The following is a 126,293-nucleotide window of genomic DNA, read 5'->3' as shown; positions in this document are numbered from 1 at the left end:
TTTTCTTCTCTTTTCTTTCTTTTCAAAAATTCGCGTTCATAATAAGGTCAGCCCTACTACATCTTTATCTAGAATCGCTAGTGACAAAAGTGATTCGACGAAAATAAAAACGCACAGGAAATGCATGACATATTCCTGGCCTATGCCGTCCATTTTCCTCCAAGGAATCCATGTAAGATGAAAATCTTGAATGCCCTCAAAAGCCTAGAGGACCCAACCACTGACCCCAACAGACTTACGCAACTGATTGATCTTCTGGCTGGGTTTGAAATTTGCCACCTACCTGTACCTGGAAGTAGTTTAAATGCAACGCTTCATCAGGCTCTGCTGAAGCCCACGAAGACTTTTTCCAGCAGCAAACCGAACCTAGAGTCAACACTAGAACCTTCCTGTTTCACACTTCAGGCACCGGAACCACATTATACACAGTACAGAGAATTTGTCACCTGCACTTGCAGAACTGTCCTTCCAGGAATGCAAGCTTTCATTGATGATTGAACGAAGAAAGTACAGGGTTAAATTTGCATGGACATGCCAAGCTTGACTCGTGGACCTCTAATCTGCGCACTAATTATTCTAGCTCCCAACGAGTATTACTTAGGCTATCAGAAATGGCTCAATAGGTATAGGTCCTGAATTGCGGGACTTGACACTGTTTGTGTATAGCCAAACTCCTGAATTCCGGGATGGAAGCTCCAGGACATTACTGTCAGGAAGAAAGAGTAGCTTCACATCTAGCAACCGCCGCAGCAAATTCAGAGAGATGCAACGTGATGGCCACATCGTTGAACAGATGAGTGCAAGTTTAGAAGTAGCAGACAAGAAAAGATCATTGCAGCTCATTCAACCAATTCTCAGGAGAGAGGATTATAATCTTCGAACGTGAAAGTTTCAAAAGAACCTAAAGGTAATTTGTAATTTGATTGGGCGTACGTTGTGCTTCTCACAGAGTATGTATTACAACACGCAAAAATGAATCGTGAAAACTTAAAAAACTGTAGTTCATGACAATATATCACAGATTACGGAAACTGTTTCTCTTACATGTGTCAAACAGTGAGAGACATCTCTTGCTTTTCACCAATTTGAAAATTACCTAGGACCTGACAGCTGAACTTCAGAGAGAAATGCATCACTACTCCAATTGATTGGCGCCGGTGAAGTGTCGTCTTCACTGCTCCATTTACAAAAGCTCAAGCTAGTCTGAGAGCCAAACTGAGAGGAAATCGGGGGATGAGGTATGGCGCAAAGGCCCTCGAGCATTTGAACCACTTTAGTCATCGGTGGCCTTAAATGCATTTCATCCTGTATGCACCACAGGGCAACTTTGATCGCATTCACAATCCTCTCGTCATTTTCGTTGAATTCTAGTCTAGAGTCTAGAATTTCCTCTGGCTTTCCTTCTTCCAACATTTTGAAGGCATAAGAAGGAAAATGGGCCTTTTCAGAAGATTCCGCAGGATCGTAATTTTTCCTGCCTCCGATGATCTCAAGCAACACCATTCCATAGCTGAAAACATCACTCTTCTCCGATATAGGGTTGTTTGTGATCCATTCTGGTGCTAAGTAACCCCTCGTGCCCCTTAATGTTGTATACACAAGACTCTCTTCCCGGCTCATTAGCTTGGCCAAACCAAAGTCCGACACTTTCGCAACAAAATTATCATCCAAAAGGACATTCTCGGGCTTGATGTCGCAATGGACAATCTTGATATCACACTCTTCATGTAGATAAACTAATCCCTTGGCTGTACCCAGAGCAATATTGAATCTAGTATTCCAATCCAGAATCTTACTGGCCTCACTGTTCTTGCAAATCCATTTGTCTAGAGACCCTTTTCCCATGAACTCGTAAACAAGCAGCCGGTGAGCCCCCTCGGCGCAGAAACCTTTTAGCTTGACTAAATGGACATGATGGATGCACCCTATAGTACTAACTTCAGCTCTGAACTCTTTAATTCCCTGGCCTATACCCTCCAGTTTCTTCACAGCCAAATGAGTACTGTCCGCAAGAACACCTAAGTAGACCGATCCGAATCCTCCTTTGCCAATCTTTGAAGAGAAGTTTTCCGTAGCTCTACTCAGATCATCATAACTGAAGCGGATAGGCATACTGGAAAGAATGTCCAAGAAATTGTCTTCTTCTAGAGTCTCTTGAGAATAGTCACCTAACGACTTCTTCTTCTGGCGATACCAGAATACAACATAAGCTAGACCAGCAATGAGTGTAACAGTTGCAAGAACGATGACTGCAATCAAAATCGCATGCTTCTTCTTATTCTTGCTGCCTGCGGCCCCAGAGGTATTTGAAACCTTCATGTATGAATCATAACCATTCAAACCCGGATCAGGTCTTTTAAAATTTCCTATCTGGTTAAACAAGAAGCAATCACCAGAACTGCTATTAAAAAGTAGCACATTACAAGAGCAATTGCTTCGGCATGCTTCTATACAAGCATTCACGGTGGACTTTAGAGAGGGAGTCACAAACCCAATTGCAAAATAATCGAGCTTCTCTCCAATGTATGCAAAATCTACCGATCTATAAGACGAGCTACATGATGATAGAGGTTGAGGTCTGCAGTTGCCGTTGAGAGCAGGAGGGCATTTACACCCAATCTCTAAGGAACAAACCTCATAGGGGTTACAATATTCTGGGACACCGCACGAATTCTGGGGTATCCGAGTAGCTTCCGCAGCTCCTGACATCCCCCTTTGAAGATTAACGAATGTGATCATCCCATTGGCTCCCAAAATTGCAGCCCACATGGCATTTGGATCGGAGTTGTCGGAGAAGACAAACTGCCATAGTAAGGTCTTATTTTGATCATAGAAGTTCCATGAGTTCGAGACCAAAACCACAGAGTGAACATTGTCATTGGTGCTATTGCTAACATTTGTTCTACGGCCGTCACCTTTCATTGACCAATAAGTTTGTGGAGTTTGATATCCGGCAAACAAGATCAGATCACCCGACAAAATTTCGAGATACGCCGACATATTGTTACTGTTTGGGAAATTTTTTAGCTTCATCCCTTCTGCAAATTCCTGAGCACTCACAAGAGTATCAGTAGGACTGCTAAAACTCTGCCAAAGGATCGCCTCATTCTCCCCAATCAACACCAAGTTACCAGAATCCATCAATTCCATGGCAGTGACCTTTTCTCCGGCCGTACCAGTCGACCAGGCCGAATCATTCCCACTCTTCAAGTAGACATTCCCGTTGTCGTCAAACACAAACTTATCAGAACTGCCGACTAATAGGTTTCTGTTAGCAGTCCAAATGACTTGGGAACTGTTGATGTGAATGATGTTCAACAAAAAGGTCGCGACATCAACGCTGGTGTAAAATCCCAACGAAAATGCCGAATTGTTAGATAGCAAGAACCTCCCATTGTGAACGACCCACTCCGTCTGAGAAGCTTGGAATCCAGGCCGAATCTGGCCAACAAGTTGAGTACCAGAAAAGCAAGTCCCGGACAACACGAGGACGCAGAAACACAGGTTCCTGATGACTACCGAGAAAGACATCAACTCCATAGTTGGACCCGTATGGATGGATTCGAGCAAAAAACAGGACAAATCAATACGAGGAAACGGATGACACCCAGAAATCAAATCCCGAGCTTGGCTAAGGATGACAAGTAAAGATTGTATTTTGAGATTAAACTACCAGATGCCAATTCAATCACTATGAACGCTTTGAACTGGGGAATAGAAAAAGATAAGAGGAAAGCCTAGAAATTAGAGGAGCTGTGAGGCAGTTCAATTTTGAGTTTTCTTTCAGGGGGAGTCACCAAGTCTGGAAAGCATTCTTCTTTTACTTTCTTTTGTATGGATTCAATTTGTTAGATTCCACCGGGACTTTAGTGCGTTTAGCTGGCTGTCCTTTTTCCTGTCCTTTTCTGTTTGTGACCCTTTCTGTCTTTTGGGCATCTTTCAACTTTGACCCCTTATGGATGAAAGAATGAGCACGTGGCTTCCATGATAAAAATTGTCATTTTTAAAACAGTAAACCGTGCGTGGAAATCCCCCCACCCACACCCCCCCCCCCCCCCCCAAAAAAAAAAAACACAAATGAGCATTGAAATAAGTCATATTCAATATCGAGTAAAATCTTTTGACGTCATTTAGTATACTTATTTTGCAAATTAATTTGTTTTTGATGTGGTAACGCCTTCAACTTTCGATAGGAAAAAGCAGGCTTTTACCACAAACGGGCAATGATGCCATCATACTACTAAGGTATAGTATAAGGCAGAATTATGTGAGATGGCTATGAATCCAGTAGATTAATATGTCGAAGATGCAATCCATAAAACTGGAGTCATTCATCATTAATGATGTTTTGTTACATAACATATCCCTTTGGAAATTGCACTTTCAATACATTTCTGAGATTTTGTAAGACCGCTTACAAGTTTAACCTATTAAACGAAGTTGTGGTTTAAGCTCCATTTGTTTCACGGAAAAAGTGACATTTTTGGAAAACGTTTTCCAAGAAATTAGTTTCTAGGAAAATAACAAATAAATTTCGGCATTTGGCTGAAACTTAAAAATGAACTAAAAAATATTTTCCGCTATTTAATATGGAAAATCTGATTTGATTTTCTTGAAAAAAAAGTATAAAAAAATTGAAACTTTTAAATTTTTCTTTTCTTTTTTTCTTTTTCCTTCTATCTCTACTAGTCGCCAGCCGTGGCAATGGCCGACGATTAGCCACATGTAAGGTGGAGCCTCAGGCAAGGCTCCACCTCTAGCAAGGCCGGTGAGCTCGAGTCTCACTCAAGGTCGGCAAGGTCGAGCTCATTGGCATTGGGCAAGCTCGAGACTCGCCTATGGCCCGTCGCAGTGGCCGGCGACCGGCCGAGCAAGAAGCGAAAGGAAAAAGAAAGAAATGAAATAAAAAAAGAAAAAACAATTTAAAATTTAAAATGTTTAAAAAATAAAAAAAGTACATTTTGTTAAAAAATATTTTTATAAGAACAAATGTTTCTTCGATTAAGGACTCGAGTCTGAGCACCAAGGACTCGCGCATGGCCTTTGTGGACCCGAGCCTGATTGTTGGAGACTAGAGCTCGAGCGTCGGGGACTCGAGCTTGACCACCTTTATTGATGCAAGCTCGGAAGCCGGGGCTTAGGGCATGGGCACCAAGAGGTTGGTCATGGCCTTGATGGACTCGGGCATGGGTGCCGAGGGATCAAGAACCGGGGTCCCAAGCTCAGCCTCAATGGACCCAAGTCTGGCCTCAATGGACTCGTGCCTGAGGTTTAGAGACCTGGTTCGGTCTCGATGGACTTGGGCCCGGCCTTCATGGACCTAGCTCAGGCGTTGGAGACTCGGGAGCCAGCACCGGGGTTCTTGTGTTCAAACGTAGAGTTTCGGGTCCAAACGCTAATACTTAGTCATATTATGAAAAATGTTTTTCTTGATTTGAAAAACATTCTCTGTTGACTCATTTTCCTAAGCGAACCGAAGACTGAAAAACGAGGAAAATATTTTTCTGAAAAATATTTTTCGCGAAACAAACCAAGCCTTAATATTTAATTATTCTATCACTCCTCGTTACGTTTAGTCTGGTCTTTTTTTACTAGTACTGAGCATGGAAATATGTAATTTGGGAGGCAAATAGAGGTCTGGAATGATTTGAACTTAGGACATCATGCTCTGATACCATATGAGAATTTGCATGACTACTATTAACTGTTTTAAAAGCTTAGGTTGTCAAACGAAAGTGTGATTTAATAATTAATAATTTTATCAGCACTAATTATGCTAAAAATTAAACATGACTACTATTAACTGTTTTAAAAGCTTAGGTTGTCAAACGAAAGTGTGATTTAATAGTTAATAATTTTATCAGCACTAATTATGCTAAAAATTAAACAAAAGAAAGGAAGAATAAAGATGCTAGTGGGAGTAGAAACGCGATATTGAATTGGAATTGGAATCATAACTACTATTCATTTCGAACAAGCTTGTCGCCGCCGCCCCATCATGCACGGGTAAACCTAAAAGCTTTCTAAGACCAAGGAGTGACTGGGGTTTCGAACATGTGACTCGGGGCTTCAAATCACTTGGAATTATCGTTAGGCCAACCACTGCGGTGGTGAACTCTCAGCTAGTTAAATGAGTTATTCTTCAACTAGTTAAATTGGTGTGTTGACCTCCTGTTACTAGGTTACATGCTAAAATAAATATTTAAATTTATAAAAATGTGAAATTTGAGTAGTCACAAACTTTAAGTTGGGTTTCGATTTGATTAAATCAAAAAACAGGTGAATTGATCTTTATGCGTCCAATTTTTTTTGTATGTAATATTTTTAGAGTAATCAAAAGTCTCAGGAACACCCGCTATTCATCATAGAACTGTCATTTTTTTCTTTTCATATCGAGCAAATTGCATACACGATAGTTTTATTTTTCTCTGCACGATATTTCTTTTGATGTCTCAATAGATCTCAAATTGACACATTGTGTGATAAATTTCAGAACTGGGTTCATACTTGGATCAATGATTTAGATAATTGAGACAACGAATGAAAGCACAGATCTTCATCTCTTTTATTTCAACTTTAATGTCCTATATAAAATAATTTATTCTAAGTCTTTTCTTCTTTGGATTTTCTAAGTGTGATTAAGCTGAAAGTATTGTTAACACCAAAAAAATACCCAAGTATTTTGGTCGATAATGCGATTAGCGGAAGCCTGAGAGCACGTTTTATTGAGAGCAATCGATCAAGTAAAGTCAGTTGGAAAGAAAGCCCAACTTTGATCAATAGAGATGTCAATGAAAAACAGCTAAGCACTAAAGTAAAGAGTTGACAAATGAAGTATATCGACTTGGTCGACGGGGAAAAACTTGGGATGTAACTATCAAATAGTAGCTCGAGTCGGTAGTTATAGCCGTTTGAAGATAAGTGTATTAAATTGTATGAGCCACTTAGAGCATTTTTTAAATTTTTTAATAATTGTTTTTGTTACTGTGGATTGTAGGTATAATACCCAAGCCGTAGTCATTGTAAATGATCGCCCAATTTATCCGAGAACACATGCTGTTCATCTATATTTTCAATGTATCTTTACATTTTTAAGTAGCGTTTACATTGCTGGTAATGATTGAACCCGATACTCGCACTTATCAATTTCTCGCTATTAATATTTTCTGTCCAAGAATAAATTTAAAAAAAAAAAAACCGGACCCTAACCTTTATCAGTTGAACAAGTTCATTCAATGTGAAAGGTATTTCGCCCTTTTCGTGAAACAGGTACTACACATCTCATGAAATTAAAAAATCTCACTGTTGATGTCCCGCGTAGATCAAATTTGTCTCATACTCCTTAATTTCTTAGTGTGGCCAACTAATCTTGACCTTTGATATAATTATAAATTACGATGAAAACGAGGAACTTTATTTTCTCCAAAGTCGTCCATGAAGTCAAATTTTTGTTTTCACAATCAAGTATTTCAAGTGATTGATAGGAAATGTTGCTTTCTGGCTTTTCTAGACGTAAGTTGCCATGCCGAAAAGATGGAGGAAACTCTTCTCTTTGTCAAATCACGCTTGATATCTTGCATCACACGAGGCCAATAGAAGGATCAGCAAGAGATTAGCAATGCTAATCCACCGACCATACTGATGACCCAGCGGCTAATCCAATATCAATACATCTAATAAGTCTTTGATTAGTTGATTGAATATAATCTAATAGTAAATTAAAAAATTTCACTGTTGACGTCCCGCATGGATCAAATTTGTCTCATACTCCTTAATTTCTTAGTGTGGCCAACTAATCTTGACCTTTGATATAATTATAAATTACGATGAAAACGAGGAACTTTATTTACTCCAAAGTCGTCCATATATGAAGTCAAATTTTTGTTTTCATAATCAAGTATTTCAAGTGATTGATAGGAAATGTTGCTTTCTGGCTTTTCTAGACGTAAGTTGCCATGCAAAAGATGGGGGAAACTCTTCTCTTTGTCAAACCACGCTTGATATCTTGCATCACACGAGGCCAATAGAAGGATCAGCAAGAGATTAGCAATGCTAATCCACCGACCATACTGATGACCCAGCGGCTAATCCAATATCAATACATCTAATAAGTCTTTGATTAGTTGATTGAATATAATCTAATAGTAAATTATTAGCCGAGTGTGAATTTTCCCCAACTAATGCATATGACCACATTCACTCAAAGATGAGGTTCTTCTTCCATTTACAAGCAGGCAAATAAATGATCAAATAATACACGAGGGTCCTCCCTCTTTCTTTGACTAGCATGAACACGTTACAAATATAATTCGCACAATGTTGCCAATGGATAGGGAAAAATAAACTCTTAATGATATACAGGAAGCAAAACCGAATGCAAGAAAGGAAAACCTTATGGATGTTAATCATCGTCAAGACATTGTCGACGCCTATCCATCACGTAATCTTTCCCAGGTAAAACTTGAGTGATGGCAAAATTACTTGTGATTGCTGAGATTAATACATTGTTCTCTGTCTTTGGTTTGTGCCGATTCTTCCCTAAAATTTTAAGGCTGTCAAGACAATCAGCAATAACGATAAAAAATGCCTTCACTTACTCTAATGTATGTATGTTCGGTTAAATTCACTTTTATGCCATAATATTTATATTTTATCCTAGGGGTGGGCACCAGTTCCCAGTTTCAAATTTTTGGAAGTAGAACTGACCAATCCAGTTCCTGATTCAGGGTATTGAACCATCAGTTTTATAACTTGTTTTAGGAACCCAAATGTTAAGTTTCTCTCTCTCACGAGTCTCACCTTATGCCGGTCGCCTTCCCATTTCGTCTTGTCTTTATATGTCTCGCGGTTTGTCGGTCGGCTATCAATCAGCCCACTCTTAGGTACTCTCTGTGTGTCAATTTTGTTTTCAATTTCTTTGTCGAACGTTTCGATTTCGATGTGCTGTGGTTTCGATTTCTTTGGCAGTTTACCATTGCCAACCGATGACTATAATTTGTGACTAACTATACCGACCACCTGTTTTTGTTTTCAAACTGCCCTAAATTAGTTCCTCTGGATTTCGTTTCTTGTTCAGAATATTTTTCACAGCGCAAGAAGTGGATTGAGCTCCTAAACTTGGTGGATATTTTGCCCGGACCGCTGAATTTTTCATTCGGAAAATTCCTTGCACTCTACATGTTCGATGAAATGCCTTTTTGCTATAAATATTTCATTCAAATTGCTTTTTGTATACATTTTTCTAAACCGTTGTTCCAATTTTCTTGAGGCTTTGTTCCTTCATAATTGAAACTGAAAAATTTTGTTGTAGATCGGTTTCAGGGTCTACAGGATTGATTCTTAGTTCCAAAATCGGCAACTGGCCCTGACAGGGTGGAACCTACCCACCCGATACCAATCAGCCCTACTGTATTCTTATCTAGAATCACTAATGACAAAAGTGATTCGAGAATATTTTGAAGGCCGACATCCTTGAAAATGTTTTCTTCTGTTCGAACTCAATATTTTACATGAAATTTCCCGGCAACAAGCCAAAAGCACCCTCGAAATATGATGGGTATCATGGCACGGACCCACTGAGGAACAACGAGGGCCACGTTTCTCCAGTCAACGATTGATTCCTCCTAACGTTCTCCTTCATGAAATTGAAAATACATATATCTTGCGAAAAAAAACAATTTCAACGTGCAAATATTTCTGGCCTATACCGGACACTTTCCACCAGGAAATTTATTTAAGATGAAAAGCTTGAACGCCCTTCAAAACCCAAGAGGACCCAACAACCGACCCCAACAATCTTGCACACCTGATTGATTTTTTTGCCTACCTACCTGTACCTGGAAGTACTTTAAATGCAACGCTTCATCAGGCCCTACTGAAGCCCCACCGAGCATTTTTCGAGCAGCAAACTGAACCCATGAGTCAACACCTGAACCCTCCCTGTTTCACACTTCAGGCACCGCAACCACATTAAGATCACCACATACACAGCACAGAGAATTTGTCACCTGCACTAGCAGAGCCATCTTTCCAGGAATGCATGCTTTCATTGATGATTGAACTTAGTAACTACAGGGTTAAATTTGCATGGACATGCCAAGCTTGACTCGTGGACCTCTAATCTGCGCACTAAATATTCTAGCTCCCAACGAGTATTACCTAGGCTATTCAGAAATGGCTCAATGGACCCTAGCAATTTTGGAACTTGACATGCTTGTGTATAGCCAAACCCTGAATTCCGGGATGGAAGCACCAAACGTTACTGGCAGGAAGAAGGATGAGTGATAATGGTAAACAGATGACTGCAAGTTTAGAAGTAACAGACGAGAATAGATCATTGCAGCTCATTCAACCAATTCACAGAAGAGAGGATTACAATCCTCGAACGTGAAAGATTACAAAGAAGCTAAAGGTAACTTCAAATTCAACTGGGCATACGTTATACTTCTCACAGAGCATTGTATTACAATGCACAAAACTGAATCGTAAAAACTTGTAAAACTGTAGTTCACCGTGATATATCACTAATTACAGGAACTGTTCATCTTTCATGTATCACCAGACTCTCACCAATTTAAAAATTACCTAGGACCTGACAGCTGAACTTCTGAGAGAAATGCATCACTACTCCAATCGATTGGTCCAGTTGAAGTGCCTTCTTCACTGCTCCATTTATAAAAGCTCAAGCTAGTCTGAGAGCCAAACTGAGAGGAAATCGGCGGATGAGGTATGGCGCAAAGGCCCTCGAGCATTTGAACCACTTTAGTCATCGGTGGCCTTAAATGCATTTCATCCTGTACGCACCACAGGGCAACTTTGATCGCATCCACAATCCTCTCGTCATTTTCATCGAATTCTAGTCTAGAGTCTAGAATTTTTTCTGGTTTTCCTTCTTCCAACATTTTGAAGGCATAAGAAGGAAAATGGGCCTTCTCAGAAGATTCCGCAGGATCGTAATTTTTCCTGCCTCCGATGATCTCAAGCAACACCATTCCATAGCTGTAAACATCACTCTTCTCCGATATAGGGTTGTTTGTGATCCATTCTGGTGCTAAGTAACCCCTCGTGCCCCTTAATGTTGTATACACAAGGCTCTCTTCCCGGCTCATTAGCTTGGCCAAACCAAAGTCCGACACTTTCGCAACAAAATTATCATCCAAAAGGACATTCTCGGGCTTGATGTCACAATGGACGATCTTGACTTCACACTCTTCATGTAGATAAGCTAACCCCTTGGCTGTACCCAGAGCAATATTGAATCTAGTATTCCAATCCAAAATCTTACTGGCATCGCATTTCTTGGAAATCCATTTGTCCAGAGACCCTTTTCCCATGAACTCGTAAACAAGAAGCCGGTGAACCCCCTCGGCGCAGAAACCTTTTAGCTTGACTAAATGGACATGATGGATGCTCCCTATAATACTAACTTCAGCTCTGAACTCTTTCTTTCCCTGGCCTATACCCTCCAGTTTCTTTACAGCCAAATGAGTACCGTCCGCGAGAACACCTAGGTAGACCGATCCAAATCCTCCTTGCCCAATCTTTGAAGAGAAGTTTTTCGTTGCTCTACTCAGATCACCATAAGTGAAGCGGATAGGCATACTGGAAAGACTGTCAAAGAAATTGTCTTCTTCAAGAGTTTCTTCAGGATAGTCAAGCAACGACTTCTTTTTCTGGTGGTACCGGAATCCAATATAAGCTAGACCGGCAATGACTGCAACAGTTGCAATAATGATGACTGCAATCACAATCGCATAATTCTTCTTTTTCTTGCTGCTTTTGGTCCCAGAGGTATTTGAAACCTTCATGTACGAAACATAACCATTCAAACCCGCATCAGATCTTTCAAAATTTCCTATCTGGTCAAACAAGAAGCAATCACCAGAACTGCTATTAAACAGTAGCACATTGCAAGAGCAATTGCTTCGGCAAGCTTCTATACAAGCATTCACGGTGGACTTTAGAGAGGGGGTAATGAACCCAAGTGCAAAATAATCGAGCTTCTCTCCTATGTATGCAAAATCTATCGAACTGTAAGACGAGCTACATGATGATAGAGGTTGAGGTCTGCAGCTGCCATTGAGAGCGGGAGGGCATTGACACCAACTCCCAAAGTAACAAATCTCGTAGGGCTTACAATATTCTGGGACACTGCACAAATTCTGGGGTATCCGAGTAGCTTCCGCAGTTGCTGACTTCCCCTTTTGAAGATTAACGAACGTGATCATCCCATTGGGTCCCAAAATTGCAGCCCACAGGGCATTTGGATGAGAGTTGTCGGAGAAGACAAACCGCCAAAGTAAGGTCTTATTTTGATCATAGAAGTTCCATGAGTTCGAGACCAAAACCGCAGAGTGAACACTGCCATTGGTGCTATTGGTAACATTTGTTCTACGGCTGTCACCTTTCATTGACCAATAAGTTTGTGGAGTGTGATATCCGGCAAACAAGATCAGATCGCCCAACACAATGTCGAGATACACCGACATATTGTTACCGTTTGGGAAACTTTTGAGCTTCATCCCTTCTGCAAATTCTTGACCACTCACAAGAGTATCAGTAGGACTGCTAAAACTCTGCCAAAGGATCGCCTCATTCTCCCCAAGCAATACCAAGTTACCAGAATCCATCAATTCCATGGCAGTGACCTTTTTTCCGGCCGTACCAGTCGACCAGACCAATTCATTCCCCTTCTTCAAGTAGACATTCCCGTTGTCGTCAAACACAAGCTTATCAGAACTGCCAACTAATTGTCCTCTGTTAGCAGTCCAAATGGCTTGGGAACTGTTGATATGAATGATGTTCAACACAAAGGTTGTGACATCAACGCCGGTGTAAAATCCCAACGAAAATGCCGAATTGTTAGATAGCAAGAACCTCCCATTGTGATCCACCCACTCCATCTGAGAGGCTTGGAAGCCAGGCCGAATCTGGCCAACAAGTGGAGTACCAGAAAAGCAAGTTCCGGAGAATAGGAGGATGCAGAAACACAGGTTTCTGATGACTACCGAGAAAGACATCAACTCCATAGAAGGACCAGTATGGATGGATCCGAGCAAAAAAAAAAGACAAATAAATACGAGGAAACGGATGACACCCAGAAATCAAATCCTGAGCTTCGCCAACGATGACAAGTAAATTTTTGATCTTTGAGATTAAACTCCCAGTTTCAATTCGATCGCTATGAACACTTTTGGGACAATTTGGGAAACAAAAAGAAAGAAAGAGGAAAGCCTACGAATTAGAGGAGCTTTGAGGCAAAGTTCACTTTGGAGATTTCTTTCAGGGGGAACCAGTGAAGCAGGGAACAAGAAGGAGGCTATTGAGCTCTACTCATGGAAGCTGAGGACAGAAATTTGCAGAAGAAATCAGTCGACACCACAGCGCGACCAGGATGACTAACCTTGCTGTCTTGATTCCACAACAAACACATGGATGAACAGAAAAATTCTGGTGATTCTTGAACAGGCGGTCTGCCAATTAATACAGCTCCTTCCTCAGTGGATGCTCACAGAGAAAGAGAGAGAGAGAGACCGTTTGGAGCGGGCAGGAGTCCATTGCTGTCTTGATTCCACAGCAGATACATGGACGAGCAGAGAGTTCTTGGCTTTTCTTGAGCGGGCAGTCTGCCAATTAATACGGCTTCTTCCTCAGTGGATGCTTCACAGAGAGATAGAGACAGAGATTGTTTGGAGTGGGCAGGAGTCCATGGAGTCAAGGCGGTACCGGACGGGGGACATCGTTTTTGATCGCTGGCCACAGACAGGGTACGTTTGGCCACGAATGGCGATGTAAAGCACAGGTCTTTCTTCTATGTTTTTCTGTTTCTTTAATTCCATCAGCACTGTAGGCTGCACATGACATTCATTCTGTATCCGAGAACAGATTCTGTTAAAAAATAATTTTTTTTATTCTGTACCCGAAAATAATTTCTAAACATTTGAAGAGGTTTGGTAACTACACAAAATTTTTATTCTTAGAATAGAAAAAGAACATAAATTCGTTTGGTAACTATACAAAATTTCATTTTATTAATAATATATTTGAATTTTTTAATTTTTCTTTTTTTAAAATTTTCTTTCTTTCTTTCCCTTCCCTTCTTTGGCTATGGCCAGTCGTCGACGCCGGCAACCGACCACGGGCCAGGGCCGGCGAGGGTGTCGCGGCCCTTGTCGCCACCCTTGTCGCCGGCATCACCTGGGTGGCAATGGCGAGGTCGGCCTCACCTTGGCTGGGCGAGGCCTCACCGTCGTGGCCGAGAGCCGCCCTCTCCTAGGCGGCGAGGGGGACCCTCGCCAGCCACCAGTGAGGGCCGCAACGCCCTCGCCGACCCTGGCTGGCGGGTGACAGGCTGCAGGCCGAAGAACAACAACAAATCAAAAAACAAAAGAAAATCAAGAAGAATCAAAAATGGAAAAATTGTTTCAGAATCAAGAAGCTACTTTTTTTTATTTCTTGATTCTATTCCAAAATTGATTCTGGAAACAATTTTTTGCAAAATTGTGCCCGGGCACAAAAAATTTAACAAACGGATTTCTGTTCCCAAACTAATTTTAAGAACAAAAGAACATAAATTTTTACTATTTGGCAAGTTGCCAAATAGACCCGTAGTGTATTGTAGTTTTAGCTACCTGCCTTTGCTTGTGCTTTTCCGCGTGAATAGTTAAATTCCGACGGATGTTGGGACGGCAAACATCTTGATGGGTTCGCGCTCGTGACCCGTCTTTTGCGCTTCTTTCGACTTTGACCCCTCGTGTTCGAAACCATGAGCACATGGCTCCCTTGCTGCGAACGAGTCGTCCCTAGAACAGTAAACCAGCGTGTGGCAATCCACCTGACGACCACAAAAACAAAATCAGCGTGTGCAAAATTAAAAAACGGGTATTTAAATGAGGGTTTGGTGGAGTGGTAAAGGCTTTGGGCTTGTGGGTGACTGATCCCAAGTTCGAGTCCATCTGCCCTTCACTTTATTACATTCTTGACTGACATGAAAGTTAGTTTGTGGGTTTGGCTAGTTCTCTCCCTGTTAGTGCCTGGCTAGTCGGACTCTTGTAGTACGGTCGATGCGGAAGTCCGGATCATAAAAAAAAAATCACAAAAAACCCCAAATTGGTATACTTATGATAAATTAATCTCAAACTAATTTTTTGACCATTAAAAACTCCAAACCGGTACACTTGTGATAAATTTAAATTTTACCATTAAATTATTGAGTTTGGTGACACATGACAGTTGATGGGATACCAATTTGAGGTTTTCCCCCTCTGTTTGTCATGGGTTTACTAATTTGTAATTTTTCGTGGTATTAATCCAATTTAACGGAGAGTAAATTTGTTACTAGTGTATAAATTTTGGTAATCAAAAAATTAGTTTGGGATAAATTTGTTGCAGGTGTACCAGTTTGGAGTTTTTTGTGATCAAAAAATTAGTTCGGAGAAAATTTAACACAGATATATTAATTTGAGATTTTTCGTAGTATTAACCCTTTAAATGAGTCGTTCTCGACATCAAGTATGATCTTTTCACGCGGTTCAATTTACTTATTTCGTAAATCGATCTGTTTCGGAAACGCTAGTTACGCCTTTTAACTTTTCATGGGTGAAACAAAGGCTTTTGTTCATAGCGATACTATTTCGTCGTTCGAGTAGGAAATACAGTTCCTGAACCAAAAGTTAAGGTTTTGAAGTCTTCATTCCACGTGTTATTGGCAGGTGAGCTTTTACTTTTGGTAGTAGATACGTTATCTCCATGAACTCATTTAGCAAAAAGAAGAACAACACTGTTCAAGGACAGACTACTGCCATTGATGTCTCCACAACAAAGTTAAGACAATTTTCAACATCGACCCACATAGGTGATGGATGCTCGTGTTGTGTCCAAATCAACGTAAAACTCACTGTCAAAGCAACTATTCAAACGATCCATCTTTAGTGATATTTATTTCACCATTTTCCACAAGTCGGTCGGAACATATGACACGGCCATTTTCTTCCATGGGGCCTCTTTTTCGTACTTTCGTTTGAGCATCACGGATGACCTCAAACCAAAAGCTAGGGCTTTGCACTAAAGTCAATTGACATAACTCTAGGGGCATCTCCCCAATTAGCACAAAATCGCCCTCACGTGTATGAAATCTAGGGCGAGGCTAGCCTTTTTTCTTCCGTCTGCTTTCGATGGAACTTGTAATCATAGTTTGTAGAAACGTATCGGGCAATCGCAATATGAAATGACGGTAAAGCCCAGTTTGCGATAACGTTCTCGAAGCAACTACCGGTGTATAATCGTGAAAAGGAGGGTTTCAGTTTCTTTGAGATGCTGCAGCATGAAGGGATAATAATACGAATAGTCCCTAAATTTTGATCCAACATGTAATGTCATCCCTAAATCTTCATTTTGTATGATGTGATCCCTCAATTTTAGCCTAATATACAATGTCATCCCTGAACTTTTAATTTGTTCAATAAAACATCCATTTTTCGTTATTTTCCGTCTTACTAAAGTTGCCCGTGTGAAAGAAAGCATGAGATCCCTTTGCAACATGCACTTTCACTCCGCAGATTATGCCAAGAAGAAAACAAAAGGAAAAGGAGGAAAAAGATGGAATTGGTGGGAGCAGGTCGTGGCACGAGCTCAAAAGCGTCAGGGAAAAGACTCGCTCAGCTTTTTTGCAAGAATGCAAAAGATCACCAGATGTGTTTGTATCCCACAAGCAATCACAATCTGCAATTGAGATTGAAATCGATGGCCGATCATGTGTTTTGAATTTTGGAGTTAGTGGGGACGTAGCGAGTGCAAAGCGATTGGATTAGAGAAAAGGTGGGGCGTTTGGCATTATCAAGGCATGGTGCCGAGTTCATTAAATAGAGAGCTCTTCCACTAGCTCTTTGTTTTTATTTCTGGATTAGTGAAAACGGACGGGAGGGGCGACCAGGACCGGCAACCCCCTATCGGTGTTACTGTAGAAGTTCCATACTCGTGACAAGAAATTCGATTTGAACCGTAACTACTGCTCATTTCGAGTGAGATCGTCGCGCCGATCCATCACGATGCCAGTGAAAGTAAGATCAGGGGTTGCCGTACGACCTAGGCACGGCTGAGCCTGCTCCGCGGATGAGTCGAGTCTTCCTTAGACCGAGGAGCGACTGGGGACCTGAACCAGTGGCCAGTAATGCTTCAAAGCGTTTGGTATTATCGCGAGGCCGCCCATCGCGACGCCGAGCTCTCGACTAGTCAAATTCTCTATTCTTTAACTATTTCAATTGGTGTTTTAACCTCCAGGTGTGGTAGGTTACCTGATAAAAAAGAAAAAAATCTGGTTAAATTGAAAAGTGGAATTTGACTACTCTCGAACGTTTAAAATGGGTCTTCGATTTGACTGGACCCGATCGGTTGAAGTAACCTTTATGTGTCTAAATTCTCTTTTGTACGTGAATTTGAGAGTAATCAAAAGTCTCAGGAACAGCCTCCATTCATCTTCCCAATTCCCCCTCTAATCATGGCACAATAGGTTTTTTTTTCTTGTTACACGATATAATCGTTATACACGATAATTTTGATATTTTCTTCCCCGCAATGTTTGCCATAAATTTCAGAACTAAAGGCCTCGCACGATCATTGGTTTAGATAATCTAGACATAGAATGGAACCACAACTCTTCATCCGTTTTATTCTAAGACTTTCTGTTCTTTCGGATTTTCGCGACGGTTGGTGTCACTGAGTCGAAGGGAAAATTGTCTACTCTGTCCTAGACTTATTGTACGGATGTCAGTTCAGTCTTAAACTTCACCATTTTAATCCTGGACTTTTGCGCGAAATTTCAATGCAGTCCTTTCCGGCCAATTTTCGCCAGAAATTGCTAACGTAGCGGGGTCCAGTCATCGCCGGCCGTCCCACTCGACACATCGCCACTTCAGCGATTCCCGGGTGAAAATTGGTCGAAATAACTACATTTTGAATATTCCGCTAAGATTTAGGACTAAATTGGTAAATGAAAAAAGTTAGGACTGAATCAGCATCCGTATGATAAGTTTAGCACTGATCAGACAATTTTCCCTCGAGTCCAAAGGTACTGTACATCTCATAGAAATAGGAAAGATTTCATGGTCCATGGAACGCGCATGTCAAGTTTGTCTCAAACTCCTTAATTGGGTTCGCGACTGATCAAATTTTGATTTGATAGCGTGGCCGCCTAATCTTGACCTTAATTCCAATTTTGTCAATTATTACGAAAACGAGGAACCTTTTCTTTGACTCCACGGGCCACTCGTGGAGGGATCTAACCATTCAACGTTTACGCTCCAAGACCCCAAATTAATCTTTTGTCTCCTCTAATTAATCAAAGTCCTTTCGACTAATTGCTACAAAAAATCGTTTGCTCTCTGGCTCTTTGAGAAGGAAATTGCCTAGCCTTGCATCGCACGAGGACAATTGAAGGATCGGTAAGAGATAATTAAAGGGTAATCCGACGGACCGTAGCGACGACTCGAAGTCGACGGCTAATCCCGATATTAATAGGAGCGGTTAGCTTAAAATATAATTAGGTGCTCCTGCGTTAGTAGTTAGAGAATCACCTAACACCACCACCCATCTCAAAAGCTTTAATTTCCAAACACGTTCTTCGATTCTAGATGTGGGCACCGCGCTGTCTCCCAATACATTGAGTTAGTGTTTGACTAAGAAGTCATCATTAAAGTATAGCCGAGCGTGCTCAATATGCCCCCCAACTAATACGTCACCGCACTAATTTAAAAGATAACACTTTTCTTCCATTCAAATTGAGGGTAATTCGGTTACCATGTGGGGTAATTGTCCGATCGGTCATAAACCTACTGTTCAGATATTAATTCAGTCCTAAACTAATCAATTTTGCCAATTTGGTCCTCAACTTTGGCGCGAAATTATAATGCAAACATTCTGGTCAATTTCCGCCAAAAACCGCTAAAGCGACAGTGTGTTACGCAAGAAGGCCGGCGATGACTAGACTGTCGTATCAATGGTTTCCGGCGAAAATTGACCGAAATGACCACATTGGAATTCCTTGCAAAGGTTGGGGACTAAATTGAAAAAATTACAAAGTTTAAGACTAAATTAACATTCGTAAAATAAGTTTAGGACTGATTAGGTAATTTTCCCAATACGATATTGCCAATGGATGAAAAATAGATTCTTAAGATATTAATCATCATTACGAGATCACTAACACCTATGTATCACATAATCTCTCCCGGGCAGTGGAAACTTAACTAATTGCAAAATTACTTTGTGATAAGATGAGATTAACATGTGGCTCTATGTATTCTTTATGTGTTGATTGTTCCCTAAAATCTTTAAATCCCGCACGGCGGCTAAATTAGTCGACCATAACGTTGAGATAATAGTCCAAACTCTAGCATATGCGTATGCTCGGTTTGATTCACTTGGATGTCATAATATCTATATCACATGCTTATCTAAAATTACCGAGAAAAAAATACACCAAATGGTATGCGAATAAACACATACGGACGAGCCCGATAATATAAGAATGCGCAATTAACATCTACTCAAAACTATGTGTGGCCCCAGCAATCTCTATACCGCTATCGGATAAATTCTCAAATGTCAACATCCTGCAAAACATAGTTCTTATTCGCCTCAAACTAAGTATTTTAAAATTGTGTCATTTTTCCGTCACCATCCATAAGCCGCCTCGAATGTGATGTGATGGTGTTATCGTGCACGGGACCTCGGGAGGAACGTCGAGGGCGACCCTTTTCGAGTCACCGATTTGATCCACCTAACGTTGACTGGACGACCTCCCGCCCCCTTCATGAAATTGGAAACTATAAATAATTACATATGTTGCACATAAACAATTTCGCCGCTTGAGAAATCAAAACCCAATTCTTGCATCGAGCAACGTCGACGTGATGCAGTGTTTCAATTCAAACCACACGCTCAGCTCGGAAGACTGATGCGCTACCTCGACCTACCGGAGCAGCCACCGTCACCGGAGATATTTTTCTATGCCAACCACCCAAAGTTAATATTTCTATGAGAATATGTCACGTTTTCAAAGGAAGTACGTGTATTAACAACGATTTGGCGAATGACAAGATGGTCGGGTTGAACGGATGGTATGACGTACTCTTGAGATACTCGAGACGTCATAGGCTCTCTTGCTGTTTGATGCGCCGAGCGGAGCTCACACTACAACCTCAGAAAAGATTAGGGGTGAGCAAGATTGATCTACCGAACCGGGAACCTCCTAGACCGAACCGGTCTAGTTTCCAGGGATGCTAATTCGGTTTTCGGTTACTAAAAGTGGAACTGGTGTCTAGGCGATCCGGTTAGTGGTTCCAAGGGGGGAATCAGATCAAACTGAACCGATTATTTATTTTATTTATTAAATGTAAACCTAATAATCTTCACGCACGCCTCCTCTCGCTCTCCTCTTTCGATCTTTCCGAATTCATCCATAATGCTCACGCCTCCTCTTGACCAAATTATGCATTCAATTAGAGTAAGCTTATTGATTATAATGTAGTTCAGATACAAGCGATGCAGGCAAGATCCTCATTTATGAGGGAAATTTATTCGGGTAACGTGAGATTTTTGTTTTATACCATTTCAAAGTGTTCACAATGAGATGAGAATATGGTGGTTATGTTTTGAACAGACTTATTTTCTTCAAGTGTGAAATTTCACTGCAAAACAAAGTGTTTAAAATGACCGATTTCACTAGATTGCCCGAGAACTAGACCGAACCGATCTAGTGCGGTTCCAAGGACCTCCGGTCTTGTCCCTGGTTCCGGAAACTGGGAATTGGTCCCTCTAGTCTAGTTCCTGGTTCATGGGGGACTAGACCAGACCGAGAACCGATCACTCCTAGAAAAAGATCAATTGACCCAATGTCCAAATCAAATGGGGCCGGGCCTAGGTTTGGGCCTAAACCTGTCAAAATGGGTTATAAATCCATTTCTTAATCCATATTTGATAGACTGAGTTATTAAATGAGATAGTTATATTTACTAAATGAGTTATAAATAAATTCAAAATGGTGAAATTCAAAATAATACGAGTGTCAAATGGGTTCATAAATAAATTCAGTATGAGTTTTCATAAATTGAGTTATATATGAAAGTATTTTATCAAATGGGTCGGGTCAAGTACCGTTCGGGATGAATACGAGTCACTAGATTTGCATTTCTTCGAAAACGAGTTAAATTGGTCAATTTGGATCTAACCATTTTCGACATGACCCAAATTCGATTTGACCCATCCGTTTGACGGGTCTTTTCAGGGCTAAACAGGCTCGTCCGAGCCTGTCCATGATACGTGAAAGGAAACAAAAGTACGAGATTATACATGAGGGTGTCGATTTTAGACGGGCCTGAGCGGGCTGGTGGGTTTTGTTGGGACTCTAATGGGAGCCAAATTTTCAGACCAGGCCCCCTCAATGAACTAATATCCGGGCTGGGCTGGGCCTAACAAGCCATGACCAACCAACCAAGCCTGCACAAACAATGGATGGGCGGATGGGCCGTATGAAGCAACTTATCCTATTGGCTGGCTTGACTTGAAAAAACACAGAGCATGTCATCTGCAAATCATTATGCTTTAGATGTACCTAACAGATATAAGACGTAAAAAGTTCGCTAATTGATTAAGCTCGAGAAAAAGTCAAGTTTTGTAAAGGTTGAATTCGCTATTTGAAGAACTCCAACTCGATATCATTATGCTTTAGATGTACCTAAAATATATAAGATGTACAAAGTTCGCTACTCAATTAAGCTCGAGAAAAATTCAAGTTTTGTGAAGGTCGAATCTGCTATTTGAACAACTCCAACTCGATGTAAATAGTTAAAAGGGTCAAGCTTGGACAACTTCCTAATAAATTTGATTCATTGAGGCCCAGCCAGGATAAAGACAATGCATTCATATGAAAACGTGATGTTTATTCATCTCTTGTTATTACGATACTCCTTTGCACGTACACAATTACAAATGATTTTCGTCCATTTTCTTTTTTCTGGATGAATGTAAAGATTCACCCCCCGACGAAATTAGGAATACTTGTTCCCACAATCTTAAGGTTAGGATTGGAATCAGGACCATGGAATGGCAAAAGAGGCACTTCATCTTTGCTCTTCAAAGATGCATTGTTTGCCTTTTGTCACTTCCTTTGACTCATTAGTATGCTAGCGTGCGTGTCGGAGCAACACTGATCTTGGGTTGAGAGCATGACTAGTGTCCGAATGGGACTGGATATCGAGATCAAGAACGTGATATTGGGCTCAAAAGATAGGCTTTCCTTGCTCAATATAAGAACGAGAGAATCTGTCCGGTCCTGCCAAAAGATTTCCCCAACATAACTCTTTTGAGGATGGAATCTTATCAGAACATGGTGCACTACTTGTATTCTTGCCAGCTTGACATGTCCGGCTTGACCCAAAATGAAGCAAAGCGAATTAGGATCAGATCTAGAATCCACTTTAGGTAATCGAGTTCGAAAACCACAACTTCAATTTCGAACCGCATATGGATTTCGTTCTTTTCTCTTTCTGTCGGCAAATCCCCTCACCTCCCAAAAACTCTTCCTTATGTGGGCTGAAGTTAATAGCCTAATTAAGATGCGTTTGGTTTAACTTTCTCAGGGAGTTTTCGGCTTCTAAAACATTTTGGGGAAATATTTGGGTGTTTGGTAAGCCTTCCTAGGAAGCTTTCGGCCAAATGATAGCCTTGGGAAAGCCGAAAGCGCAATGCTAGAAGAGACAAGCACAAGACAAGATTGTTCACAATGATGTTTGTGACGTGGCTTGACAACCTCTTTGAGATTATGCTACTCTCTTCTCCCAATTTAGATTTAAATCTAGATCTGAGGCCTTTACTCTCCTAAACTAGATTTAAATATAGATTTAGGAGTTCCTTACAGGTATTTGATCTGTATTTTTCAACATATTGATGTTGGTGTCTATGCACGGCGATGAGGACATTAAACCTAGACACGCACCCCAAGCCATTGCACATGGAGTGGAAGATTTTGGTGTGTGCTCATTACTGAATCTAGTGATCGGCTGTCGAACCTTTACAGTTGCAAATTTGTTCTTAAGGGATAAGAGTGTGCTTCTAGTTGCAGACTGTACTTTGTTATTTGCATTCTGGCATTTGCTTTATTCCGCAACTATTTGGGACTTGATCGGCTTGAAAGCCTTCTATGTACCTCTCGAATATTATTCTGCAACATAAATGAAATCTTTCTTTTGACCAAAAAAAAAATCAAACCACGACTCCCTGGTTTTAAATCAGTTTGTTGTTGGTGCGGAAAGTGAAAGTAAAGTCTTGATGATAAAACTTTTCATGTGAACTAAGGGCGCGAATGAAAACATTTCTCTTCCCTGGCCATATTTCTAGCTAGAAATTAAAAAATCTATTTCTCTTTTCTAGACGAGTTTCTAACAAAAAGCAGTGTTTGATAATGACATAAAATTTCTGTTGCCGAAATAGAAATTCGTTTGATAATGAAACAAAATTTCTATTCCTGCCAGCCTTGCGAGTGGCAGTGGCGGCGAGCAGCGAGCGATCGGCACTGGGGGCGAATGGCGACTGCAAAAGGCCGAGGAGCGATAGGTGGGTGGCCAGCGAGCAGCAGTGGATGACCGGTCGAAGGGCGGTGGCGGCAGACGGCCAGCGGCTAGCGGCGAGTGGGCAGCGGTGGATGGCAAGTGTAAATAATAAAAGAGAGTTATTATTTTTATTTCTGTTCCAGAGGTAGAAAAGCAAAAAATTTTAACTTCTCATTTCTGTTCCAAATCTATTCCTGGGCCAAAATTTATCCCATAAATTAAAAAAAAAATGAAATTATTTTAACAAACGGATTTCTGTTACAAACTTGTTCCCGAAAATAAAATAAAAAAAAACAGAGAAACAAAATGATTCTCATTCGCGCCCTAAATATCAATACGATGGTTTGCAGAACTTTTTATGTGTTCATTAGAGTCTTGAATGGAGGTTTTAAAGTGAGGTGAATTTCATATAAATGGGCATTGAAAAACTCATTAGATTTGCGGCTTATAATGCTCAATATAATAACTTGTTTTATAATGTACATGGGTCCAAGCTTAATCATAATCTTCCTAGTCGTCTCGATGTATTCTTTTGTCTTTGCTTCGTTTTGGAAGGAGGAATGCAAGGAAAATTAGGAGGGGTAGAGAGCAAAGGGATGAAAATGACACTTCCTTTTGTTTAGGACAATGAATTCAAAGTGGAAGAGAGTATTAAAAAGGGGAAATCAATGTCGTTAATGATTTCAGCTGTCCATATAACTTTCACGGAACAACAAATTCTAAATCTTAAATAAACAACAAATTATAAACAACCATGCAACAATTATTGATATCTAGCTTTTTAAGAGAAGCTTATTCTCTCTCGAAAACTCGTCATTCTAAATCTTAAATAAACAATTTTCATAAATTTAATATTACATTATTGATTTCTTTTCAAGAGGAGCATAGCCTTTCTCAAGAACCCGTCATCCCAAATGATGCAATGATTCAACACTCCCCGAAGCACGTGCTAGATCACTTCTTTATTCTCTAAAAAAAAGTGAAATTGTGTTGCACACATCTTCTCCATAACTGAAGAACGATGGAAATTAATCTAGTCAATTCTGGTCACCAAATCTTACGACCTCATTGAAAATGACTTGTTCTTAATCTAAGATTATAACTAAACATTGCATAACCAAAAGGAATTAATATTCAAGGCAAGGAAGAAGAAGAAGAAGAAGAAGAAGTAGTTCCCCATTAAGAGACAAAGCCATAAGCTCCAAATTCCACGGAAATTACATTATTCCCAAAATATCTACGTCTAGGCCCCACTATTCCAAGAAATATAACATGGACCGGCCAAAATCACAACCTTATCACATGGAAAATCACCATCGTCGACCCGCCGTGATAGAAACTAGACAAGCATTTCGGGTCCTAACCATCCGACCCGGTATCCGGGACGGGGTCCTCGCCTTCGCCGGTGACGACGTCATCGGTGGCGTCACCGGTGATCCGGTCGAGGACGAGGACCAATCCCATGGCGAACGCGCCGTCGAACCCCGGCTTCACGCAGAGGGAGAAGACGTCCTTGCCGAGCACCACGTTGGTGGAGGCGTCGACCTTGCGCCGGATCTCCGCCACCGGCTCCCGGTCCATGTTGAAGATGGTGCAGTTGCGCTGCGCGAAGGACCCCTCGATGTGGTACTCCTCCCCGGGGCTGCCGTACACCTCCACCGTCACGCCCGAGTAGCCGATGATCGACGACCTCCGCACGCTGAAGATCGGCTTCTGGCCGGCCGTCCCCTCCCCGTAGAATCCTTCCCACCGCTGATGCAAACTCGGTCTCTGTTTTTCTCACCACACAAGACAGATACAAACAAGTCAAAACACAAGCGCCATCCGTGAACTTCCGTTTTCGGTAGACAAGCTTTTCTTGGGTCAATTGCACCGTCAAGCAATCTTTTAAAGAACTATGAAAAGAGTTCGACATACGACTTTCAGTAACCTCAATCTGTTTCATTTCTACGTAGAATTCGTAAAGAATCCGAAATCTATCGAAATCAAATCAGAAGACAACTCGAGACCCACATTTGATTATTCAATTCTAACTTCCGCGGAAGAGACAGAAAGAAATCACCGGAAGCTCAAACTGTTCAGACCCCCACAACACATCATTGACTCGGTACGTGTACAGATCTTGTTCCGGGTGTTTCTAGCATAATGAAGCAGAATGTATCTCGAAGTGACCCGGTTCCTAGAGAAGAAAATCCTAAAAATGAATTGAAAAATCTCCGAGTTGACTCGGATCGTTACCGCCGGACCACCGCTTCCCTAGTCTGAGCCGCCGCACCGAGTCATCGGAGCGACCCAGAAATAGAAAAGAACGTCCAAGTCAACTCAGATTTGCCCGTGCCAGGGGAGTCAGATTGGGGGGAGCACAATCACCACCAAAAATCTTGCCTTTTCCGATCGACATTCGACCCGACTGATTTCAAGAAACCCAGCCGATTATCTCGACAAGGACGAGGCGAATCGATTGCAGAGCCCGGGTAAGGAGTCGGTATTTACCTTGCGCCGGACGGTGAGGAGGCACCGGCCGTGAGCGTCCATGAGGACGACCTCCCCCGTGTCGCGGGCGTCGGGCCCGTACGAGTCGACCCGGAACACGAGCACCCCCTTGGAGTCGTACGCCGCGAACCCGTCGCCGGCGAAGAACAGGGACGTCTTCATCACCGTGAGGTGCGTCTCCTCCTCGCAACGGAACGCATCCTCCACCACCAACCCACCCGTCATCACAAATCTGCTCCCACGAGTTCTCTTTTCTTCTTCTTCTTCTTCTTCTTCCCGTCACGCGCCCCTCCGACGGCCTCAGAATCTTGGGCTTTACCAAAGTTTCAAGCTTGGGGGACGCAGGAGGCGGAGACAGAGAGAGACAGAGAGAGAGAGAGTGAGGTGGGGGGCGTGCGCGAGGGTTGCAGAGTACAGCACAAGACAACGTCGTTGACGTCGAAGGGAAGATATTTATATTCTGTTTTGCAGAGGGGAGAGACGCGGAGGGGTCTCGGGCTTCGTGGTGACGAGTGGATTGCAATTAACGTGGGGGTCGGACGGTGTTTTAGCATGTGAACGAATGTCACGGAGGGGGAAGTGTGATGTAATCCCCTGGTGAGTTTCCCTATAGTTTATGTCCTCTTTTTCTTTTTATCCTAATCACACCCCAAATTAAGATTAGGGAACGTCGCGAAAGTTAATTCTCCTCTTGATTCGGCCTGAAAAGGTGGCGTGCTGAGTGAAGGTTAGATCTAGATTCTTCTGCCCCGCAAGAACGGAACCTGCGGAACGGACTGTATTTCTGATGTCGAGTAGTTCGAGGATATCGGATCGTATGTTAAGCATAGGCTACGAACTTGTTTGTTGATTGAAGCTTTTCAAGAAAAGTGATTTACCAACGGATGTCTTCGTAAGGGTCGTGTTAATGAGCCTATCCAAAACCTTTTTTTTAAGGGCATTCAATAGGACCGTTTGGTTTTCATATTATTATTTGTACAAGTTTCGAGAAAAACCACTCCATTGCGAATATTAGTGTTTTCTTACTTAATTGCTTGATAGGCGTCTTCAAGTGTTGGAACTCAAAAACAAATAGACGAGTGAAGATATCTTTGTTCCGCATCTTATATCCTTTTCATTATTAAAGGAACGCGTAAATCACAAGAGTCCGTCGGCCGAGTAGAAACCAAATAAGTACGCAGATTGCCCCCAATTGTTCCGAATTCAATGAGATCGGGAGGGTGCCACTGTGGAGGAACAAAGACCTCGCCCCTAATAGTCTCCCTAGTAATATCTGCGTCGCCAAGCCGGCAACCCAGTTTGTACCTCCACCTCGATGTGCAGAAATATTCGAACTCCTCCCACCTTTGTGATTCATCAAGATCAAAGTCGGCATCCTAACTTGTTCTAACTTAGTGTGAAATAGGCAAGAAAATAAAAGGGGCTGTGAAAAGTATCTGGTCCCCTCTTTCCGCCAAGACCATATATGTTCACCGGCAGCATCCGTCAAATCGGCCCCGTTTCAAACCAGAGGAAAAATTGGAACAGAGTTGGTGCGTCGAAAGTCGGAGGTTTTGGTGGATTCAAGACCACAAGATGATGGTTGGTGCCACCGGCACTCGAAAAAATGTGTGGATTTCATTGGCTTGAAGTTGAGCATGTAGCAATCAAGAACAGTTGAAGTTGAATTTTGGGAAACCCCCACAAGCAATCGAGAGATTTGAACTAACCTCTACGGGGATTTGTTAACCCAATAGGAGTAGGACAGCTGCGAAAGTTTGGAATTTTAGCTTGATCTTGCGCTAATTAACGTGGTGAACATGTTTAATTTTTGTTGCTTAGGAAGGCTGATATATAGTGAATTTGGTTGGGTGTGTGTATAATTAATATATCTTTAGAATAATTGGGATCATCCCAATTTAAGGTAAGTAAAGAAGTCCGATTTCCCCGATTGATCCGAGCCGAGGTTTTGAGAGGATTCTCATTCTCTCGAGAATCGTTTTTAATTACAAGTGCATCGGTGAATCAATGAGATTGTCTATTTTCGAATTGGTGTGTTGAGCTTTGTGAGCGTTTGGCAGATTACACATGACTTGTGTGGAGTTCAGATGATGTGTGTCGCGACCTCCCCGAACCGGCCCCGCCGCCTAAGGTGGTTTGGCTAATGGATTACTAAGTTAAACCTAGCTCGAGCTCTCCCAAGCCCATACCAATTCGCGACTTAAGTTTAAGTTGTTAACATGCAAATCAATTTTATCTAGGAGTCGCCACTAATCGATTTTGGTGGGCCGATTAGACACCCAAATGAAACACGGGATGAATGCTTCACTTCTACGAACCAGAGATTCAATGGGTACGGAGACTTGATTACACTAGCGATCTACTAGTGCCATTTCGGTACCTAAACTTGATTACTTGCAAATTAACGTACTAGGCAGCCTATCGAAAAAGCTAAAATTCCGTCTAACCATGCTAAAAATAGAAAATACCAACCAATAATTTAAAGACGCGCAACCAAATAATCACAAGGAAAACAAGCAACCAGTGACTTAGCATCGTCTCTAAAAAGAAAAGGCAATCAAAAGCCCTAAAGTAAAGCCCTCATGGCTTATCCGATTTTTGGGAATTTTTTATAGGGTTTTTTCTCATTCTTTTCATTTTTTTTGTTTTGAGTTTTTAACCTAAAATCTAGTGAAATTAAGCCCAAACTGATTTCTGAACATCTCCTAATTTTCTGATTTTTTTTTTGAATTTTTCTGAATTTTTTTAATATTTTTTAATTTTCTGAATTTTTTAATGTTTTTCAGACTTTTAATATTTTTTTGGGTTTTTAAATATTTTCGAATTTTTTGGAATTTTTAATATTTTAATATTTTTTTGAATTATTTAGTATTTTTTAATGTTTTAATATAATAATTCCGGACCGGGTCCCCTGACCCGATCCGCCCGACACATGACCCGGGATCCCCATTCCCTGCTCCTTTCTATTTTTTATTTATTTTCCCCTCTTTTTCGTCGTCTTCCCCCTTTTTCTTCTTTTTCGCAAGTGTCAGAGAGAGAGTCACAGGGAAGAGCTCCCCTTTGTCTTCTCTCTCTTTTCTTTTTTTCTTTTTTTTTTTTTAAATATTTTTTTCAATTTTTAAATTTTTTTTAATTTTTTTAAATAAATAAAAATAAAAAAGAAGTAAAATAAAGAGAAAATATGTTTTACTAAATCTATTAATGCAAATGCGCCTAATGTCTACATGCCATACAATTTAAAGAAAATATTTTTGGTTTAGGGGTTAAAAAATTAAACCCTAATTTTTATGCGATAAAACCCTAAATGAATAGGCAAAATTTAGGTGTCAACAGCTGCCCCTCTTTGAAGGGGAGCTCGAAGAGGTTCCCTTCAAAGATAAAAGACACCTAAATTTGTCAGCGGAAGGCAAGCGAAAGTTGGCTTTACGCAAGAGAAAAATAAAATAAAATAAAATAAAATAAAACAAAATAAAATGAGAATAAAATAAGTAAAATAAAATAAGATGAATAAAGTGTGGTTTAAAGTTGGACCACAAACTTTTGGAAATCGTGGTTTAAGGTGGAACCATAAACCTTTGAAGCGTGGTTTAAGGTTGGACCACAAACCTTGGAAGCGTGGTTTAAGGTTGCACCACAAACCTTTTGGAAAGCGTGGTTTAAGGTTGGACCACAAACCTTTGGGAAACGTGGTTTAAGGTTGGACCACAAACCTTTGGGAAAGCGTGGTTTAAGGTTGGACCACAAACCTTTGGGAAGCGTGATTTAAGGTTGGACCACAAACCTTTGGGAAACGTGGTTTAAGGTTGGACCACAAACCTTTGGGAAACGTGGTTTAAGGTTGGACCACAAACCTTTGGGAAAGCGTGGTTTAAGGTTGGACCACAAACCTTTGATACGTGGTTTAAGGTTGGACCACAAACCTTTGGAAAACGTGGTTTAAGGTTGGACCACAAACCTTTGGAAGCGTGGTTTAAGGTTGGACCACAAACCCTTGATACGTGGTTTAAGGTTGGACCACAAACCTTTGGAAAACGTGGTTTAAGGTTGGACCACAAACCTTTGGAAGCGTGGTTTAAGGTTGGACCACAAACCTTTGATGCGTGGTTTAAGGTTGGACCACAAACCTTTGAAGCGTGGTTTAAGGTTGGACCACAAACCTTTGATGCGTGGTTTAAGGTTGGACCACAAACCTTTGATGCGTGGTTTAAGGTTGGACCACAAACCTTCGGAAAACGTGGTTTAAGGTTGCACCACAAACCTTGGAAGCGTACCCGAGGACTTGATGGATTGCCGGGTGGATCCTCGCCAATAAGGCTTGAAAAGACTCAATGAATGAACACTCGGGACTCTTCGCCCGAGGATTTGATTGATTGTGCCTAAGTTTATTACGAAGGACTTGAGGTGCCTAAGTTTCTCACAAAGGATTTGACATAAGGAGCATGGCTCAGAGACATACCTGTGAAAGCCTCATTTTTCTTTTTCTTTTTTTTTTATTTTTTTTTAAAAGAGGGTAAAAATACTTACCTGATGTTTACAAGAGAAATAAAGGAAACTCCGGGCTGCAAAAGTTCACCGTGCAAGGAAGAAGACTTTGGGTTGCGAAAGCTTGCCAGGTCGAAAGGGTGCTCCGGGCTGCAGAAGCTCACCGTGCAAAGAAAAAGACTCTGGGCGTGCAATTCTGAGGCTGTAAACCTATCAATCAAGAAGATTCCGAAATGGCCACTGCACATCTAACGGAATATGTTATAACAGATGCCCTGGTAGGGAAAGCATACCAGGCGAGATTGATGTTATTCGAATGTCATGAATGACACTATCAAAATAATACATTCACTGAGAAAGTGTCGATTGCATGAGTGAATCAAACTAAATTCAATTGTTTGGAAAACATTCAATATCATTCAATATCACAAGATTGCCATCAGGCTTGAGAAGTGTCATTAATCATCAAATTCCCTTAGGAGAAAGTTTTTTGTCAAAATGATCTTAACTTGTGAAAAGGGCTTGTTAAACATGCCAAACAAGAGCTGCATAGTCGGAAAGGGCTTCTCATAACTCTCAAGAAGGCTATTTGATCACATCCATTAATGTGGGAAATAGTATGATCTCTCTGTATACCTCACATTATTAGTGTCGGAGGCTTCGAGAATCATTCGCAATAAGCACACATTGACCAATCCAAGAGGTCTTTTGTAAGGACTATAATGCGGGCTTAGTCATGGATGGTTTCAACAACGGATAAGCATTGACGGCTAAGAAATGAAATAATCATTGATCATCATTTTCGCCAGGTTTACAAGTCAAGAAACCTTTAGATAAGATAAGACAACCTTGCCTCCACTTCTTCAAGCGACAGCTTCTTTGTAAAGTCCTTATTTTCACTTGAATCATCCCAATCGAAGAGACTTTGGGAAATGGTTGTAATATTGGTTCATAAAGTCTCGAAAGGCTCGAAATTCTCAAATGGGATTTAGGAGTTGGTGATTATCATGGCATCATTACCATATCATCCAATCTTTTTGAAGGCACTCGACTTTTGAAATCCAACTTGTCTCGAAAGTCCATTGACTAATCATTTTAATGTAAGAGCTTTGCTCTTTTCTCTAATGACTTTTGCATTTGCAATGATTTTTTTTTGCAAGCATTTTGCTTTTGACATTTCCCTTTTTTTTCATGAGAATTTTCTCTTGATGCAACTTCTTTTTTTTTTTTTTGCTCTTTTTTTTTTACAATGGGCATTGGCCTTGCTTTTACCAGGCACACTGCTTTTTCATACCCCCTAGTTTTCATTTGACTTTTGCTCTTTTCATTTTTTTGAGATTTAAAAACTTTTGAGATGTTTTTCACACTGTCTCATGAGTACCAATTGTCTTGATAAATCACGTGCTTTGCCCCAGTGTATGGAGATAATCACCATTCGGGCTTTAGAAATGAATATTCAGGCTCAACTTGGCTGAACAAAGGGTATGAGTGTTTGGATAGAGAAAGAAATGCTCCTCTTTATTTTGGGATGTTTCAAGCTTCCATAAGGACTCACCTGAAGTTATCACAAAAAGATTAATACAAGTAAGGGCAAAGAAGTCTTTCTCATCTTTTCCTCCAAAGAACGTCAACCAAAACCTCCAAATTTGCCCCATTGTAGGGTGGTTCTTGACAGGGGTATTTTGTAGAAATTCTCCACATGTAAAGGCTCAAAGGGGCTTGACTATGGTCACCTGTAGTGTATAAGATATATAAAAGAAATGCCTCTTTTCACCTTGATCCATGTACTACTCGCGAATGAATCCTCTATCATCAATCAACACGGGTTTTCTATTCTGCTCAACTCTCAAAGTGTTTATGGGATGTGTTTGGGAATGGCTTGCCTTTCCTCATTCTAAGTATTTCTCACTTGGCATGATTAACATCTCCCTTTCATTTTGTTGAGATTATCATGGATTGATTAATCTCCACAGGGAATTTTGATTCAAAATGAATGATCCGCCATGCACCAAGGCAATTTTTGGATAAAGATGATATTCAAAAATTTTGTGAAAAGTTTGCTTTCGCAGTTCTACTTTTGTGCTCTTTTCTCAAATACATCAGAAATTCCCCTATTTTTTCGTGAAGAAAATTTTCATTTGATTTTCATTCGAATTTTGGAGGAAGGGTACTTACCTGCGGTATGGCGATCTGGTAACCCTGTAAAGAATAAGAAATAATGTGTTAGTTAAAGACCCTTTAGGGATTGGAAAATTGGAAACGATACAACATTACCCCTCGTTTGCATTTGTCCTTCAGGTCTTTAATGCTTCCTATCAAAGGAAAAGAGAATCATGTCAAAAATGGTATTAAAATGGACAATTGGAAACGATACCATTTGCTCTCATTTGAATTTTCCTTCCCGGGTATTTGACAACTCCTATCAAGGATAAAAATGGAACATGTTAGGAAAAGAATACAAAGGGTAAATTGGAATCGATACAAGATTACCCTTCATCCGCTTTCGTCCGCCTTTGACTTTTTGGCACTTCTTATTTCAACGTTTGAGGGCATTGTCCCATGGGTGCCTTCCCTTTTCATTGTAGCAAAATGGATGATTCGTCTTCATCGTGCTTTCTTGGAAGAAGGTGTTGTCACCTTGATCAAACACATTGTTTTGTCTGCTAAATGAGAGATGGGGCGAGTCGTTTCCATTCTCAGTTGGAATAATTCGGGAACGATATACACCCTTTTGTTTTGGGGATAGCTCAATTCTGGACTAAGTTGTCCTCTTCGTGCAATCTCATCGCTTGAGCTTTTCCTTTGCAACTCCTTCCTCAAAGTTGCTTGATATTCCCTCTTAAGTGTTTGGAGGCACTGCCCACAACATGATCTGCCCTGCATTTATCTGTCTGGCATATGTCTCTTTTGCATCCATTCACTTGTTATAGGAGAAGGAACTTACTCACAGGCCTGATTATACTAAAGCTACTTGCCCCAGCTGGATGACACTCGCCCCAGTCAGATGCTTTCTCTTCCGGAGACTTCAGTATGTTCAATACTCCTTCATGCCTTCTTACAGACACTTGTTTAATTTTCATTGTCCTTTGCTCGGGTCTTCCACCTTTGATCATCTTGACTACTCGTGCCCCCGACAAATTTTCGCATGTCCCTAGTTTGATGGACAGAAGTTCTTCAAATGCACTATTTTGCCCCGTCATGACGCAACCTTTCATTTGTCACAATGGGATGGACGGTTTGGCCTCATCATGTCTTCCTAGCTGGAAGCATTATTGCTATGGTCAAACACATTTCTTTATTTTGTGTTGAACCAGTCGACTCCATTTTATTATACTTCATAGGCAATGATTACTCCTTGGGTAACTTGCCTCATTCGTCATCTGCGGAAATGAGATAAAACATATTATTCTCATTCTCAATTGGGCTGAATTTAGGAACGGTATACACCCTTTCATGACGAAGTTGATAATTTTGTCTCTAATGCTTCCTTGGCGGGGATGAGGGGGAGTTCATCGCGCTCCATGCTGAATCAAATGTTTTCCTGTGCGTCATTAGTGGGGATGTTGGCTTCTTGATCACATGCACTTCGTGCTTTAGTCAGATAATTTTAATGTACGTTGCTTCGCCATGCTCTTGTCGGGTCTTTCATTCAAATCCACCCTAGGTAAAAAAGAAAAGGAAGTATCATTTCTATATTAAAGTAAATGAACTTTGAGAACAAAATACACCCTTTTTCATTGAATTGGACGGCTTTGACATTCCATGCCCCCAGTTTGTCTCTCGATTACGCATCTCTTGGTGCTCCAATGGGTCTGTTGTGCGATCCTCATCTTCATCCTCCGCGGATACAACAGTGCCCCTCTTACTCTTATTTGAGAGTCGGCTATTCTTGAATCGTTCTTTTTGTCAAGTGGGTGATCATCTGACATCGTTATTTTGTTCCGATTTGCGTATGCCTCGTAAATCATCTTTTGTACAAGTGAGTACACAAGTGGAGACTCCCTATTTTGAGGGACTCGGTGGCACGTTTTCAACTCGTTCCCAAACGGCCTTCCCCCTTCGCCCCTTTACCTATTTTGACAAAAATGAATGAACAAGTCAGTTGTTATACCAAGAGTTCTTATTGGAACGATTACAGAGTTACCATCTCACGATGTCCTTTTGCAAATCAACCTGCAAAATTGGCCAGGTGAAGAGATACAATTTTATGCAAGTCATTCTTGAAACTCAATTTCAAAACATTTTGAAGGTAAAGCATAAAAGCCTAACTCGATGACTCAATTGGAAATACTGCAATTACTTTCAAAGGACAATGATCTAAATTAGAACCTCATTACTCAAAGACGTGAGTTGCGTGATTACAACAATATCGATTGGGTTCACAATTAAAACCCAAATCAGAAAACATTGGTTCCCAATAAGAATAAAAATAAGGATAAAGTTGAAAAACTCTTGAATAGAGGAGTGCAAACAAACAATTCTCGTTCTAACTCTAAAGTACACTTCCTTGCATGATTAAGCAAGAGAATTCCAAGGGATGACTGTTACGCATAACCTGCGAAAGGAAGACAACGTTAGTATGTGAATGAAAAAGTGGTCGTTCGCTGATGCCGCCTCTTATGACGAAAGCGAGGCAACAATACATGCCCCCATGGTTCCTATTTGTGGGCATTTAGTAATTCACCAAGATTTCATCGTAAGTAAAGACATCATTAAAAGATCAAATTGCGGCTATCAATCAAGCGCCCTTTTTATTCCAAAAGTTTCATCGCAAAATGCGGCATATCAAATTTGAAAGACTGATTTGCGATTTCATTTTTGCAAAAATGAGGTGATTCCTATTTTAAAAAATTAATACACAAAAAGTGATTTGAATTTTGATTCCGAAATGTGAACAAGAAAGAATTTTATTGAAAATGTGATTTCAATTTTATGCCCCAAAATACAATCTTGACTTGAAAGAATTTTTGAACAAAAAATGTGATTTTAAGCCTATAACTGAAAGTTTAGACAAAACCATCTGTTTTGGTAGGGCCAAATCAAAGGTGTTTGAGATTTATGCTCAAGGTTCATTGTCAAGAGTGATTGCCTGAAATTTTCAATTATAAGCTTAGATCACCTAGGGCATTTGATTGATTTCCACAAATTTCAAGAATGAAAGTTTGAACCAAAAGTGAACAAGTAAAGAGAGAAACCATACTTACATTGGATGACAAACTTTTAATCACATAAACATGCGAATGTAACGTGCGGCTCGACTTCTACTCTAGATGGCTCAACAAATTGGAGTTACGAGGGTGGGATGACTAGTCGTGGCCTCGCGTACTAAGCCAAGTCCTCGTAACTCCGGCTCAGTCAAGAATGATACCCCAATGCGACGCGGCCTCGCGAGCAAAAATAAGCATCCTTGACACCAAGAAAGAAGTTTTTGGGATTGAGTTGGGCAACCTCTACTACGCGGCCTCGCGGTCGAAGTCGTATCCAACTCAATACCATCCTAACCATTCCTAGTGCAGCCCAGGTCCGGCAGCATGGTTGTGTGTGCAACAGTGTAGTGCTAAAACATTTAAAGCATGCACAACAGTTTATAAGCAAACAATGCTTCAAGCATCTGAAAAAATAAACATTCATTCCCAAACTCCAAACCTGCAAAACAAAGAGTCAACAATTACTCCACCCCTTATAACTCCCAACCTACAAAACCATTTAACACTTTGTTAGCGGACTTACCTTAGCCTTCACGATGCGCTGACATAAGACCACATTAGTTAACAAGCAATCAAGCTATACTAGGCCTAAGTCCTCAAGTCCCCAGCGGAGTCGCCAAGCTGTCGTGACCTCCCCGAACCGGCCCCGCCGCCTAAGGTGGTTTGGCTAATGGATTACTAAGTTAAACCTAGCTCGAGCTCTCCCAAGCCCATACCAATTCGCGACTTAAGTTTAAGTTGTTAACATGCAAATCAATTTTATCTAGGAGTCGCCACTAATCGATTTTGGTGGGCCGATTAGACACCCAAATGAAACACGGGAGGAATGCTTCACTTCTACGAACCAGAGATTCAATGGGTACGGAGACTTGATTACACTAGCGATCTACTAGTGCCATTTCGGTACCTAAACTTGATTACTTGCAAATTAACGTACTAGGCAGCCTATCGAAAAAGCTAAAATTCCGTCTAACCATGCTAAAAATAGAAAATACCAACCAATAATTTAAAGACGCGCAACCAAATAATCACAAGGAAAACAAGCAACCAGTGACTTAGCATCGTCTCTAAAAAAGAAAAGGCAATCAAAAGCCCTAAAGTAAAGCCCTCATGGCTTATCCGATTTTTGGGAATTTTTTATAGGGTTTTTTCTCATTCTTTTCATTTTTTTTGTTTTGAGTTTTTAACCTAAAATCTAGTGAAATTAAGCCCAAACTGATTTCTGAACATCTCCTAATTTTCTGATTTTTTTTTTGAATTTTTCTGAATTTTTTTAATATTTTTTAATTTTCTGAATTTTTTAATGTTTTTCAGACTTTTAATATTTTTTTGGGTTTTTAAATATTTTCGAATTTTTTGGAATTTTTAATATTTTAATATTTTTTTGAATTATTTAGTATTTTTTAATGTTTTAATATAATAATTCCGGACCGGGTCCCCTGACCCGATCCGCCCGACACATGACCCGGGATCCCCATTCCCTGCTCCTTTCTATTTTTTATTTATTTTCCCCTCTTTTTCGTCGTCTTCCCCCTTTTTCTTCTTTTTCGCAAGTGTCAGAGGGAGAGTCACAGGGAAGAGCTCCCCTTTGTCTTCTCTCTCTTTTCTTTTTTTCTTTTTTTTTTTTAAATATTTTTTTCAATTTTTAAATTTTTTTTAATTTTTTTAAATAAATAAAAATAAAAAAGAAGTAAAATAAAGAGAAAATATGTTTTACTAAATCTATTAATGCAAATGCGCCTAATGTCTACATGCCATACAATTTAAAGAAAATATTTTTGGTTTAGGGGTTAAAAAATTAAACCCTAATTTTTATGCGATAAAACCCTAAATGAATAGGCAAAATTTAGGTGTCAACAATGTGCTCGTTGACAACGTCACTCTCCCTTTTTCTTGTTAATCGAGTGTCGCTCTCCTTTCTTCAGTAATTAGAAGTACATAACAAAAAGAAAATCAAAACCCTGTTGTCGGCTAAGTTCGTATATCAGAAATTAAAATCAAACGTTAGGAAAAACTAACCTGAAAGCAGTACAACCAAATAAGCAGAATGTTGATCCGAGCCCAACGAAATAACGTCGTGTCCTTAAGACGAATTTGGCCCCTCAATCGCACTGCCGAGGATATTGGACAATCGTCTCCCGGGATAGAACGGATCTCGTTCCTCCGAGCGGTACGTATTCGGAGGACTCCAACGAACGCAATTTTGCAGAACAATCGCACCAAATGAAAATGATGAAGTGAATATGCGTAGAGTGCGTCGGGAAAAAATGAATGTCACGAAGTGATATGTATTCCGAACTAAACTGTTCGGTCTTATTCAAGTGGCGAAAAGTAAAGAGTTGTGAGTTTTCGAGAGAACAGTAGCGAAGGTTCACTTGAACCGGTTCGGTTCGTGAACAGTCGCGAAAGGCTTCGATTTTCCGTTCGGGCGAACCGAACCTCACGAACAGACATGTTTATTTGTCCAAAAAATAAATAAATAAATAAATTCTAAACAACGTGTCTGTTCGAAAAATAAAAATAAAAACCGATAGAGAGCGGACCCGGAACCGAGCCGGCCGGACGGCGGCGGCGGCGCGCGCGCGGGGGGTGGACCGACCTAGCTTGACGTAGGTCCTCTCTCTTCCACAAAAGTGGGGTACCCCTTGGGGCCCAAACCCATTTGTGAGGCTCAACTTTTTGAACCCATCTCCCATCTCTCTTCTACCCTATGTGGGACACTTTCTCCCACACACTTCTCATTCAATTCTATGGGATTTTGGTTCCAAAATCCCAACAATCCCCCACATGAATGAGAAGTTCAGATTTCATGACTCTTCGTGTATGCATGAGATGCAATGTGCGATTATTCCATGAGAAAACGTTGCATCAGGATAAGTAGTCTGAGACCTTGAAATTTCCTTAGTGAAACCTATCGGACTTACTCAGTCAATCAGTAGACTTGATGTCTTTGAACTGTCGACCTTTGGTGTAAGCCTAGACAATAGAAATCACACAACTGTTTCTCGAACAAAATTGGTTCTCACCGTTGTGTTCGTTTTGGCCATGAACACCGCCTTGGTCTCATGAGTGTTTTAGAGAATTCGGCCTTTTCAATTCTCACGAAGCGGCCCTCACTTCACACTCACATAGGTGATTTCTGAACATATAGTATATCACATACTCAATTCAGAATCATTAAAAGCTTTTGCTTAACCTTCACATATTAGTACTGTCTTCATCCGGGAATGAGTAAAAATTTGACAGTACTCTACACTGTCTTCATAACTTAGTTGTCCCTTTGAACCTAGATCTTGGGATCTCCAGTCAACTAGGTAGGGTTTCCGCTATGATGACTTGTTTATAGGCCTTAAACCCATTCCCCTTGATGTTTTCGTAACCATCTCTCTAGTTAGGCCTTTTGTCAATGGATCCGCAATATTATCTTTTGACTTCACATAATCAATGGTGATAATTCCACTAGAGAGAAGTTGTCTTACTGTGTCATGTCTTCGACGTATGTGTCGAGACTTACCGTTATACATGACATTCCTTGCTCTTCCTATTGCCGCTTGACTGTCACAATGTATACATACAGCAGGCACTGGTTTAGGCCAATTAGGAATATCTTCCAAGAAATTTCGAAGCCACTCTGCTTCTTCACCGGCTTTATCCAAAGCAATAAATTCTGATTCCATAGTGGATCTAGCAATACAAGTTTGTTTGGATGATTTCCAAGACACTGCGCTCCCCAAGTGTGAATACATATCCACTTGTCGATTTTGTGTCTTTAGTGCCGGTTATCCAATTTGCATCACAAGATCCTTCAAGTACCGCTGGATATTCTGTAATGCAAAGCATAATCTTGAGTATGCTTTAAGTAGCCCAATAAACGTTTCATTGCTTTCCAATGATTTTCATTTGGACTAATCAGAATCGACTTAGCTTGCTAACCGCACAAGCTATGTTCGGCCTAGTACAGTTCATGACATACATTAAACTGCCTAGTATACTAGCATACTCATTTTGAGCCTTACTTTCACCAGTATTCTTCGAAAGATGTAAATTAACATCTATCGGAGTCTTTACTGATACAATATCTAGATTCTTGCACTTTCCAAGAATCGTCTCAATATAATGGGATTGTGATAGAGCTAATCCTCCATATGTTTTATGGATTTTAACTCCTAAAATAACATCTGCAACCCCCATATCTTTCATATCAAATTTACTTGTGAGCATGCGTTTGGTCGCCTTAATAACCTCACTATCGCTGCCCATTATAAGCATGTCATCTACATATAAGCACAAAATGGCAAAACCATTATGAGTGTTCTTAACATATACACATTTATCACACTCATTGATCTTGAAACCATTCGACAACATGACTTGGTCGAATTTAGCATGCCATTGTTTCGGTGCTTGTTTCAATCCATAGAGTGACTTGATAAGCCGACATACTTTCTTCTCTTGACTTGGAACAATGAACCCTTCGGGTTGTTCCAAATATATTTCTTCTTCCAAATCCCCGTTTAAGAAGGCCGTCTTAACATCCATTTGATGGATTTCAAGCTTATACACCGCTGCTATGGCAATTAGCATCCTTATAGATGTAATTCTAGTAACAGGTGAATAAGTATCAAAATAATCAAGACCTTCTCGTTGCTTGTATCCTTTTACTACAAGCCTAGCCTTATATTTATCAATAGCACCATCCGCTTTCATTTTCCTCTTGAAAATCCACTTACATTGTAGTGGTTTATTACCAGGAGGAAGGTCAACCAATTCCCATGTATGGTTTGACAAGATGGATTCAACTTCACTATTGATAGCTTCTTCCCAGAACGGGGCTTCTGGCGAAGTCACAGCTTCTTGGAATGTCCGAGGCTCATTCTCTAACAGATACGTTAAGAAATCAGGTCCAAAAGACGTGGAAGTCCTTTGTCTTTTACTACGTCTAGGTTCATCCTCAATTGGATCATTTCTAGATATAGTATCTCGAGACCTCTTATTATTATCAATTGGCTCATATACTATGTTATACGGAAATATATTTTCAAAGAACGAAGCGTCCCTTGATTCAATTATCGTATTAACATGTATATCGGGATCTCGACTTGTGAACAAGAAAACGATATGCATTGCTATTCCGAGCATATCCGATAAAAACACAATCAACGCTTTGGTCCTATCTTAACCTTTTTAGGCTTAGGAACCGCAACCTTAGCCAAACACCCCCACACTTTGAGATAATTCAAGTTAGGCATTCTGCCTTTCCATTTCTCATAGGGAGTTTGTTGTGTTTTTCTGTGGGGCACTATATTTAAAATAAAATTCGCCGTCAAAACAGCTTCCGCCCACAAATTCTGTGGTAAACCGGAACTATTCAACAATGCATTCATTGTTTCCTTTAAAGACCGGTTTTTCCTTTCTGCCACTCCATTAGATTGCGGCGTATAAGGAGGAGTCATTTGGTGAACGATACCAAACTCAGTACAAATTTCCTCAAAAGGAAATTCATATTCACCTCCTCTGTCACTTCTTATCATTTTAACTTTCTTATTCAACTGAGTTTCAACTTCGGACTTATAAATTCTAAAAGCATTCACAGCCTCATCTTTGCTACTAAGCAAATAAACATAACAATACATCGAGCAGTCATCTATAAATGTGATAAAATACTTATTACCACTTCTTGACGGTATTGATTTCATATCGCATATATCTGTATGTATCAAATCTAAAGGTTCTGAGACTCTATTGTCTACAGAATGAAAAGGAGGCTTAGAAAATTTAGATTCAACACACACTTGGCATTTCTCACTAGAACATTCGAATTTTGGCAATAATCCCATGTTCATTAATTTCTTTATCGACTTATAGTTAACGTGTCCTAATCTAGCATGCCATAAATTAGGAGACTCAAGCACATAAGCAGAAACAACTTTATTCATAACATCATTGGGTACAACAGTCATTACATTCAACTTGAAAAGACCATCACTGAGGTAACCCTTTCCTACATACATCTCATTCTTGGAGAGTACAAACTTATCAGACACAAACACTAACTTGAAGCCATTCTTGCTAAGGAGAGATCCAGACACTAAATTCTTACGAATGTCTGGCACATGTAGCACATTATTTAGTGTCACAATTTTCCCAGATGTCATCTTTAGAGCAACCTTTCCAACACCTTCAACCTTAGAGGTCGATGAATTACCCATGTAGAGTTTTTCATCACCTTCATAGGCATGTAAGATGAGAACATTGATTTATTGGCGCAAATATGACGAGTTGCTCCAGTATCAATCCACCACTCCTTGGGGTTTCCCACCATGTTACACTCGGATATCATAGCAGTTAGATTGATATCATCAACACCATTGAAAATTTGTTCCACCACATTAGACTGAGTTTTCTGTCTTTTCTTGGCTCTGCAGTCTTTAGCTCGATGTCCAGACTTGCCACAGTTGAAGCACTTGCCAACAAACTTCTTCAGGCCTTGGGTGAATCCCTCTCCAGACTTGCTAGGCATTTTCCTCTTCTTATTGGGTTTTGATCCTTCTTCAACAACATTGGCTCTTGAGACTGCCAAATTGCTGCCAACTTTCTTCTCGGAATTTCTATTGTCTTCCTCTATCCTCAACCGAACAATCAAGTCTTCAAGTGACAACTCCTTTCTCTTGTGTTTGAGATAATTCTTGAAATCTCTCCAGGATGGTGGCAATTTTTCAATGAATGCAGCCACTTGAAATGTCTCACTTAGAGTCATTCCTTCAGCATGAATATCATGCATAATCACTTGAAGCTCTTGAACCTGACTTAAGACGGTCTTTGAATCAACCATCTTGAAGTCCATAAATTTACCGACAATGAATTTCTTCAATCCGGCATCTTCGGTTTTGTATTTCTTGTCCAGACTATCCCATAACTCTTTAGCCGTTTTTAGCGGACTATATACGTTATAGAGAGTATTGTCCAGACCGTTGAGGACATAGTTGCGACACAGGAAGTCAGAATGATTCCATGCATCCACAGCAGCAAGCTTTTCTTTATTTGTCTCTCCAACGTCCAATTTAGGACCATCCTCATTGAGGAATCTAGCCAAGTTCAAGGTCGTGAGATAGAACAACATCTTTTGTTGCCATCTCTTGAAATCCGTACCATTGAACTTTTCTGGCTTTTCTCCGTGATTCGGAATAGGATTAACCGAAGTCGAAGCCGAAGCCATTTCTGAAATATAAACACATACCATATTCACGAACAGAATTGAAAATTTCTAATATGAACAGTATTCGAAAAATTTGTTAACGAACAGAATGTGCAAACAGAATCGTATTCTATACGACTATGACAAGGAACATACAAACTATACAAAAGTTCGAATTAAAGAAACGGCAATATGATATTTGATAGAAAAACTCAATGAACAACGCATAAGAATATACGAACAGAACCGAAGAAAATTCGTCTTAAGATTGTTGTCGGCTAAGTTCGTATATCAGAAATTAAAATCAAACGTTAGGAAAAACTAACCTGAAAGCAGTACAACCAAATAAGCAGAATATTGATCCGAGCCCAACGAAATAGCGTCGTGTCCTTAAGACGAATTTGGCCCCTCAATCAGTACCCGAGGATATTGGACAATCGTCTCCCAGGATAGAACGGATCTCGTTCCTCCGAAGCGGTACGTATTCGGAGGACTCCAACGAACGCAATTTTGCAGAACAATCGCACCAAATGAAAATGATGAAGTGAATATGCGTAGAGTGCGTCGGGAAAAAATGAATGTCACGAAGTGATATGTATTCCGAACTAAACTGTTCGGTCTTATTCAAGTGGCGAAAAGTGAAGAGTTGTGAGTTTTCGAGAGAACAGTAGCGAAGGTTCACTTGAACCGGTTCGGTTCGTGAACAGTCGCGAAGGGCTTCGGTTTTCCGTTCGGGCGAACCGAACCTCACGAACAGACATGTTTATTTGTCCAAAAAATAAATAAATAAATAAATTCTAAACAACGTGTCTGTTCGAAAAATAAAAATAAAAACCGATAGAGAGCGGACCCGGAACCGACCGGACGGACGGCGGCGGCGGTGGACCGACCTAGCTTGACGTAGGTCCTCTCTCTTCCACAAAAGTGGGGTACCCCTTGGGGCCCAAACCCATTTGTGAGGCTCAACTTTTTGAACCCATCTCTCATCTCTCTTCTACCCTATGTGGGACACTTTCACCCACACACTTCTCATTCAATTCTATGGGATTTTGGTTCCAAAATCCCAATAAACCCATCATCGTGGGCAAAACACCGACTATAATGTGCCAGAGTGCATATTGAAACTAGGGTGAACATAGAGACGACTTAAGTCGATTGTAATCCCAACTCGGCAAGCCTGCATCGGCCCTTTCAGAGATAATGTGCAGGGCTTTGTGAGCACGGGATCCATTCTATATCGCTTATGTGAAACATCTGTCAATAAGCTCACCCACACCATCATTCTCCTCTCTTCGAAACTTCGATTAATTTATCGAGTGAAATCGGAATTGGAAATTTCGATAGATATTGTTAGTTTCATGAGTGGATTCTTTCGTTTGAGTGAAATCGGAATCATAACTTTCGATGAATATCGTTACCTTTTCAAGAGTGGATTCTTTTCGTCCTCACTAAACGCGTATTCAACGGGAGAGCCTCTCTAAAGGTAGATTGGTCATCCTGCGTCGGCTCCTGGCTTTTGTTTTCGCCCCACTCTTGAACCATCTTTCGGGCCTGTGAGTGGTCTCTTGAACACGTTTCCATTTTAAATGGTAATTGCCAAAAGCAAAGGAGCAATGTAAAGCCATGATAGTGGTGGGGGGGGGAGGGAGGAGAACATCAATCATGCACGGATCGCTAAAGTTGGCCCCGTCCTTTTCGATCATATGCATATGCATATGCATCTTTTCCAACAGCTTTAATTTAACAGATTTTGCACGTTGTTCTGCGGAGATTTGGCCTCCCCGATTTGATTCGATTGATATAATTGCAGAGCGTTTTAGCTGAAGAGGATGTTTCGGTGGCATTTCCTGAAAAGCTATCACAAGAAGATGATCAATTTGCTTAGTTATTAGGGCAATATACACGAGCCCATATGCCTTAGGCCCTTCAGAGTTTCTGAGAATCAAGGTCCAGTTCGTCTCGCAAAGCTATGGTTTCAGTAACTTCAGTACTGGTTTTATATATTTTCTACCATACAAGAGACACCAGCCTTCCCATTGGCCTTGTGGTTGGTCTGAATTCGGATCAATCCGAGGTCGTGGGTTCAAGGCATGGTATGAGGGAGGAGAAGAGAGAGAAGAAGAATGAGGTATTCTAAAATACCTCTTTTTTTTTTTTGTAATCGTATAACTAGCTTTTTATAGGAAAAATTGTCCAACAAATCCTAAATCTTTCACTTTTGCCAATTGAGTTTATCCGATTAATTATAACCGAAAACTCAATCAATTATAGCCGAAAATTGCTGACATAAATAATTTTTAATATTATTTAAATAATTTTTTGATTTTTCCTTTCTTTCCTTTTCTTTTCGTTTTTTTACAAATTTGGCTGACGAGGGCGCAGAGACCATCGCCCAAAGGGCCGCGGCACCTTGCTAGCCACAAGCAAGGGGCTTACGACCTTGCCCAAACTAGGCCTGTGGCTAGCGATGGTCGGCCAGCTACCTCGTTGGTGAAAGGTGTTCAAAAAAAGAAAAAAAAATCGAATAGATATTAAAATATTATTAAAAATTATGCACGTTAGCGTTTAATATAACACGTAGGATGACCGGCATTCATGTCAGTGATTTTCAGCCAAAATTGGCCGAATATTGTCAAAATGTGAAAATATTTAGGACTCAATTGACAAAATTAAAAGGTTTTGGATTGACTTGACAAAAGTGTTATAGGTTTATAACTTTTTGGACAATGTTCTCGACTTTGACATCATGGATAACTAAGTGCTTTTAGGATTGGTCGATTTGAAGCAAAACAAGCACTCCACATAAATACCATTCTTACAATTGTAAGCTTACTACACATTACTTGAAGTACCAAGACTATGGCTGCGTTTGGTTTGACTTTACAAATAGGACTTAGGAAAATGCAAATACCTTCAACCTAAAGCCCCTTGGGGAAATAAAAATGCCTTTGGCCTAAAACCCTTTGGAGAAATGCAAATTGCGTTAGGTAAAAATCTATTTGTAAAACTACTTTGGCCTAAGTAGTGTTAGGCAAAAATTTTTCTGTAAAAGGCTTTTGGATTTAATTCTTCTTCTTTCATTAAAAAAAAATCAACCCCTCGGCTCCGGCAAAGGTCTAAGGCCGTCGGCGAGCCAGATCTGATGCCGGCGGTCATCGCCTAGGCGGTCGCCCAACCTCACCGACCCCTCGCCGGCCCTTTGCTAGCCCAATCTAGCCTTGCTGGCAACTCTTGCGCAAAGAAGATGAACATTAAAAAACGAGGGGCAAAACCAAAAAATTAAAGAATTGGTGAGGATGGTTTTGGAAGCAAAAAATTAATTTTAATTAGCATCCGGCCAAATGCCGAAAGCCCATACCAGCATTGGGCTTTTAGCTTTTTCCAAGGCCAGTATTTGGCCGAAAGCCCCTTGGGAAGGCTTGGCAAACACCCCAACATTTTCCCAAAACCAAACGCAATATACTGCGAGATGTTGTTAGGTATACTATAATGGATGTCAAAGCCTAGTCAATGATATTGGATATAGAAAAAATAGCTTCTTGATGGTCATATCATGTGCATTGTGCACAGAGTCCTCCAGAGTAAAGGCCCAGAACCAAAAACAGTCGTAGAAACTTCGATTCGATGTGCTTGAGGGCCCATCACCAGATTTTCTTAAGATGATAGCACTTCGTGCTATCAAATCAGGTCCAAATCCAATTCGACCCAAATGGTCCATACCCATTAACGTTAAAATACGAACAATATGTTTTTTGTGAGAAGCCTGTGTTGCCAAACACATATGTGGCCTCGCCTTTAGTCACATAAAATGTTACAATCGCGATGGTCACGAGTTCGAGGCATTGCCTGCCGAAGGAGAGAAGTGAAAGAGGTATTCTAAAATACCTCATTTTTCTACCTTTTTTTTCCTTGTCTTTATGGCCTATGTTGAGTGGAATTTTCTTCGATATCTCTCAGCTCGATGAGCAAAGACTTTTCAAGTTTGCACTTTTTTTTATTCAACCTTCATTGACTCGCATAAGAATATCTCACTGAGTTATGACGGTCACATGCAGTTCCATCTTCTGAAAGAAACAATCAGCGAAGCAGATAATTTCAAAAAAAGCCACATTGCAACTTGTACATTAATCTTTGCATTCAAATGGAGTTACAAGTTGCCCCCTTATCTCGCACATAATTTTAATAAAGCCACATTGCAACTTGTACATTAATCTTTGCATTCAAATGGAGTTACATGTCACCCCCTAATCTCCCTCCTTCCTTCGCAGAGCTTCACTTCCATGGTGCGTGCAGGGCGAATAAGCGAATCTCTATTGTTCTTGCGCAGAAGGCCGGAGTAGAACGTACGACCACAGCAGGAGCTGCTCATTTGCTTCAGTTCTGATGTGCAGGATATCTAGCCCCAGATGCCAAAGCTCTTTGCTGTTCTATCTGCGTTTTTTAAAATGAAAACCCATGTGATAAGCGACATTAGTTATTAGCCAATGCAACAGTTGAGTTTGGTATGTTTGTGGTGTATATATAATAGCAAAGTAAGAGTTTGTGCATACCTGGAAAAGTTCGTGGAGTTTGTTCTTGAGGTAGCAATATTCATGTTCCAGCAACTCCAAGGCTCTCAAACACCTAAAAGAACGTAAAAGGGTCATTTCGTTTTGAACAAAAAAAGAAGGAAAAGCAAAAGGTTTGGGAACCAAGCATTGTTTCGCTTCCTCTGGGGAATAAGTGCAACAGTGAAAGCAGACGCGAAACAATAAAGTACCCGGCGTGGTTGTTTTGCTCGGAAGCGGCGCGGAAGGCGACGCAGACGTTGCAGACGCGCTTGGCACCGATGCTGGAGCTGCTTCCCATCATCTGGTTCAAGTGTATCTCCATCTTCTTGTAGTCCGACAGCTCTCTGTCCATCCTGTCTCCAATGCATCCCCATCATGACCAACAAACAAACGAGCAAACTCAATATGCACGCTATTTGTCCGAATGTTTACATTGAGTGAGTTTATTTCCGGATCAACAGACGAAAGAGGACATACACACACCGTGGTCACATTGTTATAGGAGAGAAATGTATGCAACAGAGATAGGATCTGTCGTTTATCTTGCAGACGTTGATGTTCCCACGTAAAGTTCAAGTGAATGGAGTCGGTCGAGTATGTGACATTTCCAAGGTGCCAAAATGCAAGAAAAGAAAAGAAAAGAACTCTTGAAGAAGAAGAAGTTAATTACAGGAGCAATCGGAGGTTGCGGAGGAGCTTCTCGGACTCGTGGAAGTAGATGGTGATGACCTCCGACACGAAGTTCGGGGAGCTCTCGTCTTGGAGCTGTTGCAGCTGCAAGAACTGCTCATCCAGCACACCCTGCCAACACAAACCACACATCAATCAAAACGAGCTGCACACGAAGTCACCATCAAAAGCCACATCTCGGAGAGGTTGAAGAAGATAAGAACACCGAAGTGAAAAAGGAGCAAGGACCTGGTGGAAGAGCAAGGAGAGCAAGCGATTCATTTCGGCCCACAAGAACTCCACACCCCACCCCAGCATCCACAGTGGAAGCCCCGTTTTGGCTCGTCTCTATCCTTCTCTCCCTCTTCCACAACCCAAACAAGGGGCCCTTCTTCGCTCTTTCCTGGCTCTTGAGCGAGATGGGTGGATTCAGATTCTCTCTAGTTCGCTTCGCGTTCGCTTCTGGTCACGCAGATCAGATGGGTGTGCGGGGGAATTGGAGAAGGGTTTGGACAGCTATTTAAAGGCTGCGGCCTTGCATTTTTCGCAGCTAATGAGATTAAAAGAGAGTAAGACAAGACGTAGAATAGATATATAGAAAAGGATGCAAGTACATCAGGCCATGCCTGATAGTGACAAAAGGTTTAAAATTAGAATTGCTCGATTCTCTCTGATGGAATTTATTCCTGAAACCTGCGTTTCGGTCGATGGCCAAAAGGGGAGGGAGAGAATTTGATAATTATCCAAATCTCTCAAACAAGTTTTCCTTATTTTTTTTCGTTCGAGGCCATAAAAGTTATAGGAAATCGAGAAAGGGTCGAACCGAAAAGTTTAAACATTAATAATATAAAATAGATAATGAACGAAATGCAAAAACAACGACCGAAAGAATAATATATAGATTGAGAATTTGTAAAATGAGTTGAAACATAATTTGTCAGGATTATTGCATCGTTACAAAACGTAAATGCAACTAAGTTTGGTCATGCTCATCACGTCACGTCGATTTAGCACGGGCAAAACATGGGCCCACACTAGGCCTCGCTTTAAAAATTTATTTTGCAGCAAGGGCCAAAGAGCCGGCAACTAATGGCTACTCACAGTGGCTGTTTGGTAGCTATTAGCTCGTTGATGACCATTAACAGTATCAGTGACCAATGGCCACCCCAGAAAAAATTAAAGGGTCAGCTTAAGCACAACGCACAACTAGTGAGATGAGTAGCCGTGCCACCCTGTAGCACGGTCCGTTCCCCATACTGAAATCCTCGCACGGTGAGCCGAGGCCAAGCCGACCCATTTGTTGCACCCCTAATCATCTCTAGATTTAGGTATGACAAATGATTAGTTCATTCAACAATTTGCGCCAACTTAAAATGTCTATAGTACATGTTATTGAAACTATATTCAACGGTCTGTATTGACCTAGATAATAGAGGAAATTCTCGTATGTAAAAAGTAAATATCGGTAGGTACGCTTTACTAGATGAAAGTCGGTATGTTTTTTTTTCTTGTCTTTATTTTTTTAACGAGGAAGGTTACTATATATAAGTTCTCATTCATCAACGCGAAAGAAAATTACACTTAACAAGCAGATTTGATTTACCACACCACAAGTGCTCCAGCTGCAGCACCGTCTTTCACGGCGGCAGCTTCGCGAGAGTGAAGCGGACGCGCCGCCACCGGAGGCTGGGGGCATGGCCTGTTGAGCGGGCGTGGCAGAGTGGAAGTTATCGAGGCGAATGCGGGGAATCTCCCGGACCAACCGCACAAAAAGTCGAATTCAGCTCTCAACTTTTTGCACTGAAATGAATTGCGGAGAGAGAGATCGGCCACCTGCTGTTCCCGTACCCTCCGTCCCCTCGCGTGCTGTCCCCGGTCACCCAGCTCGGCGCGGCGGTCTTCTCTTTCCACCCCTCTCTCTCCACCCGACAACCGCCTGCAGCCGGTGGAACAATGTCAGCAGAAATGGCCGAACATCACAAAGAATTTGGCAGACCACTTTCGTTCCTTCACCTGTATAATATGCACGCAACCATTCTTTTCCTCGTGCATGCTTGCTGCTACTGCCATAGGTAATACGTGTGGGTTTTTGCCTTTTCCTGCACTTTTTTATTCCCTTTTCGTTTCTTCTTTACAGAAAGTTATTCTTTGTTTACAGCTTTTCATGGAGGGGCTGAATTCTGCATCGGCTATGGTGATGGGATGGTGCGGAGTGAGTGCCCGGCGCAGGAGGGAGCTGAAGCACCAGTCAGGGCCGGTGACAGATGGTGGGTGACGGTCGCAAACTTCTTCTGACAGGTGTCGAAAGCGTGGATGATAGATTTTGTCTTTTGGGTAGCTCTTGGTTGGTTTGTGTCGTCCAAAGATAAGTTAGAATAGGAAAATTCAAAGCCCACAGGGCCACACGCATCATGGAACTTTTCGTGGTGATAATTAGGGTGGTGTAGGAGTCTGGATCACTACTTTTAAGTGATAATATATATATGTAATTGTAGCAAAGAAGTATAGGTGTTAATTGCTGCTATTGTAATCTTTCATATAATTGGAGCATTCATTGAGGGTATGGCCATTCCTTACTAAAAACTCAAGATCGTAGTTGTATTGCAAAAACCATTTGAGGATTCATGCATAGATTTCTCTTAACTTTTGTACACTTATCGACTCGCTATTCTATATCGGATACTCATCTTGATTAATTATAGCCTGTCTAAACGTGCCATTTCCACTCTTTACCCGGTATAGGAACACGTTAGAAGAGCCACCTTTTTGGTTGTGATCATGGACTTTGTAAGTGAATTACGCCTTGATCAGAACTTGTTCTAGCGACTTTTGAAATTGAAGCTTTGCCAATGTGTTGGGTACCCAGAACACACATTTTGCTTTACAAACCTTGTCCATTTCCCCCTCCTTATGCAGAAAGGTTGAAGGTTATTGAACTCCTATACATTTGTCAATCAATAAGGATGAAAAAACACATAAGTTGTTCGCGCACAAAAAGGGTTTATTACAATCTTAATTTGCTCTTTGGAATGCTATAGGAGGACCTTTAATGTATGAAGAGTGGTATAACATTGCTCCTTTGCTTTATGCCTCTTCTTTGCCATTTTCCTCATGAAAATTAATCTGGGTTAAGGATTAATACATTTTAACTTGTACCCATTTCTCCACTTGCGGCAATTTTCAAGTACTGCTTTTTTATCTGGACAGTGTGGTCAGAGAAAGACCATATCTAGGTGATGGGGTCAGCCATAAACAAGTTCTGAGAAAGGTAAGGCAGGCAGGCACGTTAATTTGGTCTTCTCAGACGTCGACACTCATTGGAATTTCAGAGCAAGTGCAGTATTCTTGTGACGTAAGCAAAGCATAATGTGACTGTTGTCTCTCATGATTGTCTCGAAAAACTCGGACCCGCAACACGCGCGTACTAAGTTCGCATTTCCGTAATCTAGAAGAATAGTGCTTGTTGTCTTGAAAATGGAGGGAGCTTCCTAATGTGTGGATATGCGAAATAGTGCATTAACGCACCTATATCAACCATCCTTGAAGGAAGTGATTGCGTAATTATTTAAGAAAACTCGATTATATATTCGGGTAAAAGGAAAATTATTTAAAAAGTTATAAACATATTACATTTATGCCAATTCAGTCATAAACATTTTCATTGCACTAATTGAGTCATAAACATATCAACATTTTACCAATGTAGGCTATTTTGGCCGGAAATTGATGACGTAGACATTGGATGACTGTCCCATGTGGCACGAATGAAGTTGACGTAGAAATTTTTTGAATTTTTTGAATTATTTATTTATTTTCTTTTCTATTCTTTTCTCTTTTTTTTCTATTGTGAAGGGTTGTCAGAGGGCCGTCGGCCACCGGCTGAGGCCTGGCGACCCACGCCGACGAGGGTTGCGGCCCTCTCTCACAGGTGGCAAGCTAAGGCTGTGAGCCCTCCTGACCACTAGGTGAGGCTTGTAACCCTCGCTCGTAGCCGATGAGGGCTCACAGGCCCTTGCCTAGTGGTTCACGAGGGTCGCCAAGCCTCATGTCGGTGGCCGGCGGCCCCCTATTGGTCCTTAACAATAAGAAAATGAAAAGAAAAAATTAATGACAAATTTTAAAAAATTTAAAAATTTTCCATATCGGCGTCAGTCGTACCACATGGGATGGCTAGTGTCCATATCATCAATTTCCAGCAAAAATTGACCGAATGGATTACATTGACTAAATTGACTTAATCGAAAGGTTTATAACTGAATTGGTACAAGTGTAATATGTTTAAGACTTTTTTGGTAATTTTCCTTTCGGATGAAGTATTTCGGAACTAATTGTTGATGTGGGATCCATACTTAGGGTCCGTTTGTTTGAATGAAAATTGTTTACGGAAAATTGTTTCAGTGTTTATTTGAGGAAAAACTAATCGATTTACTGAAAACGTTTTCCATTAACTATAAACAACAAGCTTAAATTGGGGGAAAACAACTTCCCATTTTAGCAAAAAGGAAATCACTTTCCCTAAACCACCAAACAAATAAAAAGTAATTTATTTTTCTTGAAAATAATTGCCATGGAAAATGTTTTCACCTATAATAAAGTTTTTAGTGAAATAAACGCATTCTTAACGCATATAATACTGATAGGGTTTGTTAGGACTTTCGAGTGACTAATTTTTTAAAAATTTTGTTCATTTACTTTTTTTGGCAAAATTTGTAGCTCTCAATATATTTGACGATTTTTATTAAACACAAAGTACTCTAAACTTCAAACTATCTAAGGTAAAAAGCACGAAAAACTACTTTTCTTTACATCAAATAGAGCCTTAATTTTCGTATCAGCATATTCTCATAGAAGAAAGGCCTAGGAATGACCAATACAGAAGCATAGAAAATATTATCTTAGTCCCTCCAAAACCTCAAATACTGTTCTTGCACAAAATGAAATATCACTTTACGGACAATTATTATTTTAATGAGGCAAAAAAAGACACCTCTTCTCCTTCAATAAAACTAGCAGACCGTGATATAGCTCGAGCTAGCCATTTGAATTTTGATATGAACAAAGAGGAAGCACGCTCGATTTGACGTAAGCAAGGAAAAAGGGCATGTTCCCACCTATGTAAAATAAGATTAAAACATGCATCGATTTCCCAGACGATAATCATGCTTTGTTCCTCTCGTGCTCACTTGGTAAAGGTATTATGTACACACAAAGTTATATTAAAAGGAGATTATTCCTTTGGCTTCGAAATTCCCAATTCTCGGGGAAGTCCCTCTTCTTTCCTTCTTTTAATCAATTTGGTAAAGTATAATATTAACCACTATAAAGTAGGAGGTGACACTGGCTTTGCCTTTTCTTTTTGTATTTGGTTCTTTTAATCATTCTTTTAGTTCTTGTGAGTATGGTTGTTCTATATAGTTTAATAGAGGTATGGAGGTCTCGAGTTCGTCGCTCGAGACCGTGGCACTACCTTATTTTGTAGTTATCAAATAATTGGGTCCCTTTTGGGGCTAAAAAAATGCGAATTCTAAAGAGGGTCTTCTTGAATGATTATATCAATGAAAATGTTAAAAAGAGTACTCGAGAAACACTTTCTATGTGACAAATTAAGAGAGTTGTACGACTTTAAGGGTTTGGATTTTCTTGTGTTATGTGTAATCAATTTGAAAGTTTGATTACTCAATAATAAGATTGCGTGACCAATATGACGAGGGCACTCTACTATGAATAGCGTCGTCTTGTCGAGTTGTTAGGTGCTCGGATTAAGCTTACTTAATAATGAATGGATCGATTTTCAAAGTAATGATTACATGTAACATGAGAAAATTCAATGAATTGAAAACTCTAAACTTTCTTTATTTTAACAATTTCTCGAGGGCACTCATGAATTGAAAATCCAAATAAATATTAGGGCCGAACTTGAACCGACCAGATTGGGAAAATGGCTATCCATGTATGCTAAAGTAAGCATGAAATTTCCCGTTCGGAGTCTAATGGACACCACTACACGAGTACGCCTTCCTCATTCAAGGGTTGTGTGTGAATTGCCATTAATTTTTACACTCCCTTGAGACCAACCCAGGAACGTATATGCAGACTTGTTTCCGGTAACTACTCGATAAATGTGGGAATGAAAATATTGCCACATTTAGTGAGAAGGATTAGTTCGACGATTAAGAAACTTCACATAGCGGGGAAAACAATAAGAACTATGGAATTTCACTTGTAAGTCTCATCAGCATAACGTCACGTAGAGAGAGGCAGACAGAGATAAGGGATAAACAAAAGTAGCCAAGATTTGTACAATTTCTCTGTTAATGACCTATGCAAAAATGGTGAGCAAAAAAAAAAGACCTATGCAAAAATGTTTCGACCAAAAAAAAAACTATGCAAAAATGTACTTATTATTAATCACCGCTTGGTCTAGATAAAAATTAAAGAAAGGAGAATATATATTCTTTGTCTTATGAAGCTTAATTTTTAATTTTTTCCCTGTATATACTTTTGCAATCTATGTCAAAATGCCCTAAATTATTGTCACTGATTAGTGTTCGCCAGTGTTTGGAGGCACATGATGACACATATGTTTTGAATAAGTTGGTAACTTGGTATGACTTTGTAAAGAGGTTATTTTTGTGAACGATGAAAATCTTGTTCGTTCATTCATTTTTATGAGTGATTATTTTTAGGAGAATATTTTTCGAATCACTCATTTTCCACGAAAAAACGAAACCTAAGTGGGCAAGTATTCTCAATTGTTAGAATGGGGTATGAATCTTGCAAATTTTAACTCATCCGAACAATTGTTCTAAACAAGTCACAATCCACCCGATTGCCAAGTCTATATTATCTCTTGTTTAACTCTGGGGGGACAGATATATATTGGGCCGTGAGCAAGGCTCAACTTGTGTTAAGCCATATGGAGTCCAGTGATGACCCATCAAATTGAGTGTCTGGGCTTGAGCTTAGTGGGAGTGGGGGGCTTCCCAAGCCAACCCATCACCAAATTAGGATGTGCTTTGACTGTTGCCCAGCTTAGACATGCATGTTCTTGATGATATATATAATCATCAAGTTTCCTAGCATAACTCTCACGGCATGCGCAATAAGGGCCAAGCTTGAGTTGGCCTCTGGAGACATTTAAATTTAGTCACTTGTACATAAACAGGCTAATATGATAACATTTTTAAGCGGTATGGAACAGTCTAGGAAGTTTCACTTGGTGGGTCTGTCAAATTTCATGCGGCTAACTTATGTACACGATCGAAAACCATTAGGGTCAAGGCTGCTAGTGGTGTGATGGGATGAAGAGCAGTGTAGGGACTAGATTTTTTGTGGGTGAATCACGAAGCCTTGAAGAGGAGGATTTATTTGAGATTTCTGGGTGGTGGTAAAGACTAAAGCGCGGTTTGGAGAACAAAAGCAACGGGACAAAGGGAAAGAGAAGTGTAGTGATAAGGTGGGTTGGATATTTGTGTGGTCATGAGATGTGGACTGCTATGATGGAAGTCCCTGATTTTTTCCACGCTTTCTGATATGGTCTCGACTGGGGTTTTCTAGTTATTGTCTGTTTTCAGATATTTCTGCATAAATTGGTGCTTGTGATTATTCACATTACCGATTTCTTCTCAGATTTTTTCTTGTTCTTCTTGCACCCCATTGATATTCTCAGAGCGCTCTCTCTCTCTCTCTCTCTCTAATTGGACTGTGATTGAAGGGGTGAACAACATGGCGGCAACATCTGCGTCTATCTTCATTCCCACAACAAATTCACTCTCGGCTGCAAGAGCGGTCTCTAGCAGGAAAGAAGCGCCATCAAGCTCAACCACTCTTGGTGGGTCTCCCTACTCTGTCCATCGATGAGTTCATAGAGTCCCACTTAGTGGGATAGAGCGTAGTTATGGTGTGATGAGCACATATTACAGAAGTAATTGACGCCAGATATTCTATTTTGCTTGGTACGTTGAATCGGTAGTAGTAGCTTTGTACAGAAATGAGAAATAATTTCATCGAAGAAGGGAAATTGCTAGAAGAAGAATTAGGTGAGATTGAAACCGTTTGCTCTGCTCTGGTTTTATTTTGCTTATTCTTAAGTTCATTCATGACCCATCATCATCAAGCATGTTTCATTCTAACTAAAAGCCGTCTGCTATAGTTCGGTACCAACTTCTACGTATATCTCGCAGTAGTGGCTTTTCATGACGGGAACACGACATGCGGAGATTGTGATATATTATACAGTTCGTGTTGTATACCTGAGAGTCCATCCACATTAAATCTCCACAAGCACCGCTAGAATGGGAATTGTACTAGACTTTAGAAGCCTAACGGTTTAAACTCATTACGCAGTTAGCGGTTTTCTTGGTGCTTCGATGAAAAGGAATTTAGAGAAGTGTAAAGTTGTCAAGGTAGACACCAAAGTCAGGGCCGCTGCAACTGTCTCCACGTCTCTGATTGAAGAAGTTAAAGAGTAAGGTCTCGCGGTACTTTCAGCTCACCGTTTATTGCTTCCAGATTCGATTATACTGCGATTTGGTGACTCTTAACTCAAATGCTTATGCTGATATCGTTTTCCCTCAAAGCAGGACTTGTCTCTACCATATCAGGCTTTAGAATTTTGGAGCTACCTCTGTATCTGCATTAAGTATGTTGAAGTTTTGTCGTTTCTTTTACAGGTACGCACTTCCCTCATGGGCGAAGTTTGAACTTGGGAGGTCTCCAGTATACTGGAAGACAATGAATGGTCTTCCTCCTGCATCGGTATGAGATGAGTTGTTTCCAAAGTTCTCATAGCAGGAAGCTTCAGTAAAAACTATATTGCATCGCTGATTTTGTGATTGCCAATTTGAACAGGGAGAGAAGCTGAAGCTTTTCTATAATCCAACCGCCACGAAGTTTGCCCCAAGTGAAGAATTTGGGATTGCTTTTAATGGTACTTCTCATGTTTCTATTGACTGAGATCCACTAAGACCTGCATACTTCCTTTTAAGTTCCATTTTTCACCATCCTTGTCGAGGAACATATGATTTTTCGGCTTAAAAGTGACAAATGCCAAGATGCAATAATTTTTGCAATGTGAAGGCTAATGAAAGATGGAATCACTGGCCGCAAATGAATTAATATGCCTTTTATACAATATACTAGAGGGATGCACTTTGCTTGGGAATTAAGAAAGTTCTCCACTATCCAGAAAAATCAGACTTTTCATGTTGCTGTTAAACTGTCAGATTAATTACAAGACGACAGTGAAAGTTGCTTCAATGTTCAAATGAATCCATTTGCTTGTGAGATTCTCAGTTCAGCTGTGAATTTTTCCTTTGATAGAGTGCATGGTTTTTAAGTTTCTGTACATGAAATTTGTTCCTCAGGCCTTTTTGTTGTGCATTCTGCAGGAGGTTTCAATCAGCCTATAATGTGTGGTGGCGAGCCAAGGGCAATGCTGAGAAAAGATCGAGGCAAAGCTGATTCTCCAATTTACACCATCCAGATCTGCGTTCCCAAGCACGGTTGGTATTACTTATGAAATTCTATTTTGTTCACTATCTTTCTCCTTTAGACGAACTCATACCCCTTCGAGGTTGGCAGCGATGAACTTGATCTTCTCATTCACAAACGGAGTCGACTGGGACGGTCCTTACAGACTGCAGTTTCAAGTTCCCAAGGGTTGGAGAAACAAACCGATCGACTTCTTTAATGAGGTCAGCCATATGTCTGCTCTTTTCTTTATCATCGAAAAGTAGGGGATGACCATCAAACCATAATGGAAGGACTATAAAGTATAAATGTACTCGGAATTCTCCTGAAATGATCTGTAAAAAATTTACAAGCTAGACAGCACATGTGATGACCAATTGACATATCATTATCTCCAGCAACCAATTCTTTTGTGACCCATAAAATTAGTCTTGCTCTGCTTGGACCTAAAGGATTAGACATTCTATCATGACAAGAACTCCATGTACTGTTCAATGTCGTGATCTTGTACATCCTCAGTCGTTTCTTTAATGGAACCGGGATCGCTTACTTGGGGCACCTTCATGGAACGATAACAGTTATCGTTTACAATATTACCTCGTGTTCTTATCGCAGGGCCTTGCGAAGGAATTGGGCAAAGAAGGCGCGTGTGAAAAGGCCATCTTTCCGGACACAAACATTGTAATCACGAGATGCACTATGATCGGCAACTTGTCTGTTGAAGGGGTAAGTAACACCCATTACTTCCATCATACCCACATCTTCAAGCTCCCGCGAGAAGTCACTTTGTAACTATTGCTGCTTGTGATTATCGAATCAAGGGCGATCGCTGCAATCTTGATCTGGTACCTGGATGCATGGATCCTGCCTCCGAGCTATACAATCCACTTGCCAATGTCGATGACGGGTCATGCCTGCTATATCCTGATTCCGGAAGCGAGAACTAAGCACCGTACACCGCACATTATCTCTGTATATTCTGAAAGAGCGTCCAAAACGACAGCAGCTGCAATGCCGTAAATTTCTTCCTCTCGAAATAGAGTGAATGCGATTTGCTGCATCCCCTCTTGCATCAGGTGCAACCGCAGCATGTTGTGAACCTGGGTCGGCCCTGATTGTTCTATTCTTAAACTAGGGAAGGTGCCTATGAATTGAGTAAATATTGAAGTGTTTACTGAATGTGGCCTTCCCTATGCTGCTTTAAAACCCTGCATGATTTAAAAAAGCTATCCCATTTGCTCATGTCCTCTGCATGGCGATCTAGACTCATTATCACACCTCTGACAAAAGCTAAACGCATCAGAATAAATGCTCTGGATGTCTTGTGCATGGGCCTTCTCAGACCTGATTGAGCCCAAAACATTTGTCAAAAAACCCAAGTTGGAGCAATAAACATACTCCAAAAAAAAAACAAAAAGAAGATTTCATGTCATGCTTCGAGAGATTAATATTTAATATACAACTTGAAAGGCAAAAACAAGATCAGGTTCAGTAAATCTCAAAAGAAAATTCCACGTAGCGAAGAGCCTGGAAAGTGCGAGTAAGTCAGTCGACCAAAGTCGGTACCGTTTGGGTCAAGAAACGGGGGCCAAGAATGTTCAAGAAAGTCCAGCTTCGCCTCCGGGATTGCCTTTTACTACTTTCACATATAATATAAGATATGGTATGATACGATGCTCTCGAATTTATAAATCTCATTCTCCTCTTGCACCTGCATGGAGGATCCACCCATCAACGTCGGTGGCAGTAGGAACATGAGACGTGTCGCTTAATATAATCATTTTCTCATCTAACTTTGTGATGCATTGATTAAAAGACAATAGATTGGCGAACCCGTGGGAGACACATGCTAACTAACAAGGGAGTGACGCTTCCTCCATTATATAAGGTACAGGGATTAACGGTTAAATAAACAAATATTAGACATATCAGAGATATCTGGAGGTTATGACTGAAGTCCTTCACGTAATGACACAAAAAAATGAACAAACACCAAGCTTGGGCTTGTTCGATAGCTTGGAATTGCAGGTGGCAAATTTTTTTTCAATTCTCATGGCTGTTTTTTGTCTTTGCTTATCCTTAATCTAGAGAATGAGCTAGAAAATACATGATTAAATAATTTAATTTTTTCTTATCTTACTCTAACTCTCAACTCACTTTTAGACTTTTGCCCTGTTTTTTTGCAAAATACAAAACGTGGAAGTCGAAACCCACATCTGAAGCTAAACGTCCCCACCCCAAGACTCCCTAAAAAAGTGAGGAATCGAACTCCCCACCTCTTCCTTCCCAAGTAGCTCCCTTCCCCAAGTAGAAAAGGTAGCCACTGGAGCAAATTCCAATGGTTGATTAAAGAATTTAATTAACTTAGAAGAAAAGATAACTAGAATGTCATCAGTAAAAGAACTAAATACAAAAAAAGAAAGTGAAAATTCACAGGCAAAAAAAATTTTCTGAGCAGCCATTCCCTACAATTTTTCTTTTCTTGTGAATTTTTCCTTTGCTTTTCCCACCCTAAAGCAAAAGCCTTTACAGCAACTGGTCAAACTTACGCGGTACACGTTTATGTGCTGTTTTTGTCCACCACGCGTGTTCAACTCAAGTCATGAGCGCCTCCTTTGAAATCCCATTGCCAATTCCACCTTTGTTCATCTTCTTGCTCTCTTCATACTTTCCGGCGAGAGAGTCGAACAGAATCCCTGCGCCGATCCCGGCGGCCAAGTCGATAGTGTAGTGACCTCTTGTCCCCAGCAACCTCACCACTTGAAGCACATTGAGGGCGTCGAAGAGCCATGCTAATTCCCACCTCTGCATCCTCCTCATGTCTAGGGAGGCTATCACCGAGCCCGCGACATGGCCGGAGAAGAAGAGAAAGAAGGAGACATTGCCCACTGGAAAGTCCACGCCCGACCCCAAAAATCCCTGAAATGAACAAAATTTCAAATCCCGTAAAAACTCGATCATCGTAACGAAAAATCGGTTTAAACCCGCAAAGATTAGTATTCATAGGGCAACAAAGTTAACTTCAAAAACAAGTAAGAATTAATGTTTCAGTATCAAAGCTACTTCTTTGTTTTTTTGTTGGGTATCTTGCTTTTGACAGATCTAGGGGGCTAAACAAGTGCGAAGACGCCCTCATTTCCGTAACATCATTTGTGTTAAATTTCATTGTAGTTTTAGTCAAGTCCTTAAAGCCTCATTACATTGACATCATTCAGCACGATTGATGAGGGATATACCATAAAAAATACCCAAATACAGGATCGATCGATCCTAAGAGCACACACGATGCATGAGCTGTGAAAGCCTCAAAGTACAATGAATACAGAGAGACAGAAGCAAAGTTAAAAGAGAGGAGACGACGAAGGAAGGAATGGGGGACCTGAGGAAGAGGGAGCTGAGTGGAGTATCCGAGAATGCCGCGGCAAGTGAACATGAAGAGCGCCGAGATGGTCGCTCTGGGACGGCCCTCTATCAGCCACGTCCACAGGATGTACGTCGTCTGCATCCCCACGAACACCTGCCCACCCACCACACACCGTGCAAATCATTCAATAAACATATATATATTATACATACATGGTCCTTGAATTCAGTAACTTTGGAACTATCTTGATTCGGCATTTATTGCAGTTTATTGACGGGGATGCATGAAAAATGTTTGAAGCCTGAATCGTCAAATGTGGAATGAGGACGAGCATTGCGAAACCGGTGACGCTTCGCATGTCGTCTCCCAAGATCCAGCTCACGCACGTAGAATGCAACCACGTACAAGAGGAAAGAGAACAGCTGTATCTGTTTTTGTCCGACGTAATAAATGTACCGTGTTGAGAGCAGCCAAAAGGGTGTTGAGCTCCGGCGACGACGCGAGCAGCCGGTGGAGGGGCCGCGTGGCCACGAACCCGATGTCGAACGGCTGCGCCGACGGCGGGACCATGCGGAGCGTGTACTCCACCCCCATGAAGAACAGCAGGCCCGCCGCGAAGGCGCACGGGATCCAGTGGTGCCGCGCCACGTGGGCCACGTCCCGCCTCGTCCAGTTCACGAATGACGCCGGGCCGAAGATCGCGCCGGAGCCACCGGCGCCGCCGTCGACGACCGACTTCTTGCCCATGCATGTGGCGTCCTTCTTGCGATCAGGGTCGCCGGGGTCGGGCCCCCTGAGGAGGGGGCTGGGGAGGGGCTTGATCCTGTGCTTGAGGGCGCAGGGGGCGGGGGAGAGGGAGTGCTCGGTGATGACGCTCATGGCGGTTGGAGGGTGGAGGGGAAGGCGGCGATAAGAGTGGGGTGGTGGGGGGGGGGGGGGACAATGGAGGGAAAGCCTCCTTCTGTGGTTGTTATATAATGGGCGCAAGGAAACGGCGGAGTTCTCGAGAGGGATTTTCTTCTCTCTCTCTCTTTTATTTAATATAATATAATTTAATTTATGGGATATCAAGAATTGATCTTGAGGGAACACTGTTATTATTTGTACGGGCGAGCGTAGTCCGGGCGGGCGGTTCCTTACATGGAACCGGGAACCGCCCACTAAAAATCGATTCCAAAAAATTGAAATCGGAAACCGCCCGTCAGTTCCATGGATCCATCCGGGAACCGGATTGCGGGTCCGATCAGGTTTCCAGGTGGGTCCATGGAACCGGTCCCACCAAGTTTTACACAAATAGAGATGACCGAGAGTGAGAGAAGGAGGTGATGAATGGCTAAAAGTGCGGCCGTGAGTTGATAAGAGTTGAGAATCGAGCTTTAGATTAGGGATTTTATGGTTTTCATTTTTCTAAAAATGTTTTCTTTTTTTTTTTTGGTTGAAATTTTTCTAAAAAATTATATATATGTATATATATATTACCGATCTGATCCAGGTAGGCGGGTGGACGATTCCATGCCTAGAACCGGGAACCGAACCGGTACTTACCGGTTCCAGTAAATTAGAACGGGGAACCGGACCGGTCCTCATGGGAACCGCCGGTTCCGGGCCGGTCCGGTCCGGTCCGGTTCCGAGCGGTCCGGACGGTTCCCAATTCCTTTGCACACCCCTAATTATTTGTATCTTTTTCTTTTTTTACATGAATTGGTCAAAAGAGTGTGTGAAGTGGTGGAGGTGGTGGTGTTGCCGGTGGCGGTGGCGGTGGTGGTGGTGGTGGTGTTGCCGGTGGCGGTGGCGGTGGTGGTGGTTTCTTGACTTTCCGATGTGGGGTGCGATTGTAACGGGAGAGGGAGAGAGGGACCCCGCTAGACGCGGTTGACGCGTGCCCACTTCGACGGGAGCAAAGTGGTCGTCGATCCAACGAGTGCAACTTCTTCTTTTCCATCGTGGGTTTCGATGATCCTTTCGTCCCTATCATTGGTAGTCCGGGATAGGATATCTTGATATCCTATCGGGCATTTGTTGATGTCCTCCCTTTGAACCGGATACATTCAGAAAAAATACAGAATAAGAAATTTGGGTAAGAGTAGGATAGACCCGAATTGGATAAAAATTTTCAAGGATTACCTCCACGACAACCATTCATCATTACTTTCAACCATTGTGCAATCGTCATCGCCATCGTGTTCCAACGATTGAGGGTGGAAATGAGAAGTTATACGTCGCATGACTATCACCACCAAAAAACTCGGGTCCCTTCACTAATGCGCTAAATCTTCCGAGGTTGTCTGTCCACAACAGAGGCGTGTCCTCCCCCCTTAGTTGCTACCCCAGTGCCGTCAGCCTCCTCTCCGCTCCTCACTATCCCCAAATTATTGGCTTCGACATCAAGTGGCACCTGAACTTCGCACGAGGCATCCACTATGCATCGGCCACACCTGCTACCTCTCTCGATCACTCCGCGACACCCTCGGTGACCCGAGGTTCATCTTCGCCGGCATCCGAATCCACTCTAATGCGATAAAGCTGAGCGAGAACTACTGCCTGGATGTGGAAATGGAGGAGTGCATAGGATTGAAGAGATCGGGTTTGACAATGCTAGAATGCTAGTGAGGGAGCTCAAGCGGTGAGGTATGGATACCACGAGGGATTGTACTGGGCAAGTGGGATTTTCAAAGATATCTAAACTTATTTTAGATTTACACCAAATATATAATGGAATTTTCTACCATCCAACGACATAAGAATAATTGTGGCTCACGTGATATTATTAATTAATGATTTAATAACTATTTAAATGCTACAAACGTATCGGTTATGAAAAGTTGCAACTCTTATGAAAATGAAATGTGCTTTAATGGAAAACACTTAGTGATATTATTAATTGATGATTTAATAACTATTTAAGTGCTAAAAATGTATGGGATATGAAAAGTTGCAACTCTTACGGAGATAGAATGTGCTTTGACGAAAGGCACTTATGGAAGGCATCTATTAATAGTCTATAAAAAGACTAGTCTTCTCTCCACCCGAGATAACGAAAGGTTGTAGTCTATCATCCATCAGATAAATACTTTAAGACAAAAGTGGGTTAAGGGAGAAAAATTAGATTTCTTCATTTTTCTTATTTTTTGCAACAATTATTTTCTCAAAATTTTTGTAATGGATAAATTTATGTCCTCTATCCCTATTGTCGTGAATGAATCATGAAAATATAAGATTCTTTGATTTTGAATTTCTGCATAATTGAATTACATTATCATCGATATTTAGAGGATTTTTAATTCTACCTTGTTTTATTCGAATCCGAACGACCAAACGCAGATCTCCAAGTTGACGGAATGGGGCTAACAGCTTTGTCATTGGTGAAGAGATTCACCTATTATCATCCTTTGATTTAATTTGAGTGAAAATCTTGAAACCTTGTGCTTTTCGGTTGACTCGAGCATGACTATTTTGAACAGGACTTTGTTAAATAGTAGGGCTAACTATTCACGAAAACTCGCGACTCTTCATTTTTCGTCACTTGAATAAGACCGAACAGTTTAGTTCGGAATAGAAATATCACTTCGTGGCATTCATTTTTCCTAGACGCACTCTACGCATATTCACTTCATCATTGTCATTTGGTGCGATTGTTCTGCAAAATTGCGTTCGTTGGAGTCCTCCGAATACGTACCGCTCGGGAGGAACGAGATCCGTTCTATCCCTGGGAGACGATTGTCCAATATCCTCGGTGCGATTGAGGGCCAAATTGCGTCTTAAGGACACGACGTTAATTCGTTGGGCTCGGATCAACATTCTGCTTATTTGGTTGTACTGCTTTCAGGTTAGTTTTTTCCTAACGTTTGATTTTAATTTCTGATATACGAACTTAGCCGACTACAGGACCTTCTCTTAGACTCTTAAACGAGATGGTTAACTTCCCCTGATCAGCTTTGTACCCATTTGATTATCGTTTACCTCCAAATTGGTGTGAACTAATGGAGTGGATAGAGTGAAAATGTAGGAAAAAGGTCGCTTTCCTCGTCTACCGACCTTGACCAATGTCTTACGATGACACTCATTGACTTCGATCGATGAAGAAATCGTCGCAATTAGCTCCGTGGCCTAAATGTATGAGCCAGTTACTATCAATTGGGTCCCTAGGCCTACTAAATTGATTGAAGGTGGTTGGTTACTTATCAATTGCATTTCTTGGCAAGACCCCAGTACTTACTTGAACGGGCACAACTTCTGAAGCAAATTGGGTTAGCTCAGTGACCGATTTGGAGTAACAACGAGTAAAAAGAAAACACATCTGCGTGGAAGGGACATGTCTCACCAAGAATAAGAAAGACCGTACGTTAGGGACAATCAACGAACAAATCGGCACTAACTGCGCCTTTATTTAATGAAGTAGGTAACATTGAATTTCAATGGACTTCCTCCCAATCAGCACTTGGCTCGTTTGCATGATGCTCGTGACACGGCACGGCTTCGTGGGATCTACGCCATCATCTCAGTTTCGCCAGCGCAACCTCTCTGGTCATGTTTTGATGAGAAAATGATTCGACATCTCTCGTTTCACAAGCAAGTGCCAGGCCTCCTCAGCTCGGTTTTTGTCTGAATTATCCTAAGTATTGTCCCATCGCTTAACAACGAATCTTAAATGCTCATGCCATCTCTCTCCATAGCTGAAACTCTATGATTATTATCAAAACCAACTAATCAAGAGACTCGATAAGCACAAATGAGTAATGATAGAGACTGTGACCTTAGAAATTTTGGGCATTATTTCTAGTCTTTGTTCCTCGTGGATACAACGAGGTACATAACGTTAGTTTTCTTGTCTTGATCATGCGCACGCTAAGCGGACAAAATTGCAACCCTCAACACTCGGATCATGTCAGTGAGTGAAACCACGCCGGTGAGCAACCCCTGTTGATCCACAACCCAGACCCTATGCACGTGCTTATCCACTGCCTTGTCCATTGCTTCCGCAAGGGACGACCCGTCGGTGCAAGTCACGGGCTCTCTCGGCCTCGTGCCCCCCTCCCCCGGGGCGGCGGTGGCGGCGTATAGAGGGCTCTTCGAGATCTTCTCGGTGAAGTCCAGCGCCGTCGTGGACAACCAGGACCGCAGCGTGGCCAAGTGACACCCTCTCAAATCAGTTGCCGAAAATGTGCCCAGCAGCTTCCGACCCTCGCCCTGAATATTGCGACGTACTTGTGTTGGTTAATTGGGTATTTTAACAACTTGGGACAGCTTCCCAACTTGATAGCAAAACAGGCAGACACAGAAGCAATGCCAGACATCTATTTTGGTGCCGAATTGGCTAATTCGATTAGTCACTCGTTAAGCCGCTAACCAAGACTTTGAACTTGTGTCTGAAGCTAACATTATGTACCGCATCGTGGATATCTGTGTCTATGTTTAGTCATTAAGTTCCCCTAAAACAGAGGAAGACTTTAACAGAGCTTCTTAATCTACTCTTCAACTGTCAAACTCTATACAACCACACAGAAAAGGAAAGAGGATGTGCATACTTACTTCTAGATCCAAAAGTTGGCTGTGATCATGCTCGAATTCCTCTGAGGCAACTATGGGAACAGCATTAATCATAGCGGCTCTCATGCACTTGATGGCCTCGATAACTTTGGTTCGGTCCGTGATCGCATAGACATGTCGACTGACCGCCCCTAACTCCCTGATGGAGCGTGTTGCAATGCCTTCCATCTCGGAGAAATGGTCCTTCAAGAACCGGACCACATCCATTTGAGTAAGCATTCGGTAGGAAGGGGCGGCCTCCACTAACTCGACTCCCGAAATGTTCTCCATGTGGCTGTCTATCGGCACAAGGGCTCTGTGGATTCCTTTGCTAAGCACTTCCATGCAATCCAGGATGCTGCAACACGCAATGTTTGAAATTTTTCCAGGATTTATGACGTAGTAGGAGCGTAAGCTTCTAAAGGATATCAGTATCTCTAAAATGTACTGTAAACCAGGAAAAAGTTTCAACTATTGGTTCCCTATTTCTAAAGACAAGTATCCAGATTAATACTATTCTGGTTTTGGTTTACCGTCATTTGCGTATGCCAGGATAAAAGAGTGGCTGTTGCATACGTGTGCATACTAGCTGTAACTTGCCTAGATCACGACTCATCTAGACTTGTGTTGAGACGAAAATAATGTTATACTGCAGCATATGCTTCGACTAAAAAGGCATGTACATAAAAAAAGGGGGAAAAATCAATGCACGGGCACGAAAAATCAATACCATTCATGTCGGCTCGTGTAAGCAACTATTGGTGATTACCATTCAAATTGCACTTAGTAACCAATACGTAGATCCTTCGCGCAATTACAGTCGCATCTACTCTTGCGGTATGTGATTTCACTTACTAAAAGCAAGTAGATGCTTACAATTTCACTTGTCAAAAGGAGGACTATAATCATCAATTGATTCATAACAAAACAAGGAAAGCAGCTCGACACTACCTAGTATATTACCTCGTCTCGTGTCACTACACGAACCATTCAGCTTGACCAATTGTGTTCCTGTGTAAACTCCTAGTCCAATGTACTCAATCAAAGTGTTCACTATTTCATTCATAAAGAAATTCTTAAATAATATATTGTTCTCTTTTTCATAACTGATGGTCATTAAATGATCCTCCAATCACTCTAATACTAGACTTAGCCACCATGCAGACAATAACTAAAGACAGAAGTCAAATATAAGAAACCATTTTTATTCCACAAGTTCTCACACAAATATAAGAACAATCACTCGTATACTTCCCCTAAAAATAACATAGAACTTGTAGAAAGGCTCAAGCCAAAAGCACGTCGAACTCACTTAGTATTAGGATTAAATGTCCAGAGACTGAGCCCTTCAAGATTATGCCCGATGATCGACGAAACCGGGGCAGCCATCTTCTTCTCTAAGCCCCTCTGATCATCACTTGCTTTCTCAACACCATCATCATCTCCTGCTATGTGAGCCAGTACATCAAGCATGGTCACTATCCCTATGTACTGCTTCCTTATGGCGCCGGTCTCCTGGCCGGCCTCCATGATCATGGACCCGCCCGCCCCGATCCAGCGCCCCGGCGGCGCCGCCACCGGCACCGCCAGAACGTGGTTGATCACGAGGGCGTTCATGGTCTCGGCGAGCGACGCCGTGTAGGGGACGTCCACGAGCTGTCTCTTGTGAAGGATCAGATCTCTGACTGGCTCTTCTCTCAGGCGTTGCTTGGGCGTGGAGGATGAACCGGCGGGGCTCCGTTGCATGATTTCTTGCATGTTTGTTTTGGAGGCGGTGGTAGCTTCTGGTCGAGTTTGCGAGTGTGTGCGTATAAGGAGTGAAATTGAAGGAGCTGGCAAGGAGGTCGAAGAACATAGAAGCGTGCGGAGGGTTTGCATTTTTTGCACGTACGTGTCGAACAGACTCGTGCTTGATGCTTGAAAATCATGCTACTTTTGCCACGTGGAGTGTTACGGGTCATGAAAGTCTAATAGATCGACACGTGGAGCACCTCGTCATAATTTTAGGGAAAGACCGAATTGAAAACCGGGGGTACATGTGTAACTATCAAACAGAGCCAATGGAATATTATCCTAACCCTGGAAAGCGTTGCTGAGAGATAACATATGAAATCGGATTCAGAACATCTCGCGGGCAAAACTGTAAGAGTTAAATTTCACGACACCGCAGTCATACACCATGTTATTTCTCATTTTTTAAACTAAAAACGAGCTCTTGCTGACTAAAGATACGTATCATACATACATTCACTCTCAAAGGCGAGTGGGATAAAAAGCTTACAACAGTTGCCGTTGCAAAATTTCAGGAGCCCCCTATTTGGGCGGGTACAGTGCAACAAGGTGGTTTTAAACAATCCAAAAGACAACCCGAAAGGAGTTTCTACAAAGACCTAAGAAAATGTGTCTTCACGGTCGCCCTCAGCGGTGTCGCCCTCTTCCATGTTGCTGAACTCCAAGAAGTGAGTGGGCCTGTGGTCCTCGTGATAGTACTCTCTCGGCGTCCCCAGTTTCATTCCGAACTTCATGCTTGATGTGTGCTTCACCCCCATGAAGTTGTAGTTCCACGGGCCATTATCCGGTATCTACGTTAAAAGCAGGAAGAGAAATAGGTAAGTGATTATGTCATTACCAGATAAGGATGCAATAGAGAAGAATGATATTATTGCTAATTGATCTCCAAGGTCTGATATATTCAGGACAGTGAGCAATGTGACCAACGGGACAATTCTAACGGGATATGCAAATTATGTTCCGTGAGAAGCATTTGTAACATTCTCATGATCCTTCTTTCTTACCATGTAAAAGCCAAGGAACCTGTCGCTCAGGAGCATCTGCACCTTCTCGTAGTGAGTAGGAAGGTATCCAGCAGGATTGCTTCCGGTGTCTTTATTCAGACGCCCCCATTCATAACCTGAAGGGGTGAGCTTGTAAGCAGTCAATGAGCAGGAACCTGGCGTGAAACTGCATGTCAGGATAATGCACTTCTCCCCATCCCATTGCTTGTTGTTCTCCAGAACCCGAGCATGATTAGTTAGATCCTACAAAAGTAATGCAGCACAAGTGAGATCACAAGACTCCTTATATCAATTCACAAGATCAGCGACACTAAATGAGCACTTGATCATACTTGAGGTGATAACTGTGGAAGCTCATTTGGTTGTGTGTGCATCCACCCCAATGGCTCCAAGTCATTTAGGAAATCATGCTCAGGGAGTGCACTCGGAAGATTCACTTGCTGATGTGTTCCCCATTGAGGTGGCATAGCGATACAGCGAATTTCTTTGACCTGAGGATTATCGGGTGGGCTTATACCATACAAGTACCCAGCAATCTGAGTTCGCAGATCTGCTATGCAGATAAATTTCTTCAATATGTTCTTGGGCATGATATAAGTATATCCCGTCTCCTGCATCACCAAGTTGAAAGAATATATAAGTAAATAGCAAAAACTATGACATTTTGCTACCTTACTGTCTTTATAAGTTCCTTAGAATTCAATAGCCTCTGTACACGCTACACACAGATGGAGTACAAATTGAACCTTTTCCCTCAATTTTCACCAACCAATAACAGGAGGTCTCAAGGTACGTAATGCTTCCCCTTTTTAATTGCCTACCAAAAGAATCACCAGTCAAATGCTAAGAAGATTAGGGCAATGAACATACCTTTATGTCCTCTGAATTAACATATATGTGGTTCACTCGAAGATAAAGATTGGTCGCCGATATTGCCCTCACACGCCAGTCAGTCTTAGACCCAAATGCAGCTTGTTCATAAGGACTTGTAGTGGTCACAATCAGTTCATCACCATGCACATTGGTGGTCCTTGTTGTGACTGCCGTAAGCTGACTGGCTTCTTTTGCCTGAATATATATTACCGAGTCAGCAAACTAGGCCAGAGACACAGACCAATATTTTAACACTTCTCCATAACTAAGTCATACGGTACCTGTTTCTCAATTTCGGCAATTTGCTGCCTCTGTTGAGATGGAGGGGTAATCTCAGCACCAAGTATAATATCACGAATCTCAGACTGTGTGAGAGCTGAAGTATTCACGTTGTTCTTCTTAGCATAATCTGAGAGAATCAAGTCTCTCAAGGCTACTTCAACCTGCACATGACAAAGTATACTTGAACTGTCATTATACATTTTAAAACAGGAGGAAATAAGTTATAGCTAAATTTGCACAAAGCAAAACAAAAGTATTTTTTTTTTCTAAAAAATAATCATAGTAACAGAAGAGAATATAGGAGGTTTGTTTACTTTTACCAGCCAAATGATTGCAACATCAAATAGCAATTAAAGGCATAATATCAAGAAGAAAACTTATACATGAACTTCCTTCCAATAATGCAAGCACATGATATCTCCAACATTATGATTTCACATATACACATGCCATTATCAGAAAGAGACGAACGATTGTCCTTAACCCAAAAAAACTGCAGTCATACATAATCATTCTAACATTTAGTACAAAAAAGAGTAACATTTCTGGCAAAATTTGCAACCTACATTACAGAGCAGATGCTATCATTCTACCAGTCTCACAACTAGAAGAGAGTAAAAGAATCACATTACCTTCATCCACTGATCATCAGTGAGAGATGGCCAAATATGATGAGGTTCGGTGACAACTGTCTTATCGGGCTTTAGCAACATTTTAGCCTTCTCATTGTTCACATGAAGAGCACGGAGAATCAAAATGAGACGAGAGAATGCAGTGTAGGATGATATGCTCTTCAGCCAGTCATCATATATGTTAAACAGAACCATTTGAGGCTCTGTTGCCTTCAAAATCAGATCACCAAATTTTTCTATTTTCAAGCAAGCTTGGAATGGTAGTTGCAGCTCACTCCCTTTAATAACAATATTGGGGAAATCCAACAAGTGAACCTCCAAAGGATCAAGCATCCCCTTCCGAGTGACGATAATCTGCTTTGGTTGTTCTTCAACAGGCAAAGAACGCACAAGAGCAGCTACTTCTTCTGCTGTTTTCCACTTGGCCAGCTGACCTAGACGCTTTTGCCCAGCCCAAACACTTGTATGAATGACCTGTATGATCAAAGTAGATTAAAGTCAGTAAACCAAGCTCTCACTGTCCCACATGGATAAAAAAAGAACTCATTGCAAATGATGTTCCAAGATGACAAACCTTCAGGAAAAGCTGGCCAGTCCTTGGATTGAATATGAAAATGGCACCATTGATGGGCTTTGTAGTCAGATTTCCCTCGAATGTCTTGTGAATTGTGACACGATAAACATTAGTGTCATCAACGAACCATATTATTTGGTTACTGAAAATCTCTCCATAATTCTGAGATGACAAGTATGGCTCTGTAGGCTCTGAAGAATAGAGCTGCAAACCTTTCCTTATGCGCTCTCGGAGAACATACAATGCTGGATTTGACTGCACAAAGGACATACAATGATCATTTAGGACAATGAACAAATAGAATTAGATAAACAGGATCCGCACAACTTTTGCAATATGTAACAGTAAACTACCTTCATAATCTTATTCATAGCCTGTGCAAGCAGTGGTTTGGAACCAGGAAACCAATTACCAAATGCAGAATGCAAGTTATAAGCAAGATCAAGTCCAATCATAACACCAGTTGGAGATGGATATATAGACATATTATCCGTCGTATAGTCCATGAATTTGGCTCTCGTGTAACGCTCAATATCGTGAGAATCATAATCTCCCCAGCGAAGCTGTACGTCTATCCAATACTTATTGCTTGCTTTTTGGTCAAAAACATCCTTAGATTCAGCCACAAGACTGGGCTTCGACATTGGCCATCTATGAGCAGCAAAGAGGAGAATGTCAGCACAAGAACTATTCATTTTGTAACTCTTCCTTGGGTGGATAGTTTCCTTCTGGACAGTTTCAATTTCTAATGCATCCAACTCCTGGTCGAGAACTTGGCAAAGATCCATAACAACACTCTCATGGATCTTTTGCCACAAATGAGCACGGAATATCTGGATTAGAGATATCTTCAAAGTAGGAATCTTCCCGTGCATAAATATCCCAGTGAGATCCAACTGCACTTGGAAACCCACATAAACATTTGCTCTATTAATTGTAGGCGACCACCACAAGGTAAACCTACGATTTGGAATCTGGTTCAGACCAGATCTCTGTGCATTTGTCAACTTTTTGTACTTCATCGACTCTTCAAAACCGGATGCCTTTTCCCAAAAGAGACCTTCCCATGTTGGAAAACTGGAATTTCAAGGATAAAAGAGTTAGTAAGGACTTCGACACCAATAAATCAATTAGTCAGAAAGTAGATGGAAATAACATATGCAAGCTCCAATTTCAGTAGTAGGCAACGAAATTTTCCATTGGACTATTATGCTCCTCAAGAAATTATAAAGATAGGAGCTAATGGAACAGTAATCTCCAAACTTACTATGTTCCTTTGAATAAGGTGTGCTCCAGGATCCCTTCAACACCTCCAAGAGCTTGGATAACATCAGTCCGATAGTTATTCAAGTTCCAAAGTTTACCATCGTGCCTTTGGTGTGTCCACCAAAAAGGGTTTTGCTTCAGGACCTGGTACTGCTTGAAATCAGTCCGTACCCTCCATCCTTTGTCATACGCAAGCGTATGCCTATCCTTCTGAAACAGTGTATTTATACGAGGTATCCCCCTGTCCCATGAATCCTAAGAGAAAAGGCAGGAAATTTGTATAAGCATAACAATCAAAAATATGAATCAGAACTTCAATTTACCACCTACTAAATTTAAAGACTATAAACAAAAAAGATAAACATATAGAGAGCCGCAAATTCTAATGCTCACCTCCAAATCCTCCAAAGTTAAACGCCTGTTTTGTGCCTGTGCTTCTTGCCTCTTCAAGGCATATTCAGCCCATACTCGCTGTGAATCAATGAACTCACTTTCCCATGGCTGTGAAAAATTTGGCGCAGCCACAAGAATTAGAAAACACATAACATATGACCTCATCCAACTGAAAGTAATTACAGAGGGCATAAATCATGCTATACCTGTATGTAGCGATAAAGATTCGGTATCAATTGATCCTCCTCATGACTCATTCCACTTCTAAAATGGGTTACACCAACATCAGTTTGCTTGCTGTATCGCAGATCGCTTTGTGGAATCAATATATGACCCATTGACAGCATACCAAGACCTCCAATTTCCTTCGGAGTGTAAAAAATGACAGGAGGAAACCTGAATGAAAGTGGAGAATTAAAAGTCAAGCCGGCAAAGTGCAATTTCTCTAACTTGTCAGATGATAAGACAATTACCTGCTAGGCATTTTAGAATTCAATCCGATCTTGATACGCGTTTGGATTTTGTTCTCGCATTTGACCAGCAAATCCAAAAGCTCTTGTGTATGCACAGTAGCTTCACGGAAGTATGTCATGAGTCCTGCAGGATACATAAAGTTCACAAAGGAGAACATATTAACATTCCCATTAACAATAATTGATTACTGAAAATGAAGAAAGGGTATCAAACAACAAAAAGTACCTATGAGGGCAGTATTCCATTTGTTGACAATCTTGGTGAATGTCGTTGACCCAGAGGACATCAGAATTTGCCTCACACGATTCTCGAAAACTTTCATGTGTTCGTCATCAACCCGCAAAAATGCAACTGCTGTCCGTTCTTTGGTCTGCTCATTTTGCAAATTCCAAACACCATCCCTGGTATTGCTAAACGCTTCCTGCGTCATTCTTATCTTTGGCAGTATGCGGACTTCAAACCCACACCTAAGGATCACAAGAAATGCATTGCATGATTTTTTAGTTGGAAGCAAGTAGGAAACAACTCTAATTCAATCTGAAGACAAATGCAGTCTAGGCAAATTTTAGAAATACATACATGCTGAATAGCAAGTTGGGATTGTCCTTGCTGTAAACAGAAACAAAACTGTTCTCCCACTCCAAGGTTGTAATACTTCTAGGAAGACGATTCTTCATGTCCCAGAAAACACTTCTCCCAAGATTAACTGAAAAAAAAAATCCAAAGACAGTATTAGTAATTCTGACATCTACACAGAATACAAATTTTTTTTGGTCGAAAGAATACAAACAGTTGGATAGTTGTAAATTCTAGATGAATTCGTTACCATCATGTTTCATAAGCCTCATCCTTGCATCTCTGGGCCAGCATTTCTTGTTATTGTAGCCGACCATGTTTTCGTTATTGGGGTCAGGATGTTCAGTAAGGTACCGCTGGATAAGGTCACGGGCTTCCTCGTGAGTGAATCTAAACAGGATATGAACTTTGTCTATGTAGCGAGAATACAACCGAATGGGATGTCTGGTCTCAACTTTTGTGTCCCAATAAGTAATGAACTCATTTGGCATCTGCGGTGGACCAGCAATCTCACTAGCCCGAGTCAATCCCAGAAGCAGTAGATCCAACACGAGTCCGTAATACTGGACAACAAAGGAAGCAAACTGAAGTCCCCTTATAAGACCATAAGAGTTTGTATGGCTCATATCCTTGTAAGAAAGGACAACGTTGTTTTTCGCAGTCACATAATCAGCAATGTTGTGATCAAGAACTAAGCGAAGAAGCCTGCAACATTGCACAAAAACCACGTTAGTTAAAGCACGGGGAATCCAAATGACATCACAGACAAAAGACTGCAGAAGATTACCTATTTAACATTGTCAAGTCTATCTTTTCAAAGAACTTCTCGAACTTGGTTTGAAGCATGACTACACACTGCCCCTCGCTTGTATCCCAAACACTCTGTAAGTTATTAATACCCTGACACCACTTATAAACTAAGAGCGGAGGTGGTTCTGAATCTGCAGGCTTAATCCAATTAGGAAACAGATGACGTTTATCACCTTCATACCACAGATACTGGTCAAGATATGCATCAGTGATCTTCTCAAGAGGCTCAATCTCATACACAGGAATCAAATAGCTATACAGGTCCATAAACTCAATGCCCACCTGCAAAAGAAAAATTCTGTCAAATCCAAGCAAAATGGCGAATCATATGATCAAACCGGCCTATGATGTCATCAAAAACTTACTTCTTTAAAGGCACGCTGTGTAAGCAAGTGACGCTTTATTCGTGACAAAGCTTCATGAGGATTATCATATGCTTGTTCAATGAGACCCAACTCCTCTCTCTGCAACTGATTCAATCTCACGGCAACACTGTAAGATTCCTTTAACCTCTCTAGAGCCAAAATAAGCAGCTTCGTATCATGCTTGTATGACAACGGAGGGAAAGGAATGGGAGAGAACTTTCTTGATTCCAACCAGTGAACAGTCGTGGTATAAATTGCCACAGCTTCTTCTGGTGTGACATATGGCCCATCTTTCAGATAATTATGTTGTCGTTCCTGCAGTAGCAAAAATAGATCAAATGATTGATTCGTAAGAGGACAAGTGCAAACACAAACAATGGAAGTTACACCAAGTAACCATCAACACAAACTACAATGCAAAACCATACCTGCTCAGCCTTCAACCATAGGCGAGTTAATCTTCCAAGATTTTTCCGACACACAGTCTTATCAACTGTTGCACCTCTTCTTATACGTTCACGATTATAATGCGCAACATTTGTCCACCAATCAGCTTTCGATTTAACATAACGAAGAATCATGTTCTCAATGGGAACTGGAAGACCAGGAACCTGTGGATGATCAAGATGAGGCATGGAAAGCATAAGATAAAGCAAGGCATGACAAGTTATGCAGAAAAAAAAAAACAGAGAATAGCACACTGCTTCATTTCAATATAATTTCAATTTAAAGAACGAAAAGTAACAGTTTCCCACACAGTACCTTCCAAGGAATATTGGCTTTCCAACAGCGCCATGCTTCACTAAGATGCTGCAAAATGGTCCTCGCTTTATTCTGCTTAATGCCCTCTGCAATAAAACAAATCAAGATTCACATGTTAGACACACTGAAAGATAATCCAGCTATGAAACATCAAATCAAACAGAGTGGACACAGATATGTAACCAAATAATTGGTGAATGATCATGTTATTACCTGGCATGGCATCAAGAACATCATGCATAACAGCAGCTCGAAGCTCTAGATCAAAATGACTTTCCACCCGTTGCTTTGTTACAGTCTTAGCAACCCCTTTCGAATGGCGTCCTTCAAACTGACGCGCCAATAAGTTCCCTAACCACCTTTCAAGCAAAGGTACTATACCACGCAGAAAGAACAGCCACACCCTCCACATTGGTGCCCAGAAACCACATCCAGGTCCCTTCCCCACGGGCCCCGTATTGAAGCGATAGTAAATTAAGTGCTTCAGGTCTTTACACATCCTAATCTGCCTCATCAGTCGATACTTATATCTATACATGCCAGTCAACTGTCCAACGTGTGAAAATGTATACTGCAAACCATCAGCCAATTGGAATGCATCCACATTCCCGAGTCTGAACTGGACATTGGCATCAACCACAAGCTTTGTAAGACGCAGAATCTCACGACAGAGATGAAATGCATTACCGAATCGTGATTTCTTCCTTTCTTTTGTCGTGAGAGTCTTCACTGGCTTCAGATTGAAATTGTAGTCAAGGTGAAGATAGTTCAAATTCTTCCTGTGTATCAACAGATTCAACATGTTGTAGCCCTGTTTACATACTTGCAGGCCCGCCTCCGCCCAATCCAGCTCAGTAGTCTGGAAAAACTTGGTTGCCTGAAGAGACCGGAACAAATGCTTCTTCTTCTGAGCCTTAGGAGGTCGATGATGTAGCTCATTCAAGACGAAACATTTCAACAGTTTTTGATAGCTTACTCGAACTTTTACGGGATATGTTGGAGGACTGTGCATAAGAAAAATAAAAATCACACAGATTTAGATTCCTATGCTAGATGTAAGGAAATCAAACATCAAAAGAATTCTCCAAAACAATGAAGACATTACCAGTGCTCCTTGTACCACTCTGACACAAGGGGTATATCTTCAGCCCGCCGCATGCGCCCGGATCTTGTGTTGAAAGGGCGGGGGGCAAATAACAACGAGATTCCTGCAGCTGTGGTGTCGGTATAAAGCTGGGTTTCATTCAGCAGAGGTTCAACGCCTTCGGGCAAGGAGAAATCATCCTCATCCTCATCATCATATGCCTTTTTCTCGCGCCGCTCCTTGTTTATGCTAGTAATAGGATGAATCAAAGGATCATAATAGAAGGCTGGTAAATCGGGATCCTCAGTCTTTATATACATGACCATGGGAGTATGGTATATACAAAGCTTTACTTTCCGAGGCCTATTGTTGTAAAGATGTGGAAATGCAATCCTGTATTCTGTCCTAAGAGGAGATCGAATAATGAGTTTGTTAATGTCATTGAACTCATTCCAATCCTCATCTCCCTTTTCCATATCCCGGTACAGTGGCTCAAACTTAGGACCTCCTGCAAGATGAAGACCGTCAAAACTTAAACTATAACTTAAATATTAACATGTAACGTATCATGTCATTACTCGAGGGAGTATTGCATTGCATAGCAGAAAATAAAGCATCGAAGAGCAAAAAATGGCTACAACTTGAGACATTGAACGAACATTTATTCAGGCATGGCTGATATTCTCACTACTTCTATTAGTCGTCAAATTTCATAGTAGAGATCAAAGCCATAGTGAAAGAAACCTTAAAAATAAAAGCAGTAAAATTCTGATTGCCAAGCTTCAATCACACAATGAGCTATGCAAGAGTCGGTTTCATACACAGCAAGAAAGCAACTTAATCTCTCACACAATGAAAATGCACCTCCCCAGAGACATCCTCAATGAGCTCCATAGAGCATCTCTTATTGATAATATTTATCTAAATACGTATCATGGCATCTTTGCATGAACTTTGACCACAACGATCCAAGTATGACTTAAGCAACTACAAGTTCAAACACCACGTTTCAACTCTATGCTACCTCCAACTTCCAAAAGGTACCGCCAATAGTGTTGAATCTTAAAGAAACAGAGACATAGGATCCATAATTAATTTCTACCTAACTGTCCATAGCACTAAAAGAGAACACTGTTCCGCAGAGAAATAAAAAGTTGAAAAGACAGAAATCCTCAAGCTCAGCGCGAGAAGCATACCTGGTATGCACATGTTCAGTGCTTTAGCAGTGAAAAAGGATTCCATATCAAACAGATAAAAGTAGTTGCGGTCAATCAAATCAGAAAGAAGCTGCCCTGCTAGCCGATGGAGGGTGGCCATAATTGGCAGAGAAAGATGCCACTTCCGGTAACTCGGACCATTTATAAGCTTTGTTTTCACAAGAGGCTTATGGTCATAAAACCAAGTACATACAGCCGAATCTTCTTCTTCATCTAACTCCAACTGAATCGGCTCCAGAGGATCGACATCCAACAGATTATCAGCATAATCCAAAGGAGGTTCCTCATCGTCAAAAGGTGGAAACCGCATTCTCTTGAAATGCCTTCTATCCCTTTTTTCCCTTCGCATCATGATCCACATTGTACCCCACTGAAAAATTAGTTCAAAATATGCGTAAGAAAATTACATGCCTGGGATTTTAAACAATAAAAAGTAAATATTTAAACCAAAACAGAAAAAGTGGCCATGTTCCCTCAAATGTAAAGTATCACCAGGAAAAAGTACCGTATACAAGACACAAGATAAACAAACAGTTGAAAACTCTACAAATTAATACAAAAGAAGAACCTGGAAAATAATAGAAGAACGTAATAAAATGAAAACATACCTGAGCTAGATAGATGGGCTCAACAACCCAAGGTATTTCATTGACAAATGTTATTGCCCCGGTAATATGGTATAAAACCTTCACATCGCGAACCTGCAGCAACACGAACAGTGAAATTTAAATCTACCTAGGAACCATGGAGACTCAAACTTCGATGAATTATTTTTAGGCAGTGAGGAAAAATAACTACCTGCTCCCATGGCATGGGCATGTTCTCAAGGAGCTTATAAACTGCATGGGGGACGAACTTCAAAGCTCCAAGGTATACACGTTTGTCATGGCGATATTTTTTAGAGGACATGTCCCCATGGTCCCTGCCACAATTGCAGAAAGCTTCTTAGCAATATATTTTTCAATAAGATTACCTGGGGAAACAAAAGCTAGAGCCCAATTTTAAGCCAATATCTTGATTCGACATGAGAAGAGCTTCCAAAAGATATTCTTAAATGTAGCGTGACTCTAACCGGAACACGCATCGTGCCAATGGCTTTATCACTATAAGATAAAACCAGCAAGTGAAAACCTAACGTTCAAAACCCAGATAGTAGTACTATGAAGCCTTTCCATAGTATGGTCTTCTAGTGAAAGCCCCAAACAGACCCAGCATATCAAACTCGAAGGCCGTCTTAGAAATGACACAATTCACAAGCAAGCTTCGGGAAATACAATTATCCATATTGCAAATAATGAGATGAAAGCGGCAGAGAGGGACAGAGAGGCGAGCCATTGCCCTAACCCTTATGCAAACGTACAAAAAAATACAACCCCTGCAACTCAGAAAACATCAAGAAACCCCCCAAAATTACATACCCAACCAAAGAAACAACCTATTTAAGCACCATCAACACCAGAGTATTACCAACTTTCGAGAGAAAATCATCAATGGAACACATGGCTTATAACAACAAAAGGTATTATCCGAGCAAAACATCCGGAAGAGAACTCACCGAATGATCTTCCGGACGTGCTCGGGAGGCATGTCCTCCTTCTGCGTCTCCACGAACCCGAACTTCCTCTTGTCCCCGTACCGCTTCGAGTTGAGCTGCATCCATTTCCGGGCCTTCTCCTCGAGCCTGGCCTCGGCCTCGGCGGGCGAGGGCAGGACGGTGTACGAGGGCTGCGGCGCGGGCGGCGGCGGGATCGCGGACGGGCCGCTGGTCCCCGGCGGCGCAATCTGGCCGTTGCCGGCGCTGTTCCACATGGCTCCAAAACCCTAGAAAAAACCCCCCCCCCAACCCGGGCAGTTCGGTCGAGCCCCGCGGCTCTCGGCACACGGAGCTGTATGCGAGCAGGGCGAAGAGGGAGAAGATCGAGAGGGGATGAACGGCGGCGGCTCGAGAGAGCTCGAGGCCAATACTCTCTGCACACTCTGCTCTGGAGACTGTTCTAGCGTTTGCGTTGTGCGCGCGCTCTCTCTCTCTCTCTCTCTCTCTCTCTTTACAGAGAAAATGAGAGAAGTGGGATCTGCGAAATCTTCGGTGCAAGGGGGAGCCCGAGTTGCTTATCTCGGGTCCGACTCCGAAAGACGGAGGCGGTTGCGGGTGTGGACCGCCTTAGGATCCAAACGGGTCGTGGGCCGGATCTTCTGTTCCGGGGTTTTGCTTGGCGACGGCCCATCAACTCTGCTTAATTACTAATTGCTCCTAGATAAATGGGGGATCACGTAGTTCTTACCAAGCACGGCCAAGAATTGTCGGCCGAATTAAATGCAAATGGGGTGCCGGAGAGGCTAAAGTTGCTCAACGGTTTCGAGTCGCCACCACCACTTTTTCCATATCGGACAAGGAAAAGCTTTACTTCTTTTCATCAAATTGCCCCACTTTCACCGAGTGAGTCGTCGCGCTTTCAGTATATTTAATTAGGTCGTTGAACTTTGCCTTCATTTTCCAATCAGTTCGAGCTAAGGTGGCCGCTAGGCCATGCCAAAGTATAACATGGGAAAATGTAAATTTGCCTTCACGAACAAGACAGCGGTAGAAAATGACCCGAACTTTTGCTTACTTTGACAAGTCACATTTGAGAATTTTGCCTTTGCACGACAAGCCACCATTGAAAAAACCAGTTTCGCATCATACTCTAACATGATTAGACGGCCATGTCAACTTTGGTGGCCGGCCCCTAGTCAATCGAGGCCAAGGCCAAGGCCAAGGTTGGGCCTAAACCCTTGGTGCTCGTGCTTGATACCCCAACACCTGAGCCCTGACCCATAAAGGCCATGCTTGGGTCCCTGACGCTCAAGCTTTGATCCGCAAAGGCTATGTTTGGGTCATCGGCGTCGGGCTCGAGTTCTTAATTAATGAAATGTTTGTTCTTATAAAATATTTAAAAAAGAAAGTTATATTTTTAATTCGAGTTTTTTTCTCCTTTTCTTTTCTCTTTCTTTCTCAGAGCCGATGGTCAATCACGAGAGACGAGCTCGAGCAACATTAACCTAATAAAGGATCCGAACGACATCTCACTCCATGAAGAAACACGTCTCGACGCATACCCTCGTCAGCAAACTCTGAAAACCAAAATGAATAAAATAATTTCCAATTTTGGAAAACCAAACGAGAGTTCGTTTTAATTCTTTGGAAAGTTCAAACGTTTTCTGATATTTAACCGAAAAACCGTAAATGCTAGAAATATTCCTCGTCAGTCAAAACTGACAACCCAGCCCACCACACCAGGCCGATCGAGCCGTTAGGCTCCGCTGGACCTCGAATCGCGACCGGACCGTCCGGGTCAACCCCAGACCAGACAGACAGACAGACAGACAGAACCGCTCCTCCGCCGTCCTCGCCCCGCCACGTGTCGCGCCCCCGCCGCGAGTACCAACCCTGGCGACTGGGACTGCGCCCGACGGAGGAAGACAAGTCAAATGCAACGGTCGGCCCCGCTTTCCAAGCCGCGCCCCCCATTTCGCTCCTCCCCCCCCCCCCCACAGCAAAAGAACAAAAGCGTCCCCGATTCTCTCCTTATTCTCTTCGCTTTTCCGACCAAAAGAACATTCGGATTCTTCGAATCTAGCCCTGATCTCAGACACCCAGTTCCGAACGGAAGATCTGCCGCCTGCCCTTTTCTCAGGTTTCTTCTCTGTTCGCGGAAGCGCATTGCTCGTGGGAGGCGTTGTTTATTATGCGAAGAGGCGTCGACTTTGGGGAGACTGGTAGTTCCTTGAGCTGTCTGGGTCCCTGGACGATCGACGAGGAGTTCTGCGATGATGACGACGGCGACGACGAAGGAGGAGAAGGAGGAAGGGAAGTGGTGGCCCGGGTGGGGTGCGTGCGCAGCTATTCGTATTACAGGTTGCCTCGGCACTTGCTCAAGCTCTCCATTCTCAAGCTCGATGGCTCCGTCTTCGGTGAGCCCCCTCTTCTTCGTGCCTTGCTTTAAAGACGGTAAAGCGGCATGATTCGTCGGCAGCTTCCCAATGTTTAGTGGTTCATGAAATTTCATTCTCCGGGGTCGAAAAAGGTTCACTTTTTCTTGCATTTTGGTTGACGAGTCTTTTCTTTTTTTTGTGTTTTGGAACCGGCTTGGGGCCCTGAACGGGAATTCCTTACTGGGATTGATCGAGCCGTTGTTTAGTCAGACAAAGCACGCGATTGGTCTAGAATATTTTATTGCTTCTGCATCGGTGGATGTTGTGTTTGTCGGCTGTCGTGCGTTGAGATTTGTCGGCATCCGATTTCGATTCTGAATCATGCATTGCGAGTCTGTAATCCTTTGGACAGTGTTCCATTTACAATTGGCTTTTCTTCCGTTTGATTTAGACGAGATTTCGATTGTGCAGATGTTCATGTCGAGAGAAATGCCACGGTTGCAGCACTCAAACAGGCGCTAGAAGATGTTTTCAGTTCATCCCCTAAGGATGGCCTAGGCAAGATTTCATGGTATCATAACACGCACCCTTGTTCTTTAAGTGAGTTCGACGTTGTGACATTCCATAGGACGTGCGATGATTCTATTTATTGCGCGAAATTGATGATTATTCGATTGTCTATCCCGTGTTTCGTCAGGTCACATGTGTGGGGGCACTTTTGCTTGTCTTTCGATGGTGAGAAACTACTCAATGACAGGGCGTACTTGAGAAGTTTCAGAATTAACGACGGTGATCAGGTCAGAGAAAATATTTTCGATGAAATCCTACCAGTTTGTTGTTAGTGAATTCTTTGTGAGAACATCAAGTTTGCTGAAATTTTCTTTCCGATGTAATTGCAGCTGTGTTTTATTCGTCACCTGTCCACCAATTATTCACCGATGAAAAGACAGCCTAAGAACCAGAATGTCAGTCGCAGGCAGCACCAAATGTAAGAGCTTCTCCTTCTGTTTCTCTAATGTCAAGCAGCACGAATGGGAACGCACACATTAGAGTTATTTCGCGTCTACTGAAAGGCTCATGCAGTGTTATCACCACAACAAGCTGTCAATAACTTAAAATAGAGATAGTCGAATGAAATCATGATTCATGACTATTCAGTTAAGCCACCCTCTGTTATAGAAATCGAGAGCAATAGTAGAGATAAATCATAACTATTCATCTTAGCCATCATGGAGTCAGATGTCTGTGGTTCACTCTCCTAGTTAATCACAGAATGTCAGACAAGCTACTTTAAATTTGTAATGGAGAAAGGACTGAACAGTTTCGATATCTGCCGAGTCTGATGATGAATGTAGGAGGCAGAAAATGAGAGATATTTTTACCTAAAATGCCAAGTATGTGTCAATAATTTGCAGGAAAAAATGAAGTGCCCCCAGGTATCACGGCATGAACTGTTGAATTAGAAGAACACAGTGAATGAAATAAACAATACACGTCGCTCTGGCGAAACTGATGTTTGGCCAGCACTTACTGAACGGTCGAGAGCGTGTTGCTCTATTCAGTATTTGACAAAAAGAACTGAAATGAGTGAGTTTGTGGGCTAAATTTACTTACGGTTAGGTCCAGTCATAGGGTCAACTGCCAGAAGACAGAAAAAGGCAAGAAGCCAAGACAACTGTTACATTAGACAAGCTGAGCATTCCCAGTGAAAAAACAGAAGGTTAACAGGAAAGTCCAGCGATCGTTTCATCTAGTCTGCCTAGATTGCCAAACGAAGGCTGAAGAGAGAAAACATTACCTCACACAGTAGCAGCTTTGACTTAGTGCAGTCCCCGTTAGTTGGGTAGATATGACTTCTTTTGCCTGTTTTCACTTGGCATCGTCTTTTCTTTTGATGAAGCAAATGTATTTTGCAGTATTTGAAGAGAAAGGGAACTGAGAGATTTATCTTTGCTCTGCTATGAAAGGTTGCCTCCATATTCGAATGATTGTAAAGTGGCAGCAGCAGAGAACAGTGCAGATGATGCGGATGATTGGGATTACTTCAAGTACAACAATCGCGAAGACCACGAGATCCCGATGCCAGAATTCAGGTTGGCCCACTTCCTAAGAGGATGGCTTTCATACTCCAGATTATGGGGGGTCAAAAGGAAGGGCTCGGAAGCACCTAGGCGCGCTTCCAGATTCGCCATGCGTTGTCTAGGAGGTGGACCTGGGATGATACGATTGTGAATCTAGTCATCTGTAGTTATAGACAGGAGATAGAAGAGTTACCTAACCTGTGAGAGAACCTGTAGTGTGTTGTTGAGTGCACATTTTTGCTTCAAGAACCTTTCAGATTCTCTGAACTCAATCCCGTGGTAGGTGTTTCGTAGTGTGAATTTTTAGTTGACCGGAATTAAAGTTTTCAATTTCTAGTATTGGCCGAAAGGGAGTGATTTCAGTCTACTAGATGAACGAGAGATTGTTGTCTCTGGAGGGAAGTCGATCTTCGTAACTTTTTAAAGAAATCCATCGTGCTGCCATCCTCAGCACTTTGATATCAGGCCGCTATCCGTGCTACTTCATCCTATTAACCTAACATGATGCTGTAGATGTCTGCAGCTGTAGCCGACACTCTGGGTTTTATGGAGACGATAGTTCTTCAAGCTTGAGGTTCTTGAAGAGCTGGATGACAAGATTTAACCATGAGTGGGGGAGTGAAATAATGCTGTGAGAACGCATAGAAATGGTTCGATCAAATCTCATGGGAGTCATTCAATTAAGAGGAGATCGATGGTCATCTGTGAAACCTTCCTAGTAATATATCTATCCGAAGGAAATTTGAGTACTATCAAATGAACTGTGCAGTGAGCTATATAATCATCCTGAAGATCATTCGTAAATGAAATTAAGGCTCCATTTGTTTTACGAAAAATGAATAATTTGAAAAATATTTTCCTAAAAATAATCACTTGTATCATTTGAAATAATTTGTGAACAAAAAATATTCTCATTATCGACAATAATTTATACATGCTATCATTTTTAGGAAAATATTTTCCAAATCATTTATTTTTCACGAAACAAAGGGAGCCTCAAACTTCATAATCAGCTCAGCTGTTAGGATACATAGAAGGGAAAATTACCACCCTGACTTCATGAATCGCGATCCAATCACTTATCAATTACTTGCATTTGATCAACGGATTCACTAGTTATCATCGTTGAGCCTAGTTCACAATTTAGCCGTCGCGACCTAAAAAAAATTGGGTTTTCCGATCTTAGGCTAATGGATTATTAGATCAATTAAATTAACTAACCTAGCTCGAGTTCTCCCAGACTCTACCAATTCGCACCTTAGGTCCAATTATGAGCATGCAAATATTTTCAATGGGAGTCGCCACTAATCATTTAAGGTAGGTTGATTAGAAACCTAAATAAAATTGCGGGAGTACTATTTTATTTCTGCGAACCAGAAATTATGGATTCGGGGACTTGGTTACGCTAGATTCCCTAACGCCCTTTCGGTACCAATTTCAAGAAAAATACTTAATTTGACAATTTTGATGAATCCTGACTTAGAGTTCAAAGGTGCAGAAATTTTCTTTTTTAATTTTTTTATATTTATTTAAAGGAAAGCTAACCTATATGTAATGACGTGCAAAAATTGACATGTGATTAATGCAACCTAACATGCAAACTATATGTCATGCGACGACGTGATCTATTTCTAATGACGGGCATATTATTTTTTTTGTATTTTTTCTTTAATGAAATTCGGAATTAAAAATGCCAATTATCTAAACATGCAATTTTAAACTAAAGAAATTAACCTATTCTAGAGTAATCTTTTTGGCATTTTTTTTTATCAAAATTCGAAATTAAAATCAAGTAAAAAATATAACTGCTAAATCTTTCAAATCAAGTTTCGATCTGAAGCCTGACAGATCAATCCTAAAATTCGAAATACCCGCTATGGAAATAACTCTATCTAAAGCCTGATAAATAGATTTATTTCCACGTGTGCGGTTGCGGATTAGGAAATTTTCCTAATCGATCACATCTTGAAAAAAATTAGATATCTTAAATATCTTGGATATATTCAAAAGATTTTGAAAATTCTAAATTCTATCCAAAATTGAAAAGTAATAGATATCCAAGATTTCAAAAAAAGGAAATAAAATCGTAATTGAAATAATGCTTATTATCCAAATATGCAAAATTAGATATCAATAAGCACAAATTAGGCAACCAAATATTCGAATCAAATCGGGATATGATAATTACACGATTTGCGATTTCTTTCCTAATTTGAATGCAGCAGCGGATCGGGATTGCGGATCGGCGGTGCGTCGGGAAGCGGCGGCGTGGCGTCGGGAGGCGAGTGGTGGCTAGCGACGGTGACACGACGGAGACAGCGGCGCGCGGCGTCTCGGGCGGCGGCCAGCGAGGCGAGGACGGGGCGACTCTCCCGGCGGGCGTGCACGGCATGGCAGCGACAGCACGAGGCGGTGGGTTAACGGCGGTGCGGCGGCTCCGGGCGGCAGTGGCGGTACGAGGCGATTCAGGGCGCGAGCGACGGTGCAGGGCAGCTCTCCGGCGGCTGTGCAGCGAGCAACGGCGTCACAGGCGGGCGGAGCAGGGACGTCCAGGTGGCGATGGTGTGCGACGAGCGGCAAAATGCGCAGCGGGCGTGCGCACGCGAGTGGCACACGGCGGGAGACGGCAGCTGCGCGCGGCGTGAGAGCCCGGCCAGCGGCGGGCAAAGCGTGCGGCGCGGTGGCACACGGCGGGAGACGGCGGCGCGCGGCGTGAGGGCAAGCGGCGCGGCGGGAGGGACGGAGGCTTCGCGGGCGGGGCGGTGGCGCGGCAGGCGTGCAGTGCGGCGCGGCGGGCGGTCTCCTTCTCTCTCTCTCTCACTCTTCTCAAAATTCTCTCGTATGTCTCTCTAAAAATCCGATCTGAAAAATTATGAGAGCCCCCTCTCTCTTGATTATGAGACATAAACATATATTTATAATGTAAACCTAGGTCAATTAGCTGGGCTTTCTAGTCCTAATGGGCTTAGGTTTAGGCTTTAATTTAATTCTAAGTGGGCTGAATTAATTTGGGCTTTTCTTTAATTAAGCATAATGGGCTAATTTAAGCTCAAATTAAGACAACCAAGCCCTTTTGTGTGTGATTTTCGGCCCATGCTTTCCGAGTGAGCCGAGTCTCGTTCGGTGCCCGAGCTCGATTTACGTGATGAATTTTAAGCTCGCTTACCACTGCCGATCCGATGCGAAATGCAGTTAATCTATATGAACCTAAACTTTATGCTATGCGATTTGTAATATTTTTGTTCATGGGTTAAAATTTAATTCCTAATTTTCTATGCAATTAACCACTAAATGATGCGCCGAAATTTAGGTGTCAACAGCTGCCCCTCTTTGAGTGGAGGCTCGCAGAGGTTTCGCTCAAAGACTGAGACCTAAATTTAAACTATGCAAAATGATGAATGATTTTTTTTTTAATGCAATGATGCATGATATGCAAACAATAAAGAACGTATGCTAAGGCTTCTCACTTCGTGTAGAGTGGTGAAAGAGCCTTACATACGGATCGCACAAAAAGCGTCCAAGTGAGGGAAAGCTTTATAATGCTTTGACTTCTCTCGATCTCCAAACTTCTGGTCCACTGGAAATAAGGATCTCGAGGTACTGGATTGCCTATCTGTTACCTGTAGTTTCCTACAGATGCGAAATAGCGCATGATATAAAGAAAGAATGGGATGTGTTGCCCATACCACTGGGCAATCACTAAAAAGATCATGTCACCTCTTCCATTGGATGAACATGAAATGGGGTATGCTGCATACTCCACTTAGCAACACCAAATGAGAAATTATGCTGCCTGTCCTACTGGGCGAACATAAAATGGGGTGTACCGCGTACTTCACTTGGGAACACCAAATGAGATATTATGCCGCCTATCCTACTGGGCGAACATAAAATAGGGTGTGCCGCGTACTCCACTTGGCAACACCAAATGATATGTCACCTGATTTCTTCTTGTGTTATAAAAATGGCAAAGCCAATTGCATTGCACCTATTTTTACCTGAAAAAAAGGTTAAAACAACACATGCGCAGGGGTAGAGAAAACATAATTCATGAATCTGCTTACATTACCAAGCTTCACTGGGGAATTTATCAATAAGAACAACCATTTCGTCCTTTTGACAATTTGATCTCATTAAATGAGAGACCTTTAATCAGAAAGGACTTTCTACTCACTCTCAATGAAAGGCTTTTGACCCGACCTTTGATGCGGGTATAAGAATCACTCAAACTCTCTTCATCGTGCTTGACAAGGGTTCAGATATTCTCAAAATCAGTATGACTTGGCCAATCTGAGAGGTCTTTATAAGGACTAAAACGTGGGTTTGGTCAATGGCTTAGCAAAATGGACTCTTCGAGCCTTGAAAAAATTGATATCACCAGCTGCTCCGAGTTTACAAGTCAGGAATGCTGCAAAAATGAGATAGAAAAATCTTGCTCGCACTTCTTCGAGCAACATTTATAAGCATTTGAAACTCTATGTTAACTCAAGTGCCCTATTCTGAAGAGACTTCGGTAAGGGTTGTAACGTAGGTTTGGGTAGGCTTGAAATGAATGGCTTATTTCATCAAAGGGGGGTATTATGAACATAAAGATTGGTGATCATCCAATTATGCTACTGGTACCATTGCTCTATCTCTAGCAATTGCTCCATAAATGAACCTTCAAACGGTCTTTTCCTTGAAGACTAATCTTGTATGCTGACTTAGTTCTTGCTGAAGCCTTTCTTTCTCTCTCTTTTTCTTTTTTTTTTCGAGAGTTTTTTCTGAGAGAGAGAACTTCGATTTAATGGAGTCCTTTTGCGTCCTTTCTGATGAATTTTCTTTCTAGCTCCCATTTGCCTCAAGTCACCTTGAACTTGCCTTGAGATGATTTCATTTATTTATCACCAGAATGATCACCAATCGGGTTGAAATGAATTCACCGCTCAAATTGGGTATGCAAAGGGTATACTGTGTAGGGATATAGAAAGAAATGCTGTCACGCCCCGAACCCCGCGAGCGCACAACATCGTGCAATGGTCATTATGATGCGACGTCCCAGGACGCGTCGCCGACCCAACATTTTATCTTTTGGTTACGCATGCGGAAGCTAAACAAAGATTCACCCAGACAATAACAGTAAACAAGGATAGATAGGAAAACGGTTTACAACATCGAAATCAAAACACCATTTTAACATTTACTTGATTAACCCCACAGGAACATTTTTACAAGCCCACTTCGGCATTTCCAAAAAGTCTACGAAAGATGTCAGAGGGTCAATCTACTTCACCAAAAGTCAGCTTCCAGGCACCCCGAACCGTACTGGGTGCACCAACATGCTAAGGGCCTGAAAAATATTTAACAACCACAAATGAGATAAAAATCTCAATAAGTTAACGCCTAAGCCCCGTTTACAAGGTCAACTCACCTCGGGGGTCCCTAACCAGGCAATACAGCATCAACAGCAACATTATTAAACAACCACAGGCATCCTGACCTCGCCTTGGTACACTCGTTGATGAAATGAACATGTCACATACTCGAAGCATTTAAATAGATTTCCCATGCATCAATGCATCACAGGCGCGCGTGTCTCGATTATAAGACAGAATCCACTTGGGCGCGTCCCATACCATGCCTAGCAGTTTCTACCCTATAATCAAGCATTATGCATCACACGTATTCCAGTTATTATGTCCCCTCGGGCTACTACACATCAAGCGATCTGCAGCAAGATGGCAGTCTTCCGGCATAACCGGGCTCCGTCCCGCCCCATCGGGCACGGCTACGTCAAACGATCTACAGTAAGACGGCATTCCAATACGGCAACATCAAACGATCTACAGTAAGATGGTATCCCGTAAGGAGCATCGAGTCCGGCCTCGGGCCGCGACAAGGCATCCGGAGTATCGGCAATCCAGATAATCTCCAGGCATCCGATAAATCGAGTATTGTCAAGCAATCTACAGCAAGACCCCGATAAATCAGGCATCGTCAAGCGATCTACAGCAAGACGGCTCCAACGTGTGACCACACGAGCACACAAGCATTCAGGCCATTTCTTATCTTTTCATTTAGCCAATGCATCCATGAATCGTGCTCACATCAATGCCACACAACAATAACAAGTGGTCACACATGCAAACGGTCAATCGACTTTGTGAACATCATTTTAAAACATGAATTTACAAAAGCATTCAACATCGGATCACAGCCAAATAAACATTATTGAAAAGCTAGGTAATTATGGTTACTGTCTCTATTAGGCCGGAAATTGAAAGCCAAAGATTTCAAGTAAAGACCGGCAGATTATGGAATTCTAGTAAAACTGGACAGATTTGCATGATTTGGGAAATCAACTTCAAAAGCATAGAAATTGGTCTCCAAAAATTATAAAATTCGAATATGTTATAAACAAGACCTTCAAAAATATTTTCCATGAAGAACACAATCCCAAAATCCTTATACAAAGATCACTTTTGATGGCTCGGAAACAACCCAGAACTGGTCCGCCGGAACAGGGGAACTGAACCAAAAGAAATACTCGTTTTACAAATCAAATCCTTTCAAAACACTGTGAAATTTTTACACGTTGTAGAAATGGATTTCGTTTACAAATCTTGTGAAAGGAAGTATGGTCGAAATCGAACTGGAAATTTTTATAAAAATCTGAGAAGGTACGAAGGTCACGGAATCCACAGTATAAAACAGTTCTGATTTGGTAAGAAATTGGACCTTCGTGTAACCCATTTGAGCTCAGAAAAATCTGAAATTTAAGTATGTTATATATCAAGATCTTGTGAACAACTTTGATGAAGAACACTTTTCAAGATTCTAACCACAAAATGCTTTATAAAAATGGAAAACCAGGGACGTACAGTAAAATCAGTTCTGAAATCAAGATAAAAATTCCAAGAAACGCCTTCAACTTTGAGATCCACCACTTCTCAGCCATGAAAATACCACACCAAGAGTTCAAATCAACATCCAACATCTATTTCAACTTAATCTAGCAATCAAGACTTGCCAACGCTCATTCTAGAAGTTCAAACGCACTAAAACATTAACTAGCTAAACTACCCAATGCAAGTTAAACATCCTAAACAAGGGATTAGATGTTAACTTACTCGTCTAAAAACGACAACAACGCGAGGACGACGGCAACGACACGAGTTGTCCGTGGCGGCCTTAGCTTGACACGGCAAGCGGCAAGCGGCAAACGGAGGTGAACGGCACACGGCAATCTACGGGGCTCAAGGATGGTGGCGTAAGGGGCTGGTGGGTGCATGGCGGTGGTGGGGTGATTCGGCCGTGAGAGAGGGAAAGAGAGAGAAAGAGGGTTTAAATTTAAATCAAGATCAATGGTTGAGATTAGTTCTTGATGCCCAAGCAAAGATCAAGGGCTAGGATGTGTTCTTGATGCCCAAGTTTAATCCAACGGCCAAGATCAAGCCTTGCTCTCCAAGTTCCATCCAACGGCCAAAATTTAATCTAACAAAGAGGTTTCTAGAAGGGCAAGTTAGCAAATAATTTTCGATGGCCAATTCGTAAAAATTATGAGGCGACGTCCTATAGTTCAGGTGTGATATCCTTGAGCACTCGACACGCAAAATCGGATCATAATTCGTGGTTGAAATCGATCGATCGCAACTATAGTTTATCTCGAACTAACGGGCGGCTGCTAGAAATAAATTCTTCGATAGCCTTTCCCCTTTGATTGGTATTCCCTGGGTGATCAGATCAGAGCGAGAATTAACTAAGAGAGCGGCGATGAAATCACCATTTCATAAATCACCAAATTTGGTCGAATTTTCAGGATATCACAAATGCTCTTCGTCATATCTAAGGCACTCGAGCTAACACAGAACTTGCATGCAATAAATATACTTGAAGATTGATGCAAGTGAAAGCAAGAAAATTCTAACCATTTTGAACTTTCTAAGAAATTGCCCCGGTATGGGGTTGTTCCTGACATGGGTAAGAAATGAAACTTCGTTCAAAGGGGTTAAGCAAATGATAACCTGTAGTGTTTAGATAGAGGAAATGAATGCCTCTCATCATTTCGGTCATCATACTTTTCGTGAGATAATCCTTTACCTTGTCAGCACGGAATTTTCACTCAACTCGCACTAGGGATTATTATTCAGGACATGTATGGAAATGTCTTGCCTTTCGTCATCTTGAAGTCTCTCATGCAATATGATCGCTTTATTAGGACAGAAACAGATTGCCAGATCAAAAGTTTTCCTCAAACAAAGCTTAGTAACATCAATTGATTCATGAAATTCAATTTGAAACTTGATAGAAACAAAGTCAGAATGAGTACAAATCAAGTGTAATACTTCTTTACGGAATCAGGATTAACTGGACTGGAAAAAACACGACCATCCATCTCGGCTAAAATCAAAGCACCTCCTGGAAGGACTTTCTTCACAATGTACGGGCCACCGTAGTTTGGGGCGAATTTTCCTTCTGCAAGAGGAACTATCGGCAATAACTTCCGCAGGACAAGGACACCTACCTGAAAATGTCGAGGCTTGACTTTCTTGTTGAAAGATTTAGCAACTCGTTGTTGGTAGCACTGGCCATGACATAGAGCTTTATGCCTTATCTCATCAATCATGTTCAACTGGTCCAACCTCTGCTGGATCCAATCTGCTTCTGACAATTGTACCCGTGAAAGAATACGTAATGAAGGAATTTCAACCTCAACAGGTAGAACTGCTTCCATACCGTACACAAGAGAATATGGAGTTGCCCCTGTAGATGTCCGGATAAAAGTTCGATATGCCATAAGTGCAAAAGGTAATTTCTCATGCCAATCACGATAGTTCTCAACTGTTTTAGCCAAAATTTTCTTGATATTCTTGTTGGCTGCTTCGACCGCTCCGTTCATCTGCGGACGGTATGGAGAGGAATTCAGATGCTTGATCTTGAACTCCTTGAATAGATCATCCACCAATTTATTATTTAGATTCGACCCATTGTCAGTAATTATGGTCTCAAGTGCACCATATCGAGCAACGATGTCTCGACGAATGAACTTCACCACATTCCGGGCCGTCACTGTCGTATAGGACATAGCTTCGATCCACTTCGAAAAATAATCGATAGCGACCAGGATAAACCGATGTCCATTTGACGCTTTAGGATTGATTGAGCCAATCACATCAATGCCCCACATAGAAAATGACCATGGTTCAGACATCTGATGCAATTCATTCGGGGGAGTATTAATCTTGTCACCATGGACCTGGCATTTGTGACAACTCTGGACATGCTGAATGCAATCACTCTCTAAAGTAAGCCAGTAATAACCCATCATCATTATCTTCCTTGCTAGCATATGACTATTCATGTGCAGACCACGTACTCCCTCATATACTTCTAGCATCAAATGAACAGCCTCGGTTGAATCAACACACCTTAATAAAACCGAATCATAGGAACGCTTGTATAGGCATTCTTCGCTCAAGAAGAACTTCGATGCCATTTTCTTGATAAACTTTTGGTCAGATGCGGTACTTTTCTCAGGAAACTCCTGTGTTTGAAGATATACCTTGATATCATGATACCATGGCTTGCCGTCGGGCTCCTCTGTCAAGGCCATGCAATAAGCCGGTTTCTGTAAGACTTCTATCTTCAAAGGTTCAACTTCTAAACCGCTTGTCACTCGTAGCATTGCCGATAACGTAACCAGAGCATCGACAAAACTATTTTGAGTTCTTGGCAAGTATTTAAACGAAATGTCTTCAAACTCTTCCACCAACTCCTCCAGATAGACGTGATAGGGCTGCAACTTAGCATCTCTAGTTTGCCATTTACCAACGGTCTGAAGAATAATGAGGGTTGAATCCCCGAACACCTTAAGTTGAGCTACTCCCATTTCAATTGCAGCTTGTAACCCGAGGATGCATGCTTCATATTCGGCGATATTGTTCGTACAAGGAAATATCAGTTTCGCTGCGACCGGATAATGTTGTCCGCCTGGAGATATTAAAACTGCCCCGATACCTGATCCTGACAAGTTTACGGCTCCATCAAAATACATGGTCCATACATACTCATTAATTGGCATGACTCTATCCTCTAACGGATCCAGATCCTCATTTTTCCCAGGATTTTCAGTCAAGACATCAGCAATTACTCGTCCTTTGACTGATTTCTGGGACATGAATCGAACATTAAATTCTGAGATGAGAATCTGCCATTTTGCCAGTTTTCCAACCAAAGCGGGTTGATTGAGCAAGTATTTGATGGGATCACACTCTGTCACAAGCAATATCTGATAGTGCAAAGTGTATTGCCTCAATCTGTGTAGTACCCAAACCAATGCTGCGCACGTTCTTTCTGCTTCGGAATAATTCATCTCAGAGGCGGTGAATTTCTTACTCAAATAATAAATCGCACGCTCCTTTCCATCCTCTTCACTTTTCTAAGCAAGCATGACACCTAAGGATTCACTGTGGATTGTAAGGTACAGGATCAGAGGTTACCCCGGCGTTAGTGGAACAAGCACTGGCGGATTCATCAAGTAGTGTTTAATCTTGTCGAATGCCAGTTCACACTCTTCATCCCATCTAACCAACGCATTCTTCTTGAGGAGTTTAAAGAAAGGCTTCGCTGTCCCAGATAGCTGAGAAATAAATCTGGCAATATAGTTTAGTCTGCCCATTAAGCTACGAACTTCCTTCACCGAAGAGGGAGATTTTATTTCACAAATGGCTTTCACTTTTGACGGGTCAATCTCAATCCCTTTGTTGCTAACAATGAAGCCAAGTAGTTTGCCAGAGGCTGCCCCAAACACGCATTTTGCCGGATTCAGGCGCAATTTGAACTTACGAAGCCTGTCGAATAATTTCGTCAAGGTTTCTATGTGATCTTCTCCACGTCGAGTTTTTGCAATCATATCGTCAACATAGACCTCGATCTCATTATGCATCATGTCATGGAACAACGTGACCATTGCCCGCTAGTAAGTTGCCCCAGCATTTTTGAGACCGAAGGGCATCACCTTGTAATGAAATGTCCCCCAAGGAGTAGTAAATGCTGTTTTCAACTTATCATCATCATTCATCAAGATCTGATTATAACATGAGAAACCATCCATGAAGGAGAATAGTTCGAATCTAGCTGTACTGTCCACAAGCACATCAATGTGCGGGAGTGGAAAACCATCTTTAGGACTAGCTTTGTTCAGATCTCGGTAGTCAACACATACTCGAACCCGACCGTCTTTCTTCAACACTGGGACTATATTAGCGACCCATTCTGAGTATTGGGTAGTCTCAATAAATCCCACGTCAAGAAGCTTCATGGCCTCTTCCTTGATTTTCTTCGCCAGTTCTGGCTTAGCTCTTTGCGGCCTTTGTTTCACAGGCTCAACCGAAGGATCAGTCGGTAGACAATGTTCGACGATCGATCGATCAAGACCCGGCATATCAGCATAAGACCAGGCAAAGATGTCTTGATAATCCTTCAACAACTGGTCAAGCGTTTGGCCACATCTTCAGGAAGACATGCCCCAATCTTCACCTCTCTAGGATTCTCCGTGTCGCCAAGGTTGATCACCACGGTTTCTTCGGCGGTCAGAGGCTTAGATTTCTCATGGATTTCCAAGTTCCGTCGTATTTCTTCATCATTCGGATTAGAATCATCTGAGTCATTGGATTGGCTTGCATCACATATATGAGGGTCCACGATTCCCGTCCCTTCGCATGCCTCGAGATTAGTCCGTAGATGACAAATTTTTCAATCGTTGGTCATCGTCATCGGGTATTATGAGGATGAGGGGGATCCGTGGCAAATTACCTGCAAAAAGCAACAATGGAATAAATACGACAAGCAAGAATAACGAGTCGGTCCATGACATCCTCTAGACCCTCAAGATGAAATTTCCTTCGAACGACCGATTCGTCCAATAAATCCCGAAATTCCAAATTGCTTTATTCAATAAAAACCTGGACTGATTCCAAAATTTACAAATTATAGCTCAACGTTTTTCATGGAAAATGTCTCAAAAGAATTCTTATAAAAATCGTTCAGCAACATTTATTACCAAAAACATCAATAGCATGAAGTACAAATGTAAGCTAACATTCCATCCTAAAAGAAAGACAAACTCCCTAAACCAAACTAGAAATCAGATAGTCTTCCTCTTTTTAGAGGCTACGTGATCTATAGACGAATGGGCCTTCAAGGTGCGCCGTAATCGTGCATTCTCTTCAGCCAGAGCATCTGCCTTATCCTGGGCCTTTGTCGCCTTTTCTTCGCTGATTTTGATTTGAGTCTGAAGGGTATGCCGTACTGTCACGACCGGGATCTTCGGGAGTATCTCAGCAGGGATGGTATGATGCTGAATATACGGGCTGTGGCAAAGTGACTTCTCATCCTTCCGGTGGGCTCATCCGCGGGCCAAATCGCCTTCCGAGTGGAACAATTCGCCAAGCCTCGAGAATGACGCCTAAGCTCGACTCTGTAGGACTCGTCCTTCTCGAACTGGACTTGAAATTCATTGGGCCTGAGTGGAGGTGGGACATCCTGCAGAACTCGGAATTGACGTGTAACTCGAAGGGGCTGATAGCAGGTTGCCCCATAAATGCCCATCAAAGGTACGGGCTTCTGATCGCCATGGTATAGTCGAGCCTCAACCTCCCGAAACCACACAGCTTGCCAAAGGAAAATCTTAGAGCTTGGATCCTTGAACAGATGGACCCATTGTGTATAGTGCAAACTCTTAGTTTGATCTTGTATTTGTTTGAACCTTAAAATAGGGTTATCAGTCATGTCCATTTCAAATACAGTCATATTTTCCCCAAATTGAGAAAGGTGTGACAAAAGCCATATTTGTAAAAGCTCAATCGGGGCTCGAAAAGCTCTATCTTTTCCTTTCTTGAATCGTGTCAGAGATATGAAAGTCTCTGCTAGAATTGTGTTTATAAAACTAACTCCACCACATATTAGTTTTACCGTCCAAGCCATGACGGAATCAATAGCATTTTGACGGAATGGAAAAATGATGAGTCCAAAAAAGGCTAAGATAAAAATCTTAGATCTCATGAGAACAGAGTTATTTTCGAAACATTCAATAAGAAAAGATAATGGGCATGCTTGACAATTACCCTTTAGCACTTTTTCAATTTCCTTTTTAGTCAAATTCAAAAATTCAGCAAGCGCTATCACAGGATCTACCTTAATGGGTGGTTCAACTATATCCAACTCAATCGATTATCCAATGGCAATACTGTATTCTTCCAAAGTCGGTGTGAGCTCAAACTTACCTCCCAACACAAAAGTGGTCGTCTCGGAGCACCAAAAATGAGCGAGTGCTTGCATGATCCCGCTCTGAACATCTATGTCTAGGATTGGCAGCATGAATCCAATACGCTTGAGAACGTACTGCTGACCATCTGGCTTCAAATGGCTCCATAACTTCTTGAGCTCTAGCTTCGGAGTAGGCACGAAACGGATATCGAGGCGACCCATTCTTATATAGACCACGTGCCAAAAGACTCAACCTAAACGATGGACCGACTCAAAATAAGATACAGAAAACCAAAGATAAAGCTCGAGAAATTACCGTCTTTGGGGAAAAAATGTCAATCACAGAGACATGCACATGAATCGTGAGTTTAAATCTTAATCTATCTATCCTAATGGCTTTTGCAAAGTGAAATGATGAACGGAACAACACGTCGCAGCCTCGCGTACAATCATCATGACTAGTCGCGGCCTCGCATACCGTAGTCATGACTAGTCGGGTCCAATCACTTCGGCTTGGTTCGGTCGACAAGGGTAACCTCCATGCATTGTAGCCTCACGTGCATGAGGACGACCCTTGAGCCATTTTTTGAAAAAAAATTTCGGGATCCAAATGGGATAACCTTTAGCGAAGTCTTACCACCAAGGTTAAAGAACCATCCAAATACCATCTTAAAACTATGGGTGTGACCCAGGTCCGGTCACAGGTTGTGTGTGGTGTAGTGCAAATACTGTAAATCATGCACAATAATTATATGCAAACACCACTTCAATAGTGCAAAAAAAATTAAATCACAATTTCACTCCACCAAGCCTGCAAAACAAAGGGTTAACCAATCACTACTCTCCTTATAACTCCCATCCTGCAAAACCATTTCACACCTAAGAATGAGAATCCGATCAAATTTTGTCAAATCGAGTGATTTTTCCATAAAAAAAAATTTTGGCCTAAGTCCTCCTTAAAATTTTTTTAAAAAAAAATTAAAGTTAATCTCCCCAGCGGAGTCGCCAAGCTGTCGCGACCTAAAAAAAATCGGGTTTTCCGATCTTAGGCTAATGGATTACTAGATCAATTAAATTAACTAACCTAGCTCGAGTTCTCCCAAACTCTACCAATTCGCACCTTAGGTCCAATTATGAGCATGCAAATATTTTCAATGGGAGTCGCCACTAATCATTTAAGGTAGATTGATTAGAAACCTAAATAAAATAGCGGGAGTACTATTTTATTTCTGCGAACTAGAAATTATGGATTCGGGGACTTGGTTACGCTAGATTCCCTAACGCCCTTTCGGTACCAATTTCAAGAAAAATACTTAATTTGACAATTTTGATGAATCCTGACTTAGAGTTCAAAGGTGCAGAAATTTTCTTTTTTGATTTTTTATATTTATTTAAAGGAAAGCTAACCTATATGTAATGACGTGCGAAAATTGACATGTGATTAATGCAACCTAACATGCAAACTATATGTCATGCGACGACGTGATCTATTTCTAATGACGGGCATATTATTTTTTTTGTATTTTTTCTTTAATGAAATTCGGAATTAAAAATGCCAATTATCTAAACATGCAATTTTAAACTAAAGAAATTAACCTATTCTAGAGTAATCTTTTTGGCATTTTTTTATCAAAATTCGAAATTAAAATCAAGTAAAAAATATAACTGCTAAATCTTTCGAATTAAGTTTCGATCTGAAGCCTGACAGATCGATCCTAAAATTCGAAATACCCGCTATGGAAATAACTCTATCTAAAGCCTGATAGATAGATTTATTTCCACGTGTGCGGTTGCGGATTAGGAAATTTTCCTAATCGATCACATCTTGAAAAAAATTAGATATCTTAAATATCTTGGATATATTCAAAAGATTTTGAAAATTCTAAATTCTATCCAAATTTGAAAAGTAATAGATATCCAAGATTTCAAAAAAAAGGAAATAAAATCGTAATTGAAATAATGCTTATTATCCAAATATGCAAAATTAGATATCAATATGCACAAATTAGGCAACCAAATATTCGAATCAAATCGGGATATGATAATTACCTGATTTGCAGATTTCTTTCCTAAATTGAATATGTAGCGGATCGGGATTGCGGATCGGCGGTGCGTTGGGAGCGGCGGCGTGACGTCGGGAACAGTGGTGGCTAGCGACGGTGACACGACGGGAACGGCGGCGCGGCGGGCGTCTCCGGGCGGCGGCCAACAAAGGCGGGACGGGCGACTCTCCCGTGGTGCGTGCGAGCGATGGCAAGACAAAGGCGGTGGGCTAATGGCGGTGCGAGCGGCTCCGGCGCGAGTGGCGGTACAGGCGATTCTGGCCGGGCGAGCGGCGGTGCGGCGGCTTCTCTCGGGCGGTCAGTGCGCAGCAACGAGCGTCAACGAGCTCACGAGCGGGCGGAGCGAGGGCGTCCGAGTGGCGGTGGTGTGCGACGAGGCGGCGGCGAGTGTGCGTGCGCGCGGTGGCACGCGGCGGGAGACGGCAGCGCGGCGGGAGGCGGCGCGAGGGCGGGCGTGCGGCGCGGTGGCACGCGGCGGGAGACGGCAGCGCGGCGGGAGCGGCGGCGGCACGAGGCATGCAACGGCGGTGGCACGCGGCGGGAGACGGCGGCCGCGCGGGGAGGCGGCGCGACAGTGTGCGTGCAACGGCGGTGGCACGCGGCGGGAGACGGCTGCGCGGGGAGAGGACGGAGGCTTCGCGGGCAGGCGGTGGCGCGACAGGCCTGCAGTGGCTGAGGGGCGGAGCAGCTCCGACGTAGTGCGGCAGGCGGTGGCGCGGCAGGCGTGCAGTGCAGCGCGGCGGGCGGTCTCCTTCTCTCTCTCTCTCTCTTCTCAAAATTCTCTCGTATGTCTCTCTAAAAATCCGATCTGAAAAATTATGAGAGCCCCCCTCTCTTGATTATGAGACATAAACATATATTTATAATATAAACCTAGCTCAATTAGCCGGGCTTTCTAGTCCTAATGGGCTTAGGTTTAGGCTTTAATTTAATTCTAAGTGTGCTGAATTAATTTGGGCTTTTCTTTAATTAAGCATAATGGGCTAATTTAAGCTCAAATTAAGACAACCAAGCCCTTTTGTGTGTGATTTTCGGCCCATGCTTTCCGAGTGAGTCGAGTCTCGTTCGGTGCCCGAGCTCGATTTACGTGATGAATTTTAAGCTCGCTTACCACCGCCGATCCGATGCGAAATGCAGTTAATCTATATGAACCTAAACTTTATGCTATGCGATTTGTAATATTTTTGTTCAGGGGTTAAAATTTAATCCCTAATTTTCTATGCAATTAACCACTAAATGATGCGCCGAAATTTAGGTGTCAACATTAGCCCACATTCATCAAAGAAATCCCGGCGCAACAAATATTTTTTATTTGTGTTAATACCACGAAAATCCCAAACTGGTACATTGTCATAAATTTACCAAAAACTAATTTTTTAATCATCAAAAATCCCAAACTGATAGTGACAAATTTACCCCAAACTGATTTTTTGATCACAAAAAACCCCAAACTGATACATTTATTACAAACTTACCCTCCATTAATTTTCGTTAAATTAGATTAATACCACGAAAAATCACGAACTGGTACACGCGTGACAAATGGAGAGTAAAACCCCAAACCGGTACACCCGTCAACTGGCACGTGTTATCCAATTCATCAATTTGACAGTAAAATTTAACAGAAACTAACTAAAAGTATATTTGTCAAATATGTAGAAATTTGTGGATTTTTGTGGTAAAATATTAGTTTTCGTAAATTTATCACATGTGTACCATTTTTTTGTTTTTCATGTATTAACCCTTTTTATTTTAAATAATTTGCTCTAAAAAAATCATTATGTGCTCATGCCTTCTTAGTAACAGAGCAAAGAGTCTTCGCGCTTCCTCTCTCTTAAAGTGACCGTTGCATTGGCCTTTCCTGCGTTAAAGAAAGTTCGTCAACAAGAAAGCAATTCATCTATAGAATCGAACAGGAGATCTGGAGGACAGGGAAAAATAACGAAGACAATGAAGGGGTAATCGTCCCATTCAATTCTGAGTAGAACAATTTACTTCTTTGAATATTTCGAAACTATCCATTTTTTTTTATTTCTCATTTCCTTCGTAATTCCCTTGCTTTTTTTTCAAGAGTCACTCTAAAAATGTGGCCTTTGAAAATACAGAAGAACATCTTGAAATGCAGCAGAAATTTGAGCAAGAAACGGTGACTGACAGATATGAACGAATTTCCTATGCACCATTGTGAAGTACATGTAACTAGTCTTGTAAAGGTTATTCATTGATAAGTTTATTAATGCCTTTCACTTTTTTCTTGTTTGTAGATCAACTTCTTCCCATCTGGCTGCTGGCGGGGCCTGCTGCTGGGTCTGCTGGTGGGGGGCCCACTGTTGGGGGCCTAGTGCTGGGCCTACTGCTGGTGGGGGGCCCAATGCTGGTGGGGGCCATCTGGAGGGCCTGCTGCTGCTTGGGGCCTGCTAGGGGCCCTGCTGGGCTGTAGTGTGGTGTGGAGTGGACATTTTGCTTCAAAAATCTGTCAGATTCTCTGTTCTCAATCCGTTGACGGGAATTAAAATTTTCAATTTTTAGTATCGGCTGAAATTGCACCTTCTGCTGCTACTTGTAACCATCTTCTAGGATCCAGAGCTTCCAGGATCTCGGTACAAGCACAAATCACAACCCGATCACTTATTAATTACCTATATTCGATCAACCACTTATATGCGCCTGAGCCTAGTTTTCTGATCAGCATAAAAAATCCAGGCAGTTTAGCCCACCTCCATCAAAGAAATACGGGCGCAACAAATATTTTTTATTTAAATAATTTGCTCCTCGGTGTATAAATCTTCTTTCAAGCTTTCTTATACTTCTTTCAAGCTTTCATGCCACACTCACGAGAAACTTTATAGAGAAGTTATGAATATTGTATTGCTGGTGAATTATACAAGTGAGGAGAGGAGGGCCTATTTATACAACTATGGCTTGAACTACATTCGTAGATTGTCATTTCAATCTAATGGTGGAGATCTACCACTTTATGTACATTTACCATATTGCCCACCCTTAGGAATATCCTAAGGAATATTATAGGGAAAGAAAAAGTGTCAAAAAAATCTTAAACCTATTGTATTGATGTTAATTTAATTCAAAACATTTTAATTGTGCTAATTTAATTATAAACCTTTTGAACTAGTGTCAATTCAGTCCTTCCAGCTAATTTTGGCCTGATATTGTTAACATGGACGTCAGCTGGCCGACGTGGTACTGTCGGTGTTGAAATTGACGATTTTTTTATAATATTTTAATATTTTAAATGATTTTTTCTATTCTTTTTTCTTTCTTTTCTTTTTTCCTTTCTTCTTCCATTGGCAAAAGAAAGAAAAAAGGAAAAAAAGTTAAAATAATAATAATTAAAATATTATTAAAAATTACCTACATTAACGACGGTGGTGCCACATAAGCTGGCCGGCATCTCCACAGAAGCCAACCGACATCCACTTCAATAATATCCGGCCAAAATTAGCCGGAAAGATTGAATTGGCACGAGACCAAAATGTTTAAGATTAAATCGTCGCACTTAAAAAGCTTAGGAGTAAATTGGCTCCAATGCAATATGTTTAAGACCAATCTAACACTTTTCCCTTACGGGGAATATTGCAAAGTATACAAAAACAATCCAAAAATACCTAGAAGATTTGAGGTCCAACGTTTTCTTGGATCATTCGATGGAAAACTCCGGACCGTGACAACAGGCAATTTAGCCCACATTCATGAAAAGAAATCCCGGCCCAACAAAATTTTTTTTTATTTTAATTAATATGATCCGGAAAAATCCTTACGTGCTCACGCCTTCTTCGTAACAGAGCAAAGACTCTCTCTTTCTCTCTTAAAGTGACTGTTGCATTTGGCCTTCCCCGCGTTAAGGAAAGATCATCATCACCAAGAAAGCAATTTCGTCTGTGGAATTGAGCAGGAGATCCGGGGGAGAGGCAAGAATAACGAAGGCAATGGAGAGGTGATCGTCCCATTCCGAGTTGAATAATCCAATACTTTCTTCTTCGAAGGTCTCGGAACTGTCTTTCCTCTTTTTCTCATCTCTTTCGCTGTCCCCTCCTTTTTTTTTTTTCCAGGAATCACTCTAAGAAGAACGTCGCCTCTGGAAATTCTGAAGCACGTCCGGAAATGCAGACAAAGTTTGAGGGAGGAACAGCCATTGATGAAGAAGACACGGACGAACTTTCTCAGAAGTTCCAATGCATGGCTTTTCGAACGCCAAAAAGAGGTTAGGGAAAAGGATGCTTCTCTGTTTTTCCAGTTTGCTGCACTTTCTCTCTCATTTTCCCGGAATAAGATCCGCGTTCAATCACCATCTTGGGTCATTCTTGTTTTTCTTTGAATGAAAGAAAGAACTGTTTGATCCCGTGAAGAAAAAGCATAGTCGAACAAAATCTTTTCCACTTTCTTGGTAAAGCGCAAATCTTCTATCTTTTGACATTTCGAACGAAATTCTTGGGTACATTTCTTTTCGATTACAAGCTTTAAATTTCCTAAAGTGACGATGCTTGAATGAGTTGTTCATCGAGTCGACATGATTGCTCTCCAGAAAAGAACGTTTCCCGGAGGCAAGTGCAGGACATGGAAGAACAGCCAAGGGCAGGGTGGGAACTAGACTTCCTAATCGAAGAACAGCTGGGCCGGTTCTATGACTGCAACAACCGGGTAATGAACCCGGCCCGGCTCAGCGACGTGGCCAAAATGCTCGTGCCCGATTCAACTCCACCCCTCGAGCTGGCCTGCGTAGGCTGGTTCGGCGATTGGAGGCCCTCCATCATCTTAGGCCTCCTTCATGGGCTGACACGTTCCTCGCTGCTGGTGACCAACCCGGGTCAGATCGAACGGACCTTAATGCAGTTGATCCGCGAGGTCAAGATCGAGGAGGCGATCATCGATGGGGAAATGGCTGAGATTCAAGCCACGTGTGTTCTGAGGCTTCCGTTTGCTGGGCAAAGTAAGGGACTTGGTGCTGTTTCCGCATTGAGGTCAGTTTATTCTGAGTTCAAGAAGATCAAGCAGGTCATCAACAAGGCGCAACAGCTCAGGTCTAACCCCTTACCCTTCACATATTCTGTTCATTTCGTTTTCGGGTAAAAACTTTGAATTTGTGTACTTTCAGTAAGCAATGTTTATCATGTTAGTTAGTCAATGAAGTTCTGGTTATTTTGTTAGTTGAGATATATTATCCTTTAACCAAGATTCCGCATAATTTCTCGGTGAGGTCTTGAACCTACTTCTGGTTTTGCACTGCTAATAAATGTGCAGTCAAATGCATTCGACTTTCTGATACCATCTATGTAAGGTTTCGACTCACATTCCACGGAAACTTGCGGGAATAAGTACAATGTATGTTTCTGTTTTTCAAATCAGAAGACTGAGCCTAAAAATCTCAATTACTTTGAGAGTTACTCAACGAGTGCTAGGAAATTGTGAGTAAGCACGAAAGTCCACTCAAAAAACCCCCAAATTCTATTGACATGATGACTAATAATGTGCTGTTAATTAGTGATATTTCAATGCTTGGCAGGTTCAGGACATTGGAGCTGGTGGCCCAGAAAATCCTGGACCCAACCGATGCAGCAGCCTTCCTTGTCGCATTCGAGAAGATACAGCGCGGGCTTCACCAGTTCGCAGCCGAACAAGAGTCTCGAAAAGGTCCCATAACCGTGTCTACCAGGGGGTTGAGGTCCATTTCTAAGAGAGAGTGTGGGAGTGAGAGCCCACACAGAAGTGTCAAGTCCATCGACAAAAGGCTGCTGAAGAATGCTAGGAAAGACTGCAGAGGAAGATACCCAACCCATGATGATGGTACGGCTCTAGCTCGGTTCATTGAAGAGCTGCAGTGTGAATTGCGAGAGCATTGCACCCAAAGCAGGAAGATGTAGCATCAGGAAGATGAGACTAGGATCAGGGAAGAGTTGGGTCATTCTGATTGCTGAGCTGATTCTAAGACATTGTAGGCAATCGGTTGCGGATTCATGTTACGTACTTTATTACACGTCGTTTCTTTTTAGGTGGCTCCAATTTAGCGAGTCGGGTCAATCGGTAACCTCACGGCCAGGCAATGTGGACCATTGTCCATCTACATATAGTTTGAGGAGCTCTTGTGGCGTATCGACTTTGTGGAACATAGGTTTTGCACTATAATACTCTTCTTCCACCCCTTAGTTTTGAGCAATGGGCTTTGAACGTCTCTCTCCGTCGACGTAGTTCGCCGAACCGAACCACATGAATCCTCATGTTCTTTCACTTTCCGTGCTTTTGGTTTCTCACGAAATGGTCGCCTATTGATACAGCCTTTGCACCTATAACTCAGTAGCTTGATTGCCCTAGCAGGTCCCTCGCAAAAAGGGTAAAGAGAATCGGATGTAAAGGGCGATTAAAAGGTAAAAAGAGCCATCAATGTTCTAAAGTGCTCATTGACTTTGAGGGAGCCAAGATTGGAGAAAAGTTCATATCCCCCTTCAATTATAATCTTTTTAGTTTGCCATGCATCCATATTAACATTGTGCATGCAATGCAATATCATGTCATTTTGCATCATGGGAAGGTTTGCATATGCAATTTTGAATCAACTAGATCAAGATTCATGAACACTTTATGCAATTAGGATCGATCGTACGGTTGCTCATATTCTTTCAAGTTCGAGACAAATCCAACTTCTTTTCTTGATTTTGGTACGGGTCCACGAGCACTCCCGAGTAAATCTTGAAATGGATTCCAATTCCAAATTCTACTATCAATGTAAAATCCATTAAGTTGTATAGAATTTGTTTCCACGGCTCTTAGAATACAAATGATAGTAATTGGTTTAAAAGCCGGTTCAACCTTAGAATCGAACTGGTCAAGACAATTATAGGGAAAATCAGGCGGTTCAATTGTTAAAGTTGAGGTCGGAGTTGGGAACTTGCCATGTGCTTACGCAATTCGAGCTCTAGACCGTAATTTGAAAGGAAGGCACACGCATGAGTCGACTTAATAGTAAATCGGTCGACACGGTTTTCATACGTTTTTATCTAGGGGTATCGACATGAGTCTGGTTCTATTTTCCGTAGCATCGCCGACAAAGATTTCGTCACCATAAATCATCGATATCAATTGGATTTAGCGCGACAGAAAGTACAAGGTCTAACAGAATATATAATATGTCGATTATAGCGAGCGAGAAGTATATGTCTATCCAAACATGCGAAGATCTTGGTGTAACATCAAATATGGTTGAGATTGAACCCATGGATCGACATGGAAATTATCCTGAAAACATATCCATTGTAATGACTAGCATTATTGTTGTTGTTGTTGTTATTATTAACAACCACAATAGGAAAATTAGGGGAAAGGCCATCCAAGAAAATTGGATATGCAGCATGCTAAGAGGGCGGGTGGGGGGGCCCAATTGGGGAAAAAGGAGGCCCAATCAAATGATCAGGCGATCCATCGGTGCTTGCCAGTACCACCCGCGTGCACATGAACAGTGATCCTGTCCGTCCTTTTCGTGGGCCCCACCTCCAATTATATGGCGCATGATCTCCTGTCCAGATTTTTTGTGTACCTTACCCCTCTCTTTTTTTTTTTTTTGTTCCCTTTCATTTTCCGTTTTATTCGGTCTTGCTTAGGAATTAACCAATCAAACGGCTGGGTCCGATCGGATTTGGATCGAGTCGATAATAATCCGACCCAAATAGATTCATTCAGCCTGTTTCGACCTATTTTCCATACAATGCAAATTTAATAACCCAACTCATAATCGAGCCGACCCACATTGATAAAACACTTCTATGTTTAACAAGACGTAGGAAAATTCATACCCAAATTGAAGTGAGAGTGCGGAGCGAGCGAGCGAGCACGAGATCGAGCGAGGGTGAGAGAGAATGAAGAGAGAGTCATAGAGGTGAATTTGGTGTAATAAGTTATAAACCCATTTAATATACGTATTATGTTAGGTTTTGCCATTCTAAAGGCATTTATGATCCATGGGTTAAAAAATGGGACGAGTTTACTCATGAGTGGTATGATTATAACAGTGATGCCGTCTAAAATCCATGGTGTAACAGGTCCATTAGAATTGAGTTATTTTAATATTAAGCGCTAAATAGGATCAAATGCATACCAGATGGATACATATATTACCAATTTGAATGACCATCGTGAAATTGACTCAATCACTTACTATTAATATCTTTACTTGTGTGTTATATCATGCCTGATTAAATATGACTTACAATACAAAAAATAAGGTTCATACTTAGGCCTCAGGGCAAAGGAATAAGGTTTGGCTCAATGGTTTTTCCGGTTCACCCTTAATAAGATTTAAGAGGTTTTGGGTTTGATTCATATTAACGAGATAAGTAGTACCCTTCGCAGAGGTTGCAAGCGAGAGAGTGAGGTCGTTAGGGTACAAATATATAGAATTGATTAATCATGGCCAAATCAATGCTAACTTCGACCGATCTTGATTGGTTCATTGATTCGTAAAACTTAAAGCTTGATTCGATGATAGGTACATGGACGTTGGCCATGTTTGCCTTTCATTCATGGAAACGATGAACCATTTTTGCACTATTTAACCATTTACGTTCATGAAACATTCTAATTGGAAAAAGAGAATTATTCGCAAAGTTTTTTGCATGTAAATATGTTATTTGCCAAATTAATGCTGTTCACCAATGGTAGCTCTAATTGGAATAAAAACTTTGCGATCCAAATGCTTATGAAATTGATTTAATGCTAAATAAAAGATAAGACATAAATTTTCCTACATTCTCCATACTATGCATCCCTAATCAAATATTAACCATCATCATAATTTAATAAGATAATACAATAATAATATTTTAGCTAAGGTAATGTACAAACGTTATTGTTAAATATTACATAATAACAATATTTGCATAACATTAAGCATAGTAACTACCATAACATATTCAAAATATTTTGGCTAAGGATATTACATCACCGTCATTAACTTTATGTTGTAATGCAATTATTAACTTATAGTTAATAGTCAATTTCTTATAATTTTAGTACTATAACAAAAGAGAGACAAAATTTCCATGTATAACCTATACCATCAACCAATCAAATTCTAATCATGATAATATAATGAAGAAATAATAATTTATTATATCATGTTACATATTTGCAACGAATGTTTCATGTCCAATTTTCCCTCAATGAGCGGTCGATCTCACTTGTACTAATTCACTATCTTATTGGCATATAATTTTCGTACATTTTCTTTTTAGAAATTAGCCTACATAATACCCTCTCGAGATAGAAGAGAATGCATTAGAACTTTATTTTCTTTATTAATATTGCAAAATGTATTGGAATTAAAGAGGTAAATGCACGGAAATTGAAATCATGCTTACACGTTCAAATCCTTCAAAGCCCCCGGAAATGTTATCGGATGTTTGAAAATGATCGAACGAAAAGTGAAATCGCACGCACACGATCGAATCCTTCAAGGCATGCAAAATATTATCAGATGCGTGACAATGATTGAAGTTGTTAAGTCCTTAAAGATCATCTTGAAAAAAGATTTAAAATAAATAGAGAAGGCAAAACAAAATGATATGCGTCTTAGCTTGAGAACTCGAATTTTAAATACGAAAAGAGACGAATGTTGTTACCCTAAACACACTATATCTTTCTTTAGTATTGAAAGTACCAACGGAATTATTATTATTATTTTTTTTGTGATGGCTTCCTTCCCTAATCCATAATTTACAGATATATACAAATATATGCATTATACATCACACGGGTATTATCCTAGTATATTACATTCTAGTTTCTTCCTACCATACGTGATTACGAGTATGCTTATCTCAACATATTACTCGACTTTTCCATTATACTTGAACTTATACGCCGTGGAAGAGAGAGACCAAATACCAAAGTCATTCGGTCACGCCGACATGATATCACATCGCTCCCCATTTTACTATCTCCGTAATAACCTCACATGGGAATTTTGTAATTGAGAAAGACCCGAATGTGCTCGGTGACACCACATGCGCTTTGTACACGGGAAATATGACGGATGAGCGGGATGTGTTTCAAAGACTTATGAAGTAAATATCTTATGATTGACCCGTCTGATCACTTGCGATGATATCTATATTATACTCATTTTTATTAACAGAAGGTCGACAAGGGAGAGGTCATTGCGACATCGAATGCGAAAGCTGTCAGTCTGTGTATAGATATATGTCATGCTTAAGAGATAGACATCGCAAGACCTTATCTTCGTTTCCAACTTTCCACTAATGTGAAAGGTTTTGCTTCAAACCCTAGGCGGGTACTATGTATGTAATTTTCATAATAAAGGCCAAGGCATCGATATATTCTCTTTGCTAATTTAGGACATTGTCCACGTCGAAATCAAGTGTGCAAGTCACGAAATATCTCGAATCAAATCACGATTAAAATGACCTTACGTGATAGGCTAGTGCCCTCGTGAAGACGGGCATGCGACGATAATAATGATGATAAGAATCCTTTTGCATCTTTTGCTTTTGACATTTGGACGTATTGGCAAGACGCCACGACAAGATATATAAAGCAAACTTTCGAATGTTGGCATCCACCCCGAATTCGCAGTTATACCCTCGCATATATAGCTAAATATTGATTTTTACCATCTCGCGGGTCACGCTTAAAACCAAAGATCTCGGTTAAATTATACAAACACTACTTTAGGTTGAGAAAAAAATAGGAGATAGAGGGAAAAATGAATAGCAATTTTGAAAAATATAAGTGAAAATTATGCTCTGATGAGTTTGGGAAAAAACCACCAAAAACTCCAAACTTTGCCATCTGTGACACATTTACCCCGAACTTTTTTTTGTGACACCAAAAACCCCGAACTTTGCTTTTTGTGACACATTTACCCTAATGTATTTAGTCCATGGGCATTTTCGTCTTTTTTGCTTTTTCTTTTTTTTTTTCTTTTTTTTCCTTTCCGGCGAGGGGGGGCCTCGCCGGCGTCGGGCGAGGGCTGCCCTCGCCGGCGTCGAGCAAGGGCGGCCCTCGCCGGCGTCGAGCGAGGGCGGCCCTCGCCAGATCCGGCGAGGGCGGCCCTCGCCCGACTCAGGCGAGGGTCGACCCTCGCCGGCGTCGGGCGAGGGTCGACCTCGCCTGAGTCGGCGAGGGCCGCCTCGCTCGCCCGGCGAGGGCGAATCTCGCCGACGCCGGCGAGAGGTCGCCTCGCCCGGGCGAGCGAGGGCGGCCCTCGCCCAGGCTCAGCGAGGTCGACCCTCGCCCGGCGCCGGCGAGGGTCGACCTCGCCGGCGTCGGGCGAGGGCCGCCCTCGCTCGCCCGGCGAGGGCGAACCTCGCCGACGCCGCCGCGAGGGCCGCCCTCGCTCGCCGGCGAGGGCCGCCCTCGCTCGGCGCGGCGAGGGCCGCCTCGCTCGACGCCGGCGAGGCCGCCCTCGCTCGGCGCCGGCGAGGCCCCCTCGCCGGATCCCGGTGAGGGCGACCTCGCCGGCGCGCGCGAGGCCCCCTCGCCGGAAGGGAAAAAAAAAAAAAAAGCAAAAAGACGAAAATGCCCATGGACTAAATACATTGGGGTAAATGTGTCACAAAAAAAAGTTCGGGGTAAATGTGTCACAGATGGCAAAGTTTGGGATTTTTGGTGGTTTTTTCCCAATGAGTTTTAAATTTGCTAACCAACCTATCGAGTATAAAAAAGTAAATTGTTGGCGACTTGGATTGAGAAATCACTCCCTTCATCTTTTTTATTGGTGCGTTCGTTTAGCGGAAAATAAGTAATTTGGAAAACATTTTTCGAAAAATAATTACTTATATCGTTTATAAAAATTAGACAATGGAAAATATTTTCATCATCGATAATAATATATGCCTAACTATTTTCGTGGATGACGAAAAAAAATTTCATTCATTTATTTTTCTAAACGATATGTACGATCATTTTGCAGAAAATATTTTCTAAATAACTCATTTTTTGCTAAACGAACGCACAACTAACTTTTTTTTATGCTTTGCGCGCACGTAGCACCTGCATTGCCTAAAGTTATCGTAAATACACTTTTAGACATTAAAAGATATACTAAATCAAATGGAATAAGTCTTTTTCTTTATAAAATACAATGTTGGACATTAAATACATATAATGTACAATAATATAGAGAGAAAATTTGGTTTTGTCATTTGCAGTAGATCCAACTTGGCTGCGCATGACAACGATTCTGTGCTCGGAAACAGATTCTGCTCAGAAATGATTCTTTTTTATTCTGTGCCCGGAATTGATTCTGAGCATTTTAAGGCGTTTATTAACGGCCCAAAATTCCATCCCTGGAATAGAAAAAGAACAGAAATGCGTTTGGTAATGTCACAAAATTTCTTTTTATTAATAATATTTTTAAATATTTTAATATTTCTTTCTTTTTTTTCTTTTCTTTTTTTCTTTTCCTCCTTCTTGGCCATAGCCTGCTTTCGCCATGCCATGACCGGTAAAATATTTTATTATTAATAATATTTTTGTTAAAAGTATTTTTTCTTTTTTTTGGCCATGGCCTGGTCGCCGGCCATGACCGGTAAAATAATTTTTTTATTAATAATATTTTTATTAAAAAAAAATATATTTTTTTTGGCCATGGCCGGCGACGGGCCATGGCTGGTAAAATATTTTTTTTATTAAAATATTTTTATTAAAAATATATATTTTTCATTTTTTTGGCCATGGCCTGTAAAATATTTTTTTTATTAAATTTTTTTATTAAAAATATACATTTTTATTTTTTTTGGCCATGGCCTGGTGCTGGCCATGGCCGGTAAAATATTTTTTTTATTAATAATATTTTTTATTAAAATATTTTTATTAAAAATATATATTTTTTCTTTTTTTGCCATGGCCTGGTCACCGGCCATGGCAGGTAAAATATTTTTTTTATTAATAATATTTTTTATTAAAATATTTTTATTAAAAATATATATTTTTCTTTTTTATGGCCATGGCCTGGTTGCCGGCCATGGCCGATAAAATATTTTTTATTAATAATATTTTTTATTAAAATATTTTATTCTCGTCAGATCCGGCGAGGGCGGTCCTCGGGCCGGATATTAGAAGCTAAATTAAAAATCAAGAAAAGGAAGAAGAAAAAAAAATTGATTCTCAAAATTGTTCCCATAATCAAGAAACTACTTTTTTTTTATTCTTGATTCTGCTCCAAAACTAATTCTGGGAACAATTTTTGATAAAATTGTGCCAAGAATCAAAAAATTAAACAAACGCATTTCTGTTCCCAAACTGATTCTGGGAACAAAAGAACAGAATCAAACACTGTTTGGTAAGTTGTCATGCGCAGCCTAACACCACATGTGAAAGAATATATCGGGAATAGAAAAAGAAATTTAAGCATTGTAATCGATTGTATTAATGTATAATGTAATATAGAAAATATAGATAATTATTAACATGAACCAAAACTATTACATAAAGGGTAAAACTACTTTAGTTTAGTCCAACGTAACGTGTAGTAAAATAAAATATTAGAGTTAAAAAAAGAGAAAATATAAAAAAACATACTTTATTTTTCACCCGTCTTTATTATCTAAAATACATGTTTTGCACTTTTGTCACAAGAGCATTATGCGTTGGTTCGCAATTTTATGATTTTCCTTTTCCATTATATCTGTGCCGATTTTCTCGCACCCAACAACAAACCCACCCTAATTTGCAACCACCCAAAAAACACCACCCACCCACTTGAGTTCGACCGCCATGCCGCTCTATGTGCCTTGCCACCGCGGCTGCTAGCGCTCTCTCTACACGGGACAAACCCGTTGCCATTGAGGGTTATCATAGAGCTAATCGTCCTTTTCCATGAATCTCCGCAGCCTCAACACTCTCCATCTCCCTCGCTCTGTCTTTCTCACACATACATATCGCGGAATTGGGCCATTTTATGTCAATTTTAAATGCATGCTTAATATCAAAATTATCAAAATGACCGAAATAAAGAAAAGCGCGCTTTAAATTATAAAAAAAAAACATTAATGCTAAGAATATTTGGATTAGTAAAAAATATTAAGCTATGCGACTAAAAAATATTAAGCTACGGGACTAACTATAAACGAGCTTTTAAATAAGCAAGTTATCAAGAAAATTCTATTTGATTATTAATAATTTTATAAATTGATAATTAAGTGCTGAAATTATATGCACTGAGTTTCGAGTGTTGATTATTTTAAATGTTGAAAAAATTAACAAATGCTGTCTGGTAAGAGTTGAATTTCGAGCGTTAGATAATTTCTTTCGATAAATATGGAATTTGATGAATATTATTGGTAGGTTTCAAGTTCTTCTAATGCAATAGGCTTAATTTTATATTACATTTGAATATATTTATTTTAAGTAATCTCATCCTTACTTGTCGAATTAAGTGATTTTTGGGACCAACTTCAATCATTTAAGCCAGAGCTAATTAAAGTTATCAAACGATATAATTTAAATTTTATGAAGCTATAAATACATTAATTCTTTTTTAAAATAAAAATTGGAGTACTTATTGGAGCCATGAAAGCGGCCTTAATATGCTCGATATATTCTATAAATATTGACATCGATTTGGATCTCCTTCAGGTTTGAGGGGACGCCTTTGCCTGTGCTGACACACCCCCTCTCTCTGTCTCTCTCTCAGAGGCCAGTGCTGACGCACGCACACTTTCTCTCTCTATCTCTCCTTCTCTCTCTCTCTCTCTCTCTCCATCCACTCGCACAGAGAGAGTGAAACAGAGAGCGAAGGAGAAGAAGAAGATGCTGGCGGCAGAGGATGGAAGAGACCCGAGATTGAAGGCCATCTCAGACACCATAAGGGTCGTTCCTCACTTCCCAAAACCAGGTTAGTTTCTTTGCCCGTTCTTTGTCTCCCTCGTTCATCATCTTCTTGGAGCTATAACGGCGGCTGTGTTGTGTGTTTCTTGCTGGCGCTTCAAAGGCATAATGTTCCACGACATAACCACCCTGTTGCTCGATCACAAGGCCTTCAAAGACACGGTTGACCTGTTTGTGGAGCGGTATAGAGACATGGGCATCTCCATTGTTGCTGGTACCCTCTCTCTGTATCTCATGATTTTTCCAATTTTTATCGTTTTAAAGACTTTGTTATATCCTCTTCTGATTGTGGTATTATGACGCTGTCCATATTCTATCACTAGATTATTAATGATGAAAGACAACTTGTGGCTTTTTGTATTACTTTTCTTGTGGGAAAAGTTGAAATGTGGTGCTCGTCTGAACATTGGAAGGGCCACTGCATAATATTTATTTTTCTCTAAAAGCATGTCACATTGGAAAGCAATCGGTTGGTAAGGCGAGTTCTTATCCTCGTTTTGTTGAATTTCTTTATTAAATGTTTGCTTCTTTATTGTGACCCCCAAAACCACGAGCTAATGAATTGCAGAGCAACTGGTTTTTCATTTTTTTATTAACTGTTCCTTGGTTTTTCTTTCTCCTTTTACTGTCTTTTGAAGCATTGAAATCATTGTTGGACGAGACTTGTGTATTTTTTACTTCCACTTAGGACATCGAGGGTGCATGTCGTTCTGGACAATGTATTCTGTTTTTGTTTCAATAGACTTTCAGGAAACTATTTGATTTTCACTTTGTCAGTTTTCTCAGAAAAATGTGTTTGGTATGTTATTTCCAATTTGTACAACGTTTTCTTCTTCCATTTTGTTTATCTTAAATTCTTCAGTATGATTTAGAATCTGCAAAACATGATGAACCGTTCATAAACTTCAGTTTGTCTCTTATTTCAATTTGAAAACAAGGGAAAACATCATTTTCGTCGTTTGTCTAGTCTATTTTTTATGGAATCTGTTTCAGTTATTAGAAAACTTGAAAGAAAGGTGGGCTGCCGAATGCTTTTCTTGATCAGTTTTCTGTTTTCACCGCAAAAGAAAGAGAAAAAAAAAAAATACAATTTTGGTTACCAAATGCACGCAGATTTGGTTTTGAGCTGCCCCGCCAATTGTCTCATTGGAACATCCACACTCGACTGAGGGCTTGTTTAAAATAAGTCCACAACTCTGATTCTTTCTTTGCAATGTACTATATAGTATCTCACTCTGCCAACAAGTCCGAATTTTCGAAGTTTGCATCTCATTAAGTGCTGTTACAGATCTTGTGTATCGGAAAAGATTATTAGCTTAAAGGCATTTTTGGTAATTTTCAACAGAATTGTCGTCCACGTGACGATTATCATTTCTGTCTATCATATGATGATTATTGTATAGCATAACATCTTGTCTCGTCATTTCAATGTTTGGCACCTATCAAATTACATGGAGTTTCACTTATATCTAGGTCAATTTGCCTTTCTCTGCTCTCCTGACTAAGTTTGAAGTGAAGCAATGAAGTGGGGTTTGCTAATTGAAGCTAAAGTAGTATCCCAAATTTGCATAGTAGACCAGGCCGGGGATTTGCTCGAGTTCATATAAATTGCTTATCTGCTTTTGGCAAGTGTAGAAAGTCATTTCTTAAATCACATTCTTAAAAAATGAATGCATTTTTTTTGTTAAAAGGGGATGGATTGGATACTGTCTCACTGTGATTGGTGGTTCTGGTAGTTCTAGCAAATCAGAGTTCTGTTTCTCTTGAACAGAAGTATGCTATATCAGAGTTCTGTTTCTCTTTCTTACTATATCCGATGTCGAGTAATGTCATAGGCATTGAAGCCAGGGGATTCATATTTGGGCCATCTATTGCTTTGGGTATTGGTGCCAAATTTGTCCCTCTCCGGAAACCAGGGAAGCTGCCAGGTACACTTTCATGGAGTTCCTGGAATTACTAATTTAATGATTTTTAAAACAAGTGACAACAGTCTAGTTGGTGAATTGACTATTATCTTGTTCAGCAGAGATCTCGTGCTTGTTAACACTCTGTTTGTGGTAATGTCAATACATTGATGAGAAAGAATTCTTGGACAATCCAACAGGTTAAAGGGTAAAATCAGTGAAGCAGTTAGCACTTTGATGGGTATACTTCTGTTCAAGTGCTTGACGCGGGGTTGATTATTGAGTTGGTTGAAGCATCTGGTCCATGTCATCTGCTTATCATAAAGCAGAAGACTTGGCGCCTCCGGGGTTTTAGGATTTTTATGTTGAGAACCGTGTTTGGCACTGTCTTAGAGTTGCATGTAGCAAGTGGGACGGCCTCCTTCCTGCCTTCTTTTTTTGGAGTTCCTGATAGTCTTGAATTGTAGTTACTACTAGCTGGTCCTTAACGCAGTATTATTAGTGAAATTCCAATTGAAGCTTCCTATATTTGATTGAACATTAGGAAGAGTCATATCTGAATCGTATGAACTCGAATATGGCACTGATCAACTCGAGATGCATGTCGGAGCTGTTCAGCCAGGGGAACGTACTATAATCATAGACGATTTGGTAGCCACTGGCGGGACCCTTTCCGCTGCAATAAGACTTCTGGGTCAGTTGAACTCTCGGGTTCTTGCTTTGTTTCACCTTTTTCTTTACTATAAACTTACAGTTTTCCAATTTCTTGTTCCAATTTTCCCTTCTCTAAATTTGAATTGGTCCTCCTGCTGACCAGAACGTTTTCAGGCTGAAGTGGTTGAGTGTGCTTGTGTCGTTGGTTCCCCTGTTGTCCAGGTAATCCTCAAATAAAGCAGTTTGGTAATATCTTATCCATGAGTTCAATTTTGCAACTCATTGATGGATTTTGCTGCTCGCATTGTCCAGTTTTCATGCATGCATTTCTCTTCTCGTTCATCTTTCTCTATCTACTGTAGAAATGGAATTGTATGATCATTCATGTTGACTTTCTAACCATGCATATCTTCCCTAACTCAACGTTGAAATGCACAACTTTTTCTCGATAGCAGGCTTTTATTGTCGTACCAGTGTCGTTTCAAGTATATATTGTGTTATTTTGTATAAGATCAAGTTATAACTGCTGATCAGCTCTGCTGTGCAGAAGTTTCGTTCATGAGGTTTATGGGGTCCTCTGTTGGTTAATGGTGTCTGCGCTCTCTGTTGACTTGAAAAATGCTTTTAAGCTCAGCTGTAACGGATAAAGTAGTCACAAACAAGTGGTAGCTTGAGTTTTTTCTACTGATCAGATAAACTACTCGCAGTCAATTTGATGCTTTTGCTGTGAATCCTAGTGCTATGATACACGTGAGCGAAGAGTGCAATTCTGGAGATATGGACCTCTTGTCCTTCCTTTGGTTCCATATGGTTTCCATTGGTTGATTGCGTGTTTTGCAGGGAGAATGCGAGCTGAAAGAGAAGCCGCTGTTTGTTCTTGTGGAGCCCCACCATTGAAAGATGATTTTGACAGGTAATATCCTCTCATTTTAAGTTAAACTTTGTCATCCAGAACAACCTAAGATGTCTATGACAGAACCACCTACAATGAACTCGACATTGCCGATGCATCAGAGTTGTTTGATGTAGCAAAGCAGACATGGCTTTCATTGTGATTTTCATGCTTTTGGCGTACTAAGCACTGTCATCTTGCTCTGTTATTGAAGTATTGTTTTAGACGCATGCTTCTAGAATTACCTTCCGGAATGGGCTACGAATGTGATGCTTAAGAGCCTAGAGGTCCTCACACATTTGCTAAAATTCTAGTGCCAACACAGAAAAAAAAGATGAATTCATCTTAGGTAACTCTATATGCTACATATTCCTCCTAGATTTGGATTGATATATATTGTTGAATTTAATCGAGTACATGGAGCAGATACTTTTCGTTTTGCTGAACCGATGAGACGACTTTTAAGTAGAAAGACAATTTTCTTCCTCAAATACCTCATGATCAGGAAGTGAAGAGGATCCGCTTTGGGAATGATACATGGGTTGCACCTGATGAAGCATTTGTTCGTTATTCAACACCGCCGGTTACTTCCTCCGACAAAGAACACCCTAAAGGCAAAATAATGTAGCCCGCTCTGCACTGACTTCATTGTCTAGTAGCGGCGTCGAGCCTGTGTCCTCATAATAGTATATAAGATACTTCTTGATGCCCATCCAATAAGGATTGGAGTAGGTCAATTGTTTCAATGATCAGAGGAGACCAAACTTTACCGTGCTTTTAGCCAACTGCATTGAAGAGCTAATGCCCAACATTAGATTGACATCTGGTGACATTTGTGACATCTTTGTGTAGAAAATTTCTTGTTCATGCTCTGTACAAAACCCGGTCGGAATTTCCTCTTGCTCGCGTGCATATACCTGGTGAAATGGCTAGGACGTGAAACTCGAGAGCCGTAGAGGGCGAAACCAGCCCATGGCCTCATTTGCCGCCACTCGCTTCTATGGTTGAGAATAGATTGAATTAGTATGTCCAGAATCTTTCCTCTATGCAACTGAGCTTCAGCAATCTATGATGAGAGTATGCATAAACAGAGTTTCATGACATTTGGCCACGTTCTTTCTCAAAGCCCAAATAAAATGGTCCAAAAAGATCGCCCACGGAAAACTTGTTAGAATTTTTTTTTTAAAGTGAAAAAACACAGCAAAAATTCATTTTATTTTACTTCTATTTCCTACGCTTTTCGTTGATTTTTCTCCAAATTTCTTTGTCGCCCGATAAATTTCTAGCTAGGATCGAATCAATCTTGAGGCATGATGCGAGCACATGTGATATTGCTCTCCCGACAAATGAGGGCGGTGATTCCAAAAGATCAATTTTTCAATCTGCACCGCTGGATATTGAGTTGTTGGTCTTGGTCAAAAGATTTCACTCTTTCATAGCTACAGTGCTATTAAGAGGCATGTGTCATCGGTCGTTGTTTTGGAACCACCCGGATCCTAGTGAGAGGATCTGCATGCCTATTGTAGTGAGAGGATTTAGAGAGAAGCTTTTAGAAAGAATGTAATTGCTTCTATTGATTTGGATGATCAAAATGAGAAGAAAGACACTCCTTTATATAATGGAGGACTCAGATTACAGTTGTTGATTGATTATTGATCTAGTGATCGAGATCGCACCTTCCCGTCCACCAACCACCGGCATTTATGCCGAGCACTCTCTAGAACACAATACAATTACCGTATTACCTATCCCTGAAAATGTTTCGGAAACTCCATTAGGGTTTGGACGAGCTTTTGTCGATAATGTACGGCGCTTGGCGCATGAAAACTTCGCGACCGTGACACGTGAATGAGTGCCCAATGTGATTAATCTTGAGAGATACAAAAGTTATTTAGTACGAGATGTTAAAAATTACAATTAGGTATTAAGGTTATGGATTCATATTTAATCACCTTGCAAAAAACCTATCATGTAGTTCTATAAAATCAATATTGCAAATCGGTTTTCATATCGATATATTTGGGGATATGTCTTATCAATAGAACTAAACTTGTATAAAACTTGTATTTTCTTCCTTTTTCTATAACGGTCCATTTTTCTCATGGAAAATACACCTTTTGAAAAATATTTTCCTATAAAAAGATTAATTATATCGCTTGAAGTAACTGGCCAAAAAAAAATATTCTAAAGAGGAGTAGACTGTAACATCCGACCAAAGAGGTTAGTCAGTGCTGGGAAAGTAAAGAATGAAATGCCTGTTATATAAGAAGGTTGCTTGATTTTATTATTCTTTTTCAAGAGCAAGGTATAAGGACTCTATAAATCACGAGAATGCATATTTTGATGCTTGCACGGGTGATAGCTCATCTACTTCCTTAAAAGTGAGTTTCACGAAGGTGAGGTTAGCGAGATCCCTTATATGAGAAAAGGAGTATAAAGTCTAGCAATAAGGATGCCTCTCGAAGGTTGCCCCGTGCTCTTTCTCCTCAATTGGAGGGAAAGAAGCTTTTGGAGAGAATGGAAACATTTCTATTGATTTGGATGATCAAAATGAGAAGGAGGACACCCTTTTATATAATAGAGAGACTCAGATTAGAATCGTTGATCGACTATTGATCTAGTGACCAAGATCGCACCTTCTCATCCACCAACTACCGGCATTTATATTGAGAGCTCTTTAGAACACGGCACAATTACCGTATCGCCTGTCCCTAGGAATGTTCCGAAAGCTTGATTAGGGTTTGGACGAGCCTTTGTCGATAATGCACGGTCCTCGGTTCATGAAAACCTCGCGATCGTGAAATATGAATGAGTGCCCAATGTGATTAATCTCGAGAGATACAACAATTATCTAGTACGAGATGTTACAAATTACAATTAGGTATTCGGGTTATGGATTCATATTTAATCACCTCACAAAAAAACCTATCATCTAGTTCTATAAAATCAATATTGCAAATCAGTCTTCATCATTGATATATTTGGGACAGGAGTGATCAATAGAACAAAACTTGTATTTTCTTTCCTTTTTCTATAACGGTCGGTTTGTCTCATAAAAAATACACGCTTTAAAAAATATTTTCTTAAAAAAGATTGATTTTATCCCTTGGAATAACTAGCAAATAAAAAAATATTCTCAATATTAACAATAATTTATACCTATATATTTTCGTAGATAATAAAAATATTTTTCATCCATTCATATTTGTAAACGAAATAGCTAAACGATCATTTTTTAGGAAAATGTTTTCCAAATCGTCTATATTAACTAACCTTACCCTAAATTAAATTGTATTTCATTCCTGAATTAAATTGTATTTCGTTTCTTTTTTTTTTTCTTTTTTTTTTCCTTCCTTTCCTTGGCCATGGCCGGTCGCTGGCGTCGGCGACCGGCCACAGGCCAGGGCTGGTGAGGTCAACCTCGCCAGATGACGGTGAGGTCGAGCCTCGCCTGGCCAAGGCGAGGCCGTCACTAGGGGCGGTGAGGGCCGCCCTCGTCGGCGCTGGCCGGTCGCCGGTGGCCTGCGGCAGGGAGGCGGAGGGCCGGCGGCAGACCGGGAAGAAGATGAAGAACAAATAAAAAAGGAAGAAGAAAACCAAGAAGAATCAAAAATAGAAAAATTATTCCAGTATCTTCTTGATTCTTTTCCAAAACTAATTCTGGGAACAATTTTTTGCAAATTTGTGCCCGTGCACAAAAATTTTAACAAACGGATTTCTATTCCCAAATTGATTTTGGGAATAAAAGAACAGAAATTATCACTATTTGGCAAATTGCCAAATGCCGCCTTACCCTCCCAAAAAAAAAAATCCCGACGGGTGATCCAGCCGGGATGCCACGTCATACCCCCCATCCGCATCATCATCGCCACGCCGACCAATCGCGCCCCACGCGCCTCCCTCCCTCGTTAAGAAAACTCGCCCTCCCCCGCCCCCCACCACCGCTCGCTATATAAACCCCCCTCGCTCTCGCGATCGAACCGCTCCCCTTCGTTCCCGAAACCCCCAAACTCGCACCGAACGGCGAAGAAGACCCGGCCGGCTCGAAGCCAAGCGAAGGATCCCTCTCGAGAAAACCCTAATTTCAATCCCTAATCCGAGTCGTCTTCGTCTTCGTCTTCGACTTCGATTCGAATCCGAACTGTGAACAGTCGAAGTAACAGTCGGCGGTGGTGGGGGTGACGGAGGGGATTCGCGCAAGATCGGAGCACCGAGGCGATCGGCGGCGGCGGCGGCGGCGCAATAATGTCTGCGGTAGTTTGCGGGAGCAAGCGATCGCTGTTCGACGACATACCTTCTCCCCCCTCGCCTCCTTCTCGCAAGAAGATCCGCCGCTGCTCCCCGTCCTCTTCTTCTCCGTCCCCGGTCCGGTTCTCGGCGCCGGCGGCGGCTCACCTCGATCGGCTCCTCCACCTCTTTCCTCACATGGAACCCCAGGTGGTTGAAATTCGTAGGAAACCGTGTCTTTCGTTATCGGTTTCTCTTTACGTTTGCTTGTTCGCCTTTAGAATCCAGAGAAAGCATATGAAACGACGTTGTGTAGACTCTGAAGCTAACTAGTGAGCGTTTTCTGGTTCGTTTTTTCTTCTACTTTGGGGGCAGTCTGTGATTGGCATTTAGTGCGAGCAAGGACGTAACTGCTGATTCGTGTTCTTTAAACGCAGTTTAATAGTTCTGTCTGGTTCTTTTGGCAAGCTCTAGGCTTAACAATTCACACGTTTTTGGGACCTGCAGTGCCTTATATTCTCGATGGGTTTTGTTTTCAGATTCTTGAGAGAGCGTTGGTAGAATGCGGGGATGATCTAGAGGTTGCCATTGGTAGGCTGCAGGAGCTTTGTTTGGGTCCTGCCGTGGATAATGGAGGATTTTCTGAAGAGCCCGGTGTTAATGCCGACCAAGGTAAATGGTTTTTCTTATGTGCTTTCAGTTCGTGCAAACTTAAAACCTGTTTTTCGTAACTAGTCAACCGAAGAGGAAATGGGAAACAGATGGATTCGACCGTCATCTGCAATTACGCCCTTCTCCTAGGCAGGGAGATTTTGATCCTCGTCAATTATAGTGAATAAAACAGGTGTTATAGGTTGAAATCTTTGTGGGTATTCATAATGGTTGTTGTTTTAACTACGCAGAGGATATGAATCGACCATCTCTTTTTTTAAGGGCTGGAATTTCATGTAACTTATTCAGCTGGAATTCTTGCCGGGATTTATTCTTCACGTGTTTCCTTTATTGGTCCAATAACATTGAAGTTCCATTGACAGGTGACAGAGATGATGTCGATGCACCTGGTGAGCCATCAGCCAACCTTCCAGTTGATGGTGCAGGGTGGGTGGATGTATTTGTGAAAGAAATGATGAGCGCCACTAGCTTAGAAGATGCCAGAGCGCGTGCCACAAGAGTGCTTGAGTTTTTTGAACAGTCCGTCAGTGGACAAGCTGGGGCAGAGGCTGCTAAGAGTCTCCAGAAGGTACTTGTCAATTTGTAAATGGTTTTTGAAATACTGTGCTTTAGTGTATGCTGTTATGTCGTGGTGCTCCTTTAGACTATCTGAGGTTACTTTAATTGGCTTATGAAGTTACATCTGTAATGTTTTTCTTGGTAATTGTCAGCAGTTTTGTTTACGTCACTACTCATTCACAATTGGGCTTGTGAGGCTCTAGATATGATTGTTTAGTTTGGTGTTTGTTTTGTCTGCCTCCTAGAAATATCTCTTAGGATGAGCAACACTCGTGTGGAATGTCCTTGCTATCCTTTCTAAGCTGAAATGTATCAGATATCAGAAGTTTGGCTTGTCTTTCTGTACAAAGTATCTCGAATCAATGACAGGTCAACTAGAAGAATAATTAGTGTTTAGTCTCTTCGACTGTAACTCTTTTTCATGTTTTAATTTAAACCATCAAACTTAAATGAGGGAAAGAATAATTTATCCTCTTGCACTGATTAGGGCCAGGAGATGCGACGAAAACACAGTAATGTCTGTTCTTCTGCATTGATCGGTCTAGTCGCTGTGGCAAGTATATCCTTTATTATGTAAATATGTGGAACTTTAAAATTGGCATGTGATTCTGTTCATTTCTCAGGAAAATATGATGCTGAAGGAGCAAATGGAGGCAGTCCTTCGGGAGAACACAATTCTCAAACGTGCTGTGGCTATTCAACATGAACGTCAAAAGGAACATGAGGACAAGAATCGTGAGCTGCAACATCTGAAGCAGTTAGTATCTCAGTATCAAGAACAGTTAAGAGTACTTGAGGTCTGTCGCCTGAACTTCTCTACTAGATGATTATTAGGTATCACTTGGCTTATTCTAGCATAATGTGGGAATTTTCACACATTTTGTGTTTGCTGTGTTGCCAGGTCAACAACTATGCCTTGTTGATGCATTTGAGACAGGCCCAGCAAAGCAACTCTTTCCCTGGGAGTTATCCTCCCGATGTCTTCTGATTCAGGATCAATCTACCAGAACGGTTCAAACCAACTAGATGTTTCGTCCTCGGCGACAATGTTCCTTTATACATATTATAGAGCGACTCGAAGTTGACAGTGCTCTTTCTATCTATGATAAATAGATGAAAGGAGAACAGACTTGAAGTTGACAGTGGTCTTTCTATCTATGATAAATAGATGAAAGGAGAACAGTGCCGGCAGGAGTTCTGCGGAGCCCGTCTTGCATATCTTCCCCTTTCTGTTCTTACTAGTCTTTCAGTTTGCTTCAAATCATCAGATGAGGTGTTGTATCGTAGGAAGTTGAAGTTGGGTTGAAGATTTATCCAATAGTGTTCAATTTTTTATGTCTGAGGTTCATTTCTCTGATTCTGCTTGTTGTCTGAAATCTCTGCTTGTAATTTCCTTCGGTAATCAATAGAATTATGTTTAAACGGCTGTGTCAATTTGCTCATTGCTCGTCGAGGTGGAAGATCCGAAAGTTGTGTTTTCTCAACAGGCCTTTTATATTATTAGAAAACTCTCCGATGTAGTGATCAAATGGAAAATTGCTTGTCATCCCTCTCTCTTTGTTTCATATCGACCCGTACCGCTACAAGATCCACGAATGAACAGAAACATCATCCCGCCTCTTTTGTGTCTTCTAAATGCAATTTATTCAAGTTTATCTGGAAAGTCCCTAAGAAACTCATCATCATCCTGACGTTCAGTAAAATGGTTATAATGCAAAGCCATCAAATTACCCATTAGGTTGTAGAATTGATTTCACAGATGTCATTGCTGTGAGTTTTGGTACATTGTTTCGACTTCGATTTGAATATATGTATTCTTCACTTTAGGATTGATGGTATGGGATGGACCTAACCCAATGCGTACGATACATTAATTCATGGATCGATCTTTGCATTATCTCGCCTCTTCAATTATTTCGTTCCGTCACTCGAAGTTCATAAGTTGAATAGCGCTAGTTGTTGTCTTTGAATTTGTAATTTGAGGGTTTGAGCCACTGTTCTTGCGAAAGAAAATGCAAGTTTCGATTACGTTGCATTCGATATCGGCTAACCGTAAATTTCTAGCGCAAATGAAGACGCTTTTCTTTGAAGCGAATGCAACTGTTTACATTTTGAATCCATGGTTGATTTTGCTTCCTTCATGCTCACGTTAATTTTGCTTCGGTCCGCGAATACGATAGGCCCAAATTACATAATAAGCCTCCGGTTCATACCCGACTTGAGCCCAAAAAACGCAGCCCGTTTGAGGCCCATCAACTGAAACCACTCCCGAGGAAAGCCTCCTAGAATTCCTGATTGGTTGATCCCAAACGACACGTCGTCTTCTTATGATTAATTAAAAACAACTACAAAAAAATCATCTTTATAAACAGCAGTCAAGACTCCGCTCGATCCAATTTTCGAAATTATATATAGATAACGATCATCTTTATATTTATAAATCATCTTTTCTAGAAAATCACTTCTTGAGACGTTACGTTTCCCGAGAAAAGAAAGGAGCCCGGAGATAACAGTTATCTCGTTATGTTCTTCCTCCTCTAGCCGGGCCGGGTTCATTGCCCGGCTG

The 126,293-nt window shown here is 41.3% G+C and overlaps 12 protein-coding genes across 15 annotated transcripts; 5 read left to right on the top strand and 7 right to left on the bottom strand.

Moving 5' to 3' along the window:
• Positions 1-973: 973 nt before the first annotated feature.
• On the bottom strand, positions 974-3,814 carry LOC115678518 (G-type lectin S-receptor-like serine/threonine-protein kinase SD2-5). Its single transcript, XM_056311959.1, has one exon. It carries the CDS (start codon positions 3,538-3,540, stop codon positions 1,093-1,095), a length of 2,448 nt encoding a protein of 815 aa, XP_056167934.1. The 5' UTR covers positions 3,541-3,814; the 3' UTR covers positions 974-1,092.
• Positions 3,815-9,468: 5,654 nt separating this feature from the next.
• LOC115678379 (G-type lectin S-receptor-like serine/threonine-protein kinase SD2-5) lies at positions 9,469-13,790 on the bottom strand. Of its 2 annotated transcripts, none has more exons than XM_056311552.1 (2): positions 10,570-13,790; positions 9,469-10,007 (listed from the first exon to the last, which is right to left on the bottom strand). In XM_056311552.1, the coding sequence occupies exon 1, from the start codon at positions 13,026-13,028 to the stop codon at positions 10,581-10,583; it is 2,448 nt and encodes an 815-aa protein (XP_056167527.1). In that variant the 5' UTR covers positions 13,029-13,790; the 3' UTR covers positions 9,469-10,007; positions 10,570-10,580. The 2 variants fall into 2 exon arrangements, with proteins under 2 accessions (XP_056167527.1, XP_056167526.1); XM_056311551.1 differs by having other exon boundaries at positions 10,585-13,790.
• A 10,963-nt stretch (positions 13,791-24,753) lies between these two features.
• Positions 24,754-26,468, bottom strand: LOC115678476 (protein LURP-one-related 5-like). Its single transcript, XM_030601877.2, has 2 exons — positions 26,097-26,468; positions 24,754-25,373 (listed from the first exon to the last, which is right to left on the bottom strand). Exons 1-2 carry the CDS (start codon positions 26,319-26,321, stop codon positions 24,963-24,965), a joined length of 636 nt encoding a protein of 211 aa, XP_030457737.1. The 5' UTR covers positions 26,322-26,468; the 3' UTR covers positions 24,754-24,962.
• Positions 26,469-47,112: 20,644 nt separating this feature from the next.
• LOC115678503 (pseudo histidine-containing phosphotransfer protein 6) lies at positions 47,113-48,824 on the bottom strand. The gene is made up of 5 exons (XM_030601901.2): positions 48,449-48,824; positions 48,201-48,331; positions 47,740-47,883; positions 47,531-47,603; positions 47,113-47,411 (listed from the first exon to the last, which is right to left on the bottom strand). The coding sequence occupies exons 1-5, from the start codon at positions 48,515-48,517 to the stop codon at positions 47,355-47,357; spliced, it is 474 nt and encodes a 157-aa protein (XP_030457761.2). The 5' UTR covers positions 48,518-48,824; the 3' UTR covers positions 47,113-47,354.
• A 6,850-nt stretch (positions 48,825-55,674) lies between these two features.
• LOC115678482 (protein POST-ILLUMINATION CHLOROPHYLL FLUORESCENCE INCREASE, chloroplastic) lies at positions 55,675-58,849 on the top strand. Its single transcript, XM_030601884.2, has 8 exons — positions 55,675-56,030; positions 56,546-56,666; positions 56,872-56,956; positions 57,050-57,128; positions 57,589-57,702; positions 57,782-57,894; positions 58,286-58,396; positions 58,492-58,849. The coding sequence occupies exons 1-8, from the start codon at positions 55,925-55,927 to the stop codon at positions 58,615-58,617; spliced, it is 855 nt and encodes a 284-aa protein (XP_030457744.1). The 5' UTR covers positions 55,675-55,924; the 3' UTR covers positions 58,618-58,849.
• Positions 58,850-60,009: 1,160 nt separating this feature from the next.
• LOC115678472 (phosphatidylcholine:diacylglycerol cholinephosphotransferase 1-like) lies at positions 60,010-61,976 on the bottom strand. Its single transcript, XM_030601873.2, has 3 exons — positions 61,491-61,976; positions 61,050-61,187; positions 60,010-60,589 (listed from the first exon to the last, which is right to left on the bottom strand). The coding sequence occupies exons 1-3, from the start codon at positions 61,911-61,913 to the stop codon at positions 60,266-60,268; spliced, it is 885 nt and encodes a 294-aa protein (XP_030457733.1). The 5' UTR covers positions 61,914-61,976; the 3' UTR covers positions 60,010-60,265.
• A 3,771-nt stretch (positions 61,977-65,747) lies between these two features.
• On the bottom strand, positions 65,748-68,587 carry LOC115678391 (SNF1-related protein kinase regulatory subunit gamma-like PV42b). The gene is made up of 3 exons (XM_030601773.2): positions 67,873-68,587; positions 66,564-66,918; positions 65,748-66,221 (listed from the first exon to the last, which is right to left on the bottom strand). Exons 1-3 carry the CDS (start codon positions 68,436-68,438, stop codon positions 65,880-65,882), a joined length of 1,263 nt encoding a protein of 420 aa, XP_030457633.1. The 5' UTR covers positions 68,439-68,587; the 3' UTR covers positions 65,748-65,879.
• Positions 68,588-68,732: 145 nt separating this feature from the next.
• On the bottom strand, positions 68,733-80,688 carry LOC115678390 (pre-mRNA-processing-splicing factor 8A). The gene is made up of 25 exons (XM_030601772.2): positions 80,219-80,688; positions 79,462-79,585; positions 79,272-79,364; positions 78,643-79,033; positions 77,468-77,954; positions 76,576-77,366; positions 76,363-76,448; positions 76,029-76,211; positions 75,601-75,915; positions 75,213-75,517; positions 74,676-75,130; positions 74,429-74,555; positions 74,075-74,316; positions 73,849-73,972; positions 73,582-73,771; positions 73,376-73,483; positions 72,984-73,237; positions 72,070-72,793; positions 71,717-71,971; positions 71,143-71,616; positions 70,510-70,671; positions 70,226-70,423; positions 69,688-69,966; positions 69,356-69,598; positions 68,733-69,142 (listed from the first exon to the last, which is right to left on the bottom strand). The coding sequence occupies exons 1-25, from the start codon at positions 80,470-80,472 to the stop codon at positions 68,951-68,953; spliced, it is 7,056 nt and encodes a 2,351-aa protein (XP_030457632.1). The 5' UTR covers positions 80,473-80,688; the 3' UTR covers positions 68,733-68,950.
• A 1,571-nt stretch (positions 80,689-82,259) lies between these two features.
• LOC115678424 (uncharacterized) lies at positions 82,260-85,405 on the top strand. Of its 2 annotated transcripts, XM_056311784.1 has the most exons (6): positions 82,260-82,614; positions 83,047-83,146; positions 83,273-83,372; positions 83,475-83,563; positions 84,543-84,668; positions 85,180-85,405. In XM_056311784.1, the coding sequence occupies exons 1-6, from the start codon at positions 82,389-82,391 to the stop codon at positions 85,289-85,291; spliced, it is 753 nt and encodes a 250-aa protein (XP_056167759.1). In that variant the 5' UTR covers positions 82,260-82,388; the 3' UTR covers positions 85,292-85,405. The 2 variants fall into 2 exon arrangements, with proteins under 2 accessions (XP_056167759.1, XP_030457680.1); XM_030601820.2 differs by lacking the exon at positions 85,180-85,405 and having other exon boundaries at positions 84,543-85,118.
• Positions 85,406-103,753: 18,348 nt separating this feature from the next.
• Positions 103,754-106,177, top strand: LOC115665406 (uncharacterized). The gene is made up of 4 exons (XM_030587297.2): positions 103,754-103,919; positions 104,035-104,186; positions 104,508-105,003; positions 105,486-106,177. Exons 1-4 carry the CDS (start codon positions 103,912-103,914, stop codon positions 105,841-105,843), a joined length of 1,014 nt encoding a protein of 337 aa, XP_030443157.1. The 5' UTR covers positions 103,754-103,911; the 3' UTR covers positions 105,844-106,177.
• An 8,403-nt stretch (positions 106,178-114,580) lies between these two features.
• On the top strand, positions 114,581-119,335 carry LOC115678460 (adenine phosphoribosyltransferase 5). 2 transcript variants are annotated; one of them, XM_056311853.1, is made up of 7 exons: positions 114,581-114,827; positions 114,924-115,034; positions 116,656-116,748; positions 117,269-117,418; positions 117,542-117,600; positions 118,219-118,292; positions 118,771-119,335. In XM_056311853.1, exons 1-6 carry the CDS (start codon positions 114,743-114,745, stop codon positions 118,273-118,275), a joined length of 555 nt encoding a protein of 184 aa, XP_056167828.1. In that variant the 5' UTR covers positions 114,581-114,742; the 3' UTR covers positions 118,276-118,292; positions 118,771-119,335. The 2 variants fall into 2 exon arrangements, 1 of the variants encoding a protein (XP_056167828.1); XR_008816670.1 differs by having other exon boundaries at positions 114,606-114,827; positions 117,553-117,600.
• A 2,912-nt stretch (positions 119,336-122,247) lies between these two features.
• Positions 122,248-125,169, top strand: LOC115678445 (uncharacterized). Its single transcript, XM_030601851.2, has 5 exons — positions 122,248-122,707; positions 123,037-123,169; positions 123,532-123,737; positions 124,351-124,524; positions 124,629-125,169. Exons 1-5 carry the CDS (start codon positions 122,516-122,518, stop codon positions 124,713-124,715), a joined length of 792 nt encoding a protein of 263 aa, XP_030457711.1. The 5' UTR covers positions 122,248-122,515; the 3' UTR covers positions 124,716-125,169.
• Positions 125,170-126,293: the final 1,124 nt, after the last annotated feature.

The sequence above is a fragment of the Syzygium oleosum genome, unplaced genomic scaffold, assembly GCF_021117445.2.
Source record: "Syzygium oleosum isolate NSW1041296 unplaced genomic scaffold, Sole_v2.1 Sole_v2.05, whole genome shotgun sequence".
In the NCBI taxonomy this organism is placed as follows: Eukaryota; Viridiplantae; Streptophyta; class Magnoliopsida; order Myrtales; family Myrtaceae; genus Syzygium; species Syzygium oleosum.
This window is presented reverse-complemented; position numbering and strand designations above follow the sequence as displayed.

Coding starts and splice junctions, on each gene's coding strand:
- LOC115678518 (XM_056311959.1), bottom strand. CDS start 3,540: ATGGAGTTGATGTCTTTCTCGGTAGTCATCAGGAACCTGTGTTTCTGC.
- LOC115678379 (XM_056311552.1), bottom strand. CDS start 13,028: ATGGAGTTGATGTCTTTCTCGGTAGTCATCAGAAACCTGTGTTTCTGC.
- LOC115678476 (XM_030601877.2), bottom strand. CDS start 26,321: ATGACGGGTGGGTTGGTGGTGGAGGATGCGTTCCGTTGCGAGGAGGAG. Junction 25,374..26,096: donor TCCTCACCGTCCGGCGCAAG/GTAAATACCGAC, acceptor TGAGAAAAACAG/AGACCGAGTTTGCATCAGCG.
- LOC115678503 (XM_030601901.2), bottom strand. CDS start 48,517: ATGCTGGGGTGGGGTGTGGAGTTCTTGTGGGCCGAAATGAATCGCTTG. Junction 48,332..48,448: donor TCTCCTTGCTCTTCCACCAG/GTCCTTGCTCCT, acceptor TTGTGTTGGCAG/GGTGTGCTGGATGAGCAGTT. Junction 47,884..48,200: donor CGCAACCTCCGATTGCTCCT/GTAATTAACTTC, acceptor CATTGGAGACAG/GATGGACAGAGAGCTGTCGG.
- LOC115678482 (XM_030601884.2), top strand. CDS start 55,925: ATGGCGGCAACATCTGCGTCTATCTTCATTCCCACAACAAATTCACTC. Junction 56,957..57,049: donor ATGGTCTTCCTCCTGCATCG/GTATGAGATGAG, acceptor CAATTTGAACAG/GGAGAGAAGCTGAAGCTTTT. Junction 57,703..57,781: donor GATCTGCGTTCCCAAGCACG/GTTGGTATTACT, acceptor CGAGGTTGGCAG/CGATGAACTTGATCTTCTCA.
- LOC115678472 (XM_030601873.2), bottom strand. CDS start 61,913: ATGAGCGTCATCACCGAGCACTCCCTCTCCCCCGCCCCCTGCGCCCTC. Junction 61,188..61,490: donor TTTTGGCTGCTCTCAACACG/GTACATTTATTA, acceptor GTGGGTGGGCAG/GTGTTCGTGGGGATGCAGAC. Junction 60,590..61,049: donor CTCAGCTCCCTCTTCCTCAG/GTCCCCCATTCC, acceptor TGTTCATTTCAG/GGATTTTTGGGGTCGGGCGT.
- LOC115678391 (XM_030601773.2), bottom strand. CDS start 68,438: ATGCAAACCCTCCGCACGCTTCTATGTTCTTCGACCTCCTTGCCAGCT. Junction 66,919..67,872: donor ACATTTAATCCTAATACTAA/GTGAGTTCGACG, acceptor TGCGTGTTGCAG/CATCCTGGATTGCATGGAAG. Junction 66,222..66,563: donor GCCAACTTTTGGATCTAGAA/GTAAGTATGCAC, acceptor CGCAATATTCAG/GGCGAGGGTCGGAAGCTGCT.
- LOC115678390 (XM_030601772.2), bottom strand. CDS start 80,472: ATGTGGAACAGCGCCGGCAACGGCCAGATTGCGCCGCCGGGGACCAGC. Junction 76,449..76,575: donor TGTTCTTGATGCCATGCCAG/GTAATAACATGA, acceptor GTTTTATTGCAG/AGGGCATTAAGCAGAATAAA. Junction 72,794..72,983: donor ACCTTATTCAAAGGAACATA/GTAAGTTTGGAG, acceptor TTGAAATTCCAG/TTTTCCAACATGGGAAGGTC.
- LOC115678424 (XM_030601820.2), top strand. CDS start 82,389: ATGCGAAGAGGCGTCGACTTTGGGGAGACTGGTAGTTCCTTGAGCTGT. Junction 83,147..83,272: donor GGCCTAGGCAAGATTTCATG/GTATCATAACAC, acceptor GTGTTTCGTCAG/GTCACATGTGTGGGGGCACT. Junction 83,564..84,542: donor AGTCGCAGGCAGCACCAAAT/GTAAGAGCTTCT, acceptor CTGCTATGAAAG/GTTGCCTCCATATTCGAATG.
- LOC115665406 (XM_030587297.2), top strand. Junction 104,187..104,507: donor TTTTCGAACGCCAAAAAGAG/GTTAGGGAAAAG, acceptor ATTGCTCTCCAG/AAAAGAACGTTTCCCGGAGG. Junction 105,004..105,485: donor AACAAGGCGCAACAGCTCAG/GTCTAACCCCTT, acceptor AATGCTTGGCAG/GTTCAGGACATTGGAGCTGG.
- LOC115678460 (XM_056311853.1), top strand. CDS start 114,743: ATGCTGGCGGCAGAGGATGGAAGAGACCCGAGATTGAAGGCCATCTCA. Junction 115,035..116,655: donor GGGCATCTCCATTGTTGCTG/GTACCCTCTCTC, acceptor GTAATGTCATAG/GCATTGAAGCCAGGGGATTC. Junction 117,601..118,218: donor TTGGTTCCCCTGTTGTCCAG/GTAATCCTCAAA, acceptor CGTGTTTTGCAG/GGAGAATGCGAGCTGAAAGA.
- LOC115678445 (XM_030601851.2), top strand. CDS start 122,516: ATGTCTGCGGTAGTTTGCGGGAGCAAGCGATCGCTGTTCGACGACATA. Junction 122,708..123,036: donor TTCCTCACATGGAACCCCAG/GTGGTTGAAATT, acceptor TTTTGTTTTCAG/ATTCTTGAGAGAGCGTTGGT. Junction 123,170..123,531: donor CGGTGTTAATGCCGACCAAG/GTAAATGGTTTT, acceptor TTCCATTGACAG/GTGACAGAGATGATGTCGAT.